Source organism: Chlamydotis macqueenii, chromosome 5 (genome assembly GCF_036417535.1).
Source record: "Chlamydotis macqueenii isolate bChlMac1 chromosome 5, bChlMac1.mat, whole genome shotgun sequence".
NCBI lineage: Eukaryota > Metazoa > Chordata > Aves > Otidiformes > Otididae > Chlamydotis > Chlamydotis macqueenii.
In genome coordinates, this window is record NC_141560.1 from 4,103,175 (window position 1) to 4,242,451 (window position 139,277).

The window sequence follows — 139,277 nt, forward strand, 5'->3', positions numbered from 1 at the left end:
CAATGCCCCTGGGGCTTCCCAGGAGAGCTATTTCCACACAGGATAGAGCATTTGGAAAAATAAAAAAAAAAACCAAAAAAAACCAAAAAAACAAAACAGAAACAAAACCACAAAGGGCTGGAGGGGGCTTTCATTCATTATTCCTCCTCCATTTCTGACTCTCCTTCTGGTGACCCTGGACGCCGAGAAGTGGCAGGGTGGCTCCAAGATGCCCACGGGTGCACAAGCACGGCCACACACAGCCCACGCCGTCCCCCTTCCTCTGTACCGCTCATCGGCAAAGCTTTGGCTACCACGCTCCGCAGGAGTCCGGGATCTGTACATTTTATATTTTTTTCCCCCCTGCATCTCAGCAACATCTGCATCCCAGAATCTGTTGATTCCTCTGGCATCGAGGACCAGTAAGAAGGTGGTGACACCAGATCTCAGGGGTTTTTTTGCTGCCCAGTCAACAAATGGAGACTCATCTGGAGACAACAGCGAAGTACGGTCCCAGAAGAGCGACCCAACATCTCAGCACAAGCTTGGAGCACCTGCTAGTGCAGAAACAAGGACACTGAGCTTGCGCCACTTCCTTGCGTGACGCCATCGCCTCCAAGTCACCAAGGATGCCACCACTCCAAAGGACAATACTGTGCTTTAATGTTTGAGAGACAACGGACTTCCACGCGGTACAAGAGTGGGCGGTACGCACTATACATATATACACACGGGGCGTAGTTAAAGCTTGTGTATTTGAACGATATTCATGTTCCAAAAAAAATGCACCAAGTCTTACAACAACAAAAAACGTGAACAAAATCCAAGGCCACAAGTAGAGAGAGGTATGTTTTAAGGACTACAGGTCACGGGGAAATAAAAAACAGCAGTGGTGTAATGCGAACTTTATCCTGAAGAGAGATAAGCGGTTAAAACGCAACTTTTCGTTACCTCAGGAGCAAGACAGAGACTTAATTTCCAAACTAAAGCAAGCAAAGAGGAACAAATGTACTGGTCTGTGCCCCTTTGGTCCTCACGCTCTCCTTCCAGTTGTGGAGCCAAAAAGAGAAAGAGTTTTACTCTGAACTTCAGGCAAGAAAGATTTAAGGCTTTTCAGCTGGATATTTGAAATATAAACTGAACTGAAAAGTGGCAATATCTGCTCTCAGTGCTCTAAGGAAAACAAATGCCACAGAGTTTGTGTCTTTTATAAACGTGCCACACATACCTTCTTCACGCCAGCAGACTTTTATAGCACCTAACTCTACAGAAACCAGGACAGAGGATAAAATAAAAGACTTTTACAATAATGCTGTGATGGTCATCAAGGTAAAATTAGTGTAATTAAACGCATGAGGTTCTTGAAAGTTCTTTAGGCTCAATGGAAATTTGACCAGACATGATTTTCATTTTGTTTCCAACGCGGGTTGGAGCAAGAGACAGGAATGTCAGGGAGATGGAGCTTGCCAGGCTGGGAAGCGTTTAGGTCGGGGTACGGAACATCTTGGATTCATATTCGGCAAAGCAGGCATGACGGTGGGAACCTGCGCTGTGGGCATCTGACACCCTGGCTGACATTTTATTTTTTCAGTTTCGCCTCTGCGCTTAGTTTGAGAAGGGTGGTTTGCATTTGCGCCTCATGTTTTCCCAATTAAGAGTTACAAAACAGCCATTAAAATTGTAACGAACTGTAAGAAGTCCAGCCAAGCCCGGCTGACTGAAACTTTTTGTACCAGTACTGCCACATACAGAGGTTGCCACATAGACAGAAAAATGCGGTTTAATTCATTCGGACGGCGCTGGAAGTTGGCTTTTCTCAATTGCTCTTATGAAACAAGCTGTTGTCATTTCAGGTTACTCTGCCCCGAAATGACCTGCCGCCAGGCAGGAGAGGTACAACGTGCTGCGCTCAGCATTTCAGTGCTCACCTTTGGTCCAACATTTACGAGATGCAAACCCTGAAAAACTTGAAGAGAAATCTTCATTTGCGGGTTATCAGACTAGATTTAGCTTCTCAGTCTAACCCGTGGAAATCCAAGAGGGAAAGCTCAAGATATAAATATCATTAAAAACCTCTGGATATCCCAGCACTTCACAGACAGATTCTGGGGTTTTTTTCCTCCCCTCTGTAAAGATTCCTTAAAAACAGTAACAAACTGACAGTTAAAGTGGTCAGACATTCTGAGGCACAGAGAAAAAGATGCATAAAACCCTTTATATTGAGATAAGACTGTGCCCCAATAATTTAGAAGTTAATTCCCTGCATGTTAAGAGGCTAGGAAAAATGTGTTTCAAATTTCTCAAACAAACAAACAAACAAAAAAAAAACACCAAAAAAGGGAGGGTTAATACCAGCAGGAATATAAAACTCCACCAGAGGTAACATCTCAGAGAGGTATAACATACACATCCAAATCTTGAAACAGCCACTGCAGGACTTGTAATAAAACACAGTCAGCGACAATTCCGGGCCATCCTTTCAGGCAGAGGTGCAGTATTTGCAGCATCAGCAGTCCTACAAGGATCCACAGCCTTTCCGTTGTTTCCTGCGCTGCTCCAGATTTATTCTAACAAACATAACTATTTCACAAATATCCATTTCGCTCCCAAGCCCCGCTTTTCTCCTAACAGCAGTCTATTCCTAGCTTGTACTTCTGCGACATCAGCATCACTGCAAATCCAGGAGGAGCCTACCTCATCGTTACCTTTTTCGTTTGCCATCAGAAGTCTCTTACTGCACAAAGACTATGACAACAATTCACAACGATTTAGTTTAAAAGTGAGATGTAGGAACGAGTAAGAACAGACAGTGACACTGGACAGAACAATCTCCAGAGTGCATTTAGAGAACGACACAGTTTCAGCTCCTGATGAGCGTCAGGAATTCTTCACGAGTCTTTGGATCTTCCCGGAAAACCCCCAGCATTGTGCTGGTTACTGTTTTACTGTTCATTTTCTGTACCCCACGCATTACCATACACATATGCCTAGAAGAAACGAGAGGGGAGTCAATAAATCAGGCACGCTCGAAAGAAAGAAGTAATTCCACAGAGAGAGAAGTTTCGTACACGGTCACGTTTTCTGCCTCGTAAACGAGCGCGGCGCACGGCTGCCGCATCCAAAGAGGCCACGCACAGCAGCTCTGCAGCTGGAATCACACACGGCCCACGTGCTACCACGGAACAGCTCGGAGTGACTTACGTGGCTTCGATAACCACTCCGACTCCAGCGGGCTGTAAGGCTTCAGTGATGGCAATGGCGATCTGTTTGGTAAGGCGTTCCTGGACTGAAAAACAACGGGGAGTTCAGAGGCAGAGTTAAATCTGACCGGCATCCCTGCACCGCCACTACCCGCACAGCAACGCTGCATCCTCAGCTCCAAGCTTGTCTCTTCCTCGCCACCACACACACACAAGTACAGCTCTTCCTAAATAAATTTGATCAGTTTTGATTTGTATCCTGGAACAGATCTTTTATTTGCTTGTTTATATTGGGAGCCATTTTCCACCACACCTTTGCAGGAACTGCATTACCATCACTTGCTGTAACAGCTCTTCCATTTCCTACTACGCAGTTTGATTCTCACGCTTCTCTATTTTCTGTCAGGTTTTATGTATTTGTTCACTGGCTTTACTGCTGCACTATTCAATCCCTACACACAATTTCTCTTTTTAAGGAAAGGAAATGGAGATTAAAAAAATGAGCAAATTAAGAGAGTCTATTGTCCTGCGAAGCTTTACTTCCTGCAGCTCTAGCACCTTCTGTTCACCAGTCCGACACGTAATGGCCACTAAGACTTCTGTCGCCAAGAAAAAGCCAAATTTAACTGCAGGCAAACGAGAGCAGGCTGAGCCCAACCCAAAGCCTCAGGCCCTGCAGCTTCTTCTGCTTCTCGGGGACAGCGGGCACGCAGTCCGTAACACAGCGGCTCTTGCTTCATCTCTTCAGACAAGAACTCTTGAAGGCATCTCAAGTTGTCTGTAGGAGAGTTCATCTCCAGCAGCATCCAACCAGTTTAGTTATCCCTGGCAGCTGTGTCTTGTGGCACATTTATCCTCCGAATCAGTTACTGCCTACATCTATTTTCATCGGCAGATTTTACTCCTCGCTGGAAACACAGGGGCTAAGATGACAGATGAGAATCACTTCTTCAAGAACACAGTGTTTTTCTTCACACTAAAATTTGCACAGCTAGAGTCCACCTACCATTACCAGTACCCTGAGCTGGCTAGCCAAGGACAGCACATAATAAACACAAAAATTCATCTATTTACCTTGTAATCTTCTACTGTATATTTCCACAATCCTAAAGGAGAAAGAAAAAAGACAATGTTACACTTTTTCCTGTCTAACTGTTGGCTGATCTTCACAATTAACTTGACACTATCAAACAAGACCAGTGTATGGATCCATGTCCTTCCTGGAAACCTACACGACATCACGCTGCTGCTCAGCGACCGGTTCCCCTCTGCCTGCCACTCCAGAGACTATTGCAGGGTGAAACCTGTCACTTCTCCTTAGAGCTTCTTCTGCCGGCTCTCACATTTGAATTACTTGGACCACCACCCACCTGCACTGCACAGCTGCAAGGGGATCCATGCCCAAGGAGTCCCTGAAAGCTAATCCTTGAACTGAGCTCAGACTACCTCCTTTGCCTTCAATCTGGACCAAATGCTGGTTTAAGGACAATTCAGATATTGAGAGTCCCAGAAGGCTACTAAAATTAAGCAAGAGATGTTTTGGATTCTTGCATTTAACCACAGATTTAACTAAGAACAATGAGACAGAATTGTTTTTATTTAAAACAGATACTCCCTGTATCACACTATCCTTCACGTTTCAGCGCAGGGATCACCTCAGTGCTCCTCTCGAACACGACGTCAAATTTAAGCCATTTGTGGGGCAATGCAAGTGATACCCCCATCATTTATAACCGCAGTAAAACCCACACAATTAATAAAAATCTTACAACTGCTCTGCACCTCAATGGATTATTCATGCCGTCCTCAAATGCCTCATTACACGTCAAGCGGCCACGTAAAGAAGAGCGCTATAGAAAGCTTCAATACCCGTCTGGTCAGAGGAGACAAAAACCAGACACTGCTTGGCAGCCCGAGGCATTAGTTACAAGAAACATTTCTGACAATGAGACTTGCCTGCTGTTTTGGAGAGAGAATGACATGCAGAAACTCCCCTCCAGAAATGAAATGGTTGTGTTACAGCTATTCTAAACAAAGCAACATAATATTTACATTAAATATATGGATAGGAAACAAGCTGATGCTCCAATAATTTTACACTAGTATTGCATATAAGAAATTCTATAAGCATGTTTATGTAAAACCAGTTATTTGCAATAGTATTTTCAAGCCTGAGCTTAAAATCCAAAGAAAGGTGTTTGTTTACTGAATACAGGTCATCCACAAGCAGGGAAACTCGCCACATTAGGCTAATCCTATTAGGAAAGATTAAGCCTACAGCACCCACAGCCTCACAAATCTTTGTTTGAACACTGGGTGCATTATATAGGGCACGGAAGGGAAGCACTATTTGGCCTACCAATCCCTTCACGCTAAGCACACAAAAGCAAGCGAGGACTGAGAACATTTTGTTATACAAGGATCTAATCTTTTCGTTCTTGCAGGACTTGGGAGTTTTACGCCAACCTGAAAAAGAAGCAAGATTTAATCTTTCAAGCACAGCGCAGGAAACTCATGCGTGTTTCTATACTGAGAATAAATAGTAGGAAAATTCTACACTTCTAGCACCATGTTGCAACTTGCATTAAAAAAAAAAAAATCACTCAAGACAGTTTTGAGTTCCTTTGTACATCTGCAATTCAGAGGTAACTAGAGAGCAGGGCAAGCACAAACCAACCGATGCGTATTTCAAAGGTGATCCTTAACCCTGCATTCAAGCCCTGCAGAAACGAAACCAAGTGCTAAAGACAGTCTCTTCAGGACGTACTTCAGAAATCCAACTCAAAAAACCCCTCACCGTTTAAAATGGTCGGGCCACACAAGCACCAGCCAACACGCAACGCGAGCTGTGAACTGCCGCACAGACATCCCCAAGCGAAGGCAGCTACAGAAGGCAGAAATCTTTCCCCCAGCAACTGCAGCGGTGTCAGCTCAGAACCTCATCCTACAATTTCAGCGCTGAGGAACGGCCGCAGGAAATAGGTACGAGAAAATTTAAATGTTGAACTGCCCGTTTCAGCCTTTCATCAGAGCAAAGCCCACTCCTACAAGCACTGCCAGAAGACAGGAAGGTGGCCTCCCTGTAAGATGAAGTTCACGCAGACGTGACCTCCGAGGGCCCTTCCACTTCCAAACCAAATTTGCTGATGTACGAGCAGAGCACAGAACAGAGCAGACTGACTTTAAAGCATTTTAGCGTCGTATCCTACACATTTCCTACCCGCTAAGAAAACCCAGCAGGCATGCAGATTTACAAGGCTAATTCTCATTAGTATTACGGGAACTACAGCAAGATTAACGGACTTATCAGGGAAAGCATAAGCAAAACCTACATGGTCTTTCTGAACCACAGCAAATTTTTCAGATTCATTTCTCAAAAGAGACCCTTCCACTCCAGTCCCTGAATCTGCTTATTGAAGGGATCTACCATCCCCGTCCTCACCAGAACTAGAAAGTGTCACTTTATAAGAAGATTCAGTGCAATAACTGATCCAAGGGCACTTGCTGAGGAAAAAGCTATTTTACATAACAAATGTATTTCTCAAGTGTATCGTAATTGCTTTGCTTCTTCGGCTGAACCTCATCTATAAAATCTACCCCACGGCGCTCTCAGCAGGTCTTGGGTGAAAGAAAGAAACGTCAAATTTGTCTGAAGAGCCAGCTAACGGATGAAAGCTTTAGATTCAATTTCTATCCAGAGAACGTGTTCATTTACAGCTCAGAAGTTTGGGATTTTTGTTCTGATCAGTCAATATACAGACAAGTAGTAAATAGCTAGAAACCCCCACTGGTTTTGGTGGCCTGCCATAGAACATCACCACATTCTCTATTGTTCTTGTTCCTGTGCTCCCTGCAGACACCAATGCTTTGGATGAACGTAGAAAAGCGTTACAGCTCTACTACGGTCAACTGATGTGAAGTAACACCGAGCTCTAAGACTTATCTGTCCTCTCCACAAAAACACGTAATGCTGAGGATTGGTCTAAATCCAAATCCAGGACACAAAGTGGGCTGAGGTTTAGGAGGAGGACCAGATTAGGAAGATTAGCACAGTTAGCACAGCTCGGAATCCTTTTTACAAACTAGCATCACTTTCATTACATGAACACTTACCTAGCAAGCTTGCTGAGACCAAGTACTTGTTTGTTAGGAAGATAGCCAATATGTACCTAGACAGAGGAGAACAAACCATTAACAGAATCAAAACCACACTTCCAAATGCACACGAAACTCATGCACAGAGAATGAGATGCGTATTTGCCCCAGAACTAACTCTGGAACAATCCTAAAGTCTTAGCATGTGGGAGGAACATGCCACCATGCAAGCCTGAAAAATTGTGGAGCTAACGGAGACTGGAAATGCCCGGTGAGTTCAGTGTCCTGGTGAAGAGTAGGTGAGTTTTTTGAGGGGGAGAAAAATCACAACTCTTCAAAGAAGAGTCAAGGCTTATGTTCCAAGTCTCAGGAATGCTACGGAGTACTACTACGTTTGGGTACAAAAAGCAGCACAGCACTGTTCATCTAAAATAAATACGCTTTTCTTTCAGGACCTCAAGTGGATTTAGGGAGCGGGCAGGAGAGAGACTGTACTTTCCTTCCAGTGAAAGTTCTGATGGCAAGAAGTACTTAGCCACCAAAATCAGGCTGCACTCACTGATTTTTATTTTTTTTCAGCGCTATAGATCAATGTATGATTAAGTCAGCTTCCATTCTGCTTGAATATGGATTTGCTGAACGTTCGTACTGAACACTTAGTTGCACTAAGCTGGAACATGTTCTTGAGAAGAAAAGTGCTCAGATACAAAGGTACGGGAAAGCCATTGAGCTTCTTGTTTTTAGAAAGCAATGTAGGCTACTGAATTCAAGTGGGCTTACAGTTATAACAGATTACAAGCCAGCATTTGTGTCACTGGACCAGAGACTTGAAAAATTAGCCAAGATACAGTAGGGGAGCGTCAGTGTAGGATTCTGCCTTCGAGCTTTGCCTAGAGGCCCCATCTCAGAATCCTGGATTGCTGTACCTGCAGTTAGAGGCACCACAGTGCACCTCATTACCTGGCTAACTTGCTCATTCCTATCACTTCTGTTGGGTAATCAACCCACTGACACCTGAAAAGACATGAAACATTTCAGATAAAGTAAGAGACACAACTTAGAAATAAGTGCTGAATCCTGTACCCCACTGAGTGTTTTTGTGAATTTCTTAATTTCACTTAAGATAGAACTGCAAATACAAGAGATCTACTGGTCAGTATTTGCAGCCTGTTTGATGTACCCAACAGGAGAATGGTTAGTCTGAGAATATTTAGAGGCATACCAAGTCATTTAGCAGACCATTATACGGGCAGGACCGATTCGGTGTTTGCGAGGACATTTCTCCAAATCAGACAGGCTAAACAGCCAGACATAAAAAGAACGCATACATTGCGACAGGAGTAACAAAGAGCATACACGCAGCACATGTCACCAAGAGTAACAGGCTAAATAGGAAGCTTGCACAGAAAAAGAAATTACCTTGCTTTCCAGTATAAAACACTAACAGTGAGAAAAGAAAGCAGATGACATTGAGTTGACTCAACTAAATAAACAGCTGGTTTCTGTTTGGGCATTTTATTTTGGGGAGATAGTTGACTTGATGGAATTTTACAGAAAACAAAAGCACTTGCTACTCTCGGGCCGGTGAGTACGTTATGGTAGAACAGATGGATCAGAATAAGCTCCATCCACCCTTCTGCGCTGATCCGGGAGTGATGGGGCCAAGATGTGCAGAAGGAATTTGAAAATTTGTATTTTCTTTTTAAAGTTGTTGGCATCACAATTTCAACACCCTCTGAAACACCAGCCCCTTCCACGGGAGCAGCCCCCTGCTAGTCAATTTTGACCACCCCCTCTCTGACCGGGCTCACTTATTTAAGACAGGGCTGCTCATCAGAAGTTTTGTTGCGTTCACGAGGGGTTCCCAAGATGAACGTGCACTAGATAGCTCTGAGCCAGAAGCTAAATCCGCGACAGAGCCAGCGTGCGGGGTGAGCTGGTTTAATATCAAGATGTCTGCCCTCAAGGCTTGCTGCTGCTTCAAGAAGAGCTTTGATATGAAATGTCAGAAACCATTAGATTACTTAGACTAGGAAAGGTTGAGCTTTATATTTTCGGAGCTTAAATCCAAATAAAAGTCACATTAAGGAGGTCTTCCTTATTTGTATTCTGAAGATTAACTTCTAGAATCACAGCCGTAAGCAGTAAATACTTGCAGCTTTAAAAGCTTTGTAGTTACAGCTACAAAGTCTTTTACATGTACTTTAGGTCTTTGATCAGGTATTCCCACGTTTGTTTTGTGAGGAAGAGTTACCTTTCCAACAAATGGAACGAGGTGATGCTCACACAATGAGAACATGTCTATGTCCTTCACAATTACCATCTCATCATGATCTTCATCAAAGATGGCGTCATTCAGAACATCTGAAATTAAACATTCGTGTTAAAAAAAAAAAAATTAAAAATGCACAAGCATGGAAGGTTCTTCCAGCCAGTATGTGAGAAAGCTTGTAGCAAGAGCATGGCCCTCCCAGAACTACAGATTTTAGGGTTAGGATATGGGAGGCAAGTAAGGAGTAACATCACAAGTACACTTTGGTTTGCATGTGATTACACAATTGCCACAGTGCTAGCTGCATCAGTCTGTAGCGTTTTATTTACATAATAGTTTGAGTCCATCTTTGCAGAATTGCTGGCATCTTAAGAGCAATTAAGACTACACCTGATAAAGCCAGCGCTGAGGAGGAGAGCACATCTCAAGTGGGCTTCCTTTAGTATTTCCACACACCACAAGCAAAGCTAAGCCTGAGGTCTGAGAAAAGCTAAGCTGTCACAGCAGTTTCTTCAAACACTTCAACACTAGCATCACTATCTTCAAGGAGGCTTTGCACTCAAATAAGGCACTTTCTCATTTCAACCTGAAGCAGCTGTTTAGGCATACGCAAAAGTGAAAGGGACAGATCTGTATCGACAGTTCGGAGAGAGATTTGCTGTCCCAAACTGAAAGCAGGCCATGCACATACACACTCTGGCCTAATCCTGCGCCTCAGAGCTAAAAGATAATTAAGGCGAAGAAAGCCATAAAGATAGAAGGAAGAAGAGACAGCTCAGCAAGAAAAGGAACATATAACGTGACACTTCGCTAGTCTCAGAGCTTGGCAGAGCAGATCCTCAGTTGACTTTCCAGATTTAGCAGTCCCCTGACAGGTCCCCAAGCAATCCTGCCACAGGTTACAGCAGATCACTACAGAATCCACCAAGACTGCAGGCAGATGGACAGTAGAACAGGCTCAAGTTAAGAGACTGAGCTTTTTGAAGGACAAGAAAAAAAAGCTGTATAAAAGAGAGAGAGAACGGCAAGAGAGCAGTAGTAATTCAGAAGGGCTGATGACCAGAACAAGGACCTCTGCCAACAAGTTAGCTTGAAGCCACACTGACTACTTGGGAGTTACTTCCAGGAGCTGGTGCCATCTACACCATGTCCAGAGAGGGAAGCAGGGTGCTCAGGGACTGCCCTGCTTCGTCCACGGTGGAGCTTAGCACCTGCAGCGGCGATTACACACACCTAACAGTTGTTTCTGCTCTCCTTGCCTTTATGCCTTCCCCTGACATGCACGTACAGCTAATGGCCACCATCTGTTGTCGATAACATATCATCATCACGGAGCATTTTAATTTCCTGCTTGCTATCAGCACTAACAGGTAACCCTGGAAACTGTGCGCAAGATGTTCTGCCTGCGACGCACGTTCCTTCCCGAGAACGGCTGGCAACCTGCAAGGCGGCGAGGCTGAACCCCAGAAGGCTTCTGATCAGGTCAGAGAGCAGGAGCAGGGGGCACGAAAGAGGCCAGGAAACAGCTCTGTAAAAATACATCATTTTCTTCTTCAAATTTCAGAGTCTAGTTGACTCCAAACACCGCTGGAGAGGATTTTGATTACATGGGGAGCACCGTGCAGTTGCGTAACGATGAATTCAGCCAGGAATAGCCAGAATCTGAAACAGAGCGGGCTCAGAGGAGAGGGGAGACAGAGCAGCCGTCTGGGTTCTTCGCTCCCCCCCCACAGCACTCTGCGGATGCGCCGTTTACAGCAGAAAGGCAAACAGCGGTTTCACAAAACCTGCTACCGTGCCCAGCATTATTAAAACAAAATCCAAAAGGCTCCACGAAGCATCTCCAGAGTGACCGCTGCTGTTATTAGAGCAGCAGCTTGGCTCACACCGGCCCTGCCAGGAGCGCTTCAGAGCCCGATGTTAGATAGGGATTTACGTCAGCACGCTCACAAAGCGGACTGTTCAGAACAGCCAAAAACTGATGCGGTGTAAGGTTGTGAAGCCTCATATATATATACACACACATATAGATAATTATTCATATAAAGTATATATGAATAGGTCATTACAGACTTCACCTAAGGAACCTAAGTCTATTACTGGAATGCCAAAGAGCCACGCTGTATTACTGAGACAGCTGTTAGCCCTGTTTTAAAGGTGGGGGGGAAAAAAGAAGGTTGACCTGTGAAGTACCACACAGGCAACCTCAGGAACAAAATCCGTCCCTCCCATGGCTGAAGCCATCGAACAGGAACACGAAGGTTCAAGGAAGGTTCCATCCGTCCTTCTTGCACAGGGCTTTGGGATGCTTCGCGCTTCTCGTTTATACAGCTCTTGCCAATTTTGCACCTTAGATTTATTTAATATAAGCTGCCAGATCACAGATGACACCTGCTCAGCTGCATAACCTCGGCAGTTGTGCCCACCGCATGGTGCGCTCATTTTAAGTCAGCACCAGTTATTCCCTGAGAAGAAGGGCCAGAGCCCATAAAGGAAGAAACCAGCTTAGTGTTGACCCCTCCAGTAACCCCTTCACAACTGCCAGCAGATACAGGGACAGGCGGTAAAACAAAACACGAGACCAACCACCACCTGCGCAAACGGCCGTGGTGTTAAGAGAGCGCCCCGGTCACCGCTATCCTACTCCAGTCCCTCCTGCTCACACCTCACAAGTTTGTTCTCCAGAAAATAAGCACAGCTTGAAGCCTGCCCATCCCTGCATCTCCCCCTTTGAAATCCAAGCCTCGTGTTGACAAAGGAAGAGTTCGGTAAGAGCGGCTGTGACGAGATGCTGTGCTATGTCCCACCGCAGCACTTGTTTCCAGTAATCACACAGCAGAGACTTGTTTGGCAGAGACTCAAAACGCTTTGTGCGGGGAGGCAATACCGTTTTATCTAACTTTGTCTGCTTTTTTTTTTTTTTTTTTTGTTATTCAATTTGCAATAGCATCAAACAGAGCCCCGACAAGCTCAGCCTGCGGCTTGCAACACATGTTCTGGAGAATTTCACAGAGCTGAAATGGCAGAAGGGGAAACAGGGCCTCAGATTAACCAGGCCAGAAGCAAAGCTGGGGGCAAGTTCATGCCTCTTTTCCCATTCTTTCATTCCACCTGCTAGGCCACGCTGCCTGCTTCACTAGCTTGATTTCAGTTTCCTCCTCTGGAGGCCCCAAAACATCTAAAAGTCATGTTATCCCTCCCCAGGCCTGTTCCAGTTCACACAGAGCAGCGTGGCTGTTACAGCAGCTGCATCTCTCAGCTCTAAAATACCCACCTGCCCTTCTAACTCAACTCTACCTTTCCCATCCCTTCCTCCTGTGGCACCAGGATCTCCAAAGCAAAAGCATAGAAGTCAAGAGGGCTTTCAGAAGGCTAGAAGTAAATATTGCTAGCTTGGTTTCCCAAGTCTGCTTTTATTACTCCCAGCTGTGCTCACGTGCTGCCACCAAGCCCCATCTATAAGCTGAAGGAGACTGCAAATAACACCGTTTTCCTTCTCCGCCACCCCAGAAAACAGCTAAGGGAATGTAATGCTCACATCCTTAAGCCTAGACACATCATGTTAACGAAAAGCTAAGACTCGAATTAAAACACACGGCTGGGAGGAGGGGAAGAAGAACAAACGTTTTATGTGCAGTCAGGGCACTCCAGATTATTCCAGCACATTTTTCCTTCAGCTCAGAGTTCAAGTCCTGGTGTAGAAACTTCAGTGGGCTCCTAACTTGCAGCAGAGCTGACTGTTCAGTTTTAACTCCTGAAACACATCAGAATTATTTTTTTCCCCTTTATCTTCAAAAAGAGATGATAAAAGCAAAAATCAGAATTGGATGAAGGCAGAATGAGAAAGACCTTTGAGGATTTTGCGTCAGAGCTAGGCAAAAAGACCTGTTGCTATAGAAACTATTTGCATGGCTTTAATGTGACACAGGAAAGCAAAAGCACCTCTGGCAACCAAAGAAGCTAGAGCCCACCCAGCAGCTGGCTCCGGCGGTGAAGGGAATGAAGGATGGCAGCACTGCGCAGAGCGGCACGGCATCAGCTTCACAGCACTTCAGATGTCCCATTTTTACTACGCTCGTGAGACAGAAGACTGAAGTGATGTAGGTTGTTCTCTCTGTGAGTTAAAGTACTCCTCTGTGGTGTTAAGTTGCCTCACTGCTCCACTTTGGAGAGGAGTCAGACTGAGGATTGTGCAGTGTCAACAGCATGGAGGTAAGCAGTAAATTGTAGAGTCAAAACTGATTTTTTTTTTTTTTAATTCATTTGATGACACTACAGGATAACTGTAGTTGCAGAAAATATTCCAGACAAGAAACAAGAAATTTATTGCAGCCTTTCAGAATTAAAAAAGTACCAGGAATTTATTATGCACACAGAGAAGAGAATCAGGCTACAAAAACACTCATTCACATGAAGAGAGTTTGCGCTGCTGCAGAAAGTTAACGACTTCAGGTTCCTAAGAAAGGGAGTTGTCTGAATATGCCAGTTCACAACAGAATTGCCATTTGCTTCAAGAAGTCTTGAAGAGCTCTAGAAAGAGAGACAGCCTAAGATGCCACACTACTATTAAATAGGCAACAGAGATCAAAAGGCGCAGAGAAAATTAAATGGACACTATGTGGCTTCCTTGCCGTAACGTACCTTACTAACAGGAACCAAGAGAGACCTCAGGCACAAAAGAACTTACAAGTTTGTGACTAACATTTCAGATTTCATCGCTGCCACACCAAAGGACTAGAAACAGACATTCAACTCCAGGCAGGAACACGTGTTTCAGAAGCAAAGCTTAATTCCTCTGTTACCAGAAGAGTGGTGAACCAGATGTACAACTTAAGGCACATGTCATAAAAGCAAAGGTGGAGGAAAAGCATTACTGCTATTCAACTAATTGTGGTCATCATTTGTACAGATTGGTTTGTTTTCCTATAAGACATTTTCCGCGTTGCAGCGAGAGATTCAAGTCTATTGACAAGAGATCAGTTATTGCAGACTCTCAGATGAATCTAAGATTAGGTCCTAGAAGTTGTCCTCTGCCAGGAGGTTTATTAATATGAGGGCAAGCAGAGTTATGGAGATGCTCATTAAAATGCATCAGGATTTCAATAACCGTTTCAATGTCTCATGTCATAGAAGGTGCTGAAAGTCCTCCCATCCACACACTTCTTTCTGAAACTGAAACAAAGGGAAATAAGAGAAGACAAAAACAACGCTTTGGAAGAGCAACACAAATCAGGAGCCTTTAATAGTTACGATCCAAGAGGTTAAGACATTTAATAAACTCCTGGCAAAACCCCAAACAAGCTTTGTGTTACTTGAGCATTAATGGGCAGGGGAGATCATCCTGGAAAGTCCTACAGTCCTAGCTCCCAGCAGAAGTTTCACTGCATGGAGTACCTGTTTCAGCATGGTAGGCTTCACTCGTGGAGGGGTAGAGGTTGAGGAAAGAAACCCCTGAAAACCTTACTCTGAATAGCCCTGTCTCTCCCACCCTCCCCTTTACAAGAAACAAGCCATGGGCACACCACAATAATGTTGATCATAGAATCATAGAATGGTTAGGGTTGGAAGGGACCTTCAAAGGTCATCTAGTCCAACCCCCCTGCAAGGAGCAGGGACATGCCCAACTAGATCAGGTTGCTCAGAGTCTCATCCAGCCTGGCCTTGAACGTTTCCAGGGATGGGGCTTCCACCGCCTCTCTGGGCAACCTGGGACACTGTTCTATAACTCACATCGTAAAAAATTTTTTCCTAATTTCCAATCTAAATCTATCCCCCTCTATTTTAAAACCATTACTTCTCGTCCTATGGCAACAGGCCCTACTAAACAGCCTTTCCCCATCTTTCTTGTAGGCCCCCTTGAGGTACTGGAAGACCGCTATCAGGTCTCCTCGGAGCCTCCTCTTCTCCAGGCTGAACAGCCCCAACTCTCTCAGCCTGTCCTCATAAGAGAGGTGCTCCAGCCCTTTTATCATCTTCGTGGCCCTCCTCTGGACCTTCTCCAACTGGTCCATGTCCTTCTTGTGTTGGGGACTCCAGAACTGGACGCAGTACTCCGGGTGGGGTCTCACCAGGGCAGAGTAGAGGGGGAGAATCCCCTCCCTCAACCTGCTGCCCACACTCCTCTTGATGCAGCCCAGGATGCCGTTGGTTTCTGGGCTGCAAGGGTGCATTGCCTGCTCATGTTGAGCTTCTCGTCCACCAGCACTCCCAAGTCCTTCTCCTCAGGACTGCTCTCCATCCATTCTCCCCCAGCCTGGATTTGTGCTGGGATTGCCCTGACCCAGGTGCAGGACCTTGCCCTTGGCCTGGTTGAACTTCATGAGGTTGGCACGGGCCCACCTCTCCAGCCTGTCCAGGTCCCTCTGGATGGCATCCCTGATGCCATCCCTTGATGTTTAAGTTATTAATAGGTTAGACTACTGCATCTGTCAGGAGCAAGAGAACTAGCAGTACCTTGTTTCCAGGAAAAGAATGAAGTAACTCAGCAGCTCTTAGCAAAGGGCAGCGCTGCTGATCAAACAGCCTTGTTTGTTTAAGGCACTGCCTGTCTATTTTTACACAGCGACGCTTAGCACCTCTCATCCACACCAAACTGGGTAGGCTTGGAAAAATTTGTGAGCTTACACCATTGTTGTCATCTGTCAAAATATCAAATCCACACAGACAAGAAGATGAAGAAAAGGGTATTAAGGTTGCATTTTTTTCACCCTTCACCACAGGAAAAGCACATAAACTAATGAGAGAGGAAAAGCAACACACAGTTCAGCAGATGTTAGTCTATTGTGTGAGACCTAACTAGTTGTTATCTGCTTTAAAAATAAAAGCTGCACAGCAGAGTCACTTCGCTTCCAGGCAAATAAAGCATACATGCAGCCTTTCAAACCACAGAGATTCAGAAAGCAAAGTTATCCTTTCCCAGTATTTCCGATTTTCATTTCCCTATTAAACATGCTGAAAGGACAGCTGAACCTGCCAACATGCTTGAAAGCTAAAAACCTACCAGAAAAGTCTTCCAGCTTTTATTCACGGAACAACTATCACCATTACCAGCAACTACGCTGTTTAACGAACACGCCACCCTGCTTAGAGCGCTTACGGACGATGAAGACAAGTTAACTTCCCACTGCAGGTGCAGGCGGCTCATTCAGTCCTACAGAATTACACATTCAGAACCAACTCCTTTGTGATTTGTGTTTTGAACCTACCACCATCGACACTCACCATATCTGTAACTTACTGCTCAGCTCTGCTTAGCAGGATTGATTCTGAAGCCCTCAGCTTGAGTTACAAGTTAGCACGGTCTGCAATCTTGTATTTCCATGTATTCACTCATTTACTGCACTGGCAATCGCTTGTGCTTTGCAGTATCTCACAGCCAGCACCTCCCAGTGTGACATTAAACCTTTACTAAAGGAGGGACAGATCTCTCAAGGTTTAGGTTTTTTGTGTGGCCAGCAATTGCCTGAACCAACTCTAAGAAAGTTAAAACAGCAACTGGCTATGAACAGTCCTGCTCTACTCCTCCCCCTCTACTTTGCCCTGGTGAGACCCCACCTGGAGTAGTGTGTCCAGTTCTGAAGCCCCCAGCACAAGAAGGACATGGACCAGTTGGAGAAGGTCCAGAGGAGGGCCACAAAGATGATCAGAGGGCTGGAGCACCTCTCTTATGAGGACAGGCTGAGAGAGTTGGGGCTTTTCATCCTGGAGAAAAGGAGGCTCCAGGGAGACCTGAGAGCGGTCTTCCAGTACCTCAAGGGGGCTGCAGGAAAGATGGGGAGAGACTGTTTAGTAGGGCCTGTTGCCATAGGACAAGGAGTAATGGTTTTAAAATAGTGGGGGGTAGATTTAGATTGGAAATTAGGAAAAAATTTTTTACCATGTGAGTTATAGAACACTGTCCCAGGTTGCCAAGAAAGGTGGTGGATGCCCCATCCCTGGAAACATTCCAGGCCAGGTTGGCCGGGGCTGTGAGCAACCTGATCTGGTTGGGGATGTCCCTGCTCCTTGCAGGGGGGTTGGACTAGATGACCTTTGAAGGTCCCTTCCAACCCAAACCATTCTATGATTCTAACAGTCCTGTTCACCTTTACTAACTAAGAGAACAGGTTACTATTTAGTTACACAATTTACTCCCAGAAGTACATAGCTGATGGATCTGACCCTGGCTCAGGAAAAGAAAATGTGTTCTTGGATGCTCATACAGAACCACTGCATGAAATTGAGAAGTAAGACTTCAGCATTTTTACCTGGTCCCCAGGTAGATTTTACCTGAAATCACTGGGGGCATTCCTGCTACTCCAATGAAAGTTTGATGAGTAGTACTACAGAGGGGAGATCAGTATGTTTGAATATGTTTTGTCAAAGAAAGAGCAAGGTCTTTAGCAAAGCCAGGAGTAACAGGAGAAAAGACATAATCTAGGAAGAACAGCAAGAGACAGGTGTAGACACTTAGCAAGTAAATTCTACTAATGGCTCTGAAATGCAATACTAACCAGCTGCAGAACACAGACAGCAAAGATGAACGAGAAAAATGAGGAACACTTTCTCTGCACTCTTGGAAACAAGCTAGGAAATACACACACAGGGGAAGCTGGAAAACAGCATCAGCTTCTCTGCTGCTCACAGAAATCTGATCGGAGAGAAGCGACAGTATTTAGGTGTGATCTTCTCCACAACACTACACATTTAAGCTATGGGAAGTACGAAAACACAAATACAATCGGTGTCATGGAAGCACAGTGACAACACCCAGGAAAGGAGATCAAGTGTCCAGCATGTTTAACCATGCTCCAAATGTATTAAGTTCTCAGACACACGGTAACCAAAAAGATCAAGGAAATAGTTTGTTCTTAAGGGTGAATTATCAATCAAGGCTAAAAAAGAAAAACAATATCCATTTGCTGAAACCACACGTCACCTCAGCAGCTTCCAAAAGCACTCCTTAAAACCAAAAAGGAACCAGGGTTCCTTTTTCCTTAAACCAAACTCCTCACTCACACCACCTGGTCGTCTTCTCCTCCAATGCCACCACAGAGGACAGATTGCTGCCACCGTACCAGAAAGCTTCCAGCAACCTGACTGCACTCAAAAGTGTTCAGTGCCAAGCAAGAGCACGGCGCCACTCAACCCACTGACCTTTGAGAGCAGCGGGCAGCATTCAGGACAGTCAGGTAGCTTCATTTTGTGATCTACCACGTAACACCCATGTTCTTGCTTACAGCAAGCGAGGCTTGCGTCAAACACATAAAACACCAAAGACCTCCGGCAGTGTACTTGCAACTTTACACTCTCCAGCCTCCACGGTATTTCATCATTTGGGAATACATCTATTTCATCATTTTTTTGTATTCCTGTATGGAAAATTAAAATGCCATCAGAAATGAATTGCTTTTCTCCTGCCTACCTAAGGCAGATACTCAAGCAAACTCAGAACGCTGATTTTAAAGCCTGTAGCTGCACTAACATTCACTACCTTGGTTTGTTTTTTGTCACTCTTTCTCTGACTGCACAGTCTGGCAGCGTTTCCACGTACTGGCAAGGGTTGTGAGCTCAGCTGGGGCCAGCTGAAGACAGGTGCCTGTTGCAACACACCTTGCTTCTAGCCCTGTGTTTGTACAGTCACTACCGCAGAGCTTTTACTGGAGAAGCCTTTTATAATAGCTGTAAGCCCCATCTTTTCATATCTGTCTGCCATCTTCTGCCTGTTGGGGAATAAACTTTGCTTTTACAAGCCAGTCAGATGTATTAGTATAGCCCAGCAAACAGCACACCAGCAGAGACGGGCAGCGGGAACTGCAGCCCCACAGCTAGCCTTGCTCCCAAGGACCGTGCAGTTGTTGGCTCCAGGTTTCAGGATGCGTTTAAAACTCTCCCAAGTGGAAGTTACTTCTGTATCAACACTCCCAGGCAACTCCTCATCCACTAGTCATTTTGCCAGGTGCTATGGACTTGTTCTTCAGCTACAGCTCTTTCCTTTGCTTGGCTAGTAAGAGTGGGAAGACTGGACGCTGGGCATTGTGCAAGAAGAGGTGAGTAGCTGGAAAGTAAAAGGATCCCCCCCCGACACAGGAAGGGACGTTAAGATCACAGCTTCAGTTTGTCTCCTAGAAAGGAAGACAAAAGCAGTCCCACAGCGCAGCACCCAGCAGTGACACTTTCTACTCTTGGATATAACACAGCTCTCTCTCAGGTATGGATATTCAGGGGAGGGGACTCTCCAGAACTGCTCTGTTTAATGAAACGTATGTGATTGGGAAGACTCTTCAGGTCCCAGAGAATTCACACTGGAGTAGAAAAGGCTATTTAAATAAACTTAAGGGAACGTGTGGCTCTGCACACAAAACTGGCAGCAAGATAAAACAGGGCTTAAGATGGGCAGCAACCTCATCTGGGTTCAGTACAGAAATTCATGCTCGGAAACTATCACTAAAAAAAAAATCCTTCTGCTAGAGACTGGCAAGATGACTGAGAGACCTCCTGTGTTTTACAGCCGTAAAGAGACACACGCAGTTCCCAGATTAGCAAAGTTACTCCCATAGACAAAGGATTATTCTCTGAGACCCTATGAAACCTCATTTCAAACGCACCGTGCAGCGGGACTAAGGGAAGAGAGGAACAAGAATGGTAGCCTATTTCCAGATGCGAAGCTCAAAACATCATTTAATCTGAAAGGCAAAACAAATGTCAAGGCAGAAATGCTGCTCCGGGGGAAAGCTAGGAAACAGCTTTAACACACGAGTATAAGCTGGCCACGAGTAAGTGAATGCTGGAAGTTATATGCAATCTGATTTCAGAAGAGCCAACAGATAAGAAGTGAAAAAGAAACTAAACATGAAAGCCAACCTTTATGTTGGGGTACAGTGCACTTACGAAAAGGACTCTGACGCATTAGCAGGAAGCTTCCCTGATGCCAGCCAGCAGCACAGTTCCGCCTTTTCATTCAGCTGCGACACCCTGATGCGGTTCTGGGGCATTCAACACACCAGTGCTGCACTCCAGAGAGCAGAACACGCTCAGCTCCTTTCTGATTCACGTTCACAGGTCCTTGCTGACAGCGTCTGCATCCCTTACGCACTAACAGGAACTCGCTTTTTACTCAAGAGGGAGCAGAAGGGGGAATCCCTCAGTGTCCCAAGCTCTTTCTTACTGTTTGTACTGGGTACAGTCCTTAGGGGAAAGGCTGAGAAGAGGAAAAGTGACATAAAAAACCAAAGTTTTCAAGCAGGATTTACGCTGCACTGGAACCAAGAGGTAACTTCGGAGTTGCCGGTGATGGGGAGAGCAAATCCCACCCAGTTCTTCTCCTCCTGCCCCCTGGAAGGACCCGCAGCCAGCAAGCGGATAAGACAATTATCTGGGGCAGCAATGGGAACCTGGGGTACCTCTACACCTGCATTCACTGCAGGGACCCCGAGACGGGGCTGGGATCTCCCTGACCTCCTCCTTTCTCCTCACCTCGCTTCCTCAAGTTTCATTCCCACCTTTCAAACACCTCACCTGCCAAAAGCATCAACAGGACCCTTTCAGAGAAGAATCAAGCCAGCTACATCTGCTAACAGACGCGAGGGTTCCTACCCGCTTCTGGATGGGGTCTGGCCGAGCTGGGGCTGGGGGAAAGGTAGAATCAACGCGTTTTTATGCCAGAGCTCGATAGTTCACACCAGAAGATGGAAAGGAAAAGCACTTGCCCTGCTCACCCAGACCAGAGGCACAGGAGTTTATGGGATAAGGCGAACTCTACCAGCACGGAGTTTTAAAAAAGTAAACTGGGGGAAGGACAGAGGGACCCCAGGGTAGGGGTGCTCCCAGCACATATTGCTGGTGACTGACATGGGGCATCAGGCACTGACGGGGCAGCGGCAAAGCCCGGTTTGAGAAATAAAAGCAGGAAAACCCGCAGCAGGGCTGGCATCAAAGCGGCCCCGGAGCCCTCCCCAGGCTGCCACCCGCCCCGGGGTCGGGGGAAAGGCTCCCTACCCGAGATGGTCTCCTGGTAGCCCTTGGTGAAGAACTGCATGGCGGTGGCCGCTCTCCAGGGCGTCTTCAGCAGCCCCTGCCGCTGGGGGTCCTCGCCCAGCGAGCGCAGGATGGTGGTGTAGGCGGCTGCCAGGCCGGGCAGGCTCAGCTCGTTGTCTTCCTCGCTGCGGGGCCGCTCGCCTCGCCAACCGTCGGCGCTACCGGAAGGGAGGACGCGGGGTTTCTCGGTGCCCGCCGAAGGAGCGGCGGAGGGGAGCGGCGGCCTTTCCTGCCTCGCGTAACCGTTACAGCTCCGCGCCGCCTCCATGGGCCCCGGCAGGGCCCGCCGCCCTCAGCGCTGCTCGGGCCGCCGCCGGCCCCGGCCGCCCGCTTTATACCGCCCGCGCCGCTGCCATTGGCCGCCGCCGCCGCCACGTCACCAGCGGTGTCATGAGCCGGCCGGTCTCAGCCGGTCGCCGCGGGAAATCGGGGCGGGGGTGTGGGGAATCCGGTACCGGGAGAGGCTGGGCTGGGAGAACGGGGAGCGGGGGTGAGCCCCCGAGCCGCTGTGGAGGATCCCCTTCCATCGCTCCAACGGGGAGCCCATGGCGAGCAGCAAGGAGGACGGATGGGAATGGGGTGCAGGTCTTCGCTCCCAACCTCCTTCTCCGTTTTCTCTCCATCCTCCCAAAGTTCGAGAGCTGGTCCTTTTCCCACCGGGGTGATGCTGGCATATCCCGCTCAGGAGCTGCCGGGATGCCACCATAACCCTTCCGGGGTGCTTTGGGATGCATCCACCGGGAAAATCCCGGGCATGGGTTTCTCCTCCTTCATGACCATCCCTGCCGCTTAATGACAGTCGGGTTTCAGTCCCGCCAAACCCACGAGCTCTGCAGACACCTTCCAGCTGCAGGGCTCACACGCCCCAACGTTTTCGTATTCCCACTTGTGGCTCTGGGAACGCGCCCTCGCTGATGGCCGAGACCAAAGATTTGGGGGTCTCCGCGAGCATCTCTGGGTGGGATGTCTCCCCTGCATCCTCCAGGCGCTTTTGGGGTGAACGCGGGAGACAAAGCACAGCTGGTCTTTGCCAGCGGCAGCCGCCAGCCCTTTCTGCCCCAGCCCCACGTCGTGTTCAAATTCTGCCGAACGAATAAATATCAGGGTGGGCGGTTTGGAAGGGATCTCCCCTCCGGCCGAAGCTGTTCCGGGATTTTATGAGATAGAAATTGAGTCTTAAAGTTCAGCTGAGGACAGGGTGCACGCTTCGTCGCCCCAGCTGCGAGCAAGGTAATATTTTCTGGATAGCCATCCAAAAAAATAGCTTAGATGCTAAGGGACACGGCCAAGCCCTCTCTTTTCACACCCGACCTGTCCATGAGGCAGCAGGGACAAATTCTCCCCACCTTATGCCTAGGAAATGGTAAATTGTCGCGTGATAAGGAGGGGAAGGAGCCGTCAGAGGGACGGGACATGGAGCGTGACTCACTGGCTGTCCTCCGTCTCCTCCCGGCATAAAAGCTACATTTAACCAAGACAAGAGGAAAAAAAATAATAATAAAAGGAAACAAAAAAAACCCCAGCAGCAATAACGCGCTCTACATTTGTAATTCGGTTTCCGATCACAGTTTTACCAGAAGAGCCAGGATGACTCAGGTGAAATCAAGCGGCCGGTGTTGGCTTGCAGCCAGCCAGGCTTTACCGCGGTTTTCTTGCCCCGGGCTCCCATCGGGAACAGAAACTGCTGTACCAGAGGATTTAAAGCCCTGAACCCCGTCCCCACCCCTCCCTAGACACCCACCGGGATGCAGCCAGGTACCTTGCATCATTTCGCAACCCTCTGAGGATGTCCAAACCCTCCGTATAAACTCGATGGGTTTCCTTACTTAAAAACATGAAAAAAAACGCCCACGGGACTCGGCAGAGCGACTGCCGCTTTCTTTTGGACCCAGACCAAGGTGGCACGGTTCAAAGGGTTGGGTAGCATTTCTTAGGAGTTACAAACCACAGAGTATCTTGGCACTCCCCAGTCTTTGCTACCTTTATTTTCTTGGAAAAGAACAAAAGTTCCCTTGGGAGTCGCCCCTGACTTCAGAGTGGTCTGTGGGAGTTGGTCGTAGTTTTTCTTCTATTTATTGGGGGAGAAGGGCACTTGCCAGCTTATTTGCTAGGGCGAGCACTGTGTGGATGCGCAGAAACCTACTTTTTCAGGCTGTATTTGAGCAGAAGTTGCGCACGAAGCAGTTCTGCTAACAGCGTTTGCAAAGGCGCAATTATTAGGTTCAGGTAATTTAGATACGCGTCAGGACGTGTTACGACACAGCCCGATTCCCAGCCACGGCCAAGTCCTCTCCCTCTGAAACAGAACCCCACAGGAGCTGGGTAAGCAGATTTTTTTTTTTTTACATGTCTTATGATAATATTGTATTGATTGTTCCTCATTAATTACACTCTCATGTAGCCTTCCCAAGTTCTCATGTATAAATTTTTCTTTGCTATTTCTGATTATATCCAAAAAAAAGCAAAACAGAGGCTATAAACAGAAGAGCAGCAGATGGTATCCTGCAATGTCGTTACAAGACACTCTGAATTTCCTAGAGGGAATCTGCCCTGTTTCTCTTTCCGGCGCTCGCTCAGAGCTTGGGGGTTATTTTTGCTGTTTGACAACTGAGAGATTCTTAAAAAGCAACAAAACAGGGAGTGCAAAAAGCCCAGAGGCTGTAGCTTGAATTATTTGCAAGTCTAGAATGAGGTTTAGATCGGGTGAAAGCCCAGCACGTCTGCTGGAGGGTACCTGGGGGGTCCCTGGGAGAGCCAAGGGATGCTGCTGGGCACCAAGGTGGGGGCACGCAGGTGTGTGGTCCATGGTAAAGCCCATCAGAGAGAGGTCTCTCGTCTTCGAAAGCAGGGAAAATACAGAACAGGGACAGGATGAAGCAGGTTTGTATTCAGGCTCCAGCTCCTCGACCCGTTTTCGTCGGTCGAGCTTCCTTGCTGTTTTGGTGGCATTGAGCGGGAGCCGGCGGGGAAGGGCTGGAGCATCGTTCCCTGCGCGCATGAGATGCTCCTCAGGGTTAGAAGAGCGGGCTGTTGAAAGAAACATCTCCACACCAAGCTGGCTAAGGATGAAGAGACCCTGGGCAGCCTTCACTGGGTCAGATGAAGCCATCTAAAAGGTATTTCAAAGGCAATTTCTGCGCTGACAGCTGCTAAAAGATAAATCACACACAAAAGACGTCTATTTTTCCTCCACTGACTATAAAGCGGGAGCGTTTGGGATTGAGCTCAGAGCTTCAAGTTAGAGATGATAAATTCCACCTTCTCAAACTATCTGCATCGACTCAGCGTATCATTAACAGCTCAAGCAGGAAAAACAGCAATGCAGATCGATCCTGCTATTACCATCAAGCCAGATCGTGACCCAAACGTGATCCTCAAATAACAGCTGTGCCCATGGCGGCGACGGATGGCAACCTCGCAGCGTACTGCCATCCTTCCCATGCCTGGGATTTATCAGCCCCTGGAATCACGGTGCGTCAGTTTAAAGAGTGAATCACGAGCAATTTAATTCTATTACCCGGAATAACAAGCAAAATTGATTACAGGCTCCTAAAATACTGACTTCTTACAGAGGGGTTTGTTGCTCTGTAAGGACAGAGGATCCCCACGGTCTGTGGGGTCTCCTGCAGAGGCGATCTGCTTTTTAAACTTTCCTGGTGAGGTCCCACATTTTAGAGCTGAAACTGGAAGTAAAAAAGGCAGTTTTGCCCTGCCCCAGCTTTCCTTTCGTGCCTTCACAGAGCAAGGACAGAGGATCTCACACCAATGGACTCTTCCAGCCTTCAGTCCCCAAAATTTGGAAAACTTCAGAGGGATGGCCCAGGCAGGCTGTAGGAAGTAAATTCATATTTATGCTTTTAAGAACGCGAAGACAGCCATATAACACAAGTCTCCAGGCTCTCACGGACCTGTACCCCATTTCCAACAGGAGCTATCTCAGATATCAGCGAGGGCGATCTCAAGGTCACTCCAGCCCATTCCCAAACCAAAGGCGGCTTTTGATTCACATACCGCGCAGACGGGAATAGCAGCCGTGTCCCCGCATCGCTCTCCTCGATTACTTCTCACCATTGCTACCCCAAGATTGATAATGTGATTTGTAGACCGGATCGTTCCCTGGCAACGCACGGCTTGAAAATATTCCTGCGAATTTCCTCTCCCATTCATGTCCAATTGAGCCCAGCATCAAGTGGCTGTTTTCGCAGCGTGGCCAGGCATTCGTGTTTTGCCTGCCTTTAAGCAAATGAATTACTGTTAAATTTATACGGCAGCATTCAGCCAAGCACACTTAGCACATCAGCCAGGAGGAGAGAGAAGCAGCCAGGTCTGCTGTTCTGCATCAAAGGGCTTTATTGCATGAGACACCTGACCTTCTCGGTTCTCACCGCTGTTGTCTTCTCCTTGGACTAGCCAGCCGGGACCACCAAGTCGAGTCGCTCCACGACCGTCACAGTTATGGAAAGAAGCTGAGGTGTGTTTCATGGTGAGAGGTTTGAGAGGAGACAGCTTGTCCAAACACAGGGTCTCCTTTGCTCAGCTCCACCACAAGCATCCAAGCTGGATGAGCTTTCTTCACTTTCTCACCCCAAAACCATTCCTCACAGGTATCAACTTTCTTTTACTGCCTACAAGGTAAGAAACTCTCCCAGCTGGAGTAACCAAGCTGCCCCGGCTGCGGGCACTGGCAGAGCTGGGGACAACCACAGAGGCCAGTGACAGAGCGCTACATCCAAGAAGGCAACTTACATGGAGTTTGTAAAGCAAATCTTTGAGTCTGATGGCATTGCTCACTCCTGCAGCAACAAAGGGAGAAGTTATAACCAACAGTTATTAATTTTCTAATCACGGAATGCAAATGCCAAACAAGCCATGGGAACTTTCCTTTAGGTGAAAAAAGCAAAAGCCAAGCCACTTTTTTTCCTTCCAGCAAGACGTGGCTCTGGGTTAGATATCGAGCAACAGAGGTAACCGAACAAAATGCCACACGCACAAATATTCAGCAATATTCTCTTTTCCAGACTCCATCATCTGCTATCAGTTTTCATATGCTACTTTAACATGACTTCCTTCTTCAGGAAAAGTGTGTGAGAAAGGGATTTTTTTTATAGTCAAATGACGCAATGAAATGGAAGAGGATGACAGACTCAGACGCAGAGAGTGAGGAAGAGAAGGCGCTTTTTGTTCCCAAGATTGGAAGAGGAATGCCAATAATCAGGTAGGGCAGTCGGGGTTGGGTTTAGACGCAGCAAAACTTTTCAGCACAGCAACACGAAGAGCACGGTCACAGCAGAGCCCTGCCAGTGGGTCAATGGATGGAGCCTTTCAAATCCGACCCAAAGATCAGCAGTGCAATCCTCCCTCTCTGGTTTTCTGAGTGCTGTAGGAACAATCAACATCAGGCAGGTTTTTTGACACAGTTTCCAGGTTGGCTTTTCTAAAATACCTGGTTCTCCATTGGAAAGCTGGCAAATTCAGGACAAGCAAGCATTTCTGAAGAATTCTGTGAAATTCTACAAAATTCTTTGGGAATAATTTTTAAAGAAAAACAGCTAGTCGAGATTTAAACTGTTTTCACTTGAAAATCCATTCCACGTTTTCTGTTCATTTTTGGCTTGGCATTTCTTTTCCACCTGAATTGAAAGTTATACTTAGCACTGTCCTGCCGGTGCTTTTGCTGGATGAGTGTGACTCGTTCCGGCTGGCTTAGCGCAGCTCCCTGGAAGGCTCCAGGTGATGGAGGGGTATTTGCAGCTCTGCCCAGAGCTGTGTAATAGAGCAAAACCCATCTTTCATCAAAGAAACGTAACAGCAGCTTAACTGGGAGATGATGGTACTCGCTTCCATGATTTCCATAGCCCCTGTTGGCTCTTTATTTTATTGCTGTGGACAGCAGCAACTGTTTCATAATTAAAAATCACTGCTGCAATCACCATCACAGCCACGCAGCCCCAGTGCAAAATTTCAAATCTGATGTTGGAAACAGTTTTGCCACCTCTAACAAACGGTGGGGGTAGCAGTGAGATCCAGATTGTGACCCCACCGCTGCGGACATTGGGTCTGGTGAAACCCGCAAGCATTATACAGCAAAAATTAAGCCAGGAGAAAAGCAAATGGGAACCAGGGACATGCAGGATGGTGCCTCATGTCCCCAGTGATTTCCGTGAAACCATTCACTAAATCCAGGAGCCTCCCTTAAAACAGACCTTTTGCAAATTTGTTCAGCTACATGACTGCAAAAATCCAGCGCTCAGAAAACTCTCATGGAAGTTTACTTTGGGCATTTCCTCCCTCCTACAGGAGCCAAAAGGACTTTGGACGCTTTGTGGGATCAGCTGTTTGCAGCAGTGGCTGCCTACCAGCCCCTGTTGTAGAACAGGAACCGTCCTGGATTTGTGCCTGCAGTCTGAAGCAAAGCACAGCCTGCACGGCTTCATATAGAAGCCCTGGGGAGTCACTCAAAAAGCTCGCTTACTTACTGCGGAGGGTGACTTGACTTCTCCTATTTGGCCTGCAGAAAGGGCACCTGGCAGGCAGCTCCACTTGAATACGGATTACATGGACTTAGATGAAAGAAAGGCCATCCGTCCACACCCAGCCCATCTCGCTGCACCACGGTCAAGATGCTCAAGTCATCATCAGAACAGCCCAGTCTAGCAGAAAGAAAACATTACACAGTTCACCAAGCTCATAGTGATTTTTCTATCAGGATGTTTTCCTTACCAGGGCAATTCTATTTTTCTCCAAACTTGGAAATATGCTTTACTGCCTAAAAACAAATTCTGGTCTCTGACACAATCGTTTCTTTCCAAAGAATGTAGAAAATCACTACAATATGCCAGTACTTTCCTGAATTTATTGCATTATGTCAATATTGAAAATTATTACTTACTTTAATGATTACTTGCTGTCTACTCTCAGCATAAACAAATAAAATCTGTAACAATACATAAGAACAATTGCTTTTAAAAGTCTAGCAAAACACCTCCTACATGAAGATTTACATATTTCAATGTTAAAAATGCGTTCTGAACAAGAGAGTCATTTGCCTTTTCAGTAATAACAAAGAGAAATGAAGAATGAAAAAAAGAAAACAATGAAAAGATGTGCAAACCCAGGGAAAAAAAAACCTAAATTATTTTACCTTATCTTTTAAAAAAGTTTCAAACTTAGAGTTTAATTAAAATACATTTATTAGACATACTGCCTTTTCTCCAGAGAAGGGTAAATACAACTGCCTTAAGACTTGTAGACAGAAGTTTGTTTACTTTAATTAGAAAAGCTGCAAAGGAGATCACCACCTTAAACAAAGAAACATCAACAATTTATTTTAAAAACAAACATTACGTAAAACAATACACACATTTTCAAGTTCTGAGCACGTTCTGCACCCTGCTGAGGCACAGATTGAGAGAGTACATTTGCAGAGTCTGGAATGGCTCATTTTTGGATGCCTGAACTTCCTAATTCAGCTCCTGTCCTGGTTTTCTCTCCCTGCCCGTACCAGGCTGCTCTCTGTCACTGTCAGGACCAGAGGTGTTGAAAATGCAGGTGAATATCAGCACCACATTAAACTATCCTTCCTCCCCACTCCTATTTCATTGAGTGTCTTTCCCTTACAAGCATTTGCAGCAGGCAGAAGGAATGGTGTAGAAGCCATTACCTTGCTTCTCTAAAATCACAGGAGAGCTTTTGTGCAGGGTTTATCCTCCCCAGAACGGCTGATCTGAATTTAGCATCAAATACGGCAAGTATTGAGGCACGTGGCTATGCAACACCGCGTGGAACCGTGCTTCCAGTGAACAGGTCCATCAGTATTCGTTTTGCTATCAGGCTTTACACCAGTAACTTGCAAAAGATCGGGAGAGCAGATTCAACATTTCCCTCAATAAATGTTAATAAAATACTTTCTAAAAGACTATTTGGAGCAAGGCACTCTTTTTGCTAGTACTCTTTGAGCACAGCAGCAAAATTCTCAAGACAGAGCTACCTAATGTTTTCAGAACGACGACGCTGAGAAGGTATCGCGTTACTTAGCTTTGCTTGAATGCAAAAGCTGACAATCTGACGTTTGTAGATTGATCTAAAGGCTTTGGTTTTTTGGATAAATTCGAGTCCTCCAATTTTTGCTCCTGATTCTTTTTTGCTTCATCTTCATCAGCTGCGGGACGCTTTCGCTTTTTATCTTCTGTTAAATCATTAACTGATCCTCCTTTTGCTTTCTCAGTCCACACCTTTGAAGAAAGTACATCATTAAACAGAAAACTACACATTAGGCCACAAAATGCACCACTTCATCTTATATACCTTCCTTCTCTGATGATAAGCAAGCACTGAAACAATTCCCATTAAGAACTAATAAGGATGAAGTTAGGAACAATTTCCTCATTTTCCATTTTTGTAATAGCATCCTCCTTCAAAACTATACTGCATTTGAGCCTGTATATGAAATTGAAGCTCTTAATTATCTTTCTGGACAATTAAGAAACCCAAAAGGCCTTTGAACAAATTTAAGCTCCAGTGAATTAAGCTTCTTAGCTCTGTCACTTTTAACTCCTTCCCTTCTCTTTTGTTGCTTCTTCATTGATTACATATCTCTCACTTCAAAAAAAGGTGCTTTCTGCTTTTAATTATTATTCAAGACACTTTATATTTTCATAAAGTATATGTTGTATATCACAGCTCAATCCAAAAGTCCATGAAGATGGAGAACAGTGGAATTGAAAAGAAAAAAAATTTATAACCCAGAATGTTTTCTTACCATTCTTTCTTCCGACGACAGCATTCTAAATCGGCTCATACCTTCTTTTATTATTTCTGCTTCATCCAGATCGGGATTATCTGTCAAAATGTTTGCTCTGTTCTCTTCTAGCCACATCTGGAACCCTGTCTTTGGTCTAAAACAAGTACAGAAAAATTGTCTGTTTAAGAAAGTTACAGAAAAAAACATATCCCCCAAAAAAACATATCTAAACAACACCTAACTGGACTTTTTTGTTCTTGAAAGAGAAGATATCCATGTAGTCAGCAGTTTGTTTTCTCCTGTTGCAGTAAGCTTAAAGAACATGCTGACAAAGCAAGACTAAGGCAAGCATTTTTATTAAATCTCCATATATATGGAGATTAACATTTCAGTTTTAGAATGACAAAGCATAATGTTTCTCTTCCTTTCTGACAGGGTCCCATCAACCTAAAAATACAGCACATATATTAGCAGGTTTCAGCTAATCCTTTTCACAGTTCCCCTTGCCATTTGTTTTAGAACATTATCTGTAAAGGTTAATGAAAAGAATGCTAGTCCAAATGAATAATAATTACCTTCATCTTCCTCAGTTAATTGAAGTCTGAATGAAACATGATTATAATAATGCAAGTTTCATGAGGACTGGGATTGTTAGAAAATACACCTGCTCCAGAGGAACAAGATAGATTGGAGTCTTAGCTAGGAAGAAATGTACTCTTTAGGTGATATAAGTTTTTTGTTTGTTTTCTTTTTTAAAAATCACAATAAAATAAAGCTTTTACACTTTGACATAAACCCCTCAGCTTTCAGACCTACTCTGAGATTTTCTAGAGATGTTTAAGTATTTCCTATACTTGGAACCGGCACAGCAGCATGGTTTCATTTATCATTCAAAGGTCATTACAAGATGCATAAGTAGTAACAAGGCAAAAACCATTGCTTTGACCCCCAAAATTACATTTTGCATTGTTCATTTATTATGCTGTCACACACATATTTGTCTCAGGCCGATGCACAACTTCTCCTTTGAATAACACTGCCATGGACACTGGGAAAGACCTACTGAACAGAATGTCTTTCTCTGTTCTTCGCTGTGATGATAGTGTGGCAATTTGGGAATCCAACCGATGTGCTTTGGGCAAGTTTGTTTGATAATATCCATAGTGTAAGTAGCAGTTTACTCAGATGTGTCAACTTGTGAACTACCGCTTTAATCTTGATGTTATGCTACTTTAGACAGCTCAACATCTTCAGAAACAAAACAGGTTTTGGACTTGCTATTCTATCAAAATTAGAATATGGCATTGAGATGAAAGTGTCCACCCACCTTCTGTTTTCAGTGTTCTCCTGTGCAGTGACTTTGACTTCATGGGACTCATTTCCTGCTTTTTCTTCTCTTTCTTCCACTGTTTTTTGACTAGAGTTAGGTGTACGAGGCTGGAAGAAGGAGGCTGCTAAAGCCTACAGAAATAGAGTTTAAAAAAAAAAAAAAGTAGGAACACCTCACAATACAATACATATCATATAGGCTAACAAAACCCAAGCCTGTCCTAAAGACATAATCACTTGCATTAATATAGCATCTTAGCCATCCAATTTCAGCACAGTAGATGCTTATTTAATACTATTTAAAATAAAAGGACAAGATTCAGTGCAGAATGCAATTTCTACAACTGATTTCTTTTTTTCTGTTTTATATGCTTTTATATTTTCCACAGTATGCTTAAATTAACTTTGCTATCTAAGATGCTTTACTCAATCAATGGGGTTTCATACTTGATAAAAGCTGGTAAAATTCAATTTACTCTTCTTTGCTCACTGAAACAACATAAAAAGACAAGAAAGGTTACCTGCTTGGACTTGGGTTTGGGAATCAGAGGCTTTATAACTGGAGGGTTCTGCTTGTTTACAGCTCGATTGCTAGACAAAGATGTTTTCTTTGAGTATTTGCTCAAAGTATCCAGAACATTTGCTGAGGGAACCACTGGGTCCTTTTTGTTAGATGACACCTAACAAAACAAATAAATAGACATTGTATTGATTTTCTGTCACATTCCCCTCCTCTGTCCCTCCAAGATATCTGTCACAGTTACACTGTAAACTTTAGATATAATAATCTGTTGTGATTTTCAGAACACCGCAATCAAGCCAGCTGCAAAATTCTTACCTTAAAGGGATTCACTCGTCCTTGGCTGCTTGATGCAATTACAACTATTTAATAGGAAAGAAAAAATAATGTAAAAATGTGTGTGTACCACCAGGCTTGAAAGCAGTCAGATAAAGATACTTTAAGAACCCCATGAAGGTTGTACTATAGATCCTCAGCTATTATTAGTCATCAGAAATGCCACACAGGACCAACACACCCAGTACTTCCTCCACTCCCAAATCCGTTTCCACTATTATTCTTGCTAGAGGATTAGCAGGAGGGAAGAAGCAAGAAGCAGCAAGAGGTCACATTCTGTCCCTGCCTGCTCAGACTCACAGCAGGGGCAGGGTTACTAACTTTGCCTTGCAAGTGCAACCAACAAATGTGCCTGTGATTGGTAAAACACATCAATTGATCGTTGTGCTCATTTTTCCCCTGTCCCAAAAAACGCGTTCATGACATAGCCAGGCAGACAATTGATTCAGCATTTGGCACAGCCAAGACTATCAGCACAGCGTTATGGAACATCATTAGGTAATGAAGACATCAACAGGAAAGGGAACCTCTTAAAAAAGTGAGAACAATCAGTGCAAGTTATCACTTGACAACACTGTTACGCACTAAATTCTAGTAGTAATGGGAGAACAGAGGATAAAAACAGGAGCAGAAATTGTGAAGTATGACTAAGTTCTCATCCTGGAATAAATGGAGATTTACTCACCAGACTTCGGAGTAGTCACCTCTGCTGAAGTGACACCTTTGGAGAAAGGATTTGGCCCTTCAGAACAAAGGAAGGGGTACATATTTAAGTGTAATAAAATGTAATAGCACAACACGTTAAAAAAAAACAAAACCCCAAACAGACACGCAAGTCATAGTAAAGCAATCTATATTTTAAAGCATGATTCTCACTTTCAAATTGTACATATGCTTTTACAAAACCATCTGTTATCTTTACCTAGATTTAACATGAAGAGTTGTACACTTATTCCCTCAACCTTAAAACTTACTCTTTAAAATGTGCCCAGCAAACCTCTTGCCTGCCAAGTAAAGTTCTGCAAGATTTGAGCTGAAACTCAAAGGAACTGTTTCACAAGGTGACCCGGTCCACTAGAAATAGTATCAGACAAAAACTCTGGGAATGTTCTCGAATTCCTTAAGTCTATCAAAGATAAATGTAGATAACTTGCAGCCTATTCAGAGAATTTTTTTTTTCTTACTTTGTTTATGCACTTCTGGTGTTTCTTCTGCTTCCTCATAGGCATCAGCTTCCTCAGCATCTTCCATCTCTTGGTCCTGCTGAACATTTCTGACTGGCAGCCGACTCCACTCGGTGGCAGAGTTGCTGTAACTAAATGGAAGGAGAACTCTTCAGAAAGGAAGCGGTCACCGCTTTCAGAAGGAAAACTGGAACAATGAACTTACTTAGCTAATTTAGGAAATAAGAACAATAACATTTGGCATTTATTTGCATTATACCTCTGATTAAACTGTGCTGATTACTAAAAATAAAATAAAGATTCATTAACCGCTTCAGTGCACCTTGGAACATGAAGTGCAGTCACCTGAAGTGGTACTCACGCAGTTTTAAGAAAGACCACACACGGCTACGAAACTGCCTGCAATTCACGCTCGGCTAAAAGCGCTTCAAACAGCTCCACACACACAAGGGCAGGCGCCCAAACAGAAACTGCAACCTTTTGCCACCTTCAGAGCACACAACAACATTGCTGTTGTTGCAGAACACTCTGCCACAAACATAAACGCAAACAAAACATCCCCCACAATCTCAATTTAAACACGTATATCTCCAATACCATACAGAACACCAGATTACTTTTCTACATACATGAATACACACACAGGTAGTAACATGGATGCACATTTTCAGTCTGAAGCGTAGGCAGCAAGTTTTAATGTTTATTCTGATTATTCTCTAAATTCCTAATAGTAGTAATGTACAGTTCTTGCCTTTTCCTCCTGATCTTGCTGATTACTGAAACCTGTGTATACATAAACTAAAGGTTCATTTCTTTCAGCCAGAATGTCAGTATTAGATTAACCTGGCACTAAGAACAATATCATGTTTGTAATGAATTTTAACCCCCAGAGTGGCTGAAGTCACAGACATGGGAGGACAGCTTCAATTCACGATCCAGAAGAACAAGGCAGAGCATTTAGAAAGGAGTGTTAAACGTGCAGTTCCACACAGAAGAATAAGGGAAAGGCTACGGATAAGTTCAGGGGCTTATCACTTCCTCTTGCTTAAATAAGTTCCAAATTTCATACATAAAATTGCTAAAGGAAGACATTGCTTCTGACAAAAGGTCATGACATTTTTTCTACACTATCACAATGGTGGTTAGCAACTACTTACAGCTGTACTGTCCAGAGGTACAGAACACAGCTCTTCTGTACAGTCTATATTTGAAAAAAAAACAAACAAAAAAAAAAAAACCCCAAAACAAACCAAACAGAAAAAAAAAAAAAACAAAAAACCCCCACACAACAACAAAAAACCCCACAAACAACAACAAAAAAACCACCAAACAAACAAAAACCAAAACTCCACACATTTCTTTTGCCTCATCATGCCTTACAAAGCAGATGCAGGTAGGAGAGGAAAGGTAGACAGCACAGACATAGGGGAAAAAAAATGCTAAGTAATCCTGTAGTATTTCCATAGCTTTGAAGAGCTGGGATTAATTAGCAGGGAATAAAACTAAATAGGATACACTGAGATGGGATACTGAAAGAGGGGAGGGCTGGAGCAAGATAGAAGGATTTTAAGATAAGTGTGGAATGAAGTGAGATACAGAGACTGAGACAAAGAGAAAAACAGGTTGGAGTCAAGTAACCAAACCAGCACAAGCTAGGGGAAGGAGGGGAAAGAAAGAAAAAGAAAAAATTCTAATCAGAGCAACTTGGTATTGAGTCTGCTTTGCCTCTGAAGCTGTTGTACACAGACATACAGCAAGCAAGGAGTGGAGCAATAACAATAGCAATAACAACGTACCATTTTCTATGTACAATTTATGAGTAGAGCAGCACAAAATTCCTAACAAATACATTGCAAACCATGGTCCAAAATAGCAAAAGTGCATCAACAGTACCAAAGCGTTAACAGATCAGTAAAAAATGTTCCCAGGGTTTTTTATCACAGAAATTTGCATTACCCAGCACTCAAATGCTTTCGGAAATCCTCTTCCTCCTCTTCATCTTCCGGTGCTGTTGCCAATTCACTTGCTTTTTCTACAGCCATTTCACTAAGCCGTTGAGCTAAATTTAGTCTTCGAGAGCGAGAAGCGTACTTGATAGCTAAACTCGCAACGTTTTGTGTCATGAGGTCAGCAAGTTCCACACAACGAAATTCACGCTCCAGTTTACAAGAAAGCTGAAAGAAAAGAAGCCTTGAGAGTTACACACTTCACAGTTACACAGCTCTCTCAAGACTCTAGGACCTCTATTGTGGTTTTGGTGGAATGAATAAGGACAAAACACCAACAATCATGAGCTGCATGGCAAAGAAAAACTCTTTTTTTTCTTCTTCTTTCTCTCACCCTTCATACTGATAAGCAATAACAGTATTAACTGCAGCTCACCTCGAAATGTAGTCTGTGAACGAGCTGGATTGCCAGTCACTAGCCAGACTTCTAAGAAGGATCACATCAAAATTTACATCAAATGCCATCTACTCAAAATAAAGTCTCAGGGATTCTTTCTATTTTTTATTTATTTGTACTTACGGCAAACAGCTTCATTAGAAGCTCTTGCTGTTCTTTCACGGAGCGGTTTTTAGCACTTTCATCAAGCTCATAGCCATTTTTCGATAAGTAATCCACATGGTTGTGAAATACAACAGAACGCCAGTACTGTTCCTGAAAAAGGAAGGAAGATGTGTGCTGGAGGTCTGAGGAGAAAAACCAGCCCACATCTTAATGCCTAACAATCTACAGCATATTTCATCAACTTATACTTAAATGTTCCTTTCGTCTTATAATGGGGGTGAGGGGTAGACTATTCTCTTTAAAAGTCAGTGCGTACTGGGGAAAAAAAATAGACCACACTAAGAACCATCTGTATCCAAACTGACCCAAGCAGTCACCATATATGTTAAATTCCATTTATATTACAGGCTTTCAGCAGGAGGAGATCTACATGTTCACCAGTACGCTCCCAGGACAGACAATTCTAGAACAAGCTGATTATTTTATCTTATAACTTCTGCCTCACAGCAAATTGGAAGTATTCCAGAATAACTCAGTAACTGTAGGAGTAATCATAATCTGTGAGACTGGTAAACAGCAAATAGAACTCTTTTTGTTCATACTACGGCTATTAGACCAAGCTAGCTCTCTTACAAAATAATTATAAACTTATTCAAAACCAGTATGCTTTCATCAGATGTACTGGAATAATCTACTGCTTTACCTACGCAGAAGTACATATTTCCCTCAAGCTAAATTAACAGCTCCTAGCATTTCCCTTCTGTTATTTTAGGGGTGTGTGTGGAATACATACCCCATCAAATAAAGAACAAAGAGGCTTGACTAAATGAAGGAGAAGTAATTAAAAATGAAAAAGGGTTTATTATTTAATTTATTTATTTATTATTAGATTTCAACCAGCATTAAACTGTCTCTAAGGTTGAGGTTAGAATTTTACGTTCATTTCTATTTTGTGCACTACAGCTGAACCCCACAAGACTGAAATATTTAAACCTATAAAAAACTGAAGAATAAATACAGGTATTCTTCCGCAAGTTATCTCCAGGTACATATTGCATCAACCAGCCTCTACCTTAACAAAGTAAGTCAAGCCTGAAGGCGTGTTTTCAGAGCGATTATATGAATTAGAGCACTTTGTCTACCTTTCAAATAAAGACCTTCCAGAAATTTTGTTATGCCTAAAATATTAAAAATTAGGCATTTTCAAGAGAGTCTTGATTGGGATCCCAAAATGTGGTTCCTTGAATATTAATCACTACTCACAGAAAAATAAAAAGAGAGAGACTTCATTGGTCAGAAATAGATTATGTGTAAATACAACCCGGCATCAGCTCTAACGGCTTTGTTTCCTATTCTTCTAGAACCAGTTGTGAACCAAACCAAATTGGAAGAGCTACACAAAACATTGAGCCCAAATAACCTCCTCAGCCACACGTCTCACTCAGAGTGTGTACCACCCTCTTTCGCAGTAGAGATGATTAACAGGAATCTTGTATAACCCCTACTATGGGGACATCTGAGGCATGAGCTGTGGACTCAACACCACCCCTTACCTCCATCTGGCCCTTTTCTGTTGTAACTTGACAGTAAGGAAGTTTAAAAGATAATATCGCTACAGCAGGCCGTGGGAGCGTAGGAGGGAATCGTGCTCCTTTACAAGGAATACACCTGTGCAAGGGAAACAAAAAACACAGACAATCCTCATCACCTACAGTCACCAGTTGTTCTACATCTAAATCATGCCTCCTAAGAAGCAAGATACTTTAAGAGGATTTCTTCTTTAAAAAGTAGCAACTAAATTACTGACTTAAACATAGCAATATGTAAGGTTCCATTATAAAGGGTTATTTTTACATTGCGACCAAAAAAAAAAAAAGATTTTAAAACCAGAAAAGCACATACTGTTCACACCAGAAACTCCAAACGTGGCACATAACAGACACAGATCTCTATCTCACACCATACACAATTTAACAGCTATTACAAAACATAGATGTAATTTATTAAAATCAGAAAGTACTGAACAACTGAAGGCCACTGGAGCACAAGCAGGCACCTCTACCATTTATTTTGATGAGGGGGTTTGGACTTCATGAGGAGGGCTCTGTGTTCAGACACGCATGGGGCGGGGCTGGGGGGAAGAGAAAGGGGGCGAGACATATAAGCATATACTAAAAGCATAGGCTTATTATAGAAACATAGAATCACAGAATGGTTTGGGTGGGAGGGGACAGTTAAAGCCCATCCAGCCCAACCCCCCTGCAAGGAGCAGGGACATCTCCAACCGGATCAGGTTGCTCAGAGCCCCGGCCAACCTGGCCTGGAATGTTTCCAGGGATGGGGCATCCACCACCTCTCTGGGCAACCTGTTCCAGTGCTCTACAACCCTCAGTGTAAAAATTTTTTTCCTAATATCTAATCTAAATCTACCTCCCTTTATTTCAAAACCATTACCCCTTGTCCTATCACAACAGGCCCTGCTGAAGAGTTTCTCCCCATCTTTCCTGTAGCCCCCTTTAGCTACTGGAAGGCTGCTATCAGGTCTCCCCGGAGCCTCCTCTTCTCCAGGCTGAACAGCCCCAGCTCTCTCAGCCTGGCCTCACAGCAGAGCTGCTCCAGCCCTCTGAGCATCTTTGTGGCCTCCTCTGGACCCTCTCCAACAGCTCCACGTCCTTCTGATGTTGGGGGCTGCAGAACTGGACACAGTACTCCAGGTGGGGTCTCACCAGAGCGGAGCAGAGGGGCAGAATCCCCTCCCTCGACCTGCTGCCCACGCTGCTGGGGATGCAGCCCAGGATGCCGTTTGTTTCTGGGCCACAAAGGCACATTGCCAGCTCATGTTGAGCTTCTTGCCCACCAGCACGCCCAAGTGCCTCTCCTCAGGGCTGCTCTCCATCCATTCTCCGCCCAGCCTGGATTTGTGCCTGCGATTGCCAGGACCCTTATTGTTTCATTGTATTTAAACTAGTACTTTCTGCTAGCAACCACTTAAGCAAAACATGGATTGGGAAAGAGGTGTATTTCCAGCAGCACCAATGCTGCATTGACAAAAATGTCTGGTTTTATAACCTTAGTGTTTCAGATACTAGGGAAAAAAAAAAAAAAAAAGAGCAGGAAGCATTAGTGTTCTGGCTATCTGTGTTAATTAAGGCATATGGTGTTTCTACAACAACCCTCCCCCCTTATCTTTAATACGCTACTGGCTTTGAATAAAATGTTCTTTGCAAGTCAGAGAGCAGCACTCTCTTTGTTGGAGTAGAAGGAAAAAAAATTCATGATGACAGACTCACAGTTGACCATCCCATCAATGTGATGTGTCCTGCACATTTTTGGTGCATTTTCTGGAGGCCAACACTACTTAAAGATTTGGAGGAAGAAACAGACAGTGAATTGATGCTTACTAGTGATAGCAAATCATTCTCTTGTTACAAAAACCAGAGGATTACAAAGAATGTCACATAAATTTTAATTGAATTTAGTTTCCCACTAACCTCTACAATTGTGCACGACTAGCAAAGTAAAAAAGCCTAAATTTCAGAAAAAACACGTGAGGTGATGATTCTGCTCTGGTAGGAAAAGGACGTAGATTACTGAATAAAGGAGGACTACAAACAAAACTTAGTAAATAAAAGTCTAGTATGCTTGTTGCAATATAGAGAAATAGAGTTATTTAGACATTACCACTAGCATTTTTATAAAGTAATGGCTAATTCTCGTCTAAATGTTTGAGCAATTTTACATACAAAATTGTTCTTCGTGGCCACAGTTTAAATATTCATCTAATAACATACAGTTCTAATTTGTCTATAATTAATGATGTAGATTAGTTACAGGATTGGATTCTTCTCAAAGGGACAAAAGGGGGAAACACAGTTAAGCAAAAAAACAAAAACAAGAAACCAAACCCCCAAAAACCCTCAATAGCAGAAGCAGATTCCTAACAGCAACCTTTTTAGTAGCTTTCTCTAGCAACAAGCAGTCTTACGAATGTGTCTGTCACACACCGGAGATGTGTGATTTCATAATAAAGTGCACATGCCAAGGCAAACAGCTACAATTAGTCAGTTACAAATGATAAAACCCTAATGAGTTTATTCAAAACCAATTTAGTAACGAAGCATCTATGCAGAATTACATTTATTAACCAGACCTTTACTCTGCATATTTTCTACCCCCGTTTTAGTAAAAGTTGTTTTCAGTTTCTCTTAGTAAGAAGTGCTCAGTAAATTAAAACCAAGACAAAGAAAGCATTTCCTTGTGAAATATCTGACCTGAGCTGCTGGGGATTTTCATGGATGCCAACTACCCAGTAATGATCAGATTTTCCTTTGCAATGCTCTCTCGTGTTACACACTGGAATCCAAGTATTCCCAAGTCCTCGGTTCAACATCCGCACAATTCCCTCAGAATCCACGTAACACGGGGTACCTGTTTGATACAAATGAAAACAATTATTCTGACAGGCAACTAATTACAACGCTAATAAGTTTGAACTGCTGGATACTGCTGGGAAAAGCCATTTTTTGTATCTCATATACGAGATCCTCTCACCCAAACAGTACAACCTAGCTGGGAAAAATCAGTTTCCTTAGAAAGATGCACCACCTTCTGACAGTCAACAGTACTGCCAGTTCATTGACTCAGGATCAAATTTAAAACATTTCATGAAGCAATTAAATTCGTACTATTTGGGTAGATTCCCAAAGCAAATTTGCTATTTTACAATTACTTTTCCTGGCTATCATAAAAACTCCTCTCAAGCTTCCAACTTTTTGCAGGGAGCTTTTGCTGATAGTTGAACATGCTTATTACGGTGTACTAAAGCAGTTTATTTCTTTTTGCTGAGGAGGGCAGCCAATCAAGAAAACAAGTTCTGATAACATTCAAGTGTACTCTATTCGTAGTGGCAATATATTAAAGACTTCTGATAAATATATTGAAAGAACAGAAAAACAGAATTTTGTTTAGCATTTAGGAGATTGGAAAAAAAAGTCTAAGTCCCAAGATCACCATTACTAAAAGGGCATCAATTAGCCAAACTCTCCTCTAAAATTCCCCCAATAGTGTCAAGATTTTTCAGCGTCACTCATGCAGGCATTTCATACCTTCTGCGGAGAATCCAACCCACACCAAATAGGATTTCTTTGTAAGAGAAAGAGGGTCTCCGTGCAAAATTTGCTTTTTCTTTTTTCCTAGCTCCATCAGCTGTACTCCAAGGCACTGGTTCCCATCAAACCCAGTAGCTAGGAAGAAATTGTTCAATGACTATGTTAAGAAAACAAAACAATTGTTTTCTCTCTTTGTTAAATTTAAGTTTTGAATCAAAACCTAGTGCTAATGCAGGGTTATCCATGAATACCAGTCAGACAAGCAACTATTTATCATTTTGGACATACAAAGCATGCATAATAACTATGTCCTTAATTTCTCATAGTAATGTCACTGTTCTAAAATTCTCCCCTTCCCTAAAGGTTAATCTAGACATCCCAGTATAAAATGTTGGCTTTGCTGCCAGGTGTCAAAGATCTGTGGGTTGTGACAGTAAAAGCATCACCAAGAAGAAAAGAAGGAGGACAATAAGTAAAATACTTCTGGTGATTACATAAAAATTAACCAGTGTTTGGTGCCAGTAACAGATGAGGATTAAAAACATAACCCCAGTTCAAAAAAGACAGAAAGGAGAAAACTACCTCTGTGATAAATAATCATCAACTGCTCTCCATGTCCTGCCATGGACACCACTGGACCTGGGAGACTGAAGATCTCCTTCTGAACTCCTCCAACTGTAAACACACGCACTAGCAAGGCACTAGTGGCACAGGCAGCCCAGCCTTGACCTAGACAGACGGCCTCAATGTCCTCATCCTTCGGCATATCGACTGTCCACTCCTTGTTCGCATCCCACGAGCTAAAGTGAATGCAGTGGAGCTTGCTAAAGCAGAGACAAAGAACAACAGTCAAATATCTCAACGTAAAGAAAAAGACAGTATCTGACAATTACGTTTTTATCAGAGACCTAGAATCTATGATGGTCGTAGAAAGGAACTACAAGTGGTCATTTTGCATCTCTTATTATTCAAGAGCTGAAAAGCCAGCTCCACGTCCAGCACTGCAGATTTAGAGCCTCTAAAGCCTGAAGCAGAGACAGCTTAGAGGTCTGAGGAGAGATTTTTTAGATGGAAAAAGGTCAGTGTCCTCCTTAATTCATAAGAACTGAAGGGGCTGGGTACCCCTGAATATCAGCCCTTGTTGCAACTCTGTCATATTATGTAATAATAGCACATAATGCTGTCTTTCGAAGAGAGGAAAAAAAAAAAAAAATTAGGACCTTCAGTTCCGCCATCTTAATAACTGAAAACTGCCCGTGACCAATCCACAAACAACACGGCTTTTGATAGATTACCCACTTCCACTGAGAAAAAAAATTGTAATTTTCAGAGTCAGACAACCAATACCTACAGGTAATACTTTTAAAGGTAACGCATATTTTTCAACTTATCACAACGCTGTATGTGTTAAAATAAGAAAGTTCTTTCTTCAAGATATTTCCACAGAAACCAGCAATAAAATATTGTTGCTGTTGTTCTTAAATGCAAGAGCAGAGTCTAGCTGGCCCAGCTGCTTACATCTTTCTATGGTTTTCATAAACTTGTGTTCTTCACACTTGTAATTCTTTGGATATCTCCAAACGTGTCTCCTTAGCAACAGTGTGAAAAGAAATAGCAGAGCCCTTATGATTTATCTTTGATCTGAGCAGACTGAAAAACTATTGCTCCTGTTTATAATTTCCTTTGAGCTAGCAATGCATGAAGTTTCCAGTATATATATATTTGAAAAAGGGATTTAAAATAAATCCTCAGGAAACAAAAATACATCTTCCAATATTCTTGAAGTCTTCAAGTGGGTGGGTGTGAAAATCCTTCTCGAAAGTAGTTCCATAAATAAAAAGCATGATCAAAAGCCAAAATCTCAGAAAGTGATAGAAGCTGAAATTAAAAGCCAAAATATTTGAAACCAGCTAAGTGTAACTCCATGCTCTGGGTTCTGCAGAGCAAGGCCATGACTTACCTTGCAAGTTCCTCTGTACTCTCGCAGGCTAGTAAAACAGCTTCAGTTGAGAGGTCAGCCATGGTGTGATTCAGAGAGTTTGGCAGGTGTGTTGCATGATGTACGGAGGTATCATGGAATTCTATATCTATGGCATTATCTTGCTCATCATTGTAACAGCGAATGATACCAACAGAATTCCATACCTGTTAAAAGAAACCCCCCAAGAAAATCAAGCCTGCTGACTGCCCTAAACCAGCCTGCTGTAACTTTCTCATCTAAAACAACAGTAGGTGGAGGCTGGAAGAAGACTGAAGACTTGTGCAGTCAGGACTTGTAGTTTGCAGAACAGTTGAATTAGGCAGAAACTAGCTCCATCCTCATTGCTTAGGCATCTTTTTCCTTACAAAATTAAGTGTGGAGAAATTGCATTTAGAAAGAATTAGTGGACTATTAACATACAAGTCTTAACAGCACAAGAATATCCACATGTTCTGGCTAAAAAATAATTAAAAAAAAAAAGATTTGCTAGAATTCAATAGTACAGGTACAAGCTTTATAGCTTGCTTTTGTCCTAAAGCCAAGTGTTTATTTCGACACCAAAAGCAATCGGAATATAAAGCATAACATTATGTAATCTTTGCATTAACACAAAGCTACTTTCCACGATTTAGCATCATTATTTAAAAGAAAAGAAAAGAAAAATTGGAAAAGATTAGATTAAGACACAGCAAGAACTGGACAATATTACCAAAGCAACATAACAACACAGCAGCAAGATTTACCATGAAACGATGCATGAGGTGTACAGGAGTGGAGCCAGACTGGAAAGGCTTTTGCTTGGGGGTTGGCATTGGCCCATCATAGAAAGGCCGTTGTATAGACGATGGTGGTAAAGCTGGAAAGCCACCAGTATTATCATCATCATCTTCCTTTTCAAGAAGATTGGAATTAGCTTTTATCATCCCAATGTCTAGAAGTTTAAAAAAAAATTTACATCTTACACATATTATTATGATAGAATATAGGTAAAAATTTTTTTAAAGTCAAGATTTCTCAGGAAAAAAAAAAAAAAAAAGGCAGAATATATCCGAGTAGAGGATGCTAAGAGATCGTCCCAACAACAGCACTAAAGAGCTCTGGAAAATTCTGTACCTAGTGAGTTATCATCATCATCATCCATTATTGCCCTTCTCAGATGGCCTGAAGTTGGCATAAGGTCATCATCATCACCATCATCTTCATTAGCTCCAGCCTTTGGGGAAGACTGTGGCTCAATCATATCTCCACTTAAATAGTCATCGTCTTCTCCGTCAAAGAGATCATTGTAGTCTTTTGTCGCTGTACTGGCAACCTAAAACCAGGTTAACAATTATCACAAAACTTCTTTTGGACATGGAATTCAAAGCATGAATTAACACATAAGAGGAACTTTCAACACATAATATAGAATGTTCAATATAATTTGGCAACCTAAATAATCATGTTAATTTAAGAAACAAGTGGTATCAATCACCTTGTCATTTGGTTTCTTTCCATCACCGATATTTTCCAACAGCCCCAGATTCCCTTCAGTATCTGTATAAGCAATTTGCCTATATTTGGGGTGCCATGCCAGTCCGCAAATTGAGTAATTTTTCTCATGCTTCATCCTAAAAAGAATTTTTAAAAATTGATTTTCAGTGAGTTTCTCAGGGCAGAAATCTCCCCATGAGTTATTGTAAAAAGTTATAATATTCACTAGAATTACAAAGTGATGTTACAGTGATGCTGCACAAAATGAAATAATTAATAGGTTACCTTTACCGTAAACAGCTACTATAAAAAAAAAAAAAACAGCAGGTCTTCCTTGTCCGTGGAGAAAATCATTTAGGCTTTAAAAATCAAACAGAATCATATTCTTAAAACAACAGCTTCCTGATATATGTCGAAAAGACAAAGTAATTCCCCAGCATTCATACACTCCACAACCATCCAGTTATAAAAAGAACATTCAGTTGTTCCTCTTGTACCAAACTGATGAATTAATCCTCTATTTTTTCAACCCTTTATTCTCACCAAAAATTCTCCCATTAATTATTTCCATAATCTGTCTTTAATTCTTAACATAGGCGTTATGGTAACAATCGTATTTCTTACCCAAAATATTCAGACAGATAAATCATCCCTTCTCTTCTTCTCTACCTCACTTAATCATACCTTCCCCCTCACCTTTTTTTTTTTTTTTTTTTTTTAAAAGAGATGCTTTAACCAACCAAGATAAAGTGCAATTTGTCAGTTTGTCCTTTTTTTTTGCCTACAGGTGAGGATGACTGATTGATGTATCTGTATTTCCCTCTCTCTTTAGAAAATACATCTTAGTGCCAATGATCTTGGGATTTGGGATGTAAAGAAAATCTGTTTCCATCAAAATTATCCTTTAGTCAATTATTAGGTTAAAAAGTAATACAAGATATTTGCACACAGAAAACTAGACTGTGGAATTTGAACAAAATCCACATTCATGTCCCTGTTCTAAGAAGGAAATGTTTCCAGATCCTTCTAGCTATGCAAAAAGGAAAACAGCACATCACATGAATCACAACATAATTCACAAGGGATATGGTGGGGAAAAGGCAAAACAATGCCACATTTCTACCTGCCACCAAGAGTTATATTATTGTGGAAGCACAGAAATGACGTGGCAGCCCCTGAATTCCCTTCAGCACATGAGCTCCAGCACTAGCGCACCTCACTCGGGTTGCACAAGAGAAGAGCCATCCTCTCGCTCCCTTTGCTCAAGTCTAGACCGAGCAGTGGCCCTGCCTCCCAGCGTCACCCAGATCCGACACGTCTCTCTTGACCTGTGCGCCCTGGCTCCCTCTCTGTGGATGTGGAACGTTAGTAACTTACAGACTTACCCTGTAAATCTTACTAAGGCTTTTCAAGAGGCAGAGTTCTATATTTGCAACAAGAAGTTTTACAGAAAAGATAACAAAATTCTATTTCAAGAAAAAACATGTACTTAGAGATTTACGGAACAACGCTGAATACCTCTCCACGCACTCCTGGGTTTCCGCATTCCACACCACTATACTCCCATCCACACTTCCAGCTGCCAGATACCGCCCACAAGGAGACCAGGCCACAACATTCAAGGGCTAAGGAAAAAATAAATAAATAAAAAATTACCGATGCACACACAGCATTCGTATTCTAGAGCCAAGAACAGACAGATATTCTGGAATGAAAAAATAATAATGATCTCTAGCAAATCACATCCAGCCTCCTGTACTGGTAGTTCAGTCCAAGAGCCATTCTTGAAAGACAGCACACTTTTTTTTTTTTAAGAATATCCATCTTCTGTCATTAAACATGAGGTCGAACAAAACCCGATTCTAGACATGTAGACAGAAGCATAGTATATTTTGCAAACTCAGCACTAAACATAGCTGTCGTTATTTTAAATTTAACACAGTTCCATAAACTAAAATCCAAGACTGTGTGTTCTGTATCTCAGTACCACTAGGGAAGTGGTCCTCTTCAACCCAAAGGTTTCCAAGAATATACTGTGGTCAAAAGAAAGAAGATGGCACAGTTAGTGCTACTACATAGCTAAATTTCAGCCTAGTAAAATAAAAAGTGAACAACTGATATCTGTATTCTGTACAGAAATAACACCCTTGACATTTTCCCTAAAAAGCTATGTATTTGGAGCAATTTGTGAAAACAGATGTTCTCCAGCTGCAGCTGGTGACTCACCAGTAGACCTCAGAGTTCCAGTGAGTTACTATAAATGAAAGAGAGCCAGATAACGACACGTTTCACACCCAGCTAGTATCTCTTGCCTTGTTTTCCAATATAAACTAACGGGATCAGAAATGAAATAGAAAATGTGAGCAATCATTACAGGGGGGGAAGAGATACTGGCCAGAAGATAATTTTTAGCAGAATAATATTTAAATAATGGAAGACATATCAAGCACCCGATTTATGTACCTACCTGTGTGATGCATGTGTCTGATAAATCGGATTGACTGTCCCAGGTTTCTCTTCTGTAGAGTTTAACAACTTTATCTACAGGAACAGCCAGCAACTGTTCAAAGGAAACAGGAATCAGACAATTTAGAACAGGTTACCGTTCAAACAGAACATTCTAACAGCGTAGCTCCTTCATTGAGAAGTATTAGAGTTGTGACTACTTCAGTATTTAACGGTTCCCTAGCAATGCAAACTGAGAAAGTAAAGAAAAGAAAGCTGAACTAACTTGAATTAAAAGGTTCTTTCATGCTTTCCACATGCTACATAGCAAAGCATGCCTGTTTTTATTTTAATCTTAATTTCTTTCTGGCACAAAACTGAAGATAATGACAGCTGCACCATACGGTCAGAAGTTCTCAATTATGAAAGACAGACATACAAATAGTTTTCAATGCTCTGAGCACAAGGCTTACGGTCTCCTTTTCCCTCCCTCCCCAAACCTCTTTTGATCAGGTTACAATTTCTCAATAAATCTTCTTTGAATAGCTGATTCCTGAAACAGTTCATTTATCTTTGATAAAACTACGTAAACGTTACTGCCAGTTTATTTTTTTTAGGATTTGGGTTTTTTAAAGACTTCTAACAGCTTGCTTTTTAAGAGAAGCTTGTATTTTTCTACAACCACTTCCATGTCAAATATGTGCGTGTTTGTGAAGAATTAGCCTACAAATTAAAGTATTTGGGTTTACGCAATACAGATTTTGACACAATTTGTACTACAGGTGACATTCTCTCTTGCACAGAAAAGTCATACATAATGCTATCATTGCAGCCAGGTATTTTGAAGAGTGGACGTGGGTAGACAGACACAAAAGCTAAGGTGGGGAAACAAGATTATTCAGGTAAGAACTGTGAGAAAACACTGGAAAATAGTCTTTAGATCCAGTATATTGGAATGTCAACAAAGGATGAATAGTTTCTCTCACACTTCTATCAGAGGCAAGAACAGAAGCCATAAAACAATTTTTCCAAGTGGCCAACTTTCAGTCAATTCCCTATCCTTTACTTCCAAAGTATGGCAGGACATGCCTCACTTCGTACAGGCTCACGTTTATCTGCTCCTTCCTCCTCTCCCCTTTGCACTACCAGATACTGCAGGTGTTCTAGATTCCATGCCACCAAGATCTGTATAGCTGTACTAACTCCCCAAGCCATTTTGATTTGTGATCCACGCACAGGGCTACTGCAGCAGTACACACGCAGCGCGCTAGAACTGTAGTACGTATCAGCACCGCCTTTACTCACAACGGAACCTTTCTTCCTCAGGCAAAAAGGAACAACTTACTAAGGAAATATTTAAAGAGCAAGCTTACTGATGGGGTAAAATTTACAGAAAGTAGAGAAAGACTGAACTCCTTTGATGCTCTGTTGTGAGCAATTTGGTATTTCCCTCATGTACACTGTTCCTTCCTATTCAGCACAACATGACTGTTTAATGTTGTTTTGGGACGACAGCTGGATTACTGCCAAACCTGGAGCTTAAACAAGTAACCATTTCCACGTTTTTATTTTGCCTAAAAGTGAACTTCACCCTAAATATTTTCCTTAGTCCCAGGAGCTGCAATTTGGGTTTACCCAGATTGAATTCTAGTGTTGGAGTCTCAAAGAGGAAAGAAGGATTAAGAAGTGGCTAAAACAATGCCACTTACCTTCCCACTGCCAGGTTGCCAGCCAAGCCTGCATATTGATTTAGCATTTATCACGTCATTACATTTCTGCAGCAGTGGCCAGCTTGTTGTGCATGTCTGAAAAACAAAATATTAAAGAATGAGTTTTGTAGCTTGGCGAAAACCTCCTGTATAGTACAAACTCTTAAAGGAAAAGTGTGGAAAAAGTGAAAAGGAAAAAAAGATAAGCTACTTTTGGAACTGAAATAATCTCTTTCATCCAAATACAATGGTACATTCTGCTTTAAAAAAAAAAACCAAACAAACAAACAACAAAAAAAAAAAACCAAAACCCGAAACAAACAAACAACTGAAAAAAATATCTTGCCAATATAGACCTGAAAAAATTTTCATGACAATACAAGTACTTGCAACAGAAATTAGATCACAGAACAGGTGCTTTTAATCAGGTACAGAACAAATGAGCTCACATATTTTCAGGTTACAGAGAAATCTAACCAAATGCATTTGTCAAACCCAGATCAACCGCAGCAAGGCGACATACATCAGCCTGAATCTTGCCACAGCAGTATGAAGAATGAATGGCTATATTCTCAAATTACAGCACAGATGGATAAATCATACTGCCACAATCGCATCCCTGGACACTGTTGGTCTAATTGCCCCAAAAGGCACCCACTGTCAGTCTGGAACATGAGATTTCACAATAAAAGTAGGCTTTTGTTTTTAAAAATAGCAATCCACCAGTGCAGGGGTACATTTTCAACTGCACTTACAGGAATAACTCCACACGGATTCTTATTCCGGTCAATAGCATTTAGTAAAAATAATCCCACATACATATGTAGGATTGCCTTATTAAACTGTTCACCTGAAACCCCCTTTTCAAGTTCCTTAGAGTTCCAACAGCAGAGACTAAATCTGACTCTCTCACTAAATCTGATTTATTACAGGCCCTAAACTATTTCAGCCAAATATTGCCAAGCTGAGCCCAAAGACGGTATTTCTAATAAATTAATGTTCTTCAGAATGTGATTTAAGTCCTTCTTCAGAGAAATTGTTGTGAAGTTTAACAAGAAAACAAATAAAAGTGGAATATCAAGCCCCTTGTCAATAGCCTTAAATTAATTCAAATCTAAAAGGCTGAAATGCACTGAGCTGAACATCGAGCCCTTAGAAAACCAGAGCGTGTGTGCCAGCCGCGGAGAGCGGGAGACACTGAAGCAACACTGTGTTCAAAGTCCCCCATCAAAGAAAGATCTCATCATCATGGGCATCATCTCAGGGATCCTGGCGCATGTGAAATCCGTATCTCCCTTCTACTTGCACAAGAACTTCAGATGTAAGTATTTTTGTAAATACTAGCAGCAGCTACTGATGACATATCGTAAGACAAGAAGCATTTATTCCAGTGGGGTTATTTCAGTCTAGCTCTTCTCACTGTCTGCGAAATCCCGGATTTCTTACGAAACACTTCACTTTGACAGGCAGGCCTCTCACCTGATCTGCGATTTTCCATACTCTGACAGAACCATCACAGCTCGCCGATGCCTGTGCAAGAGATTTTTTTGTAAACAAATTAATGATTAAAGACATAGAGAAATTAATGTTACAAATTTGAAAAAATCCCTAGAAGCAGTGCTACAGACATATAATATATAGGCAGTTTTAAAAAGAAAGCCTCCTTGTTTAAACAATTTTAGGACTTAAAACTTTCTAATACTGTCTTCTTGATAGTTGCACTTGACTCCAAGCTACTGTTATCACAAACTCTCACACTTCAAGTGAGCTGCTTATTCGCAGAAGAGGCTCAAAATTAATATTAAATTCCTTCAGTGAGCCATCCTTTCTCCTCTAAAATCAGATCAGCATTAGATTCCAGAAGAACATAGACAGTAATTGAGTAGTAAAAGCAAAGACTGAGTTCTCCTGGGAGGCAGTAAATTGTAGCACATTCCATCATCGCTAAGGTCAGCTGAAATGAAGTAGTTTCATGTGCCTCGCCGTCTTTTTTTTTTTTTTGTAAAAAGTATCTATTTATTTTCTTTCCCAGGGAAAAGGAGATTCAAAGTAGAAAGTAAACAAGAAAATGCTTTTACCAAGTAAACATCCCTGGGGTCAAAAGACAGGCTTAAAACAGGAGCATCGTGTCCTCGGAATGTTTTCTGCTTGCTGCTATCAGCCACCTCCACCACTTTGACCATAAAGTCACTGTAGATCACAACGGCACAGACATAAAAGTATTAACGATGACAGAGTATTTGTTTACGGTAATAAAAACTGAGCACTAACTAGCTTTTGGGGAAGGTATGGTTCTCAATCCTGTATGACCTAAGGGAAAATTAGAATATTGAGGCTTACTGCAATAGGAGCAAGGCCAGATTACCAGAAAGTAATTTTTGTTCATATCAGAGTTGTTCAGGCTGTATCACACCATATACCTGTTTAATATAATATTCTATATGACCTCATGAGTGCCTGTGCTCAGATACCAGAGAGCTGACCTAACAAGAACGATCTGTTAAATGACACTGATAGTCATTACTGTAATTATTTGGTCGTGCGGTTTTAAGAAAACAGACAGAGCAAGTATTTTATTTTATGATGTTTTAAGAGGATACTTAAGACTATTCAGTGTATCGGATACATTAATTATTTTTTTTACAACTTTATTCCCTCCTCCAAAGTTACAGACTTTACCGCAGTTTAACTCAAAATATCAATGCTAACTTCTAAGCCAAAGAGCTCCTGTGACAATCTTTCAGTACCACTCCCTCTCATACTTCATTGCAACACCCTCAGAAATTTAATTTTAGGACCCAATTCTATAGGGTTAACCATAAGTTTAACTATATTCAGAAGACACAGCCTCATTTTTTTCAAATACCTAACGGTAACCAAACAGTCATAAAAAGGAAGGCTACAAGCTATATTGCGAGACAACTAAAATTATGTTAGCACTCTTAAACAATGCAAGACAACTTTAAAGAAAAAAAAAAAGGCAATAGGGTATTTTTAGTTGTGTGGCCTCTTAAATAAACTATTTCTCAAATAGTTCCTGTGAACTTTGGCAGCCAGCTGGATTTTAAACTTATAGACAACTGAATGTTACAGACTTCAGATAAAAAAAAAATGGAGAAATTTGTAACAACTAAAGGCAGTTGTTCTTTGCTGTATTCCTTCATGGCTGTCACCTTCTCCTCCAGTGTGTTACAGAAGACCTCGTCAAGGGGTGGCCTCCCAGTCTTAAGAGCTCTTTTTCCTAACGTGAGGGCCCTGGCCAGACTGCAGAAGTACTGGGGTTTTGGAAAAGTTTTAGAAACAGAAAAGAGTTTGCTGTCTGCCTAATCTCTCTAATCAAAGCCAGATTCTGGGGCAGAGCTGTTCCCTCAGAAACAAGCACTGGCAAAGGGCCCAAACTCATGATCCCTGTCAGATTTAGAGATTAGAGCGGTTACTGCCCCCAAGCTGTCCAGCCTCCCAGTTTTGGTGGAGCTGCTGTGCCTGCTCCGCAGCTTCCAGAGTTCAGAGTCCAGCACACTCCTCCAAATTGCTTTCTAGTTCAATTCACAGAGCAGATGCAACACCTTGCCATCTCTACTGCGGAGGACAACTTCCAGTAAAGAGGCAAGCAGACAGCCTGGCTTAGCTACAGCTGCCCAAAGAGTTCACCAAATCCAATTAAGAATCACCTGAGCCTTAAATAAATGAGAAAAAAAAAAAAGCCTGCTTGCTATTTTGCCATCTCTGGTAAAGGACTAGCATATATTATGTAAAAGCAAAGATGCTGCCCAAAGAAATTAACTAAACTACATATTTAATTCCCCTCAGGCAAGTCTTGCAACTGTCATCTTATCATTTGGCAGAATGGTGATGATAGTTACGCCAGAGAATGATTCTAAGCTCTCGCACAAAACAGAACCCATCTAACTTTTGCATGTGCATATACATCTGCGGCACCATGATCCTGAGCAGTCAGGACATTATCTTTAGCACACAGTAACAAAATCCTTGATGCTTCAATGAGATTCATATGAGCAAACACGCTTGCGTATTATAAGACTGAAAGCTGAAAATACTCAAGCCTCCTGAAGAAAAGGAATTATTTCACAACACTAAAATTCCACTTAAAATTACTTGGTGGATCAAATATCTCTCAGAGCATTGTTTCCTAAAGTCCTTTCCATTCTTTTCTTCCCCTCCACCCCTGGAAGGCATTTTGCAACACTTTAAAACCCTCAGAGGTATGTGGATTAATGACCTCACTGGTAAAATCAGCACGCAAGGAAGTTGTCAGATTTTGAACGATAGCAATGCTTTTATCACGCACAGATTACCTAGATCCAGCAGCAATTTTGGTACCGTCGCTGTTAAAGATGACGTGGTTTGCATTCATGGTGAAACGAGTAAGGATGCCATCTGGAGCTCCTTCAGGAAATGTATGTATCTGAACAGTATTGTTTGATACTGCTGTGATCAGTCTTCCATTCTAAAAACAAAATCCATCGTAAAATTTGTAAGTTAAAACGTGTTATGCCCACGGAGACAAAAAAAATGCTCTGATGGTCCCAATATTTCGGCAGATTAACTTCAGCAGTTCCAAAAGAGGTCTGACAGCAAGAGTACTTGGGGAAATACTCTTTAACTTTTATTTCTTCCACAAAAAATACAGTCAAGCACAGTAACTTCAATACTTTATCACTTTAAGAAAACTATTGAAAATTATTCTCTTACTTCTAGTCCTGTAGACACACATTGCTAGATTTAATCCTGAAACAGATAAAATCCATTATGCTAACGATACGGCAATTTACTGTACCAAGACCTTCCCAACTTGTATCATTACTACAAAGTCACTAATGAATTTCAAAGAGAACTGCCTGATCTTCTTCTCGTGGATGGAAAATTCACTCCTTTTACAAAGGCAAGACATCTCAGGACAGGAAGAATCTTGCATCCTATTTAGATGAATATGCTGCAGCATCAGGAGAGGGCACCCTCGGACCGAACTTCCCAGTTAAATGCCAGCAGGGAAAGATGAGAAGTCCATGAACTATAGCTTAGTTCTTTCAGAAAACAGAAGGCAGATGTTTATTAAAAAATGAATCTGGATTCAAAACAAAATAAATAGTTATCCTATACTTGGATAATATCTCTCCTTCAAGTGGCAGTACTATTCCTTGGTTGTACACAGCAGTAAGTTTTTGAAATAGATAAACAAAGAAACGCCTTATTTCCTTGAGGGTTTCTTTGTTTGGGGTTGGGGGAGCAGGGGGTGTTGCTTTTTTTAAAGTTGCCTAAAGTCATAGCAAAAATCCCGAAGATAAACAAAGCAGCTGCCAGTACTACATAACCTAACTAAATCAGAGATGAGATTTCTTACCTAGATTACATTGACATCTCAGATCAGTTCCTCATAATGTTTTAATTAATGAATTTTTGAAATAAGATTTCCTGATGTTAAGTTTCACAAAGCATTCTTAATCTCACTATTTAAAAATAAAAAATCCCCTCAAAACTAACAGCACTTTACAATAAACTTACAAACACAGAATCTTCCCTACTGGTGTCAAAAATTAAAACCAGGATTTTCCCTCTATTTATTAACAGTTTTAGCAATTTCTGGCTCTGCCACTGATTTGCTAAGAGAACTCATTCAAGTCACCTCACTTGGTTTGTGAAAAGATAAGTAATGCAATGAAAATCAACAGCAAAATACCCTAAAAATCAATGATGAAAATAGATTGCATGGGTATAGAGGAACAGATACATACAATATGTTAAAAGGGATATAAGAAAGAGGTTTCGCTTAAGGCAGTATTTCTGAATATGGTTTCAAACGGCTATTTTAAAAATATAATATACGTGCGTTAATTATCATTTACCTCCAAAATCACAAACAGTTGAAAGACAATTTAAAAATTTTCCTTTATCACTGCAAAGTTAACTACATGATACGTGAAGAACTGATGTAGAATTCTGGAATCCCTCTCTTATTCTACAACTCCCACAAAGACAACACTTCTATCACTACTACAATACAAGAATAATTGCACATAAAGGAAATATTGTGAGAACTCTCAAGCTAAATACATGAATGTGCATAGAAAAAAGAATTATTTTCTATTATACAAAAGGATATAGGTAACTTATTTGCCCTGTTATTTACAAATAACGACTACTGCAAGATATACTAAAAGAAACTGTAGCCAGCAGGTTGAGGGAGGTGGTTCTCCTCTACTCTGCCCTGGTGAGACCCCACCCACAGCACTGCATCCAGTTCTGGAGCCCCCAACATTACAAGGACGTGGAACAGTTGGAGAGGGTCCAGAGGAGGCCATGAAGATGATGAGAGGGCTGAAGCACCTCTGCTGTGAGGCCAGGCTGAGAGAGCTGGGGCTGTTCAGCCTGGAGAAGAGGAGGCTCTGGGGAGACCTGAGAGCGGCCTCCCAGTGCCTAAAGGGGGCTGCAGGGAAGATGAGATACACTTTTTAGTAGGGCCTGTTGCAACAGCACAAGGAGTAACGGTTTTAAACTAAAAGAGAGTAGGTTTAGACTAGACATAAAAAAGAAATTTTTTTACACTGAAGGTGGTAGAACTCTGGCCCAGGTTGCCCAGAGAGGTGGTGGAGGCCCCATCCCTGGAAACATTCCAGGCCAGGTTGGCCGGGGCTCTGAGCAACCTGATCCGGTTGGAGATGTCCCTGCTCCTGGCAGGGGGGTTGGACTGGGCTGGACCTTTGAAGGTCCCTTCCAACCCAAACCATCCTGTTATTCTATGAACTGTCATAACATGTAAATAAACAGAGCAGGTTATGCTTCAAGTGCCAGTCAGACTACACAACTACCTCTAGTCAGCTTTCTCACAAATTCTTACAACACTTATGCAAGCAAGAATTCTGTTCTCTTCTGACTTTGGGGACCGTGAGTCAGAGGCATCTTCAGGCTAAACGACAATTTTGAGACTGAAATATCAACCAATTCTAACTAGGTATTACCAAAGCATTACCACGCACTGACTTCATGAAAGTAATTTTTTACCAATATGGATTATAATTCTTTAGACCTTAAAACAGACCCGCATAAAACAACCTCTTGGCTCTTTTTCCTAATACTCGATGATCACAGCTTGTGCTGAGAAACTTTGCAACTCAGAGTGTGAGAAAACAGCTTAAAACTGCATAATTAGCTTAATCTGCTGGGTTCGTTTCTCAGAAAGGAGATCAACGTCAGAAATGAGTATAACTGAATGTGAAGGAAGAGGAGGGAAAAAAAATATATTACCAAAATTTAGTATAAGGAATAATTCCTCTACAGTCCCGTATGGGGTAAAATTAGTTGTCAGAAGCATTCTTGGTTTATATAAAATACTTAATTTAGTGAAAATATTTGGGAAGTCTACAGGCATATATAATCAATTAAATTTCTGTGTATTTCAGAAGACTGTATTTTCAATACTGCTTTAGTATTTTCACTTGGACGCAAGGGTAGAATGCGTTTCTATGCTCAGATTCAAATACCTGCCACTCATTAAACAGCATTCAATTTCTTTTTTCCATACATTAACCTGAAAACAAAGATCTACATATTTAACAGACATCAGACTGAAATGCACTACACACAATATTACTCTTGTCTTTTTCTGTGTATTATCCCACTTAAGGTGAGCTTGAAAATCCAGCTTCCGTACAGCCGTGTATCAACACCAGCGCGACACAACTCAGAGGAGTTCTGTTAACTATGATACCTTCAGAGCGCACGAATAGGCCTTTTCTCCCACATTAATGGACTTCGGATCATCATCATCCAAGTCTTCCCAAATCCTAACATCTCCATCACTGCCACAAGTTACAATGCAGCTGTGGAAAGACAGGGGATTTGTTAACAGGGTTTTCAGGACCAGAAAAGGCAGCCACCGTGACTTTCAATCCCAAAATAAAAATGTTACTGAAGTGTTAGGGTTTTGTTTTTTTTTTTTTAATGAAACACAATACATATGTGATACATGTGACGAGCTATGTGAGACAGCGAATACCTACATTTATTATGTCCAAGTAACCTATTAAAAACGGGCAGAGAGGCAGAAATCACATCTGGTAGCATAACACTGTACCATGACCCTCTGATAACTACCTAGGCCTGGCACTCATCTGAGCTGACTCTCAGATATTATCGGTCAATCCATTTTTTCCAGGACCTAGAGCTAATTTTTCAAAGGACTTTAATTAGCACTGATTTCTCCAAGAACTGGGCATTTAATTGCTTCTTAAGACTTTGTTAACTTACCTTACAGCTGATTTCAAAGTTAAGGGCAAAACTGAGAGTATTAATGCATACTTAACTGAAGTTTAACAAGCTTAACATGTTCCAGGCCTACAGAACCCTTAAAAAATAGCTAATACTGAATTCAAGTTTGCCAGAGTTAACTTTCACAGTTTTAATGTGGTAAAAAATAACCTGAAGTCACAGAGCAAATATGCAGAAGTTTGCATGGGATTTTTAATTAAAGGCATCATGAATCTATAATCAAGCCTTGCATTCTTTTTTCCTGAAGTTGTCTGCAGTCGCCCCAAAATTCTAATTAAATAGCAAAATGTTACAAAGCTTGTGGTGAAGCTGTGACGTCGCTCTTAGTTCTGTAAGACCTGTAGTTTGACAGTAACACAACGCTGTGTTGATATTGAATATATTGATGCTGGGGAGTCCAGCAGCAGCGGTATTTGGCAGAGACATCCGTATCCTTTTTTCAAACACTTGCATTATAACTGCAAACAATTTTGCAAACCACTTTTTGTGGTTTCGAGGGATTGTTGTTAGACTAACTCTTAAGAGTATCAAGGCTAACGAACTAATGAAAGGAATAAGAAATACGGACTTAAACCATACTCAATATAGAAAACTTACTCCTTGAATTCATTTGGAGAGGGCTTGTTTTCTGGTTTACCATTTATTTTTAAACAACAAAAAGTAACAACAAATTTTTAGTCTACGTTTATACCTTCAAGAATTAATGCAAGAATAACAAGAAAAAGACAGCAAGCCCAATATTGGATTTCTTCCTATATTTTTAATTTCTTAGTGCATATGTGAACATATTCTCTCCCACACTGCATTGATTTCTGCTAGATTTTATGAAGTTACTCTTATAAAAAGTGCATATAGAGTTTATATATATATATGCACATATATATAGGCTTACAATTAAGTTATATGTCAATCACTTCAAAATTCAGAGCACCAAAACACGTCTCACAGCCAGTTCTCAACACAGGCAAAGCCTGAAGGATCTCTCAGACCAAGCCAGGCCACGACTCCATCCCAGTACCTCACCCAGCAGCAGCTGGAACCTGATAAAGCACTGGAGAGGAACAAGACCAGCCCAGGTTACACCTCACCCTGATCCCTAAGAATTGGACAGTTACCTCCCAGTGTCATCGAAGCAGACATCCGTGTGGCCTTCGGTGTGGCCGTACCGCATCGGTTTATGCGCAGAAGGCATCTTCGCTCTCACCTGTTTATTTAAGGAGGACGAAAAGAGGACAAATAAAATCAACTTTAAAAGAAAACGCTTCGGAAAGAGGGTCAGGCGGCAGGGCAAGGACAGAGCTGCTGGGACACCCACCCACCCGCGGGGGCTGGGGACGGGGGCTCGGCCTGAGCGGATTACAGCCGGGTAGATGCTGGACACCGCGCCTGCCCCTTCTCGCGTGGGAAGGGCCCGACCGTGGAAAAGAATTGAGAAAGAAAAATGAAGGAGGAGGAGCGCCGAGGGCCTGCTCCTCAGGCCCCTCCGCGCCCGGGCCGGGCCAGGCCAGGCCGCCCGCCGGGCCCTGGAACGGACCCCTCCCCCCGGCCAGGGGCCGCGGCTCCCCCCGCACCGAGCGAAGAGCCCAAGGGCCCCGCCGCGGCGAGGGGGAAGGCCGGGGGCCGCACCGCCTTCCCGCCCGCTCACCGCACCGGCCCCGCCGCCCGCTTCGAGCCTTCCCGCGCTCGCCGCCCGCCGCCCAGCACCGCCCCGAGGGCCGGGCCTGCACCGTCAGAGCCCGGGGCGGGGCTGGGCGCAGGCGGGGCTGGGGCTGGGACCGGGACTGGCACCGGGACCGGCCCCGGCCGGTCGGGAGAGAGGGGATGGCGGCGGGTGCGGCTGGGGCCGCCTCTCAGCGATTCCTCTCCGGCGGGTGAGGGGAAGCGGAGTCCCCGCCGCCTGTGGGAGCCCGTACACCGCTGGGCGCGGAGGTGGCCTTCCTCCTCCTCCTCTTCCTCCTCCTCCTCGGTGCCAGGCCGCCCTGCCCGGCTGAGCGAGCGACTCGGGCGGCGAGCGGCTTCCCCGGGCAGGCGCAGGGCGATCGGCCGCTCCCTCCGGACGTAAGTTGGGGGTCGGCGGGTGTCAGGTTGGGAGGCTGCCCCCGTGTCCCCGGGGTGGGCTCGGTCCCGGGTGGGTGTTCGCTTTTCCTGTGTGTGCGTCCATGCCCGATGTACATATCTTAATGTATAGAGCGCGTATATATTTACTTACGTGTATTTATTCACTGGCAGTCCCTGGAGAGGTGAAAGGAATGCCTAAATGAGGGGCAGTGCCCTTCACCCCTCCCGGTTTATCCAAAATCCCCATTCCCAGCCAAGCGTTGCAGGGAGGCTGGGGAGCGCTCCCGCCCCAGCAAAGGCTGCAGGATCAAATCCATCCGGAGATCGTTACGGTAATTATGGAATTACTGGGTAATGACAGCCATGGCGATGCGTGCCCTGGATGCAGCTGACAGCCGCTGTGGTCAGGCAGGTAGCGAGTGCGCCGCAGAAATCGTTACGCTTCCATGTGCTGAAAAAAAAAAATGGGAAGAAAGCGGCTTCGTTTAGTTCTTGAAGGACGAAAAATGTTAGAGCTGGACATACCTGAAATAAGGAGGAAAAAACAGAGTTCTCTGGTTTTCCCTTTATGTAGCCTTTAATGATCTGGCCCACTTTATTCCTGCTTCTAAGAAAAATTGCTTCCAGGCAGAACCCTTTTATCTCCAGTTTTGCTCTGCAGCGGAGTTAGGGGTGATTGGGGTGAGCAGAGTGATTTATTCATATCGGGAGTGTGGTCGGGCTCTCTGTGACAGTCACACTGTTGGTACTTTCATGAATGAGTAAGTGACAGGATTACAAAGCAGGCACGCTTCTTTTCTTTCTTTTTTTTTTTTCCCCCTGATAAAAATATGCCCAGATTTCATTATTAAAGCTGTGGAGAGACATGTTTTCCATGGGTGTATCCTGACATATTTCAGTAAATCGTGATTTCTGGTGAGGATAACGTGTTCTAGAAAAATGATTCGAGCTGAACCGCTTATCAGATGAGTGGGAAGACCAAGCTATTCTTACAGCAGCCTTCCTGCAAGCTGCTGCCTGGTTGGAGACGAATGCCTGTCAACTGTATTTATTTTTCTTTATTATTTTAATTTGCAGAAACTCTCATACAAACTGCACCTAAAATATTTCACAACATAAAAGCCATTTTAAGTTCAGTTCTGTATAACAACTAAATTTGTTGTCTGGAGGTGCTGCCTTGCTGGGATAACTCTTTGAATGGCACGGAAAAACTGGAAAGAGGGTTTTTCGGGGCGTGGGGGGTGGGATCTCATGGTCACTTGGCCAAGAGACTGCAGGCCCTGTGGCTTTGTCCCAGAGCGGCACAGCATCAAATGCAAAGTTATTCCTTCAATCCGGTCGGGAACTCAACCTGCCGCTGACTTGATTAATAGGTGTGAGCGGCTGCGAGCAGAGCGGCAGGGCGGGAGCTGGGAATCGCGCTGCTCGCCTCTTCGGTTTCTGGGTGGAGCACGAAGTGTTGGTCATGGACCATAAAGCTTTTACTGATTTAGTGTTCGAGAGGCTGCTGCGGTCTGCCAAGCGCTGCGTGCGTCTCTCCACCAGCACGTGAACAGAGTTTCATTAAAGCGGTAAATACGAGCGGCCCTCACCTTTGGCACCTGCTTCCAGATCACTTCTACCTCCTGGGTGTGAATAAAACAGCCAAAATGTTGGGATCAGGGCGGCATGGCTGCCCATCCTCCTATAATTCTGGGGATACACAGACCCAGGACGAATCAAGAGTATTTCCAAGGAAAAAGTAGCGTAGGTTATCATTGGCACCTTCAGACCATCACTTTCTTTTGTGCGTGCATGTGATTATTGCTTTAATTTGCTGGAAAGGCCTCTGGAGTCTAGCTTAGGTGTTTTTGGACGGTATCATAAATCAAAATAGACGTAGTGAAAACTGAAGAAAAATAATTTAAGGCAGAGGAATTGAGACTTAATGTTATCCTTAATAGGCTGGGCTTTTTTCCAAAATAAGTCAGTAACAGCTCAACTTCAGTGGAAGGTCAGGTTTTAAAATGTGGTCTTCTGGCCAAAATCTAATTAGGCAAAATTAATGAAAACAGCATGTGACCAGTGAGAATTTTTTTATATACCTTCTATGTAACTTGAAAGATAAAAGGAAAAGTACTCCAATTTATTACCGCTTGCTCTGCTTCCTCAGGATTTTATTAGCTCTAGAAGAATATCAACTTCTATAACAATTCCAAAATTGATTTATTGTTCCTTTGTGAAAGTCTCCTTTTCTTGTTTAATTAGAGGCATAGTACAGCGACGCTTTGGCTTTTGTGTACTTGGACAGAAAACTTTCAAAGTACTTGCTTCACTGGAAGGGTTTTGCGGCATGGAAGGACAGCAGAGGTGGTAGGCTCTCTGTCCTCGCAGGTTTTCAGGACGTGGCCAGACCCTGCCGTGGCTCCCCTGAGCCCGCGCTGGCAGCCGTCCCGTTGGAGACCCCCCCACCATCTGCTTTTTCGTTATAGCAAAAGGGAAGCAGCTTGATCAAGAGGACTTGGAGGTACTGGGCTAGAGGCAAGGATCCAGCTGCTCAGGACATAAATACCTAGCTAAAGCAATTCAGTATTTACTGAATAAAGGAAAAAAAAAAAAGGTCTGTCTATGCTTATGGTTTGGATTCTCCTGTTGGAGTTACTGAGTATTTGCCGTTGATTTAATTACACGTATGGCGAGGCTGTAACTGTCTTATCACAGTTGTTGATTGCAGCCCACCTCTGGCTAGGAGGGATTAATGTTATTGCCTCCAAATACCTACTAGATATTGCTTTTAGTTTGGGCTTGAAGTTTTAGCGTTGAGGCATCGGTGTTTGAAAGGAAAAGCATCTTGTGAAGCCATCTGCACCCCCCCTCCGCAGCCTGGCGAGAGATGTGCCTCTGGAGGAGGGAGCTGTGCACATCACAAAAACAACAACAAAACCCACCCAGCGCTCTGCTTGTCCTCAGGGACTGGAAGCTGTGACAGTGCTGGATAACCTTGAATGACAAGCTGGATCCCGTGGCCCGAAGTGAACTCTGCTTATCCCTGCGTGTTGCTTTATCTTTGCCGGTTGCTGAGGTGGAAGGGTTTTGTCAAATCTGCCTGCTTCTCAGATGCCTGAGGTATCCCCGTGTAGAAGGCGGCTTTTGTAGGCAGGAGATGGGTTGTATCTATCAAAACGATCTCAGAACTGATGCGCGTACGCCACGCAGTGCCGGGCTCCTCCATTTAACCTTGCCCTGTAGGGAAAAGTACACTCTGTGTTCCCTCTCTTTCATCCTTGCCCTCCTCTCCTGCTCTTTCAGTTGCGCTCCGGCCGTTAATGGATGTACGGCGCACGGCATTTCCCTCGGACGTTTGCAGTGAAAGGAACAGCTGGTTTCGGTGGACAGCATTAAGTGGTAACGCAGCACTGAATGCATCGCTGCCCTTCATGCCTTTTGCTTTCCAACACCCACTTTTTGGCCTCCATTTTATCAGTGAGGCTGTGAATCATGGATTCGGAAGGGTGTGAAGGTGTGACCCCTTACTGTAACGCCAAACGGTGGGATTTGGGCACCTAAACAACGCTGTGGCCGTGTTTCAGAAGGCAGCTTGCCTGGGAGCACGTGGGTGTTTGTAACACGTTTGGAAACGGAGGTTTTGTCTACTGAGTCACAAGCTGACCGCAGAACACTTACTCTTCCTTCGGAAGGTCGAGTTCAAACCCGGCTTCAGTAGGATGACATCCCTTTCTCTTCATTTATTCCGTGCTCTTTTCACAGCTCTAGTGTTCTATCTGGTTAGCAATTACTGCTCTGACGTGGCAGAACCGGCGCCTGCTTTCCAGCAGCCTTCAGACCCCAGGGAAACGGCTCCCAGTGCTGCTGGCTAATGGTGCGTGTCTTACAGCATCACGTGCTGTTGCTCCAGTTTCAGTGCTCAGGGTACCACTAGCGATTCGCGATAGGAAAAAAAAAAAAGGGTACAAAGTAGAAGGTGGCTTTACAGTTAAATACAAGAACAACAATCTAGAAATGACATAAAACACTGAAAATTATTTGGGTTGCAAGGCTGAAGTTAGAAGACAGTGGGCCTTTTCAGCACTTCTGGGGTTTGTACGTTTTGCAGTTTTTAATTAAAAGCCCATATTCTGCATATTCTTCTTCCTTATATGGGCTGGATGTGCGGAATGAGATAATTGAAGGTTTCAAAAGCAATTACAAACTGTCGTATCCTCATTTTTAAGTACCTCAATGGTGTCTCTCTGTCCAATTAAAAATCCCATATATAGAGAGTTAATGTATTTTACCACAGGATGGATCTAGAATAACTTTTTGTCTTCAGTTACTTCAGATTATCACGAAGGTAAATGAGATTGCTTTTATCCCTCTTTTTTTAATTGTGGAGAATTGTAGAGTGCTCCGCTCTAGTTGCTTCTGGATGAAAAATATCAATGTTACAAAAGCAATCAATGAATCTTGGTCTAAATAAAGGGGTTTCAGGTCTCACGTACAAATATTCCCTTTCTCCTATCTGCAGTGCATCCTGCAATATTTTCACTGAAAAGTGGTTTGCAAAATCCTGAGAGAAGCAGAAGAAATCTTTATTTTAATCTTTGATTTGTAATTGCTGGAATATGAGCCCCGTTCTGTGACTCCACTTGGTACCAGGGAGATACTATTCATCTAGATTGCTCTAATGCCAGTTTTTTTTTTCAATGTATTTGACATATTTAACCTATTTTACCCTCACTTTACAGTTCTCCATCTCCTCTCTTTCCCTCCCTTTTCCTTTCCCCCGCAGCTCTCAGCTTTGTGGGTTGTAAAGAAGGAATGCAATGTCAAAAATTCCGGGGTGAAAGTTCTATCTGGGATGCATTTGGCCCACAGATTGCACGTAAGCCTTTTGGCACGGCGCTCTTATTCTTTTACTGAAAGCAGAGGCTAGAGCTCAGCCTGCGCAGCCCCGGGGGACGGCAGAGAGGTTGTGTCATGCTGGCTAATCCTGATGATGAGAATGGATTGAATGGAGAGAGGAAGTGGATGCCCTTTTCTTTTCCTGCTTAGTATTTACCATGTCAATTAGTTTAAAAAAAAAAAATCACAACAGAAAACCCACAGCCAAAAAACCCAGTGGAATAGAGGAGCTGAACATCGTTTTGGTGCCAAAGCATCGTGGTAGTGATGGGAAGTATTCCTGCGTTCTGCCTCGCCTCGGGAGAGTAGAGCATACGTAACATATTGCTCTCTATGTACCTTGAAAAACATTCTGCTCCACTTTCAACTGAGTAATGAAAAGAGGATTTTTCTTTTCCTTTTCAAAGCGCAACATTCAAAAGGAAATCTCTTATCTCTTTGAGAATTCAATACACTTTTGGAAACAAAAGAGAATAAAATCAGCAATCGCAGGTCTCAGAGCAGCGCTGATTTTAATAATGTAAACTTTCTTTTCTAATGAGTAATAAGCAGTTCCATCTTTCACGGCCTTTTAAAATTGCTTTTAGTAAGGGACTGGATTTGTTTTAATCCTTTTCAGTATGTAAAGCCCCAGATATTTCAATCCCTTAGGGGCTCGGTATTTTCTAGCTGCGTTTAAAAAGGCAGAGGAAAACAGCTTTCAGAAATTGACGGAATCTGTGACTGATATAATTTACATATATATATTTTTTTTAATCCAGAAAGTGACCCAAAAGTGTCAGTTTAGAATAAGATCTCTGGCATCCCACCCTGTGGATTAGTAGCAAACAGGCATATCATCTAGGTACAGTAGCTCTTTGTACTCTGACCTAGTTGTTTCTGTTCTGGCTTGTTCCTTCTTGAAAGGTGATTTGGAAGAGATGCAGAATTTGCTCAATAAACAGCTCAAGCAATATCACCTGCCACGTGAAGTCCTTCCATTTAAATTGGACCCTGGCACAATAGGATTGCCAGCACCTAAAACTCTCAGCATGTCAGAATGGATATTCTAAGAACACGTAAGGTGGTTTATTCTGGAGGATGCTTTTCCAGAGGAAGGGTTCAGAGAGCTTTGTCTGGGACGAGGCCACTATTTGTGGGGTGTTCTAGGGAATTCAGCTTGCTCATATTATTTTTACGTGGTTAGAAATTAGTTGTCACCGTTGTCCTGTATAAACCTGCATTGGTCTTGTGTGCATGCATCACTGTTAACTTAGCTGTGTTTTCTTTTTCCTCAGATATTTCCAGAAAGTGCCTTGAGGAAGCTTCCTCATGTAGAAAAACCCGACAAGAAGCACAGTGCGCTTTCTGGCAACTTGTGAAGCAAAGCTGTCAAAATGGCAGAAAATAAGGACAGTAGTACTAAAAACGCAGATGTGAGACCCAAAAGCAGCCGAAGCAGAAGCGCAGACAGAAAGGATGGTTACGTCTGGAGCGGAAAGAAGCTCTCCTGGTCTAAAAAGAGCGAGCACTGTTCTGACGCCGAAACAGCAAGTGCTGCAGGAAGATCAGGGACTAATTTAAGGAGCCAAGAAAGGAAGTATAGCTGCTCCTCTATCGAGCTGGATCTGGACCGGTCGTGCGGCCACAGGTTTTTAGGCCGCTCTCTGAAACAGAAGCTGCAAGATGCTGTGGGTCAGTGCTTTCCCATAAAGAACTGTAGCAGTCGGCAAGCCTCAGGACTGCCATCCAAAAGAAAAATTCATATCAGTGAGTTAATGCTAGATAAGTGTCCTTTCCCGCCACGCTCGGAGCTAGCTTTTCGGTGGCACTTGATCAAAAGACACACAGCCCCTATAAGTCCAAAAGCAGAAGACTGGATAATTGCTGATTTATCCCAGCATGAGGAAAAGGAGGATCAGCTGCGAGACGATGAGATTGCCAACGGGGGAACGGATTCTCCCTCCCAGTCCTGCGACTTTACCGACAGCGGTTCCTCTAGGGGTGATTCGAGGTCTGAGTTGGTGACAGGTAAGGTGGTGAGGAGCAGTAAAGATGAGAGCGACATGGACTCCGATGACGAGGTTGTAACACTGTGCACAAGTTCTAGAAAAAGAAACAAGCCCAAATGGGAAACGGATGATGAGCTGCTACGGATGGAAACGCCTCCAAAATACCATACGCAGATTGATTATGTCCACTGCCTCGTCCCGGACCTCCTCCAGATCAATAACAATCCCTGCTACTGGGGAGTCATGGACAAATATGCGGCTGAGGCGCTGCTAGAAGGAAAGCCAGAGGGAACGTTTTTGTTGCGAGATTCTGCCCAAGAAGACTATTTGTTTTCTGTGAGCTTCAGGCGCTACAGTCGTTCCCTCCACGCGCGGATAGAGCAGTGGAATCACAACTTCAGCTTTGACGCCCATGATCCTTGCGTCTTCCATTCTCCTGACATCACGGGACTCCTGGAGCACTACAAAGACCCAAGTTCCTGTATGTTCTTTGAGCCACTTTTATCCACTCCGCTAAACAGGACTTTTCCTTTTTCTCTTCAACATATATGTAGAACTGTTATTTGCAACTGTACGACTTACGATGGGATCGACGCTCTTCCCATTCCTCCATCGGTGAAGCTGTATCTGAAGGAATATCATTATAAGTCAAAAGTTAGAGTACTCAGGATTGATGTACCAGAGCAGCAAAGCTAGAAAATATTTTTATGAAAGAATGAAATCATCTCTAAACAGACAAATAGTATGTTCAGTCTTTCCTCCTTCTAGTTTGTTTTTTTTTAATAGCAATTCTTTTTTTTCTTTTTTTCTGCAGATTATTTACCACCTAAACTATCCTCTGTCTAAGGCTTTTTTATCCAAATGTACTTTGAGTCTTCCCAGCTCTGTTTTTTAGAAACGATACTCATTGTGGGCTTTTGGTACTGTTCCCAAACTAGAGTTTTATGGAATTTCAGGTAGGCTTTCTGGTATTTCTATAGATGGATAGTCTTTAGATCTAAAAAAAAAAAAAACCCTAAAAATCAGTTTTGAACTTGATCTGTCTTTTATATTGTAATTTACAAATGTTGCTGACGTGTTTGAAATAACGCACTGTTAACTAAAGATTGACTCATCTGTATTTTCTGCATTTTCTTTAAAATGAGTGCTCTAGCCTCTGTGTGTGTGTGTGTGTGTATGTCTGTCCACATCTAACGCAGTAAATTCATCAGTCTGTTCCGAACATTACTATTCCTAGCAAAATGAAGTTTGAAAGAGGATATGATCTTTCTATAAATACATCAGGGGACTGAACGCCAGGGAGGGGAAAAACAATTCAAGTTAAGGATAACACCCCGTGCAGGAGCAAACATGTATAAACTTGTCATGAAGAGATTTTGGCTGGAAGAGAGGAAGGCTCGTAATCGTCAGAGGCTCTGGAACAGCTTTTCATTTTCTATAATAGCAGTAAAAAGCAAACTAACTCATAAACTGGGATTTGATCAGTGTCTGGAAGGGGTAATGATATAGTTACTTATGATAGATAGGGCTTGGACTCGGTAACTCCATTTCTACGTCAGTATTTCATTATATGAAATACCCAGTTTTCACTGTAGGAGCTGCTGCTTCTGAAATGATAAAGCATGGGAGAGTGAGAAGGAAGATATTTCCTTAAAAATCTGCATATTAAACTACCTGCTCTTGCATGGTTGATCCTGAGGTGACAATTAATAACTTCCTTACTTTGTTAGTAGGAGAGTTATTTTTTGAATAAGTATAGTTAAAAAAAAAAAAGTCTGCAGATTTTTCTTGCAGTGTGAAGCATTTGGTCGAATGGCCTCCTGCCAAATTCCATGTACGGGAAAACCATGCATGGATAATGCTCCTAAAAGCATTACTTACATTACATGGATAGGCAGATCTGCGGCGGAATTACTGGTGAAATCCCAGTGAGGCTCAGCGGATCTGGGTTCAGGCAAGAAACTCTCTTGCTTTCCAGGCTGGCCTGGGGGCACAGCTCCTGGAGGCGCAGGAGCGACCGGCGGTTCTGTCTTCGCTTGCGTGTGTTTTATCTCCAAAACTGGGCCCAGAGCTACTCTGCCGAAAGTATGCGAGATGGTGTAACTGTAACTACAACCACCACACTGTTTCCTCCCCTTTGATCACAGGGAGCTTTTTGTATCTTCTTGAAGTGCTTTTGAAACTGAGACCCCAAGCCTGCAGAATTACAAATGTGTTTAATTGCAGGCTTATCAAAAATCAGCGATTACCTGCGTGCGTGAGGTTATGTTCATGTGCTGGCTAGGAGCCGTAGAGCACAGTGCCGTAGAGTCTCGCCCCGAGATTGTAGACTAAGACTAAGCAATACTTCTATTTGAATCTTTTAATTTCACCTTGTACAGAATCCTGCAGATTTGTCGACATCAAATCCGTCCTGCCAAGCTGGGTACTCCAGAGTTACCAAGGAAGCTTTGCCGTTCAACTCCACTGGGGACCTGCTACCCTGCCCTTGCCTCCCCAGGGCGAAGGAGACCTTTTCCGCTGAACTGCTGTCACTGTGATGATGTAGACAGATTTCCAGGGACATCTGCTGAGAGACCAGCCCGTTTGTTTCCACTGTGTTTTAAATAGGTTTTGAACCAAAGTCTCCAGGGAGAAAATGCTAACACATCGATCTATGGCATCGCATATGGATGAATACGCTACAGGACAAACTCTCAGCTGCTATAAATCAGCGTGGCTTTATTGATACGCTTATAACAGCTTACACCAGCTGAGATTCTCCCTCCTCCATATGCAAATGATAGTTGTATGACTGATGCCAGGAAAAATTACCCTTTTTCTCTGTAATCCTTTCCTTGTGCTGCTTTCATTCAACTGACATTGCCTTTTGCATAAACTGTCTTTTACCAAGGACGGCTTCATACCAGTAAATCTGTTTTTCCCTCTATCTATCACTGCCATTTTCCAAATGCAAAGTGAGCGAGCAGCAGGGATCACCTTTGCTCTGCTGTGCCTGTCGTGGTGGGCTGGTGGGCTGTGATTCGCGTGGCTGCGGTACGAAGTAACGGTATTGGGTGCAAAATCTTCGTAGAGTGGCATCAGAGATACTTGCAGTCTGCTTGATTAGAATTCTCTTTTGGAAACACTTCATTAGGGCAAAAAGCTCTTACTTTTAGACAGAGGTTAGCATTATTATTTTTATTGCAAGACCACAAGAAACAGATCTGGACCAAAAGTCGTACTTGCTTTGGAAGTTAGCGAAGGCCACCATCTCTCTCAAAATCAGCAAAGATTCTGTCCTTTCAAAATGAAAGGTCACAAAAGAACCTTTTTTGGGGTATAGTTCCCCAACTCACTGTGTTTTCAGTGTCATTCTGTATGCAGCCTACCTTGTTTTGACATCTGTTGATGCATCGCTTACCCCAAAAATGTCTTGAGCACTCCAATTTTAGGAGACCTACATAATACAGCAGTTGGGGGAAGAAGGTGCGGCACATAAAAATAATGCCTTTGAACTGTGGGCCAGTTAATTGTGTTTATTTAGAGAAGTCGTAGCTAGAAAATATTGATGACTGGGTTTTTGTGGAAGTTCACCCCATTTTTTTCCTGTTTTATCTGTCCGGATTGTACCTGCGTAACGTTTGAACCTAATGACAGTGAGTTGTGTATACGTGTGCAGTTTGTGAGAGAAAGATCCATTTCATGAAGTATTCATTTTTTTACAAAACACGAGAACTCAAAAGGTCTATTTTCCTTAAATCCATCTACCCTTTTTCCTCTTTTTTTCTCTCTGTTGGTTTTTTTTTTCCTAATAAGCCTTGTAGAAATTAACTGGTTTTACAATAGGCCAAGACTTGTCACCCTAAAGTTTTCCTCCCGCTGCTCTCATTACCAGTCTTACCAGGCTGCTCACTCCAGTAATACTTTATAACACCTTGCGTCTGAAGTATGATCCAGAGATAACCAAGTCTCGAAGTTCAGTGTTGAAGTCCTCTAAAAAATCAGCCTCAGAAACAGGGTAAGAACTTCTGTTTTCTAAGCCCAAGCTCTTGCAAGTCGGAGATCCCAAGTTCTTCAGGATGAAGGTTAATTGTGGAACAAGGAAGGATACGGAGATGTGTGGGAAAACACGTGCTCAACACTACGCAGCAGGTCAGTGGCCGAGCAAGGACGTAATCCAGAGGTGATTCTGCCCACACCCCCTCTGTTTTGGGGCACCTAGCCAGCTTCGCGTCAGGAATTGTGTCTGCGTGACGTGGTTTGTAGTGTTTTGAAGGCGATTCCGTAGGAGGACAGTAGAAACACAGCATACTGAATCGGTGTGAACAGCTTCTGGTAAGAAAAAAGATCTGATTTTGATAAATTTTTTTTATATAAGGGGGGGAAAAAAAGGTCAGGCTCTTGATTCACGCTGGGCAAACTACATATACAAGCTATTTTTACAGGATGGTTTAAAAAAAAATTAAACACTCTTTCCATTAATTATGTTCTCTGGAGTTTGCTTTTGCCTGAAGTGACTTTTTGCAGCTCTACAGTAATGTCAGTGGTTGGCCCAGTGCCGTCAATACAGAGCAACTTCAGCTCCATCAGGATCATTGATGGATTTGGGGCAGTTTGTGTGTCCAATAATTGGGAGTACACGTTTCTTCTCGATTTTCCTATTCTCAGCACTTGTCTTGATGTAATCCAGGGCACATTTGGAACAGGATATGTGTATCTATAGTAGCATATCCAACTTTAAAAATAATAAACGAGTTGTCATAATGTAAATGCTTTCCTTTTAAAGATGCTGGTGTGTTCCCAATATAAAGAAGAAATCCTTGTATGATGCAGTCATACATGGCCTTACTGTAAAATTGACGTGCTCTTAAATAATTAAAAAGGGGGATACTTTAATTTTGAAAAAGGATGCTGGAGGAAGGAGGTTAAAGGAAGCTTTTAGTCAGCTCTAAGGTTAGATTTATTGATCTAGCGATCAATCCCTTTCTCTTTCCTGAATTTAAAGCTAATGGGAGACTGTGGTCAGAGATGAGTGGCTTTTAGTTAAGGTTTTTGACTCTTATAAATAATACAACAAATGTCCTGGTAAGTAATAAGAAATAAGATACTCGCTCATTCTTTTTAAATAGAACAAATGTGGCAAACAAGACTCAGCTGTAATTTTTGAAGTCATTTATTAGACAAATTGCTCTCCTCTACTTCTTTTACAAGAGAGACATAAACCATTATATTATTTATTCATGAATCATAGCCATTAAGATGATAAATCAAATTATCAGCTTCCTGTCTCTCTTCAGTTTTAATCATTTTTTATAGTTCATGCAATATAAAGACAGCTTCCTTCCTATGAAACGAGAGACCTTCAGAGACCTTTTTATTGTAAACGTACATTTCCTTCCCATTTTTAAGTATATCCTAGTGATTTTCTCTGTCAATTTTATCTGCAATAAAAATCCAATAAGGAACTTGTATATTGATTCAGTATCGCGAAGTTAGCTATGAAGTAAGTGATTTTGGTTAACCTCTGAGATAACGTAGTGCTGGAAAACGCAGTTAAAGGATTTTTTTCTGCCGCCCTTAAATGCCCGTGGTAGTATCATATATTTAATAGAGAGAAATATTTAATAGAGAGAAATCTTGATACAAGCTAACAGCAGGACCTTTCTCAAAAGGTTTAATGTGCAGTGATACTGCTTTTTTTATATACGTTTAAGCTTGCTTTCTCTGCTATATTCACACAGCCAGCATGTCTTTGCCTGTTCCTGTAAGGTGGGAGAGCTAAGGTTACTCTGTCCGAGCCAAAATGGTTTCACACGTCCTTTCCTCGCTTGCTCTCCATCCGCATCTCTCTGGTTCAGCACCTAAACCAGTCGTGGGACCAGCCGCACGTGACATGGCATGGGTGGAGAAGTTGTCCATTCAGAAAGAAAGGCACATTGATTTCCATTCCAAACAGCAGCAGCTAACTGGTTTTAAACTTGATCATCCTTGTTAAATACTGCTCTCAGGAAGCACCCCATGAGGTCAGAGTTACCGAGGGTGGAAGAGGAGCCTCTGTCTGCATCATTAGAAATACTCGTCGGTGCTACAGTGTAAAAATCAATACTTGTTTACTCAGCTCTATGAATAATAGAGTTTTGGACGTAAATATGTAATTGATGCATCTAAAATCTATAGCATGAGGCTGACGTTAGGTGCAATAACTTCCCTCTTCCATTTTAAGAATCCCCTGGGTGTCTGAGTGATGCGTTATCTGGCCAAAACGCGGCCTCAGCCCAGCCTCCCCGCAGGCAGGTCGTTAGGAACCCCTTCCTGTGGAGATCCTTGCAGGGTTAGAAACGGCTGTCCTCGCCTGGGTACTCCAGTTATTTTATTGCTGGGGTGAATCCCTTGAAGGACGTGTGTTTGGGACCACTCAGAGGGATGTCTGGATGGGGAGCATCGCTGCCGTGGTTGCCACAACGTAGCCACAACATCATTAAAAGCCATAGAGGCTCATTAGCCCGTTAAGGATGTCTGGCCACTGTAGAGAGCCAAAGCCAGCATCCCTCTGCTAAAGCTGACCCTTGTGAATACCGGTCCCTCTTCCTCCCACCAGTGCAGAGATGTGCGAGGACAACGGTCTTGCGGGATACGAGGACGACACCACGCAGGCAGCGCATCTCCAAATTTCCACCGTGGTGGTGACGCCTTTTTGCAAAGAGCACGCCCTGTAAAATCCAAAAATGTTTCTCTCCCTGTCTTCGTTGTTACGCTTGTGGCTCTTGCATACAAAAATGATGCAGCAGGAAAAGCACCAGGCTCATGTTAGATACTGTAATCCAAGAGCACAAAGCCATGGCTGGGAAGTGCCAACTTAAGCTTCGAATCCAGCTTCCAGGTCCTGCTGGCTATCCGGGAGCACTTCCACCTTATTTTCCTTATTTTTCTTTTCAATTCTTTAAATCCTAGTTATTTCTTAAGTCTCACGTTTGAGACTTGTTTGATGACAAACTCATCTCTGAGTTTGTCTCAGTTGAACAAGTTCATTGACAGACTTATTATTTTTTTTCAATGCACATCAGTTGGAATGGACTACAGTCCATCGCTTGTGCTAACGTGGGTTTTTTTTGTTTAAGGAAAAGGCTGGGTTTGTCCTTTGTAGCATTGTATTTCTAGGTCAGGTCTTTATGTGTAGTCACATGAAGTTTCAATTTGGACAAAACACCCAGTAAGGGTCTTGATGTTTGATGCTGTTATGACTAGAAAGTTGTCTAATCAAATTTTGTTTCCAATTAAAAAAAAAAAAATTGGATTAGCTCTCAGACTGAGACCTTCGCTGTTATTTTTAGTCTACAGCTAATGAACCCCTGAAAATAGAGTGTATAATGAAAATACGGCGATTGGTTCTGCTGGGATGGTTGGGAAAATATATTAGCAGATCAGAAAGGGTAATAAATCTTCTGACACAACCGTCCTCATTAAACGCGATAATTTGAAATTGCCTCTAGTGTATTAAACAGTTCATTATTTTGTAGGGGAGCAACGCGAAAGACAAAAGAGTTGTGTTCTTTTAATTGATATCCAAAGCCTGAAAAAAAAAAAAAAAAGATCAAGCAAATTTAGTTCAAGAAAAATCAATCTGAGCACTGTGTTGCTGGACAACTTGTTCGGAGCCTTCCAAAACTTTATGTCCAACTTAGAGGAAGGAGGAAAAGTCTCTAGAAAATACTGAGGAGGACAGGGCAGGGGGAAGGGAACAGCTTTACTAAATCTAACATCGTGGTTTTCCCCACCAGCACAGTTGCAAAATTGGATAATTTCAGGTTTGTGGATATTTTTTTTCTGTTGGTTTTAGCACATGAGAAATGAACAGCCCCCCAAACTTTATTTATTTATTTTATCAGCGCCTTAGCGTTATTCCACAGGCATCTAATGCTTCAAACAACCAAAGGGTGCTGTCAGCCCGAGGGAAGGTGTCTGCAGGAGCACGAAGGATAACCTGAGCGGGGAAGTGCAGCAAGAAAGGGGAATTTGGGGTGACAGCTGAGCCGAGGAAGGAAGCCAGTGCCGGGGTGCAACAGAGACTTTTCTCTGTGTGGCTATGACCTCTCATGAGCAGGGGTGCGAAATCTCCACCCTGGTGTTTTTGGCAAGGAATATCTCTATGTCTTCTTCAGCCTTCCCAGAAATTCCACATTTTTCAGGACACCTTTGACCTGGCAAGCTGGAGGCTAAGGGCAAGCCGAAGGCTTTTCTTGTCTGTCTCTACAGCAAAAGCGCTGGCGTTAGACTGGAGGATGCCTGGGATCTGGCTGCCGCCAAGGTAACGCAGGGCTGGCGAGGGGGACATCCTGTCGTTTTTCTGCTCCTGTCATTTTTACACTCTCTGAGCCAAATCCCATCTCGGTGTGATGCTGCCGGCTCTGATCTCCTTGTACACAAGGGATCTTGGTCCCGTGCCCAAACAGAGGGTAAATGTGAAGGAGAAATGGAAGATTTTATTGGGGAACATAGGCATTTGTTAAGATAAGCCAAAAAAAAACATTCCCTGTTGGAGCAAATGCCTCTTCCCGAGTCCTCCTCTCCTCCAAGCAAGTCAAAAAAAATATCAGCCATCGCCCCTTGCCATCCAGCCTTTCTCATGCATGAGCAACGCTTGGTTTCTGCAGGATATTCCCTCCTGACAGGATCTTCTGCTACCACAGGTACGATCTGTTGGTACCAATTACCGGAGTGGGCGGCAGATTCCTGGCTAGACAAAGACTGAAAGGATCCTTTCTCTCACATGAGCTGGAGGATGCACTGAATACTTTGATATTGTGCTGCATTTAATAGCAAAAGCGCAAGTAAAAAATCCCTCGCTTTATCCAATGCGCTCCTTTATTGTGATTCCAGGCATATGGAGGGGGAAGGGAAGGGAGAGGATGGAGAAAACCTAAAGGGAAGGAAGGGGGAGGCAGGGAAACCGGGGAATCGGCATTCCCTCTTCCTAAGGGCTTCCCAAGGGCTTCCCAAGCCAAGTGTTGTCTCCCTGCTCTTTAATCTGCTGTCCTTCTTCCCCCGGATTGTGCTCTTAACTGCTTGGATACCCACACAGCAGGATCAAACAGCGCTCCCAAAAGCACGTTTTGGAAGCCGGTTTGTCAAATGTTTGGCCACGTTAGGGTAGAAATGATTCCAGAGAAATCCATTCGATGCTTTATGAGCTAAAAATGGCACATTTGTTACCACACAAATAACACACGGCATTAGCAAACGAAATGTGATGTTGCAGCAGCTGAAATCGCAAGTGTAGCTCATCCGCCTTAACCTGAAACGCGCAGCGGTGGGAAGCGGAGCGAAAAGATGTGCACCTCCCTCCGCCTCCCGTTGGCTTCAGTACCGTCCTGAGCGTCAAAAATTCTTTCCTTCACTGCCTCTGCCAGCTTCAGCTTCATCATATTTGTACTCTAATACAAGACTTTTACACCCACTTACCTATTTTTATATAAAAGCAGAAGGTGTGAATGGCCATGCCAGTCTAGCCCAGTAGCCCGTCCCCAACAGCGGCCACGAGCGAAGGCTCAAGGAGAAGCAGCGCAGGTAGTGGCCGGCCCAATTCAGCAACGGGTGCTTCACTTCTCTCGAAATCAAAATAAGCATTACCAGTAGGGAAAATGTGATGAAGTGATTTTGGATGAGGCTCTAAATGGCCGTATGCTGGGTGTTTTTATAGTCTAAATCCGATCGCGTGTCTGCGTTTCTAGCAGCAGGGACATTCATCCCGAACAGCTGACTGCAAACCAGTGAATGAGAGCTGATCTCCACTACAGTATACTTAATTCATTTGCCAGTTACGGTTCATTTTTAATTGCGAAAATACATTTTAGCAGACATGTGAGATATACTTTGTCTAAAGGAAACATAATTTCTAGAAGTATCAGACCTAACCCCAGTTCTGGCTGTTAAATCTTTGCTGAGAGCGAAAAATCCATTGATTTTTTACTGCACTTCAGCATAATCCTGCAATCCTTGCTACCTCCTTCTTCTCTAGAAACAATTTGTGCGATTAGGAGCTGTTCATAAGTTTCAATAACATTGGGCTTGTTGTTTTTACCTCCTGTTCCTTCATTAAACCTGCGGTTCAAACCGTGGAGCTGGGGGCACGTCTCCTGTTTGGGGAGTTGGTTCTTTCTGCTATTTTGGCAGCACATCTTGTTGTTTTCCCAAGAATGTGTTTAGCAAAAGTAGCGCCGAGGAAGGAGTGTGACATGGTCCGGTACGAGACTGGTTTTCTCAGGTCACCAACCGGCCTGGACCCTGTGACGCTGGGCTGAAATATTCCCGAGGAAGTGTTATTCCTCTTCGTTATTTGTGTTGCAACAGCAGCTCCATGCTGCTAACTTCAAAACAAAACAAGGAGATGCTCCATGTCCTGAAGAATTTCAAATCCAAGCATAAAATATGAGAAAATATATGGATATAGGGGAGGGGAGAGGGTTCTGCAGCACTGGGACTGCCGGAGTCCAGGGCAGCAGCCATGGGATGGGGAATTTCCTGGAGGAGGAGGAGGAGGGGGAGGAGAAGGAGCTTCTGCCAAGTTTTTAAATGCCCATTCTGCTAAACTGCCTCCAGCACAGCCCTGGGAAGCACGAAAAACCCAGGCAATTATGTCCTTAGATCCCTGTGATATTGTTAGAGCAGAGCCCAGCACAGTTTCACAATGTGCTTTATCACAACAGTCGGCGCCTTTTCTTTCTACATGGCTGCATAGAGGAGTATTTCTGCTAATTAATCTGGATGCATTCACTCCTGGGGGGAGCAGGGGAGGCTTACAGTGGGGATTTGAAATCTGTTTCTTCAGACAATATTAGGAACATGTACAGGGAGGAGTAGCGCTTGCCCCCAGGCAGGGAGAACTGAAATAACATAAAATGCTCGCTCATGGCCTGGAGGTATGAAACTCTGGTCTGGTGGGGAGGAGAAGACTCGAGATGGAGTCTGGATGAAGGACTTCCATGAGAAAAAAAGTCCAGTGCTGGATTAACTTTTTTTTGGCCCTTCTTCAATGGGAACTCCCCAGAGAAAATCTGCACAAACTTGTCACCCAAACTCAGCCGGGCTGAGACTTTCTCATCTCAAACTTCATACGAAAAGCCCCGAAATCAATGAGGAAGCTTGGAAAGGAACTTTGGATCGGGCTCATTCCAAACCTTCCGTTATCTCACTTCTAATTTATCACTGAAACGTCTGTAATTCTCCCCAGGGAGAATTTCTAGTATTTAAACAGCTACTGCCCTGCATAATTTCTTCCTGTTTTCGTAAGAGAGAAGAGGAACTGAGAACATTGTGCTAAATGCCTCAAGAGGCCAAAAAAAATCGAGGTTTTCATGGAATTTTCTGAATTTATTATCATTGCTAGGGATGTGGCTGGAAACAACCCCAAAGTTTAAAAGTTCAAGTGTTTGCTTTCTTTTCTTTTTTTTTAACGACTCTTGCTTGAAATGATCCCAACTTCAGTTAATTCCAGCCACATTTGCACTTGAAAGAAGCTCTGCCAGGCTGATATTAAAAATATTTAAGTCTCATTTATTTATAGGAATCCTTCAAACTTGGGTGACTGTTGACTTGACAAATCCACTTGACCTAAAATATGACTAAGAAGCGTATTTGCGGTATGTTTATTAGTTAAGGAGAAGTCTTTCCCAGGCTAATCTGTTTTCTGGCAGCAGGCTGATGGAAAAACAAGACCCAAAGAAGGAAGCAGATTCTTAGCAGTGGTCATGAAAACGGCTTTATTCTTCGGGCATTTTTTTGCACGGCATTAGCAACTAAAATGCACCGCTTCAGCTATTTGCTGAATCAGGGCTTGAAAGCTGAAGAGGAGGAGGAGGAGGGATGACACGGGTGTTATTCCCACAGATTTTCTCAGAGCGTTAAATGACCATCAGCTGATGTGACGAGATTTTACTGTGTTAAAGCTGCGGTGGATGAAATTTGTGCTCTTTTGATGGGGTAGCCCAAAACTACAAGGCAACTGCAGCCACCAGGGAGGGTAAAGGTAACAAAACCTGAGTGCTGGAATGGAGTAAACTCCCTCAGCCGCACCAGGTACCTGGCAAATGCCTGTTCAGCATAGAAACGTTGGGAGAAAATATTCCCACTCTGAAAGATTCCTAAAAATACTGAAATTAACAAGTGAGCATCGACTCGGTCTCCATCTGGAGGATTTGGGGTCAGATGGCCAGCTTCTCTTCAGCTGCTACGAACCTCCCAGATGTGTGAGTAAAACAAGAGTCCCCTGGAGCCAGGCTCTCCACCAAACCTCATACAAGGCAGCTCAGCCCACGCTGCCACACACCCCGGGATCAGTTATGGATGTAACGCTTTCCACGCGGTGTTTTATGCTCATGTTACTCATTCATCACGCGCACCTTTGTCGTATCGGTGACTTACAGATCCTTCACGAGCTCAAATGATCCTTGCGTGCATCGTTCCCTGAATTACTACAAGCCATTTGACTGTAAATGTGTTCTTTGACACCGATCAGCGGATCGTTGACCTTAGCAGTACGGCTGCACCATCAATACACATCTGGGGTAGAGACATGAGCAACTTGGTATCGAACAATTAATTGCACATCTAGAAATCCATACTCAGTGGCTGCGCAAAACTGGAACTCTCAAAGGCCCTCGGAGGGTTCACAGAGAGAAGTGCCGGAGCACAGAAGCGTCTCTTGATGAACAAACAGATCCCAACTGCTGTGCACAGAAAGATAAAACGAAGCACAAAGATATGTCCACAAATGGTGTCACAGGGAAGTGATGAAAACCAGAGTGACTGAAATTTAGGAATCGGCATGTTCTTCCTGCTGGGAGCTGCTCACACGATCGCAGAGATAACCGGCAGGCACCCCGTGGCCTTGCCCTCGGCGGGTCTCCAGCGGCAGGTGATGCAGACGTAACCCCAGCCTGCCGATTGCTAGGGGCTCAGAGGCTTTCTTCCCATTTCTTGTCTTTCTCCTTTTCCTAAGGATCCGGCGTTGCTCACAGTCACACGGGACGCGAGGCCAGCTGGAGCTCTGGTCTGTCCCACTATGACTGTTCTCCCCCAGGGATGTGCGTGTGTGCCCGTGTGTTTCTATCCGTTAAAGGATCTGGGCCACAGGAAAATCAACTCTGCCCTCATTGCCAGGCCAAATCCTCCTCACCTCCTTCTCCCTCTCCAGAAAAAGAGCTTCATTTACAATTGCAAAATGAAATAAAATGCGAAATAAAATCAGGCATCCTTTTATTTGCCTTTTGCTCTTCAAGCTTTTGAAAAAAAAGAAATTTTCCAGCTTGTTTCCACAGCAGTAAGCAGTTGAAAACATGATCCTTCAGAGAACGAAGGACCGTAATTTCGTATTATCATCTGCCTGTCAGAGCCGTGGCTGTAAGCCAACCAGCAAATGTCACAAAACTCCTTGAGAGGCTGTAAGGACTGCAACACCGCACCGGGAGCCACAGTTTGGGATTGGGCATGCGGAGAAAGGGAGAAGGAGAGGACAGAAAGGGGACTGAAAAAGGTTTGGGTACCTCGGGAGAACCGTGGTTCTCTCTTTGGGGATGAGGAGAAGGCAGGCAGCTCTCTGAGAGGGCAGATGATGACGTGCGTTTCATTGATGTCACATAGAGAGGAATTTTCTACTTCTTATTCATTAAAGAACACAAAAAAAAAAGTGAAGAGAGCTCTGACTTCTGCTGCCAGACGTAATCACTAGCTCCAAAATCTGAAAACAAACTCACGCAGTAGCTTGACACATGATCAAGGCTCTACATATCCACCACTGTGGAAAGAAAATGTACCCAAAAATTCACTCCTTGTCACAGAGAAGCCGTGTGTTAGCACCGAAGTGACTGTCAAAGTGTCTTTAATGACAGTTCACCTGCTCGTAATTTCACAACAAGCAGACAGCCATGCTTCCTTTCCAGTTCAATCCAGTTTATTTCATCTCCTCAATAGGGTGCCTTTGCCATCCCAACGCACTTTGAACCAGTTTCACGATTTTATCTTCATGGCAACAAGCCTCTGCCTTGAGAAAGAGCACTTATTAACTAGAGACGGCGTCATTTTCAAAGTGATTTATTTTATGAGGGTTTTGAAATAAATGATCAGTCAGTGATTGGCCATAGGGGAAAAGCATATAAAAGCTTACCACATGCATTGAACATACCATCTGGTATCCTTTAAAATCTAGCTTCGGGGTGGCTCAGCTAATTCTTCAGAGCGCACGATGTTCACAGTGCACAGTGAAGCATAAATATAAAAGCCAAGTGACATCGCCCAGCAAGAATCAACGCTGAAGCTTAATATTTTCTGTCTCACTGTTCTAGCCCATCACCAAAGACTGGCATTTTCTTAACTAAAACTGATGTTACATTTTGTAATTTTAATCTCATTAAAAAAAAAAAAAAACCTAATCCTTTTATTTTCTGGTTGGATACAAAAGGGATGCCTCCACTGTGTCTCGGATTTCCTCCTTCTGACTAGCTGATGTAAAAGCAGGAGGTACAAAAAAGATACTGTTACTGTTCCTCTGAATTTATTGTTTGTGGCATGCACAGCCCTCTGGGCGCGATAAAGTTTCCTGGCTCTGATGCTTGTCACATTTCGAGATCTGCGTTATTGTCCCTGAAAAGTACTAAATCAGACAACTTAAGTATTGCCTGTTGGTCTTTTAGCCCAAAATAAAGGCTAAGGCAGGCAATTATGCCCAATTTTGCCACTGGAAGACAAGAGAAAAAAAAAACACTGGCGTGGTTGGGGAGGGCAGAGCATACGGCATATGAAGAGAAGCTGTGGAAATGGTTATTTTTGGGCTAGGAGGGAGGAGGAGGGATCTCACTGCAGCCTCCAGCCAGCCAGAGCGGGGTTACAGAGCAGGCAGATGCTTCGCAGAGGTACGTGGCGAAAGGACAAGCAACCACAGTCACAAGTCACAGCAAGGGAAAGTCTGACGAGATGCAAGGAATAATGGCAGTATTCACAGAGACAGTATTTAGGGACTGGACTGAACGCCCAGAGAGGTTGTGCAATCTTCGTCTTCGGAGACACTCAAAACTCAGCCAGACAAGGTTCGAAGCTAGCCCTGTTTTGAGCAGGAGGTTAGAGCAGAGCTTCTTTCCAACCCAAATATTTATATGATACTGAAGAAAAAACACCGTGGCCTGCACTTGTAACATAGAGGCAACAGCACGGGCCGTGCAGCGCGGACCTGTAACGACGAGGTCCCTTCGCATTATCACACCAAACAGCCGTGCTGAATAATTTAAATAATAACCTTCACAAGTCCTGCAATGGAGGCATGGAAAATAATGCCTCTGACTAATTAGGAGCCAAATTTCTTTCACATAGCTTCCACTGTCCTCCTTAAGAGCCGCGTTCAAGCTCTAAATTTGCCATTTCATCCCAACTTTTTTTTTCCATTACATAATTTAGAGTGCAAAGTAATGTCTTCCAATAGGATGTGGCCAGGGCTCGGCGTTAGGCCCCCCGAGGGCTATTCCTGGCGCTAAGATGGATCAATGGCACACAAATTACGTCAAGTCGCATCTGCAGCTCTTTTTACAACCTTCAGCACACGCATACACACAGATGAAGAGCTACGTTTGCCTAAAGCAGGGGAAAGCTGTGTATACAGATAAATATTTGTACAAAAACTCATCATCCTTTCTGCTTCTGCAGAAAGGGGGGGTACATTTATCATACGTTAGGCGATCCTAACGTCAAGGTTGGTGAGGTTGACTGATTAGGTTGTTGATTAAAGGTGCTATCGCAGCCCCAGTTTGCTGCTTAAGATGAGACACCATCACCGTCGCCAGCCGCATGTGCGCTCATTAATTAAGGTTTCTAACGACCAGATTGCTCAGGAGGAAACGTCAGGCTCTGGGGACTCATGCTGTCACCGCTGGCAGTCCAGGACACGGTGGCAACCGCCCACGGCGAGGCCCTTCGGAGCGTGGAAAAGCGAAGGTGAGCCGAGCAGCTGGCAGGAAGATTGATTTCACTCTTATTTGCTCGTTTCTCCCGAGAAGGCCACGCCAGAAGTGCCGTTTCTGCAGGAACTCCCAGCGATCGCCGGACTCGGAGAGGCAATTGTGAAAGAACTGTGAAGTCAGCCTAGATTTTCCACGGCGTTTAATTAAATTCAGAGCGAGCAGATTAACCCAGTCACCGCGCCATCATGGGACTGGGTCTGTAGCGAATACCCGTTTAGTTTTGTAGTAATGATTTATAAATCAGTAAAAATATTGCGGTTTCATGCCTGTTGCAGCTACCATAGCGCCTGGGGCCTGCTCCTGCTGCTGATTTTTCCCCCGTCGCTTCAGAAACGGCCGAATAACGACCTTGAAAAGTGCAAACGGACAGGGACTCGCACAGGGAAGGGCGCCAGCGCACCGGACGCCGGCACGCGCTCGGCATCGCCCGCGTTTCTGCTGAGTTTAACGGAATTATCCGTGTGTGCAAATACTTGGGAGGATTAGTGCCATAGCTCGGAGGGGCAGGGCGGGAGATGGGCTCTGAGTATGGAGTTCTCCGTGCCACGAGGGTTTGAGGATATGAAGGTATACAGGAGAAGGTGGTTAATGTGAGAAAACCTTGATTTTTCAGGCGTGCCGTCCACCCTTCGGGTCTGGAATGTGAAAATTGGGACGTTTTGGGTAACTCTGTAAGCGAAACGTAACTCTGTAAGCGAAATGCGGCGGGATTTTGTGCCAGCTGAGGGGAAAACTCAACCCAGACGGCAAGGGGCCACAGGTCGCCCTCTGGCCCCGGACAGCACCCTTCGGTGGGCGGGGGAACGAACGCGGCCCAGCGCTGCCGACCCTCGGCGCCCCCGGGGAGGGCGGGGGGCCGGGGACGGTGCCGGGTCCGGCGGGAAGGCGCCACGTGACCGCGAGGGCGGGGAAAGGCGGGGGGGGGGGGGGTGGAGCGCGAGGAGGCGCCACGCGACGCGCGGCGGCGGTAGGGGTGGGGCCAGGCGCGCGCGCCCTTCCGGGCGGTGGGGAAAGGTGTAGGCGGGGCGTGTGACGTAGTTCCGCTTCCGCCTGGGCGTCGGGGTGGCGGTGGTGCTGCGGGGCCGCTCCTCCCGCCCCGCTCCCGCTCCCGCTCCCGCTCCCGGGCCTGCGCCGCGCTCCTCCCGCCCAGGTACCCGCCGCTCGCCCGGCCCCTCAGCCAGCGGGAGGGAGGGAGGGAGGGTCTGACCGGTGCGGGGGGGGGGTTCCACCTCACACCGCCCCCGGGCAGCGCCGGGCCCGCAGCTGCCGCTTCCCCCCTCGGACCCCCGGGAGGGGCGGGCGGGGAGGTGCCGCCGCCTCTCCCGGCCCCGGCGAGCTGCGGAGGGGGTGATACCAGGGGTCCGTGGCCTCGGGTGGGCGGCGGCAGCCACCCTCCCCGGCCTGGCCTGTCGCTTGGGGGTGCCGGTGGCGGCCTAACGGCTGCTGCCGCTCGCGGCTGCCGGGGGGGGGGGGACCGGCTTTGCCGCTGTCCGCAAAGCGCGGGAGGATCGTTTGTAGCGGAGCCCGGTCTGCTCTGTGTAGCAGGGGTAGCTGCTGCGTCCTGAGTGGGTAAAATATCTTGTGTGTGCTGCACAGTCGGATTGGTACGTGAATCTCTAAATGAATGTGGATCGCATAGTGCTTAACTCGAAGGTTCTTCACTAAAGGAAGCGTCAGGCAAGTCAACTTGTTGCAGTTTATGAGCAGTTGGTTCACCTTGTCAAACGCGAATGTGTTTAAGGTAGCTGACTTACTGGGAAAGCTTACACTGTGCGGTAGCAAAGGACACAGAGAGAACTGCTTACCTGGCAGGTTTCATCCCTGAGAGAGAACTTGTTTCTGGGTGAATTCCGTGGAAAACAGTGTTAATCTGATGCTGTTCGACTGTGCTGTCAGTCAATGTAAGAGCACAGGTAGCTTTTATTTTTTTTTAAACAAAACGGACACACCCTGCAACTACCCTCCCCAAGACCTGTGGAGGCCAGCGGCTGATGCAAAAATGTGTGGGAAATGTCAAAGCCGGAAAGCACTCCAGATACTTTTGAAACTTTAGTTCGTTCAAGTACGTTTTAACAGTGCAGATCGAGATGTGAATGATGCCAGCTGTAGCCATGCGCTGAGGTTGGATCCCAGAAAGCAGTTATCCTGGAAAAGAGCTTTTGTTCAGGAGCAGGAAGGTGTGTGGTTGTGTTTGTCACTGTTGAGGCTAGAACTGGAATATGACGCGCAGTTCTGATGTTTTTATTGGGGGGAGGAGCAGAAAAAACCCCTGCGGTGAAGGTGTTAGTCACTCACGCACAGGGTCAGTATGTTTATTTTATCCAAAACAAATAAAAATAATTAAGCTGATGATTTCTGAGTTTATAGGTTTGGTGGGAGGAGAACACAGGTACTCTTCAAATAGCTTTTACAGCTAGTTCTGAAAGACTTCTGAAGAATTGATAATTGGAAGCTGACGCTATGAATGAGAAATGAAGCATGCTTTTAAAAATGAGGATAACATGACGAGAATGCGCTCCATAGCTCGCAAGAAAGTTTAGAGTCAGCTGTGGAATAAATGTTTTAATTACTCTGAGCTGCTGGACTAATTTTCTTCTTGCAAAATTCACAGGGTAGGGTGGTGTGGACGGGGGGTGACCGTTGGCGACGGAGACTCGCTGTTCTCCGCTGGGCGTGTGTCACAGCTGGCGACGTACGTCCGCTGCGTTTGGAACCAGCTGCCTGTGGTGTGGGGACTGCGTGAAGCGGTTAGGGCTGGTCGTGGTGGGGAGGCAGCCGTGCAGCTGAACGGCCTGTCATGGGTGGAAGAGTGGAACAGCTTACGGTTCCTTATGGCTTTGCGTTTGTCAGGTCTTGGAAACTGATAAGACTTCTATTTAGAAAAAAAAAATATTCTTTTCTAGTAATTGATAATTTATAGCAAATGCGATGTTTTGGTTGTCGGTCTTAATTAAATCTGTCCTGAAAATCTGAAAACTAAAAGTCTGACTTTGATCCTTTCTGTCAGGCAAAACAGACATGGGAAGGGGCAAACAGATTCCCCAAACCTCAAGTAGCTGCTAATGATGTAACTGTTGTTTTTTTTCCCTTCAGTCTGTTTACCAGTTGTCTTCATTCTCCCAGTGAATAAACGTGCGGGTCAGATGATTGCACGGTACCTCGTGTGGCTGCCGAGAAGGCATTCAAGATTGGGAAGGGCCTGCTCTAAAATGTTGATACTTAATGCCTGAAGGTAGAAGCTGCAGAAATTTGCATATTTTAGAAAACATTTAGAAGCTGTCAGAGATTTGGTCTCTCTTCCATTTTGTCTGTATAGCTGTATAGTTGTACTTATGTGGGCAGAAATCTTGTTGTAGACGAGGTTGTGCTGGTAGGCATTAGTCATGTTACAGTGACAAAAGAACCTCGTTGCCGATGGAGCCATGCCACCCAGTGGAGATGCAGCCGAGCCTGTTGCGTCTAGAAAGCGTTTTTCTGTGCTTGAAAGATGATCTTGGAGACAGGAACTAAATCTGGCACATCAAGTGTTTGAAAAATGTCATACAACTTAGGGAAAAAAAAAAAGAAAAGCAGTTGATGCTTAGTTTTGGATAGCTTTGGTAAAAGAAAGGAAAAGTGTTTAGCACAGCTCTTTCTAACAAGGGCCCCTAAGGACTCGAGATGGATAAAGCCAGGAAAGGCAAGAACATGGGGAAAAATGCTGCTACATCCATCAGTTTCCGTTGGACTGGATGTGATCAGAGAGATTTTAGAGCTTAAAAGCCACTGTGGAGCTGTTTTATTGTGGAAGCTGATGGATTTAGTGTGCCTCACGTAGCACCGTGCTTTCAAACCCAGGTCTTTCATAGACCTCTTTGAAAGTCAAGACTTGGTCTTGAAGCACTGTTGGTAGAATCAGCCTAGCAGTGCTGTGTCAGAGCGCTTCTCAACCTCCGTCCAGCCTGTGGTGTGGAGCCTGGCAGGCTTGCTTGTCTCACCTACCTGCTGTTAGTTTTTGGGAGCAGCTCATGGGTGTCCAGGAGGGCCTGGTCCGTGGTCTGAAGATTTTCCTGTATGTGGTTTCTGGGTAGGTGCAGTGGAAGTCCTCCATGCCCTCTCGTCACTCTCCTGGGTAAAGGATGAGAGAGATTCTGCTCCTAGATGTTTTTGTTTGGTTTTTTTTTTTCCCCTCTCTCTGTAGACATTGGTCATTTCTGTCTTTCCTTTCCTTTAGTTTTGTACTTCTGGCCACGCGTGTTCTCGGAGGTGGCTGAGGAATGGTGCCCTGACCAGCCAGCCGATGTGGAGCTGGCAGGCTCTGTGCTTCTGGAGAGAGCAGGGGATGTTTCCAGGGGCGGCGGCCTTCAGAAAACAAAGGAAATCTTATCTTACCGCTCAGTGGATGCCAGCAGGACTTCAATTTGAATGCTGCCGGTTCTGCAGTTTTTCTGCTCCCTGCCAAATTACTTAAGCTCCTGAAACCTCTGTCTTCCACTCGCTCTTTCTTCCCCCCAACTCCAGGAAAGAAAGATTTGAAGTGGAGTTGAGATGTGGCACAATGGACATCTGTTACATGAATCTGCTTTTCTCTGCTCGTTTCAGTGCTTGTGCGGTGCTCTTCTAGGAAAGCTTCAAGAGAAAATCAGAGTCCATTTGTTTACTGGCTCTAAAAATCTAGTCGAGGCACCATTCAGTACATTTTTCTAAAATCTTGAGCCCCCACGTGGCCTTTGGGGACTTTAAAATGGAGTTACTTGGAGGTCTTCTGTCTGACCGTGTCTCTGAGTCTAATCTGTGAGCGTGTGGATGCCTTGGGCGATGCTCCTACAAATATAGTTGGTATTTCCGTAAGGTTTGGATTGAAACTCTTTATACTAGTGTCGAACTACTTGAATGGAATATGGATTCTGGATTTAAATACAAATTAGTTCATACGTTGTCTGAATGTGTCCGATGACGATTTCAGTTTCTTTTTTTTTTTTTTTTATTAAATGAGGGTGGCAGTACCCAGATTCAGTGCATGTTTAAAAGATGTCCCTGAAGCAGGCCATCCTGTCTGCAAGAGGATCCTTGACATGCTTGGCATTGACTCAGTTATGCCAAATGTTGCCAACAAATGTTGCTCTAGTCTGCTTGCCAAAATAAAAAAGCCACTAAATCTCATTATAAGCTATGCTTAACTACGCTGCTTTTTTTTCCACAAAAAGCAGCAGAATTGTTTCCTTAATTTTCATGGCGCAGAAATATTTTGAAATTAACTGTTGACATATGTTGGGGATATTTGTTGGTATTTTGCAAGCAGGCCTGTTTCAACTCTGTTCCTCCGCTGCTTCGACTTAGATTGGCTACTCTGTCACTTTTGTGACAGATCATAGGATTTTCTTCCGAGTTCTCCTTCAGGTCTGTTTCCTCCCTTCCTTCTCTCCCTTGCAGCATATGTTCTAACTTCTTCTGTGGTTTTTTTTTTTTCAGTTTCTTGTAGATCTGTTTTTCACTTGGTCTTACCCCATCTCCCCATCTGCCTAAAGAAAAGATGATTCTCTCGGCCTGTTTTGGTGTTGCTTTTTGCTAACCTGTTTGTTTTTATTTTTGCTTATGAATACATGCACGCTTATGTAAAAAATTTCTTTTGTACTTGTCTCTATTAATGATTGATTTCCTGTATTTTGTGGGTTATGTTAAGTAGCTTCTGTGTCTGTATAGGTAACTTGAACTGCAATGCCACCTAAAAAGCACATACCAGCTTCTGATGGTTCATTTCAAAAACTAGTGAACTATTTTAACACAAGAGGTATCTATTGAGGAAAAAAAATGAGCTTTTTTTTTTCTGGTAAATGTCTCTCGAACGGCTGAGCTGCTAATAATGGGAGCAGAAACCACTTTCCTGATGTAGTTCAGTTAGTTCTTCAACTTTAAACAAATAGTCATTGACCTGAAGAGCGTACCTCAGCTGATACAAAGGTTCAGGTATTTGTACTTCCTTGAAGGAACTGCTGCTGTTGGAGCTTTAACAAACCTTCAGATGCATGCAGTTAGGCACTGATTGCCACCAGAGTGCTAACTTTGTGGATATGAATTTAAAAGGTTTATTTAAGTTATTAGGTTGTCGTAGTTCAGCCCCGATCAGGACCAGACTACGCAATCTCTCTCTCACTCCCCCCACCTTCCGAGAGAACAGGGAGAGAAAATATAAGGAAAAACGGCTCGAGGTTTGAGATAAGGACAGGGAGAAATCCTTAAAGTTACCGTCACGGGCAAAACAGACTCGACTTGGGGAAAACTATTCATTTATTACTACAAACAGCAGGATAGTGAGACAGGGAACAAGATAACCTGCCCCCACCCCTCCCTCTTCCCGGGCTTAACATTATCTCTACCACCTTCCCCTCCCGAGCGGCACAGGGGGGAAGAGGGAATGGGGGTTGCGGTCAGTTCATCACATGTTGTTTTACGCCGCTGCTTCATGGTTGGGAGAAGAACTCCTTGCATTCCTCCCCTGCTCCGTTGTGGGGTCCCTCCCACGGGCCACAGTCCTTCGTGGAACTGCTCCAGCGTGGGTCATCTCTTCCACGGGTGCAGTCCCTCCAGAACAGCTGTCCCAGCGGGCCCTCCACGGGCCACAGCCGCCTTCAGGCATCCACCTCCCCCGGTACGGGGTCCTTCACGGGCTCCAAGTGGATCTCTGCTCCTCCGTGAACCTCCATGGGCTGCAGGGGGACAACCTGCTCCACCATGGTCATCACCACAGGCTGCAGGGGAATCTTGGCCAGGAGCCGCATTACTCCTCCCCCTCCTTCTGAACTGACCTTGGCATCTGCAGCCGTTCCTCACAACAGGCTGGTAGATGTCTCTCAGGATCTTTTTTTACATCTTATTCACTTCTCATCTCCTTTCCACTTCTTGCAGCCAGGCCGGACCGAGTTGGGCCCAGTCGGCCGCCTGGCGAGAGGCCAGAGGGTGAGGCCTGCAAGGCCCATGAGGCCTGCGCCTCCCCCTCTGCGCCTCTGCCCCCGCTCAGCTTCTTCACATCTTCTCTTCTCTCTCTTTTTTTCTGTTTTCCCATTCTTAAATACGTTATCGCAGAGGCGTTATCATGAGACATTCTGTTACCAATCGGCTCGGCCTTGGCCAGCAGCAGGTCCGCCCTAGGCCCGGCCGAGTCCGCTGAACAAAGGGGAGCGACTTCTAGCAGTTTCCTACAGAAGCTGCCACCTTAGGCCCCCCTCGCTAACAAAACCACGACATAGGTGTTTCTTAAAAGGTTTCTATAAATTATGAGGTGGAACTTGAGAAGTTCACTGTGTTTCCACAGGGGTTGCTCGGCGTGGTCGTAAATAACTTGGGAAATGAGATGAGCAGTGTCTTGTTGATACGAAGCCATTCAGGAAAGTAAAGATTAGGTAATAAAATGGCAGATAAAATTCAATGTCGATAAATCTGTATTTCAGAGTAGATAAATGTGGAGCGGTGCATATAATTTCATATATAAAATGATGGGCTGACCCCTAATACCGAGGAATGAAATATTGCCGTAGAAGTGTCAGTTCAGTAGTGATCCAGAAGCAGATGAAACACGAAGAAGTATTAAGTAGGAAATAGAAGACAAACCAGAACATAATTATGAAACTGTATAAATCAATGGTTATTCCACATGTTCAATTCCTTGCGGTTCTTTCTTGTTATTCATCTCAAAAGATACAAAAGAATTGGAAAAGCCTCAAAGAGAGGCGGTGAGGATAATCAAAGGTATGGAGTAGCTGCTGCGCAAGGGTCAGTGAATAAGCTGGAGCTCAGCTTGGAGGAGGAACAGCTAAGAGAAAATGGTAAAAATCTGTAGAATAATGATCGGCATGGCCAGGATAAGAATAGATTTACTGCTTTCCTCAGCTGCAGGAGTGAAGGAGCAACAACTGTAACTAGCAAGATCCAGGTTTAGAAAAAAAAAAAGATGCCTTTTTGTGTAACGAATAGCAGCCCTGTGGAGTCCTTGCCACTGGATGTTGTAGGTACGAGCAGGGAAGCTAGATGTGTTTGTGGGAAAATAAATTCTTTGAGGTAATTGCCTACAAATTAGGAAGTCTCTGAGCTTGGAATCACTGAAATATTGGGGTGAGTGCCATCCCTGTTCTTGTTCTTCCCTGCTGTCATTGCTGAATGTAAAATGGGATGCTGAGCTAAATGGCCCCTTGTTCATAAGATGGCCCCTCTGTCGTAAGATTAGAAAATTGTGTAGATAGTAATAAATTTACAATACCGCTTTGGAGAAGACTCTGGTTTATACATGCAGTATTTACACTGTGTATTTTTAGTGTAATGGAGCTTATACACCTATTTATTGGAGGCTGTCTGGGCAAACGTCCATCCCTGAGACCAGTCTCTGTTTTGGAAGTCTGGTCTTCACCCTCAACATGGGAAAACAAGGATTGTTTTTCATGGGGATCAACCTGGCAGTAGTATATTTTGCATTTTTTTTTTCTTTCATTCCCCTCTATCTCCTATGCTCTCCCTTAGAACTTTCTGGCTGCACTGGGGCACGTGCACCTATTTCACCTGCCCTTGGTCATCCTTTCAAGAGTTCTTCACCTCAAGTCCTGATAAAGGTTGACAAAGCCAGTCAGCCTTCATTGTGGTGAAGCTCTGGAAAGCTCCAAGTGCAGTAGTTGCCTTCATGACAAGATAGGACATAATTCACTGGTCCCTATTTTGAATGCTTCTTGTAAGCGTCGAGCGGTGAGAAGTCAGGTACGTGTTAGACCTTTGCCGTGTCTGTGTTCAGTTAAGGCTCGTTAGCTGGAGTCAGCGAACGTACATGAGAGCACCCACAACCCTTCGTATGTTCTGACGTCATTGGAGGATAAAGTGTCAGCAAACTAATAAAACAGTTATTTTATTTCTGACAATGAGATCTGCATGGGGATTTAGTAATGTTTTGGTTTAGGTGCATTAACTTCGCCTGCAAGCAGCCTGCCATAACTTCCCTGACTCCCAGTTTAGAAAAGACCTTGAATACTTTACAGGCATCACTGTCTGGGTAGGCTGCCTACTCGGTATTAATATTTGAAATATTTTTTTCTTAGCGTAATGTGACCCATTTACATTATGCGTTGGTCCTGTCTGAGATGAGACAGGTAGAGGCTGAAGATTTCCTTTTAATGAGAACTTTCTCAAGAGGAAAGTACATCTGTATGGGCCAGGGTCGTTAAAACAAAGCCCCTGCTAAGAGATGCTGCCGGTTCAACACTTGCTGTGGTTTGAATGAGACAAATGTAGAGTTTGTCTCGTGAACTCTTGCTTGAAATACTTTTATTATTTTCAACAAATTTCACTTTATCTTACCTTACTTTTCAGCAAAATGTCTGGAACTGATGATTTTTCGGTAAGTAACAGTTTTTCTTTCCTGAAGATCAGCCAGTTGTGTTACTTCATTCTAAAAGCTGACGTAACTTTTTCAAGAAGAAGGGGAGCTTACAGCTGAGAGGCGATTTCCTCTGTATTGCAGTTGTGGTGTTTTCCTTTTGGGTCGATGTAGCAATCTGTGGACTAAGCTTATGAAGCTGCTAGGTGCCTTGTGGGTTCTCTGCTGCGATATTAACAGAGGAGTTGTGCTTTAATAGTGTCAGAATAGCTATAATGGAAATCTGTGAAAATCTTTTTGAATTTGCGCTGAAATTGCTTATTGCTATGTGTGGTAGGTCGCCTTTTATCTTTGGTTTTCTAGCTGCAGCATGTCAGAATGCTTCTTCTACCTTAATGATAGAAGCTGCACAAAAATGAATGTAATCATCTCTGTGCAGCAACAAAGACCTCTTCTCCCATTTTGGCAACCGAAACATGTACACGTAGCGGGTGAATGTCTGCACCTAGTGAGTCCAGTAGGCATTTTACGTTCTCACTGATGCTTTATCTTTTAGTTGGCAGATGCTTTACCAGATCAGTCGCCTGCTAAAACCTCCAAAGTGAGCAGTACAAAACCTGGTCAGCAGCCTGGTCAGCCGCCGCAGGGTTGGCCGGCTTCGAATCCTTGGAACAACCCAAGCGCTCCCCCTACGGCGCCAGCCGGACTGCCACCAAATACGTCCGCTTCCAGCGTGCCATTCGGACCTCCACCAACAGGAATGTATCCTTCAATGCCCCCTGGACCGCCTGCTCCATTTCCTCCTCCTCCTACTGGACCCTCTTGCCCTCCTCCTGGTGGTCCATATCCACCCCCAACTGTGCCAGGTCCTGTCCCGCCAGGGCAATATCCTCCACCAAATATGCCCTTTCCAGAGCTTCCAAGACCTTACGGTGGTCCGACAGAGCCAGCTGCACCTCCTGCTCCTGTTGGGCCATGGGGATCCATGCCCTCTGGAGCATGGGGACCAACAATGGGAGGGCAGTATCCTGCACCTAGCATGCCATATCCACCCCCAGGGCCATATTCCGCTCCTACCCAGACTCCAGGGGCTGCGCCAACAGTACCATGGGGTACGGTCCCACCTGGAACATGGGGACCTTCACCGCCAGGTCCATTTCCTCCACCCACAGGATCATATCCAGCTCCAGGACTATATCCTACGCCCCCTAATCCTTTTCAAGTGCCATCTGGTCCTGCTGGTGCTCCATCAATGCCTGGTGGTCCCCATGTGAGTATTTAATTTTGGTCTTGAATTACTCTAAAATGTTATACTTTTAAGCACGGAAATCCAGTAGCGTAAGACCTGCTAGCGCAGGGAAGGAATTTTGGCATACCTGTCTTATTTCTGTAGTCAGGGGAATAATAGCCAACTTCTTTTTAAATGCTGAACTAAATGTACTAGAACAGTGAAATTACACGAAGTTGGAGTGTGTCGGTCTTCCGCTACTTGGGAAGCTTTTTCTAAAAGGCAAAGAAGGGGGGAAACCTTGAAATAATTTTCGAAATAGAAAATTTTGTAATCTCCGTAATCTAGAGAGATTGCTCCTAGGGCACGTAGGGAAGAAATAACAAATTATAATGATGAATTTGTTTTAAATTAAGAATTTTGTAACTGAATTAACTGCTTTGTGAAAAGCCTGTATTGACCATGCATTGTTGTCTCTTGCAGCCTTACCGTTGAATACATTCTGGGCAACAAAATACTGTAGCTTTCCACCTTCATCTACTACTTACAGAGATTTTTACAGTTTTTGTTTCAGTAATGTTTGGGGCTATGAAGAATACTTGCCTCTTGTATGTGCATTTGAGGTATGAAGGAGCAGTTTGCGTAAATTTACCATTTGCTCATGTGCTGGCGTCATTGTTTGGTTTAATAAAATGAATTACGAAGAGCAGAAATAAAACTAACATCTGTGGTTCTTACGTTGGCAAGTGTTCCTTGGAAAAATGGGGGTTGCCAAGTAACGGTTATAAAGAATCAGGCCCAAAGACTTTAAAAAAAAAAAAAAAGTTCTTAAATTTCTGTGAATGCTTTAAGTCTTGTTGCCAGACTTGTGCTGGTCACTGGATGGATGGATAGTCATATTTTGTCTATTTTCAGGTTATTCTAAAATGTCAATAAAAAAGTGTTTCAAGATTTTTGTCAAGAAACCTAATTTTTGAACGTGCTACGGTAATTCAAACTAAAGAGACAGAGCATGTGAACTTGAAGGTTTTCTCAGCATTTTGTATATACTCAAAACAATTGCTCGATCTGGGACTGCGGAAGAGAAGAAACACCTTCGAAACACTCGGTCTGACCTGTCAGCACACTGTTCGCGTTCGCAGACAGGCATTTGTGTGCAAATTAAATAACCTGGATGTGCAGTTAACTTTGATTCAACAAATGTGAGTTTTATGCATGCAAATGAGGACATCGTTTTGCCAGTTCTCATTCTGTGGTGGTTGGAAGTTTGGCTTGGTCTACGTAAAGGGAAACTCATTCCCACTTAGGTAAGGTACTTCCCTGTTTCTAACCTGGGTTCCAGTCATCTAAAATTTGACTTTGCTGCTGGGTCGTGTAAACTCAGCAGAGTTTTTCAGACTCTCTGGAAACTGAACTTGAGCTTAAAAGATCAAAAATCCCCCAGCCTGACAATTCCCTTCCCGACAGTTTTTGGCACGGCGTTGAGTTCTGTCAGCTACAGAGATCCTTTGTGTCGTCCTTACTGCCACGGTTGAGAACGAGGAGGTCTCGTTGGGGCTCCGCTGAGTGTTGGAACGGGGAGAAGTCCTCTGTTCTCAGCTAGGTGTCTGCATACCTCACTGAGTAAGTGTAAGCTGGGAGTAACTGAATGTCTAGAAGCCTGTGCACTGCTGTGTAGCTGTCCCTCCTCTGAGGGGGGCACTGCAGTAAGTTTTCATATTCTTGCCGTATCTGTGCAAAGAGCATGCGAGGGGTTTGCTGCAATGTTAGTTTAGCGCTACCAAGACGCACTGCCACGTGTCAGTGAGGAGTTCTGGCACTCTTTGTGGTACTTCATAGCCTACACTTTGACCATGGACAGTTTGTTTCATCCCCCGCGGGGGACGTCCTAACTTAGGCTCTGTAGGTAGAATTAGGAACAAATTTTGCTTAACACGGTAGCTCATTAGGCAGTCTCTGTATCATGGAACTGTGAAAGCAAGTTAATTCTCTTCCAGTACCTTATTGTGGCTTCCTGCATGCATGTGGTGGACTTCTTTAAAAAAAAAAAAAACAAAAAAAAACCAAAAAAAACCAAACAAAAACAAATGGGGTGACCTGGTGGTGATGCTTGTTATCAGTCTTGGCCTTTATGGGAAAGTCCTGCAATATTTTTTTGCAGAAGAAAGCAGTCAGCTTAGCTGTGGCTGTTTTAATCTGATGTCGTGAACGCTAATAGCAGAGGTACGTGTAATTTTTTTTGTTTGAGGAAGACAATACTGGAGCTGAACAAAAACACTTAACATTTCAGCTTAAAGCCTAGCATCTGTAACCCTAGAAATAGGAACCAAAAGTGCAGATCTTCACTGCCCATAAACAAGCCCCAGTTGCCCCCCTGAACAGCGGACTTGGCTTAGATCTTGGCAAGACTGAGTAAAAATAAGCGTAGGAGAACATCTACCACATTTGCTCAAGTGCTTTTGTGATACCTGCAGCCTTACATTATAAATCAACGTGATGAAAAAAACCATTTATTCCAAATGAACGGATCATGCAGCAGCAGCACTCCAGTTTGGAATTGCACTGGCCCCACGTCTTTGCAGGGAACGGGAAGAGGTCGGAAAGGGTAAAGCAAACGCAGCGAGTAAAGATTTTTGGAAAGGAGATTTGTAAAAGTAACTAGACTTCTAGGTTCTTCCTGAAATAGGCAGGATTTATTACTGGAACATTTAGGCTAAAATTCAGTATATATGGGATGTTTTTCAATGTATATTCGTATTTCTTGAGGTCATGAAAGCTGTTTCATAACCCCTTTGTTTTTGTGAGCAGAGTTCTTTGCCTAGCAGTGAAAAGGGTATACCTGTTAATCTATTGTGTAAAAACTCAAGTTGTCACTATATACCGTGTAGTAACTTTATCACATGTTTATGTCAAGTGTGAGCAACTTCTGGCCTGAAGCTTTTGCAATGGAATTTGTACATTTCTCTGCATCATCGGAGTTAAAATTGCTGAGGAGTTCATTTTGACTTGTGCTTTGAGATTGCCATCCTGCCTTTGTTTACAATATGAAATATAAGCAATCACATCTTTAAAGTATAGATTATCACCTGCTGCTGTATTTTCTTTAGATGAAACAAATATTGCTGTATGATAGTGAGAAGCTATAAATACAGGATTTGATATTTTTTTGAAAACGCTGTCACTTTTGTATAAGATTAGACATTAAACGTATTTTCAAGACTGTCGCGTTTACTGTTTTTCAATCACTGCTTTTGACGTGCTTGTGTAGACTTTTGCCTTGAATGACTAGTAAAAAGAGGACGTCCTTGATTTGCAAAGACTGAATATAAAATGAGAACTGCTTGACTTCTGTGAGTGTTTTTCCTCTTCCTTTTGTGCTTTTTGCAGCCTGTGCATAAGGCAGATTGAGTGTGGATGCGACCATTGCCGTATTTTAGCATGTCAGCCTCGGGTATTGCCTCTTCACAAACCTCCTTGTTAATTAAGAGAAAAAAGATCCGATCTTGCTTGTTCTAGAGGAGGAATGGGACTTTTTTTTTTTTTTTATCTGTGGGGAGTGTGTGGGTTTTGTGTGTGTTTGGTTTTTTCCTGGCTCTGAACAATTTCTATGCTAGATTGACCCGTGGATGTGGTAAGTGACCCACAAACCAGCGTGTTGATACGCGTACCAGGAGTTTGATGGGACAGGGCGTATAATTGCGTTGGAGAAACTCCAGGGCTTGGCAGTGGTGTGAACTATGAAGTTTGGGCATCGCTCATTGCTACGCTGAAATTCTTTGTGTGTAGCGGCTTGCAGAACGGTTCACACTGAGCTGTCCATGCTGCTGCCTTTGTCTACACCTTCGCCCTTTCAGGAGGTAAAAATGGCAGCAGCGAGCAGTAAAGAGTGGAAACAAATATTTATCCCCTCTAAGGCTTAGCAAACAAACTTTTCTTAGACCATGCACCAGAAGTAATCCTTACATCTGTTAATAGAATGTGCGGCCAATGCTTTGTCTTCACAGTGTTCGGCTCTGGGATTGTCTGCTCCTCTGGATCCCTGAAGTGAGTTGTCTCTTGGAACCGTTTGGCATGGGCAGAGAGGAGGACGTGGGTATGCTGATCCCGTTGTGTTAATTGCTTACTGCCCTGCAGACTCAAAAAACTTTAATCACATTTTTGGGGGGCATCTGACAAGTGATACTTATCTACGTAATTCTTAGGGGGGTCGTTAGTTTTGAAAAACAAATCCCGGGTCTTGCAAAGTGCTGATTATGTGCGTGGTTAGAGCCACGGCGTGGGAACTGTGAAGGCAGAAGCCTGAACTCTCTGCAGGCAAGTTCTGTGCGCAGCAACGGCTCTGGCGTGGATTCACTGACCAGCCTGTTTAAAACCACCCCCGCGCCGTCCGAAGGGCGGGATGTTGAGAGGAAGGTTGTCGTAGCCTCTGTCTAGCAAAAGCCCTTGGGCGTCTAAGGAATTTTTAATTCCGATTTTTCTTGATAGTGGCTTTCCTATTTCTGAAATTAAGCACAAGCTTCCAGTTGTTAGAAGGCAACTCCGTACACTTTGAACAGCCGTTACTCGCCAGGCACGTAGTAGAGGAGTGTGTCAAGTGTCATCTGACAAATCAAGAAATGCAAGTTTCAACTTTAATATAAGCTTCTAATCGACGGGTACGCGCTGTGAGATTGTCACTGCGTTACACCACGAGACAGATCTGGCGTGGACTTGGGTCCGGCCGCGCTCTGTGGGTGGGAATCGGTATTTGTGACGCTGGGAGCGGCGAGCTCTGCGTGCGCAGTGCCGGCTCCGCCTGGCCGTCGCCGATACTTGGGCGTGCGTGCTGCCGGTGCGCGGGCAGAGGTCGCGGTGCTGAGGGTCGTGGTCGGAAGAGGGATAGCGGGTAGATAGACACGGCCTTTGCATGCCTCGTCTTGGATCTGGTTTTCCCAAATAAGTTTTCAAGGTCGTTGTAGTGGGAGAATCGGCTATAACTGTTCCTCACAATTCAGTGGAATTTAAGTTAACTTGATCTAAACGTGTGCGTGCCTGCAGACACCTGTTATGCTGATAACAGCAAAGTAAAATTCTCTTTTTTTGGTCACTGTTGCCCGCAGAATCTCTTGGCGATGTGGGAAATCCAAGGTTAAAAGCTGCTGGTGCGCTGTTGAAAGCAGGTGCTTTCGTTCTGGACATCTGCTGATCAAGTTGACCCGTTTGATGACAGTGAGGACGGCAGAACGGGGACTTTGTATCCCCCGTGCAGCAGATCATAAGCTGTCGTAAAGTGCAGTTAGAAGTTACACCTAGATGAGTAAGAAGGGACAGTCAGCGTAATAGCACGAGCACTTCAGCTCCGTAGTGTCGCTTTCCGAAGGGAACCCTCCCTCTGAAATGAGAGATGGAGGGAGAAAACACCGATAGCTGTCTTCCTCTCCTCTTTCCAACTTTCTCATGGCGCTCAGCAGCGAAGGGCCGTGCTGCCAAGTCAGTTGGCACGCCTTTGGGTTTAGTTTCAGGTCCTAAGTTCTGTTGTCTGCAGGAGATCCTACCTGGTCTTGCAGGCTCCTGCTGTTGTGGTTGGGATTAGGTCAAGGGCTTCCCGTACCACGTCACCCTCAAACTCTTGCACCAAGCTGTGAGGGCCGTCAACCTCTGAATTTGTTTCACTTGGCTTAGTGGTGGCTTAAGTATATGTCTCCTTATCTCCTCCCCCTCTGCCACCACCCCGGTTGTTTCTAAAGCAGTTACTTCCCTGGTACAGTCCCACCTACATCCCGCAGAGTGCTCCGCTGAACGGGGCAGAGCCAAAAGCTGCTGCCGCCGTGGGGCGCGAGGTAAATGGGCCCTTGGTGAGGAGACACTTGCGTTGGGCTGTTTGCTGGTCGGAGGAAGCTCATCCAGAAGAGGATCTGCAGCACGTGTCCTCTGCAAGCATTTAATGCCATCTTCTGCAGACGAATTCATTTCTCTGAGCTGGAGAGGGATCCTGGGGAGGACGAGCTGTTTAAATTAAAAGTTGGGTCTTGGGGGAGGTTGGGTGGAAGCTGGGTCCCCTGCTGAGCCTTATCCCATTACGAGCCGTTGCCAAGTGCCAGTTTAGGCTGGAGCTGGCATCCTCAGTGTGAAATGGGGGGGAATTATTTATCATTTGGATTTAAAGAGGAAAACTTCCTGCTGCTGGTGGAGATGGTATTCGAAAGCAAACGCCAGCTCATATTGCTGCAAAATGATGATGGTATGAGTTTAAGCAAGAGAGAAATTATGAGGACCATCAAGCATTGGAACGGGTTGCTCAAAGAGGCTGTGCAGTCTCCATCCTTGGAGATTTTCAAAGCCATCCTGGATAAAGCCCTGGGCTGGCCTCGGAGCTGGCCCTGCTCCAAGCAGGGATTAGGAACCTCCTGGTGTCCCTTCCCAGCAGCATCACCCCGTGACTCTGAAATTCACATTGCTCCATGTCTGATGAAAAGCAAACATGGAATTTCTCTCTTTAAACAAATTCATAAGGTGACAAATGACTTTTGGGGCTTACTCTGGCTCATCAGTGCAGCGTTGCTCTGGGGTACATCTGTGGCTTCTGGTGGGAACCCAGTACGTGCTAGCGAGGGCTGATCTGTCAGGATATTCCATTTTTATTATCTTGGAACCTTTTTAATACAGGCTTTTCGACGTCTTAGCAGCTTCCACTTCAGGCTTTCACGTTTGCATGTCAACCTTGATGGTGTCCCTGTTTTCCTGCTCGGAACCTGGAACGTGAGGGTGACGGCATCAGCAGGTCTGAGCCTCCACTGCCGTGTTCCTCGTCTTGATGCTCTCCCGTTGGTCCATACTGGCTGTCGGAGTAAGTAGTTGCTAAAAAGAGAGCGTCTGTGGGGGTGACACCGAGCAAAAACCACTCCGAATGGGTCAAAGAAAAATCAGATGCTGGGAAAAGGAGCCCATGACTGGTTTGTAAAAAAAAAAAAATCGCTCTGGTTTTTTGCTCTCCCAGTGTCCAGCTGCCATCAGCAGAGGGCACTGGTGCTGCTCGCTCCTCGGCAAATCCTCCCTGCAGGGAAGGCTCTGCTGTGGATTGGTTTTAACATCGAACTTGAGCAAAAATAGGGAAACGCAGCAACGTTTTGGTGACTTGCAGTGCTGTTTGGGAGATGTCGTTATAACTTGCATCTTTGCACAGGCTCGTGTTACACTGGTTTGGTTTGACTTCTACAGGAAGAAGAAAAACACGATGTGCACGAGATCTGTATCTGTGCCCTGCCTAGTGTGAGGGTTCATAGGAGAACGAATTTCTGTGCTCCGCAAAAATCTACTGTCAAAAGCAGTGCAGCAAAGAAGGGAAGCCTGCTCACCTGCCCGGGACTCCTACAAAGCTCTTCCCTTCCCCGTCCTGCGAGGCCAGGCTGGGAGAGCTGGGGCTGTTCAGCCTGGAGAAGAGGAGGCTCCGGGGAGACCTGAGAGCGGCCTCCCAGTGCCCAAAGGGGGCTGCAGGGAAGGTGGGGAGAGACTCTTCAGCAGGGCCTGGTGTGACAGGACAAGGGGTCATGGCTTTTAAATAGAGGGAGGAGGATTCAGATTGGACATAAGGAAAAAAATTTTTACACTGAGGGTGGAGGAGCACTGGCCCAGGTTTCCCAGAGAGGCGGTGGATCCCCCATCCCTGGGAACATTCCAGGCCAGGTTGGCCGGGGCTCTGAGCAACCTGATCTGGTTGGAGATGTCCCTGCTCCTTGTAGGAGGATGGCTTTTAAAGGTCTCCCCAGAGCCTCCTCTTCTCCAGGCTGAACAGCCCCAGCTCTCTCAGCCTGGCCTCACAGGAGAGCTGCTCCAGCCCTCTCAGCATCTGCGTGGCCTCCAACAGGCCCACATCCTGATGTTGGGGGCTCCAGAACTGGACGCAGCGCTGCAGGTGGGGTCTCACCAGAGCAGAGCAGAGGGGCAGAATCCCCTCCCTCGCCCTGCTGCCCACGCTGCTGGGGGTGCAGCCCAGGATGCCGTTGGTTTCTGGGCTGCGAGCGCACATTGCCGGCTCGTGTTGAGCTTCTTGCCCACCAGCACCCCCAAGTCCCTCTCCTCAGGGTTGGTCTCCATCCATTCTCCACCCAGCCTGGATTTGTGCCTGGGATTGCCCCGACCCAGGTGCAGGACCTTGCACTTGGCCTGGTTGAACTCACGAGGTTTGCACGGGCCCACCTCTCCAGCTGGTCAAGGTCCCTCTGATGGCATCCCTCCCCCCCAGCATTTCCTGAGCTATGGTAAAAGCCACCCATTGCTGTTAGACCCAATGATCTTAAAATGATTCTGATTGCTGTTGTAATAAAGTTATTTTTAAAGTGAACTCTTCAGAGTGGTTGGAGTTGCAGCTGCCTTTCTCCTGGATCAGTTCTGATGGATCTCTCCTGTCTTTCTTTGGCCTTCATCTTTCCTTTCCAACGCCCTGTGTTCAGTGCGGTATCACCCAGGGCTTTTACTCTCCTTATGGAGCATCTTTCCCATGGCAAAGCTGTGTCCGGGCCAGCTGGAGGCAAGCAGCCCCTGGGCCAGGCCGGCTGGGTGAGCCCTCCACCTGCCTCCTGCATCGCTTGGTGCTGCACCCAAAGAGACAACATGGTCCCACCTTGGCTTTGGTGGGGGTAGGCTTGGACTGATCCAACCCCTTACTGCAGCACGCTATTCCTTTCGGCTTTTTAGGCTGGATTAGTTTTCTGTAAGTTGACTCATGTTTGGGTAAGCACAGAGCGTGGCCAAGAAAAGCAGCAGGACCTCATCTTTGTGATGGCAACAAGCTGTGGAGGTCTTTCACCCCCTCTGCGCAGGCATTTGGGATCACTGTAGGATTTCCCATCCAGTTGTTTAATGATGTTAGGATGAAGGATCTTCCTCAAGGGCCCGCGGGCAGCTTGCTGCACAGAGCTGGGTGCGACGGAGGAGGAGGAGGAGGAGGAGGAGCTGGAGGTAGTTACTATTGGGTTGAAAGCCAAGGGAGGTTTTGAGGACTTTTGTAAATCTCTGTTGACAGAAATTGCTACAAGACTCGTTTAACACTCAGAAAGCAACTCAATGCTCAGATTGGCACGTGAAGCGCAAAGTGCTTCTCATTTATTCATCTTTAACAATATAAAATTATCCAACCGTAGCCTGGTTTTGCTCACCTAGCGTCAGCGCTAGGAGCCGTGCGAAGGTTTCTGGGGGGGACTTCCCCTTCTCCTGGCAACGTCAGAGCAGGCAGCAACGGGAGGAGCTGCACGTTCGCGTCGGTGTTCTGTTTTCTAGAAGGAAGCCGCAAAGGCAGAGTTTTTGTGCTGTAGAGAGAAGAGAAGGAAGGCGCTGCAGGAATAAGAGAGCAAGTCCAGGCTTGCTCGTACATGTGAGCAGCAGGGATGGTGCTACACCAACATTATATCTGCTACTTTTGCTTTCTTTGCCATCAAAACTTGAGTTAGCGAAGTTCTCAACCTTCCTCTGTGTTGAGTTTTTCACTAGCGCTAGAGCAAGGCGGTGTTTGTAGGGCTTGAGCAACGCAGCCAAGGAAGCTCTCGAATGAGCCGTCTCCCCGAGAAGGGGTGTGTGAGGAGGAGCGGGGCTGATGAGGCTTCCGGAAATCCTGAGAGGACATCTCATAATCCTGGCACGCCGTGGAGGAAAGTCCCGTTGCCTGCTTTCGCTGCGATGCCCTTCCTCATCAGTGCGGAGAGGTGGAGGGTGGGATGTGACTTGGGCGCTGGCATGCAGGGCTGGAACCGAAGTGACACCTTGGGGAGGGGCAGCGCAGGGCTCCGTGAAGGCGTTGGTGACACCTGGAACCTCGTTCCTGAGGCTGAGAAAGGAGGGGACGTTATGGGGGTTCCCGGTCCCCAGCCTGGGAGGTTGCAGAGGGAGGAAGGCGGGACGATGGCTGAATTTAGCCCTGTGGGCTACAGCCCAAACGGTGCACGTGATGCCGACCCCACGCACAAGTCAGGCCGCAGAAATCATGAGACTGACGAAACCACGCGGGTGCGTGTTGTTCTGCTCCGTATCGGGGAGTGGATCCTCGCGCCACCGAGCTTCTTGCCCTCTACATTCAGTTCCTTCCCGTTGATTTACTGTCAAGAAGACGAGAGAGAAGCAGCTTTCTGTTTATTAATTTCCAATACGCAGCTTAAAATTATTCCTTTGAAGTTATTTAACTTTACACAGGTAGAGCTCCCATCAGGGTGGGGTCTTCTGCCTGTCAGAAAAGTTTTTTTTACGCTGAGGGTGGTGGGACACTGTCCCAGGTTGCCCAGAGAGGCGGCGGATGCCCCATCCCTGGAAACATTCCAGGCCAGGTTGGCCGGGGCTCTGAGCAACCTGATCTGGTTGGAGATGTCCCTGCTCCTGGCTGGGGGTTGGACTGGGTGGGCTTTGAAGATCCCTTCCAACCCAAACCATTCCGTGATTCTGTGTAGCTGAGGAATATAAATATTGCTGCGAGCCAGTGGTGGGCACGCCCCGCGGTAAGCCGTGCTCAGTGGAGGGCAGCGCTTCGGAAATACGGCCGAGCAGCCTGGCAGAGGCTGTTGCTCGAGGGAAATGTCTGATGATGCACGTCGCTGTTCGGTGGAACGGTGCCCGAGCGCCCTGGGGACCTCGAGCTGGTGAGGGGGTGACTCCCAGCCCCGAACCGTCCCTGAGCTCGTTGTGGGGTGGAGCTAACGAGCTCATCTCTGCCTTGCGTGCTGTCAGATAAACGCTGGGCGTTTTAAAATGGGGACAGTAAATCATGTTTAGGGGATGTGTTTGGCTGCAGCGGAGGGCACGCCAGCGGTACATCCCTAAGGAGCGGCGTGACCTGACGGCCGAGCCGCCTGCCTGGGTCCCTCTCCCATCCCTTGGGTTTGCGACTCAGGGCTTTAAATCGCACGCCGGCCCAAGCGAGGCTGCGTTTTACGTTGAGTCGCTAAAGCAAACTGGATACATGTGAGGGCTTAAAGAAAAAAAACACAAATATATTATTATTTTTGAGAAATTACTATTTTTTCATCCATTTTTGCGAAGCAGCCAGCCCTGAGCTGCAGGCCCGTGCGTCACAATGCGTTGCAACGCCGCAAACGAGAGACGCGATGGCTGTTGTGTTCGCGCCCTGCCTTGCTCGCGTAGCGCTCCGGCTACAAACCCCGCTGCTCTCTGTTCTCCATCGCGGGAGGCAGAGCTTGGGAAGGAGAGCCGCCCCACCGTCGCGTCCGACCACGCAAGCCGCAACGCAGTGACTCAGATGAAGTGGAGCGAGGCGAAACGCGGGTGTTTCGCGGCACAGGGCGCTCTGCACCCACCCCGTGATGTTGAGGGAGCGCTCACTCATCGTCCTCGCCGCTGCTTGGTTTGTTTAAGTGAGGAAATGAGTTCAGATTTTGATTCGTGTTTTCACTTTTGGTCAAGCAGTTTTGTTTTTTTTTTAACGCCGTCTATCTGTTGCGTAACTGGAAGCACAAAGCTTACGGCATGGATCTCCTTCCACTTGTGTTACAGACTCGGAAGCTCCAGGTACTCAGGCATCGTATCGGGAATCCATCACGGGCTTAGATCCTCTCCAGGTCTTTCTACCCTAAAACATCCCCCAAGGGGTCACAGTGTCTGCTGTGGTGAGGTTTGGGCCCTGTGAAGGGCAAGTGAAGCAGCACTCCCTGCTTAAATATTTCCCCCAGCGGAGCATCCCGTGGGGGCCGCTTGTCATCAGCCAGCATCTCTCATCAGCCTACGGCATTTTTGCATGCTTAATTTTGGCCTGAATCATAGAATCATCACAGACTGGTTTGGGTTGGAAGGGACCTTAAAGCCCACCCAGTCCAACCCCCTGCAAGGAGCAGGGACATCTCCAACCAGATCAGGTTGCTCAGAGCCCCGGCCAACCTGGCCTGGAATGTTTCCAGGGATGGGGCATCCACCACCTCTCTGGGCAACCTGGGCCAGTGCTCCGCCACCCTCACAGCAGAGAATTTCTGACATGACAATCCCGCTGACAAGTCTAATACGAAGCTGAAGGATGCTAAAATCCAGGCTGGTGCCCCAGCAGACGCCCAGTCTTTTAGATAAGCAGAGATGAACTAGAAGAAATTATGCTAAAATTCATTGAAACCTAACTCAACAGATTGTTGACTTTTTTGCAGTATCATCAGCTAAGCCGTTTAGCTCAGCCACAGCCTTAAAGAAGCTTCTATGTCTTTAATGACACCAGTTAGAATTAACGACCTTTGGTCAGCCCTGAACTGGTCAGGCAGTTGGACTAGATGGTCATTGTGAGTCCTTGACAACTGAAATATTTATTGTCCCATATTCTCTTCCTCCTCTCCTCTTCCTCTCCTCTCCTCTCCTCTCCTCTCCTCTCCTCTCCTCTCCTCTCCTCTCCTCTCCTCTTCCTCTCCTCTCCTCTCCTCTCCTCTCCTCTCCTCTTCCTCTCCTCTCCTCTCCTCTCCTCTCCTCTCCTCTCCTCTCCTCTCCTCTCCTCTCCTCTCCTCTCCCTCTCCTCTCCTCTCCTCTCCAGAGGATCAGAAATTCAGCATCAAACACGCCCTTCCCTTTTCTGTTGCTTTAAGCCGTGGAGCCCGTTGAGCAAATAGGAGATGATTCACGCTTAACCCGCAGTAAAACTGCGCTTGTTGAAATTATAGCTGATGTCAACAGCTTTCTGGCGCTGGTCCTTGCTGCATCGGGTGAAAACCAAAGCTTTCTTAGATTTTTTTTTTCTTGGCAATCTCCGGAGAGAAGCAGAAAACATTTAAAATTTATAAGGAAATGTGTGTTTTACTGAGCTTCTGAGGAAAATTACAAATGCGTGGAAAGAGACGCCTGCTTGAGACACAAAAATGAGAAGCTCTGATTTTTTCCCCGTGTAGTTTTGCCTGTTGGTGGTGTCACCACTCTCAGAAAGGGAAATAAAATTTTGTTCTTGTGACACCGGTGACTTTCTCAGCGTCTCCCCGCCCCGTCCCCGCCCTGAGCAGGCGGGATCCCCGCTGCCGTGTCCGAGCCACCCACTCACCCTGGGATCCCGGCTCCGCAGCCGCTACCGGGAGCCGCTGCATCGCAGGTGAGTGGATGCACCCGCCCACGGGGGTCCTGAGGGGGAGTGAGGGAGCGGCTGCGGGGTTAACGCAGGTATTGGCTTGCAAAGAAAGGGTTAAGGCTGTGCTTGTGCCCCTGAGGTCCCACAGGCTCTGCGATTAATAACAGCAACTGGAATGTACATAAAGCAGTCACTGGCTTTGGGGGGTGCTTGGGATAGCTGTGGGAGGGTGAATATTACGGAATTATGGGGCTGTTCGCAACTCCTTGGGTGCCAGGGTAGCCCTGCCCGAGCCCCAGAAACCCCGTGGAGGAGTGGGACTGAGCGTCCATGCGTGGGAGCCTGGAGACACCCCCAGAAAATCCCTCCCGAAACAGTGCTGAGGGGAAGAAAATGTCTTTTTTTTTCCCAGTTAGAAGTTTTTCTACTTTGTGTGAATATCAGAAAGAGCTGGGGTGCTTCAGGGGGGTCCCCCCCGGGACGTTCCCCGCAGCTGAACTCCCGTCGGGTCGGTGAGAGCTCGGAGAGCTGCCGGGGTAGAGATCGGCCCGGTCTGGGTTTGGTGGCCAGGAGGCCGTTGGAAATGCCGGATGCTGCCGAAGGGCAGAGCTGCCGTGGGGCGGCGGGTGGGAGAAATCCCCTTCCCTCCCCCGCGACAGCCCAGCTGCGGGGCAAGGAACCCGCTGGAGCGTTTCCAGAGGGAGACACGTCCAGGGTCTACAACACTTGGTCGCCATTTGGTGGTGGAGGAGTTGTGTTTTGCAAGAATTCAGCTACAAATATCAAATGGGCCATCCCATGCCTCTTGCCGCGCCATCCCACCGGGGCCGAAGCGATAAAATCCCTGCAAGGGAGCAAAATCGCTTCTCCCGGAGGTGTTGTAGGGTGAAGAGATGGCGGGGGGGACAGGCGGGACCCCTCGCCGAAGCAGCGCAAACCATCAGCGGTCACGTACCTGCGGCCCGACCGAACCCCGCCCGGCTGGGCCCGACCCTGGGGAGTCTGCGGGAGCTACCCCTGCAAAAAAAATGGTGAACTCAAGGGCTTAAAAAAACCCCAAACAAACTAGAAGGCAAATAGGAGCTTTGCCAGATACGGGCGGTTCAAGCAGTCGGAACTTCTGGATGCTGGTTGAGACGTTGGCTTGAAAACCACGCGAGCTGAGGAGGAGGAGTGTGTGGCAGGAAAAGGGGCTGATTGTTGGCTGTTTTTTTGTTGTTTGTTGGTTGTGAAAACTTGGGCGTACGTTTCTGTCACAGAGAATTTTCCTTCTCTGTTTTCAATTTGGAATTTTCCATTTCTTTCCCCGTTTCTGCCCCTCCCTTTTTTTTTTTTTTCTCCCCCCTCTCTGAATGCTCCCTTTGACGGCAGGAACCCGGCTCAGGGCCGCGGCTGTTCCTGCGCGCGGGCAGGTACGTGTCCGGCCGAGTGCCTCGGCGTGGACTCGTACAACTTGTAAAGCAGCTTTTATCCGCTGGCCCGGAGCGGCCGGCGGCACGCGCGTCCCTTCCGCAGCTCCCTGCTACTGCGGCCCCACCAGGGATTTTGTTTTGTGGGGTTTTTTTTTAATTTAAATCTTCTCCGGGATGATGCTTTGGGGATGGGGAAGTGAGTAACGCCGGCCGACCGCGCTTTTCCGTGAGCAGAGAGCAAAAACCCAGGGAAAAACCCCTCAAGAGGCTGGAGGGAGGCTCTTGGGGCAGAGCCACACTAGGTCCCCGCGGTCCGGTGTCCCCTCTCTGCTTGACGCCGGCGGTGTCATAAAGGCAACGACAGTGTTGCATCAACACCAACCCCGCAGCGCCCGATCTCATCCGGAGGGCGTTTGGGCCGGATTCGCTGCCGGAGCCGTTCGGGCTTCTCGCGGCGGTGACCCTCGGCTTCTCCCGCAGGTATTGGGCGCGGGTTTGGCCTCTGCCTGGCAGGTACGTGATGGGGACCGACCGATTTCCAGCCCGCTGCCGCTGTAAACTGTAACGCTTCTCAAAAATCTGTATTTTTTTGGATGGCGCATGTTAAAACAAAAAAGCCTTTTGTCTGTTTTGTTTTAGGAAAAAATGTCGGGCGGTTTCTCTGTAAGTATGGCTTGCTTTAAAAAACAAAGCGGGGGCTGTGGTGGTTCAATTGCCTTGAAGCGGGGACCTTCGGCGGGGGTGGGAGCGTGGCTTCGCTAACCTGCTTAACTCCCCAAATCCATCCAGTTACACCAGCATTTATTGGTTTTTCTGGAAGCCTCAGCCCAGGCACTCAACCCCTTCCCCGCAGCAGCTGAGCTCTTGCCCTCGGCGCAGGCTGTAGGCTACGAAAAATGGATGGTGGACTCGACCCAACCCTGTGTCACCCACCTAACCCTCCTCCTCTCCCCTCTGCCCCCAGTTATCCGACGCTTTGCCCACCAACAACAACCCCAACCCCTCCGCCCCCCCACCCCAAGGCTGGCCCTCCTGGGGCAACCAGCCGCCAGGTCCCGGGGGGTTCCCGCCATATCCCGGCCCTCCGGGGACCTATGCCGGAGCGCCCGGAGCATACCCTGGAGCGCCAGGGCCGTACCCTGGAGCACCGGGGCCGTATCCTGGAGGACCAGCAGGACAAGGACCGTACCTGGGAGCACCTGGAGCATTCCCTGGAGGACCAGGAGGACCAGGGCCGTATCCTGCCCCAGGACAACCGCCCAGTGGCCCTGGATTTGGGCCCCCTGCTCCACACGGGGGACCAACTCCTCCCATGGTAACGCTTCCATCATATTTTAAGGGTTTCTGTCTTCACTGCCCAATTTTGCTATGGGAGGGACCTGGGGCTGGCTGTCCTAGGGGTGGGTGGCATGGCTGGTCAGGGCGTCTCAGGGCTGGCCTCGTGTGTTGACACCAAGACCCATCCCGTGCCCGAGCATAGAATCATGGAATGGTTTGGGCTGGAAGGGACCTTAAAGACCATCCAGTTCCAACCCCCTTACCCTGGGCAGGGACACCTTCCACCAGACCAGGTCGCTCAAAGCCCCGTCCAACCTGGCCTTGAGCGCTTCCAGGGATGGGGCAGCCACAGCTTCTCTGGGCCACCTGTGCCAGTGCCTCACCCCCCTCACAGCATTTGGCTTTGGACGCGGTTTTCTGCTAACACCAAATCCCCGTTGTCTCCCAGAAAGTCCCCTTCGAGCTGCCTCTGCAGGCAGGAGTCGTCCCTCGGCTGCTCATAACCGTCACGGGGACCGTCAGCCCCAACCCAAACAGGTACTGGGGGTGTCCAGCACTGAGGGCGGGGGGTTTCCATGGGGCGCTGCTGGGTGGAGCAAGAGGGGCTGGGATTTTTTTTCCACTCCTGAATAACCCCTGCCTGGTGTAAAATCAAATATTACACAAAATAAATGTGTAAATGCCCTGGCATTGCCCAACAGGGTCTGTGGTTTGGTTTGTTTTCTTTTTTTCTGCCTCCTTGCTGCTACTTTTGGCAAGCCCTGTAACAGAATCCAGGAGTTTTGTGGGGAAAAAAAATCAGCAAATCTGTTCTTCTCATTGCAGGTTTTCACTGGATTTAAAGAAAGGGAATGACATTGCCTTTCATTTCAATCCTCGCTTCAAGGAAGACCACAGGAAAGTCATCGTCTGTAACTCAATGTTCCAGAATAACTGGGGAAAGGAGGAGAGGACGGCTCCTAGATTTCCATTTGAAGCTGGAAAACCCTTCAAGGTAGCAAAAAACACCCCAACTCAGTCTTAGCGTGCCGACAGCACCCACACCGTGCGCTGGGAGACTTTGGTCAGGGCTGTGTAACAAGACTCACTCTAAGGACCTTGGTTAAGAAGTAAATAAATTTTTTTACAAGGAGGGTGGTGGAACAGTGGCCCAGGTTGCCCAGAGAGGTGGTGGATGCCCCATCCCTGGAAACATTCCAGGCCAGGTTGGCCGGGGCTCTGAGCAACCTGATCTGGTTGGAGATGTCCCTGCTCCTTGCAGGGGGGTTGGACTGGGTGGGCTTTGAAGGTCCCTTCCAACCCAAACCATTCCAAGATTCTATGATTCCCTGCACTTCTTACCCCCTCCTGCAGGTCCAGGTGCCCAGGATATAACTTCTCCCCACTCCTGTTATTCCCATTTCTTATTAAATCCTCCCCGTTTACACTGTTCTGCAGCAGTTGGGCAGGTTTCTATAAAGCATTTTCCGTTAGCAGCCCAAATCTCTTCACGAGCATTTTCTCCTGCAAAGTAGGTTCACGTTTGGTGAGAACACAGCTCTCGCTGTGCGAACCGTAGGCCACTGCTCCTTGAAAATACCGTCAGGGTGAGGAGGAGATGGCAACGGTGGGCTAAATGATGAAGGAGGAGTACAGCAGAGCTTTCAGGAAGGCAAAGGTCACCGGTGTTTTTGCAGCAGAGAGTCGCTGCACCAGCTCATCCACATGCCACCGCGCAGGACTCAGCTGGCAACAGCCTTTAGCCTGTGCCACCCTGCTTGAGTCTTAGTTCTTCCTAGAACAAACCTGACTGTTATCTTTTGGCTGATTTGAGGTTTTCATTTCAGCTCCAGATCCTTTGCGAGGCGGATCACTTCAAGGTAGCGGTCAACGATGCTCACTTGCTGCAGTACAGCTACCGTGAGAGGAAGCTGAACGAGATCACCAAACTCTGCATCGCTGGGGACATCACCCTCACCAGCTGTCAGGCTTCAATCTCAGCTCACAATTAAGTCCCAGGCGGCCGCTCGCTCACTCCTGCTCCCCACAGCGGGATGGGGAGGTGACTTGGGGAAAAGAAGAAAGGCAAAACTCAGGAGTTGAAACAAAAACAGGTCAGCAAAGGAAGAGAAAACAAGGAAAAAAAAAAAAAACTAGCATATGGTATTGAATATCCCTGTGGCCAGTTTGGATCAGCTATCCTGGCTGTGCTCCCTCCCACTGAAAATTAACTCTATCCCAGCCAGAACCAGGTCACCTGCACCATGCCAACCATGACATAACTGCCATGGTGTACTTTAATGCAAACTTATATTAAACTTAGAACTTCAATGCAAACTTTTCATACAGCTGTAACAGAAGTGCCTGCTTAAATGAATACTTTGAGGTAATAAAACATGCTTTCACAAGTAAAATGTGTTTTTAATAAGATCTCAAAAGACACAAAATCCTCCAGAAAATGGAGTGCAAATGTGGACGCGTCCCAATTCTTGCTGTAGAGTCTGAGAATCTTCGTGTCGAAGGATGACACCCCGGAGCGGTTGGATTTGTATGGAGGAGCACTTGGGAAAGCAGCCTGCGGTGCACAGTCGCTGGTCTTCTGAGCCAGGGCAGCAATCTTCAACCTCATCTTCTCCAAGTAGCAGGTAGCAGTCAGTAGCGTGGTATTTTTAGCCTCGGTTGCTCTGCTAGTAAAGCAGTTATTGCTTTTTCACTAAAGGAATCAAAATAGCGCAGCAAAGGACTTAAGTTCCTCCCCCAGGGCAGGAGAGTTGCGGGATCAGGCTGTGAAGGGGTTCTGCATAATTCACAGAAGCGTCATCTCACTAGGAAACACCGGAAAATGGGGAAAACTCATAAGCCTGTGATCCTGACCAGAGTTAGGTATTTCAGGAGCGAGTTCAGAGCTGGAGGAAGCAAAACCTCTCCCTTAGTCCACACCTAGAATAGTTACCCCTCTCCTTCATTTTAAATGCCCACTTGGTGGCCCAAATCAGCGTGTCCTGAACACACTTCCTTCCCAGGAGAGATCTAGCTTATACAAGCGTAACGTACTCCATGGAATGGATCACGAGCCTTGTGCTTCTCTCCCCTTATCAGTTCTGTGTCAGCCAAGACCAGTTTCAAGGGTGGGGAGGTTTACTGGCAAGTTCACCTTGTGAGTCAGGCTGGTTAAAAATAAAAAAAAAGTATGTTCCCTTTGCTGTGAGTCATTCTCCCGGGCTTGTCTGCAAAACAAGAAGAGCGCAATAGGCACGACTGAAGTTTTCAAGGATCTTTTCGACATGTCTCATACTGTTTTATAACAGGCATTTCATTTATACTTGGAGACGCCAAGTTAAAACAAACACCATTGACATTTCCAGCCTAGACCAGCACATTGCTAACATCAGCTTAAGTGTATACATCTGGTGTCAGTAACCCCTCGTTAACCATTATTAACTGCACAGCATTGGAGACTGAACAGAGTAGGCAAGCCATGAAGAGCTGTCTGTTTGAAATGATCGCTCTAACTGGAGTTTAGTACTGGAGAAAGCTGATGCCAGCACACTAACACCGAGTCACATTGGCTTCCTCTGTTTATTTCAGTGTAACCAGTACACAGCTTCCAGGTTAAATCTTCACTCTGAGCTCCCTCAGCAACGCTTTCTGCCGAGGGCTTCAAATTACCTTTGCCTGGTTTAAAATAAAGGCTAGTGGAAGAATGTGCGTATTACACTAAGGTCACCATTACAAGAAGAAGCCCAGACAGGTATTTGTTAAAAATGTAACGACTGGAGGGACTCTAATACCACTGCTCAAATACAGAGTACTCGTAACTGGCACGCTCCTTATGCATAAATATATTACAGTCCAGAGAGGAGAATGCATGAGGAACGAGATGCAAGAGGCTGAGGATGACATGCCAAGTGCTCAGAGAAAGAGGTTAAGAACTTTTTCACATGAAAAAGTGAAGACAGAACGGGGTTTGGCTTGAAGGTACTTGAGATATTCAGTGGATAACTGTGTCCTTAACAGAAATAACAATCAATGCCTATTTTAATACATTGCCAGGAAAATGAATTATCTGACTTTGAAATCCTTGTTCTGAGATAGTTTCTACAACTACAAAGCAAGCGGTTGTTAAACACCAGGAGGACTCCCACAGGAAAGAATTACATGCATCAAACCCTGTCACGTCTGCTGATGAGGCAGAGTTGTTAATGCAGAGAATCCTGGAGCCCAGGGGTGCACCTGTACCCTCACAACAGCGAGTCAGTGCAAAACAGTGCTTTGGAGGAGGCAACGGGCTGAGTCTTACCCCCAGAAGGTGCCCTCGCATCAGAAATAGGGCACAGGTACAGCTACTCTGGTAGGCATCTCTTAGAAAAATAAATGAGGAAGCAAGGAAGGTCAGGACAAAAAAAAGCTTAAAGATGAATAGTTTTATGACTTGAAGTAGGCAGGAAATAGATGAAATTATACAAAAATTAAAATATTTCAGGTTGTAGTCAGAATATGCAATCATTGGATACAGCGGGTACAACCAGCAAACGTCCCACTACTAATGTACAGCAGCACTTACAGTGCATGATGACTGCACCATAAAACCTTCCAAAATATTTTAATAAGTTCCACTACAAAATACTACAGGCATTCATTCACCCAGAACACAGTTCAAGGGTAGCAGACTGTATTCCAGATATCCTTTGCGGCTTTTTTTTTAATATAATTTACAAATTTTGAATTTCAAGTCACTCTTCATTTTTTCCCCGAGGGAGAAAGGGGAGAAAATACAATGAGGTCACTGAACACTTCAGCTGCTGCAAGCTTCTGGGCTTTGCTCTTGACGGGAGTGAAGGGGAGCTCAGCATCCAGCATCGGCTGCGGGAGAAATCAGAGCAGGAGGTTAGGTGTTCGAGGGACAGCTATCTGCTCTGCAGAACAACACTACAACCACACATGAAATGACCTAACAGCAAATTCCCCTTTCTCTAATGACATATGTATAAAAAACAGATAATAATATAACAATAATAATTACTGTCATGCAACCATTTACATTTGATAGGTGCCTGCCTACTTGAGAGGCCGCTTAAACATCGTGGCGCAAAAAGCAGCAGAAAATGCTTTTGAGAAGAGAAGAGAATAAGAGAAGCATGAGATCCTCCCCCCCTCACCCAGTGCTGTGGACACCTGGCAGCTTTAGAATAAGCAAAGCACAGATCTGTCAGGCAGATCCGTAACCTGCAGGGATTCCGTAGATGAAAGCATGCTAAAACGTGCTTGCGTATATACAATACTGTCTCAAAGCGACAGCCACAGTTCAAAATCACGTACCACTAAGTACCATCACTTTCCCAAGAGAAATTTTGCAAGCTTATTTCCAAACATAAAAGAAGAAGTGAATATGTGGTCCATTTTGAAGACACTTATTACTTAAATCAGTAATCCCTACTTTAAAGAGGATTTTTCACAACACCTAAGAAACGCCAGATCCAAATTCTTTTACCAATTTGAAGTTTTTGCACGCCTGCTTTTCCCTGTTGAATCTTCCTTCCAGCTCTAAAAATTAAAGCTCTAAGAAAAGGGATGGGACAGACCTGAAAAACTCCAAGAAGAAAGTGGAGGAAAAAGGCCAGGCCATTTGTTATGTTCCTAAATACTTACAAGGAACTGCAGAAATAATATAATTTAAAGGATCAATCTGGTAAGAATTAGACATTCTTCTGCCACAAATGTCTCAATTCATCCTACACTCATCATGTGCAACAGAGAATAGCAGCGTGAGCCCAAGGAGGGAGACAGGAATCGTGGCTTGTATTCAGAGCAAGTTATATGGATCAGCTTGGCAGCATCTTACAGAGTTTAATTTACTTTGTGCCCTAACTGATTCTGTAGGAAAGGCTAAGAGTACTGTAACATGTACACCCTTAGTCAAATAAATCTGAAGGTCAGCTTACCATATCAAGAGGATTTCTGCCAACGGATGTCAAATCACTACATGAAACATCTGAAAAAATAAGAATAAGAGTTTGTCTGGTGCTGCCAAAGCCAGAAAAACAGGATTGCTTTCTGCATTTACTGAAAAGAACCCCTAAACTGTATTTACTCCTACTTCAAGCCTTTCACATTACCCTTCTCCTTCACATATCACAGGGAAATCACACAGAAACAATCTGCAGGGCAGTTTGCTCATGTGCAACGCAGGTGTAAGCCATCCTAGCTAAAGCAGGTTTTGCTAACAGCATGCATAGCTTAACCAAGCTACAATGCCAGTCATTTCCAAGATTAATGTTCAGACTGTCATAAAACTTTAGAACAAAGAAAAGGTTCCAGCAATTCCACATAAGAGATGCACCTGTTGGATGCATTTTTGTTTGTCCAGATGGAGCCAAGTTGGTCTCTGCGCAGGTCTCCTTCTCCGGACTGCACATGACAATATCTTGTCCTTGTTCTTCTGCAGCAGATAGTTCCATCTCTTCGACGCCATCCATTACTTTTAATTCTCCACTAGAATTTTCCAGCGCCTGAAAAAAGGGAATTTTGACTGTTCTGAGCCCTCTGAGAGGCCAAGAGGTGTGCAGTAGCTGTATTTGCTTCTCAGAGAGACAGAAGGAAAGCATCAGTGAAACCAGGCAGGCATGAGGCAGTACCTATGACACTAGGAAGCTTTCTTATTTTCTCTTTTGTCTGCAATAAAAGGAATTTTGTCAGCTTTTCATGCAGAAAGCACAAAAGTGAAAAGGTAGTCAGGATATTCAAGGGACGTGACTTTACAGAAACCAGCATGTCCCTGTTGTGTCAAACCAGGTCCAGGTTTTACGGACAATTCAGGAGAGACAAGGTTTTAATAACTCCAGACACTGTACAAAGGAGAGCAGGACAAGGCTTGCAGCTTAACACTCTGACCCATTTCACATGAACTATTTCCCTAATACCCTTGTAAGCTTGCTAATCTCTTTGAAAGTATAAAGAAACTTCTTCCACATGAAAGAGAATTTTGAACTTAGAGTGCCAAAAACATTCTAAGGATGTTCTCTGATGAGACTTTACCACAAGGAAAATCTATCAGCAATACTGAAGGTTAAAGATTACCACATTTTCTCCCAAAGAGTGGCATCATCAACAAGCAATTTCTCATTTGACAGGGAAAGGATGAAGTAAAAGGCGTAAGAACAAATTTGTAACCAGATACTTAAAAAAAAAAAAAAAAAAAAAAAGAAATATTGGGGGAGGGAGGAAGAGCCTGCTGTAGTCACACACAGACCTAAGCAGTAACAAATAGAATTAAGATACTTCATTTTTTTTTTTGCTAATAATAATAAAATATTGAACACACATACATGAACCATGCATGACTTACCTTAGCTCCCCCTGTTGTGCCAGCAACAGGACAGTGTTCTGCAATGCTGAAAGAGAAACCAAAATGTTTTCATTCTTCTCAATCATCTCCAATCACTTTTTTACTTACTGAACTGATCCTACGATTTGTTCTGCAATTACGCTTGCTTGTTTGGCACTGGTCAGCTGTATCAAATTTTCTGGGGACAAAAATAAACTTCTAACCCAGCAGTGAAATTGCATGTGGGCAAAGTTCTTAATATTTGCTTGAGGGAAGGAAAAGACACAAGAACTTTGCAACTTCTATCACTGCCAGATTGGAAGGTAACCTTTAAATGGGTATTAATTCTTTCAGTTAAAACTACCAACAGCATTTGTACAAACTTAATTAAAAGCTGCCTTAACATGTCTACCTTTGTTCAAGAAAACCACCAGGGAGTTTTTCCAGCGGGGGAGTTTCTCCAGTGGAAAATCGGGGCATTTTCAAATTTTCTGCTGGGTGGAAGCCTTTGAGCACTGGTGGTGTTTGTTTTGCAGCTGTATCCTCAGGGTTGCAGAGAACAGAAGGAATGCTCCGAAGCAAAGCTCTGCTGGATGATCTCGGAGTTGCCAGTTTTTCAGAAGCCCGCTGGGAAGATCTGCTAGGTGTCTTTGAATGCAAGCCTGAAAAAGTGTATTTAACGTTTCATTACTACAGCAGTTCCCAGAAGATGGAATTAACGGTTTGTGTGGATTCTCACTAGGAATACTATTGTTTTCTGCTTGCTGAGTTGTCTTACGCAAATATTAGACTGAAATCTTACATACAGTGCAAGGAGAAATCGGAAAAAGGTGGCAAGAGTAGGTCAGTAAGTTACAAAACCAACTTAACTCCAGGTAAGCAGTTCAGTAATGACTATCCGTTCACAAAGAACCTGAAATAATGAGACTTGCCGTTCTTATTAAAAAGTCCATCTGGTGAAAGCTGCCATTAATTTCCACCTTTTACATTAGAAAATTTTAAAAGAAATAAAAACCCACAGATTTAGAATTGATTCTTATAACAGATTCACTGTTAGAGCTTGCTTCAACCCAGTGTTGCTCAAAAGCTTTTTCAGGTCATCTCCTCTACTAACAAGAGGCATACGAAAAAAAAAAGCTAGTCTTGTGATGAGCAAAAACCTACACAAAAAATACACTGTGAAATTCAAAGTCAACTTATGAACTAGAAATGGGAGAGAAGCAGAATGGCTCCCAAAGAGCCAAGGATTACTGAAAATACTGGCTTGACATGGATTGCAGTAAGATATACTGAAAATTTTTTTACACTGAGGGTGGTGGAGCACTGTCCCAGGTTGCCCAGCGAGGTGGTCGGTGCCCCATCCCTGGAAACATTCCAGGTCAGGTTGGATGGGGCTCTGAGCAACCTGATCTGGTTGGAGATGTCCCTGCTCCTGGCAGGGGGGTTGGACTGGATGGCCTTTAAAGGTCCCTTCCAACCCAAACCATTCCATGATTCTATGAAAATAAAGTTAGATTTTGAGCATCTGCTCAAAAAAAAAAAAAAACAACCACCTATTAAACAGCTTTTATAACAGACTGAAATATTTTACAATCTTGTTGAACATGAATACAGATTACATGTATACTTCAGCTGCAGCTTTGAAGACAGCACTGTGAGATATTTACTTCAAAAAAAAAAAAATCACAATTCCTGTCTTATAAATAGAGGACAATAGCCTGACATTGACTTTGATGAACAGGTTCATCAGCTAAGTCTGTGAACATTCAAGATTAAAACTTCACTGTTAAACACATGCTAAAAAAAAAAACCCACTTTTACCTCTCTAAGCAGAGATTTCATGTTGCTATCATCACTCAAACTGGTACATTCTTGTCGAACAGTTTACTTTGGATCTCTGATGTAATTAACCACTAGTTGAAATACTAATTGTGTCCAGTACTGGAGTTGTATCCAGTATAAACAGCACAACTCCTCTCCCCAGTAAGACTGGTGAAACTCTCTTCAGTACTTCCAGATCACAGAAATAATGATTAAGCTTCACCCACCTGGAAAGGTTTTCACAGGGCTTTCAATTCTGAAAAATCCCGCTTCAAAAACCACTGTTTCTACTTCTGGTAGCTTCTCCTGGTGTGCATAATCAGCAGCTCCATCGTGATTCATTTTATCCCTCATAGTTGCTTTTATAGCAGCAAGCCGGCTTCGGGCAGCAGTTCTTCCAGCTGCTCCCAGATTTGGTTTAGATACCCCATTTGGAATAGTCTTTTTCTGAAATTGTAAGCAAGTCTGAGTCACATCTGGAAGCTTCGGACAGAACACGAACATCTACGCAGTTGCTGACCACGCAGAGACAGCAACAAGCAACAGACATGCAGGAGACAAGGTCTCTGATCACCTCCAGAATGTTCTGGACTGCCATTCAGGTATCAAGGTCAGTTTGTGATGACAACATTAAGGATTTTTCATATGGAGTTTGCAGTTCAGAACTACTCAGAACAATTTTTTCCTAACGCCAGTCAACATTTTTTAAAACAGTGGGATGCAGGGACTCCTAGTGGCAGGGAGACAAAGCAGTCACAGGACAGACACCAGGCAGCCAGGGAAGCCTCTCCCAGCATTCAATTTTTCAAAGGAAGTTTCGTGTCTTGTCCCATCTGGAGGGTTTTGAGCAGTCTCAAGGAACTGGATGGAGTTTAGGCAACGTGAATGTGACTTGATGTTCAGTCATTAAAAGCAATAATTTATTCCAACCAAAGAGTAGATAAAACAGCCTACATTAAAGCTTATTTTGCAACAAGCAATAGCTTATTTTGAATAGCGTCAGAAACATTTGTGCTTAGAGAATCAGCAGTATAACGCTACCCGTGGTGCTGTATTAATGGGACACTTCTGTAATTTAGCACTCATGGCTCACAACTGCCTGTCACAGCCAAATTCCTGCGTAGTTTCCTTTTCCATTAAGTCAGTGCCAACACCAGCATCCCACAGATAGTGTTCTACATCTGAAGGATAAATTTCTATTCTAAATTTAACAGACTTGCCTTACTAGCAAAGAGTCCAATGACTCAAAAAGAATCATCGTTAATACTTAGCTCTAATCTTTCTGGCTGAAAGACAACTGAGATTACAAACAAAAACTAATACAAGTGCACTTGGGAAATACAAAGGAGAATGATGCACCTTGAAAGGAATTTCACTGAATTTTTAAACACTAATATCTAAAGAAGTCAGATAAGTAGGGCTTTAGAAAGAACTTCTGTTTAAGAAGAGTATTCATCACTGCAATAGCAGCTTACTAATTATGTTAGATATCAAAACACTCTGTTGCATCCTGATGCCTTAGGAGACATGCTTTCGGGCTTATTCATACCTTGACAACTGCTTTTCTTGGGACATCAAGCGGTTGCCACTCATTGTCTTGAAGCTTCTTCAGATTATCAAACTTTTTATTCACATCTTCTATCTATTGGAAATCCCAGAAAAGTCCAGGTTTAATTTTCAAGATTTATCAGATTCACAACAGAACAGCATTTCATAAAATCAGGTAACAACTCTAAGCATAGTTATGCATTTAAGTGCTTCAATCAATACGAAGTATTAAACATTCTCACACAGTTGACTCATTAAGGTGACGCTAACACACACAAGCTTCAGATTGCACGGACAAGACCGGTCACATTTCTGTAGTTTAAAGGTTGTAGGGGAGGTATAGAATCGTTCAGGAAGACTTAACATCTAAACCGAAGGAGCTGGTTTACAACCTGTTCTTGTGCTGAACGTAAGCGCTTTGACAACGGTTGCATTTCAGGAATGCAAAAAGAACACATTGCACAATAGTCTTGATGCCAAACAAGCACAGAGTCTTCCATTATGAGGGAAACACGTCATGTAAGCTTGTTTGCTCTTTTAAACTGCTGGCCTGAACAGCTTCCTGATGCAGTTCATGCTTGTTCGTGACAAACTAGCTCTGCAGCATTACCTCCTCCTTGACTGATACTCAGTGCAACAGCCTTGTTCTCCTTAGGCTTTGTCCTGGAGACACTTGCCTCATTTGCTAGTAAGGCCAAAGTTTATTTATGTACAGAGACCAGTCACTGAAGTGACAAATCCTTTACATCCTCCCTGAAATGCAGTGGACACACAAAAAAAAAACCTAATGCAAAAAAGGGACAGAGTTAGCAATTCTGCAGTTCCAAGTTTATCAAAGGGAAAAGGTGAGGATGCTCAGGAGAAACTCAAGCAGCTCTCAGATACAGTGTAAGCATAGGTAAACCCGGTTTTTCAAGTTACTGGTTCTAGCAAAGTTCCCCTCAAACATCTCCGATGCATAAGCAGATCAAACCCTTGCTTTCTGGAGGGAATTAAAGACCTACAACTACGAAACAATAAATCCATCTTTGCACATTTGATTTAAGTAGTTACAAGTTCCTGTGTTGAAAGCTGATTTACAAATACTGTCAAGAGCCATTTTGATAATTTAGAATATTCTATTTCATTCTGGAACCAATGGAAGCATCAGAGAAAGATGAAGGTTTTCTAACACTTAGGCTCACCCCTACTAAGGTTTATTGTAGTTTCTGCATTATTCTCATCCTGAAGTAAGGAACCCTACTTTTCAGGTGAGCTCCAGGAATTTTCCAAAAGCTGCCAGCTTTTGGTCCAAGTGACGTTGTGACTGTATCCTCACTCCAAACCAGAATAAGACTTGGCTACATGCCTTCATTCCAGCGAAAAACAAGACAGACAGGCCACAAGAAGACACAACAGAGTAACTGGTCCATTAATTATGGATTGTAGTATACCAGCTGGCATTATTCACCATCAGAAAGTGTTAAACAAGGACCTGCATTTTTAATACACACACACAAAAAAAAAAAAAATCAATCTGAATATACAAACAAAAAAAATTGTTTCAGTCCATCGTTTGTAAATAACACCATCAAACTTTATTCTAGAAGGTTAGCGTGCAAGCACATACCTGAAAATTAACCATGTCCCAAAAGCCATCTAAGTCTGTGCATGTTGTTTCTTTTTCACCCCGTTTAAATTCACAATTATCCACCAGTCCTTCAAACTGTTTAAACCTTTCTGCTATGAGCAGTCTTGTCTGACCAGTTGTGGTGCGAATAAGATCTTTAGCTGATAGGAACAAGAAAATAATAAAGTACATCTTGGAATAATCCATCATTTCACAATTAATTTAAATACTTCTTTGAAGAGTCTGGAATTTGTTTATTGTTTGAACTAACTTCATCTCCTGCAGACCTGCAATACTATTTGGATTGAGCCCACGTATCCATTGAACTGCTCTGAATTTGCTTCTTTCAAAAAAAGCGTTACTATCTCTGTAAGTCTTGTCTTGTAAGACAAGCATTAATGTGTCATCTTCACTTTCTCAGATAAGGACACTTACTCTATGTTCAAACCTAGTCATGATTTACCAATAAGCCCAACTTGCTCCCCTTGCTAGAAAAAAAAATGCTTTAATGTGATATTTTTAAAAATCAGCTTGGTTAAAGTTCATACATTTAAAACACACTTCAAACTGACAACAGAAAAACTATTTTGATAGGTGTTCTGTTCACTTCAGTGTCAACCACTATCATGTGAAGTATTACACTTAAGTTTCAGTATTAGGAGATAAAGCATGTCTTTTTGTCTTGAGGCAGATAAAACTCTAAACTTTACCTCCTACGACGTATTATTAAGTGCTGAAGACAGTGCTATGTTGCAAATATATTTAGATACATGTGCTTCCCCCTGACCCCTTCAGTTACTGTAACACCTACTGCAGTTTAGTCTTACCATCCTCCGGAATGTCCAGCTCCAATTTTCCATCCCACTGGAGGCACTGAGACATAAGCTTCTCTGTCTCAGAGCGAAGAGTATTTCTAAAAATAAAGGGAGAGTGAAAAAATAAGTTTTTGGAGACTATTTTAACCGCTGTCACTGTCTGTAACTGTTAATGATTACTATCCTTTTGCTTTCAGAGAAGCTACAGTCTTTGATCAGGAACCATTAGACTGCTTTAGTTTGCTGACTAGCTGAGACGCAATTTCTTTTCTATGCTTTCAAGCTTGTGTTCCTTAGGAAAAGCCGTTCGTCTCCAGTATTTCATATTCTTTACTCACACTAACATACAAAAAGGAAGACAGGAATGCGTGCCTACTCAGGTCACTGCTGGCAGACACCAGCCATCATAAGCTAATCCTCTTCACAAGACGTCTTGTTAGGACCTCTGAACGGACAATAGGGAAATTAAACAAATGAACACAAACCTGAAATAGGGCACGTCGTGCTCTTGCTCTCTTAAATCATCTAACTTTGTTTCAGGCGCTGTTATATCTGTAGAGACAGGAATTGTTTCATTTGATGTCTGAATGGAAGTCTTCTTATCTGGTTCACTTGCTGAAAGATATGAAAGACATTTGTTTGGAATCCGGTGAAAATTAAAATAGAAGAATAAACTAAACATGAACTTCATACCTTTTTCTCCATTCAAACTTGTAGTGACCTCCTGTTCTTGAACGCCTTTACCAGCAGGTGAAATCTGAGTTTTTAAATTAGGCTCTTGTGCCTTAGTTTCACTGGATTTTTCAACGATATCACTGGAAACAACAACAAAAAGACATTTAGAGTTAAGACACATTGAGAAATGGACATCAAATATGGCCAGAGAGCCTACTAAATGGGGCACTTTTGTGTATCTTACGTGCAACACTAGAGAACGCAAGCAATTCCTGCTAAAATTAATAAATCTGTGTATAGATACATATGGCACAAGTCCCTGATACGTGGAGCTGCTTTACTTAAAAGCACAGATAGGACTATAGATTATATAGCTTTCCTTGCTGTTGTATTAAGTCCACACTTGATTAAGCAGCAATAGCAACCATGACGATCAGCTGTTTCAACAACACAACAGTTTGTTACACAGGGAAACTCTCTATAGAAAGCTGAGGTTTTCTGTAGCATCACAGAGAGGTTCACGTGCATTTTAGGCCATTCAAAAAAAAGAATCTTACATTGGAGAGCTTGAAAAATCCCAGAAGGCATCAGGTGTCAAAAATGCATTTGCTCTGGAAGGAGTCATGGGTGTAACTTTGTAGGTCGCTAATCCATTTAACGGCTGAAACACAAAGTTTTGAGGTGCAAAAGAACGCGTTCTGGGTCTCCCTGGAGTTGAATTGGTCTTTTTTTCCACTGAGGACTGTTCTTGAAGTTCTGCTGATGCTGAATGTTTAGAATCAGCTGCAGTATCTTTCATCACTGGATCCAATTGAGCATTTTTATCCACTTCATGTTTAGAAGGAATTACCTATAAATAGACAAAGTGAACACTACATTGTCAAATCAATAAAATGTTTACTATAGACATGGGTTGAATTAGAACATGATTGTCTCAAAGCTATCAGGAAGGGAACAGTTTCAGGTAAGTCACTTTCTACAATAGCATACGTGTACAGAAGTAATGATTTACCAATAAGCCCAACTTGCTCCCATTGCTGGGAAAAAATACTTAAATGTGATAAGCTCCTCAAGAGCAGAATTACTGGCTCCAAATCCAACTACACCTGTTGGATAATCACAGCTTATACACATACTTGAATTCAAAAACCAAAGAACAAGCTAAAATAAGCTGATAGCTGAGGAACGCAGCCCAAGACAAGTGCAGTTAGGACCACAGAATGTCGTTAAAAGGGGAGAAAAAGTAAATTAATAAGCTGAATCTACATTCCTATGAGATGAGTGGTCAGATAGTCATACAGACCACATTTCTGAGATACCCATATTGAGATACTGTTAGCTTAAAACAGCCCAGAGAGCTTTTTGTTTTTTTTTTTTTTCAAGAAAATACGCATCTTCAATGCACCGTAAGTCTTGTTACACTTCAGATACTCCTGCTTGGAATGCAAGCCCTGAATTCAACTACTAAGACACTCACAATTAGGTGACTGAGGTTACAGCAAGAGTTTACTAACTGGCAGCACGAAGCAACTCCCACCTGTGAAGAGGTCCTTACCTGAGCCAAGATCTGAGTGCCTCTTACCTCCTGCCAGTGTTTGTGCATGATTGCACCAGTTTCAAGACAACACTAGAGCACAGCTGCAGTTAGGGAAACAGGAGGGGAGGTGGGAGGCGTGAGGGAGGCATGAGGTAAGAGGGAACGGTGGAGTGCAAAGAAGGAGAAAAATAATTCATGGTTCTTGCACAGGACCGTGCGCACACGAATGCATAAAAAATTGTTTGGGAACTTGGGTTGGAGGGTTACGGTGAATTCACATACTGCTGTCTCCATGCGGAGGGAGAAAAGCTTTGTTACAGCAGCGACTCCTGAGAGCCACAATGACTGCCTTGAATTATGATAAACCTATTTACGTTGCAGAAAATAAGATTTCCAGCTTTATTTTTTTGTGGTTCAAAATCTAAAAACGCACTTATTTCTTAGCTTCTAGAGTCTTGTATCATTATCTGAGCAGGAAAAGGACACATTCAGAGTATGTTACAAAAAGTAATGACCTGCACAAAATTCACAAATGCTAGATAAAATCAGCAAATTAAGCAGGTGGGTTTTTTTTTTCACCAATTACATGAGATACGTCACGTAAGAACTTCTTATTTAATTAAAATCATTGTCCAGATCTTGATTAGTAATCAAGTCATCCATATAAGCAAAATAAATTTGATCTTAATTTTAAAAATATGCCAATATAAATACATACAACTTCAAAAAATCTAGCTTATTAGTGAACTTCTTATTACTTGTATGCTTGAACACAACTATATTTGAGCTACAATTACACGACAATTTGTTATAGGCTCTTAAATCAGTTTTATTGCTTTTCAATTTCAAATATTAAATGACCTACCTCTGTGATGTCAGTTTTGACTGCTTGCTTCTGCTTTCCCACATTTGCTGTCTTTCTCTGTGACTGATTACCTAGAATGAGAGAAACTCCCAAATGTCAAAAAGGCATCCGATTAAGACAATCTTTCACCATCAGATTGCCATAAAAGTCCAGTGGTTAAAGACAGGGAGAGATTGTTTTGTTTCTTGAGTGGGAGGTGGCTAGAGGGCAGACACCTCATTGCAGAAGTTCATTCAAAACAAAACCTGGCCTAGGATTTAACAGCCTACTAAGAGATGTATCACCAAGAAAGGAAGACAGATTCATTAAGTCATTAGTCTTTAGATGTTGTCGTATACTAAAAATAAAAGTCACCTTATTTCCTTCAAGACAGAAATGATAGCACCAAGTCAATTTGAGTTCAGATTTTTAACTTCTATATGGCACAGAATTTCTGCTGGTGAACTGAAACTATCAAAGCTGTGCTTTCAGCCTAGCAGTTAACTTCTCTCCCATATAATACAAGGGACACTGCAAAACATTCTGCAGAATTTCCTGAGAATAACAATATATACTAAAATTTTTCCCTTCAGTAACCATTAAGGTCCCCTATTCTAGTAAACAAACATGGACAAAGAGAAATTCCTGACTGGAAGAACACAGGCTCTCATCTCTTCCGAAGGTTTCTGTTCCTGATCACAGACTTCATAATCTGATGTCCTTAAACAGTGATACACCAAACTGGCAAATCTTCACTGGCTGTTTTCTGTTCTTTCAGTTTGTAATAATTATATGGATATTGATGCTCCACATGACTGATTTTATGGGAAACTGTCCAATGTTGGCTTCAACACCTTGATTTAAATATTGCAATAGAGCTCCAGATGAGAGTCTAAGTGATCCAGTATTCAGTCCTTTTCTTACACGACAATTTGTCATGACTTACATACAGTCTATCTGTTATAAGGAGACAGCCACACAGCAGAATGCACCGTGCACAGACAGCTCAGAACAAGCCGATGCATATCTCTACAGCACAGAGTGCCTGAGATACAAGCAAGATCCTAAAGACAACAGAGCTGTTTGACAATGAGCGTAACAACAGCATAGAAACATCCACCTGTCATTTCCAGGGCTCCAGTGCTCACCCAGTAGTAGGTGGTATCTCTTTACAGCGCACTATTCCAAATACTTACGTATCAGGCTTGAGCTACACCAGCAGGACTACAGTCCCTGCCTCACTTACCAGCAGGAGCTGTTGTTTTCAGCATCTGCCTAGCTGCAGAGGCAGCTGCTCTGGTGATTCTCGCGTTTGAGGTTGTCTGGACTGCAGTCTGCAGCACTGTAACAAACGTTAATTCCAGAGATTTCAAAGCCTAAATAACGAGCTGCATTCAAGTAATGTAATTGAAAGTTTACATTTTGTGGAAATCAGAAAAGTGCGCTAACAATTATTAGTTGGATTACTTTGACAGATTCAATGTTTTGTTTTTGTTTTGGTATGGTTCTTTTGTTGTCAGTTCAGTGAAAGCAGTGCTAAACACGGACAGCACAGCTCAGCCTTGGCATCAAGGCAATGCTCAGAAGGATCTTGATTGAAGATGGGTTTGTTGTACAGTAGTACTTACAACATTTGATATAACTGTAACATTTGATTTATCCAACCATTCACTTCCCTAACATTTTCATACCAGTGTTTAAATACATACAATGCATATTCTTGATTCAGCAAAAAGCATTATCAAGTCTAAAGGATGATAATTTTAAACAAAAGTTTTGTTATGTCAAACACTGACAGTAGATCTTTCCAGATTTGTTGAAGGCATGACTGAAATTTATTCAAATAAAAGTCTGCTGCTTGTTCATTTAATGAAGTTAGTGATGCAAGAGTCATTTCACTCTGAATTACTGAATATCTTGCATTAACATCAGTATTCCACATGACACAGCCTTATCTACCTAAGGCATGGACATCACTGCACCATGAGGAAGAATTTCTCCTCAAAGGTATTCTACTCTCAAACAAAGGCACTATGGGTTGAGGTGGGGTTTTTTTGGTTTTCTTAATAAACGTAAGTAAAAGTCGCATAGAAAGTTCAATAACTAGAAAGGTACAGAAGGGGCTGTTGTAAAATATGAAAAGAGAAGATTGTACTTGTCATTTATTAAAGAAAATCACACATTTACTCAGTTGCATTAGTGTGCATCATAAGTTCAGGGTCCTATCTCCGAAATTAAATATACATATGCTGATGTGCTTTACCAGAGGGCTTTCCTTTTCCAAACCTTTTTCAATGCTGGGTTACACAAACAGTTTCATTTAGAGACCACAGTCAACAGCAGCATATCTGCTGATAGACAGAAGAAAGACTTCACTGAAAATATTTACAGCTGATTCAGCCAGCAATTTTCCAGGTTACTCAGAACGTCAAGGAAAATTCTTATTTTACTTGTATCAGTTATTCTCCATCTTTTCAGGTGAAGCCACTTGCTCTTCTGTAACAGCAGCAGTTTCTACACCTGATATTCTTAGAGACAAACAGGAAGCTCTGCACAGCTTCAAATACTGAAGCGGCAATCGTGCAATTCTGCTTACCGACCTTTTTCTTTTCCCTCTCCTAGGGTGAATAATCAGTAACCAGGACGGCATTAAGTATCCTGCATTCCATTTTCCCAGCCTACAGAGGTAACAAGCACACGCAATACCTAGAGCTACACATGGGATAGTTTGCCAGGTGCTGCACTTGTCGTAGTTGGTAGGAACAGCCGTCGTAAAAACTCTCTCATTCTTATACCCAAAAACATACTAGGGATCTTTCTCAAAGGTGTTCCTTACCCTCCCTCCTACAATGCCACAACTACTGAATAAAAAAAAAAAAAAAACCACACCAAAAAAACCAAACAGCATTGTCCTTTCAAATGTAGGGATCATTCTACTTTCATACCTTTCTCTTTTTCAGACGCTTTGTCCGTACTCATCTGTTTACGTCCGGCTTGTGTAGGGCGCGCACTATGCCCGTTGGCACAGACCTACAAGAGAAGATTGGTTTTTGTGAAGCATCAGATTTCCAGAAATGAAGCAGCCTAATTTCTGCCATCTTTCTAGCCTAGGTTCCAGTAAAACAAATGGTCAATTTGGCACAAAGGGCTTTAGAAAGAGAAATTAAGAATAACTGAAATAGCTCATTGTTGACATGCGTTGACATGCATTGTCCACAATTAAGAATTTGACAAAAATAATGAAGAAAAATATTTAAGAAACAGTTTCAGTTTGCTATGAAACTAGATGCCAATCGCTGCTGCATCTTAGCACACATTAGGTGCTTTAAAAAACAGTTCCAATCAATATTAACTCAGTTGTCCCTTTGTAAAGTTATGACTGGAAATTCTTCAAATGCATTAAAGTTTGGTAAGGCAAGATTGCTAGATTCAAATTATTTTTTACAGATCACTGCTGGTGAAATGCCTTGAAAAACCCCTACTTTTTAAATACAAGAAACAGCAGAAGGGAATGACAAGATTCACAGTAAAAATACACTAACGTTGAGGTGACTTTGTGAGATGAAACATATTACAGTTTTTTAAAATCATGATTTCAACTTTATGAAATTAAGATGACAAATTAGAAAAATAAATAGTATTCCAACAGTTGTGTACCAGATCTGTCACTGTACCCAACAAGTCAAACTAGCACCACAGTTGGGCTAACTCAATCCCTTATCTTTAAAAACAGGTAGATAAACAAGGTGGCATGCAATTTAACATGCAAAAATATTTTTAAGTGCAACTTTAAAAACAGGTGTTCTTTCCTACTGTAACAAGTTTTTAAGAATTAAGTAAATTTCCTGGGTTGCCTCAACTTTTTGATATTAGAATGTGATCTAGGAGAAGGAACTCACTTTTTGTTATTTGCATTCGTGACAGACTTTCAGCATTCAAGAGAGACTCACTGGTTTGCCAGCCAAAACCAAAGTATCTCACTTCAGCCTCACTGCTACCTCTACTCAGTCCTTACTGACTACAATATTTCAGCTTGAAAAACTGATCTGGAAGATCAGCGTGCTTTTCTCTGTTTGCACTGACCTCAAACTCTGCAGTTCAGTTCAGCACAATGCGGTCTATCAGCTTGCTAAAAGGTTTTCTGACCTAATTTGTCTTTCTCACCAGGAAAAGCTCCTCAGAGACAGCACTCAACACGTAAGCATATAACTCTGAGTTATGGTCTGAAGAATAGTTGCATCCTTTTCTCTAAATGTATTTGCTGAAGCTTATACAAAAAAAACAAACCGTAGAGTGTTTAGATGCAGTTGGTATCATAGTTTTTTCTTCTTGGTTCTTGGCCTTCGATCGAGTAATCCTCCCGGAGAAAGCAGGAGCTGCCTGGAAACATCCCCAAGGGAAGAAGAGTTAACATACTCCTTTTTGTCACTGTTACAGGAGGCAAGAAGCCTAGGTGCGAAAAGCAACATGGCAACACACTGAGAGTCAAAATGGGTCAAGTGTGTAATTTGAATAGCTTTCTAAGTCAGGTGGACTAAATAGTAAATGGAACAATTACCCATTCTAAAATAATTTAGCTGTTTCATCTGTGGATGAACCATTCCAGTTTTTGAACTGAGAACACAGTCATAAATACAAAAATCAACATATCACCTGTACTATTTCCTGCTTTGTTTCAAAAAACTGAGCCAAAACACGCCCTGATTGTTCCTTATTATAGAAAACAAATGTGTAAAGTATTTACAAAACAAACTGGTTATTTTTGCATAACATACACGTATTTGTGTATACAAACAGAAATTTTAATATAATATACTACATGGACTTAATTTAGGCATGTAATATTACTATTATTACCTTCTCTCTTGGCTTCACTGTCACAGGATCTTCGGGTACATGTGAAAGAAATCCCGGCGCAGCTGGCCTATACAACCCAACTTTAAACACACCCTTTTTCGCTTTCTCTCTTTGCTCTCTCAGTTTTCGAAGTTCTTTTTCTTCTTTATAGCGCTGGAGCATCTCCTTGCGTTCATTAATCCTCTTGGCGGCTGCATTTGTAGATTGTTCTGTGGGAAAGGTAGAAGACAGACATGTTACAAAATCTTGAAGATACTGTTCAGCCAACAATAAGTCAGAAAATTTCAACAGAAAAGGAACATACTAAGCCAAAGAGCAGAAGTCCGAGTCTGTGCCTGCAAGTTTCAGTTAAAATCTTACAATGCAAATGCATGTGACCTATTAGTAGCTTGCTAAAAGCTTAAATTATCTTAATTGTTTTAACCCTTCCCACTAAAAGAGTATTCAATGGTAAATTTCAACTTGCAAATACACCTCCCCACATCTGCACCTGAGGGATGCCGTAAATTAATATCCATTTTACAGGGTACAGGCTGTTCCTGCAGGGTTACAGTATTCAAAGAATATATCAAAGAAATCTCTTAATATTTTTAAAGATTAACTTAATTCCTTAGACCATAAGCATCCAGGACAGCCAGGGAGGTAGAATTCAGTATGTGCAGACTCTGTTTTCTGGGAGGAAAGACAAGTCATCAAAAACTAGCAATTTAAAAAATAAAATTATACTATGCATTTACCCATTTATAATGAGTATTTAATTATAGTATACAATTACCCATTTCTAAGCATACTTTAAGCACATGACAGACACCAGTTATGTTAGACAAGATTTTAGACCAGGGTTTTCCACTTCTTGAATGACGAAGCAATCATTAAGAGACTTCCCATTGAAGATTAATAGCAAAACATATTCTTCCTTTATGCAGACAAATCAGTCCAAAGCCTCATTCATACCACCAGAGCAGTGAGGAGGATAAAGCTCTATTAAGACCTTATTTTCTTGATTTTTCTTAACAGTTAAAGAACTGTTTTTAAATCTTAAACCTCTTCTTCAAATCAAAATGTTGACCACAGTTAGGCTCCTGTGATAATGTTACTATATCTACTTAAAGACATTTGTAACAATTTTTTTTTAAAAAAGCTTTATAACAAGTCTTTACTTACTCTGTTTTACGCTGCTGTTCTCCTGAGAGCACGTTTCGCTCGTCTCATTCAGCTGAGACATCCCCCTCTCTTTGGAGAGCTGAACATTGACATCTACCAATCCAAACTGCCTGCCCTTTTCAAACAGCTTGTGCCTGTTCTCCTTTTGAAGCATTGATTTTCTGCGTGCAACTTTTGTTCTGAGGGCTTCTGTACTCAGATCCTTTTTGTATCGACTGGCAAACTGGGAGGTAGAAGCCATCTTGATGACCCTGGACAAAAATCATGATGATTAGGAAAAAAGCTGTCATATTTTTGGCTCTTTTCATTAGAGTTTGCATGTTTCAACAAAGAAAGCCCTTGGTTCTTCGTTTCTTTATGTGTACCAGAGAAAACACAAATGACCGTTTCAGTAATGACTCTTCATTATTTCTCTTTATTTTATGCATTCAAGGGACAAGTTTGTTTGTTAAGCAATCAACAGAAAGAATTAGTAGGGGACACTGTGTCACTGCCAGGGATTGTCCTGCTGCTCTGTCTGCAACACAGATGTTTTCCACATTACGGAGACAAGCAGTAAGTGACCAGGCTGTAGGACAATACTTGGAAGCAACATCACCATGGAGCATTCAGATTATACCCTATCTGATAGCAAGGCATTTTTGTCAAGCATCAGAACACTTGGCACCATTTCCCAACCGAGTTTCCAGGATACAACCGCAATACAATAGCGTTTATTTCCAGCAGGATTTCTCCCTACTTTTTTAACCGGAGGAAGACTTGATGCAAACATCGGTCGGTCTGTACACGCTGTGCTAACAGCCACATAAAAAGCTCCATCCCCTGCACCTCGCCTGTCTTGTCAGGGGTTTTCATCCTTTCTTCCTAGAGAGAGGTCAGGACCAGTTCTTGCAATTTGCCTTACTCTGCTGCCTCAACCAAGGTCTTTTAGAAATCTCATCTTCCACTACTTACAGAAAACAGCTTTACAGTAAGGAGGGTGGTAGAGCTAAACTAAATAGCCAACAGTCACTCATTTACCAGTAAACTGGTCATTTACTGAGGTTCTTAATTTCAAGGTAGCAAGCTTTGGTCAAGCTAAAGGGATCGTCAGTGAACCACACGGAAAAGATCAGCCCTGGCTATGGGCGTACAAGATTTCTTAACGTTGATCCCACCCCTTCTCCATTTGCCACCAGTATCTCAAGCCAAAAACAACACCAGCAGCCTAACTGGAAACCCAAATGTCAGAAAAGTACCAAAATAAACAGAAGGAGTGCAGAAATAAATAACAACATAGTCTTAAACTGTATATACTTATGGAAAAAGCAAGCAAGGAGAGAATCTGAGCTACCATGAATCTGTTCAGATACCATCGCTGCTGGCAGCAGCAGCTCCTCCTGCCCCGGTTCACGGCAGCGTTCGTGCAGGGAGTAACTTGCAGAGCACCAGCAGTACCTGCACAACCATCTGGAAGTGCTTGGAATAGATACTGGAGACAACGTATGAGTCAGAAACCTAAATGGGTACATTTTGCTTTTTTTTTTTCCAATACATTCAGTGCTGCAGGAGAGCAAAGCGGTCCACGGAAGTGTAAATGAGCAAACGGGAATAAAAAGCAAAATTTAGCTTGAAGCACTCAAATCAGAGACTGGATCTCTTGCACATAATCCTGGAAAAGCTGGTGTATTTCAGTGCCACCGGATTTGTGAACATCTAAACTTTCATCCTGCATCTTCCGTTCCAACTTTCAGAAATCGATTAAAGACGCCAGTTGGTTAATATTGATTGCAAATGACCAGACTAACTGTACTGTAGTTCAGAGGTCTATTGCCTTGCTTTACATGGAAGTGATTAAGGAATGTTGAGTCATGAGCACCTCCAATAATCATCTTTGAAATGATCTTGTCAGTAATTCCCACGGTGTTACAGAAAGCCACGAAGAAAACAGTGGGAATGTATCTCTACTATAAACCTCCTAGATGAAAATCATTCCTAAAACCAGCTAGCATCAACTTGCTATACCCATCCTTTGTGGACTTGCAGAACAAATCCCCCAAATTTACCTTAAGCACGTTGTGCCAGGGGAGGTTTGGTTAAATATTAGGAAAAATTTCTTCACCAAAAGGGCTGTCAAACACTGGAACAGGTTGCCCAGGGAAGTGGTTGAGTCATCATCCCTGGAGCTGTTTAAAATATGTGTAAAAGTGGTGCTTAGGGAAATGGTTGGTGATGGAGCTGGCAGTGTTAGGTTTACGACTGGACTTGATCTTCAGGGTCTTTTCCAACCTAATGATTCTATGATTCCAAGTACAACAGTCCTTTCGGAGTGCATGCACAATTTTTCAGTCGGTGCCTTGATGGAAGGTAACATATCCTGTATCCACAGAATACACATTGTTATCTATCAGGCAAGCTTACAGAAAGCTGCATTTGCCTTAAAGGCTGATAAATATTTAACACATGTGAAGGATTTTTACACTCTACCTTCTACTTTGAACAATACATTCCTAGTTACTGTAGTATAAGCCCACTTAGGGCCTTCTCCCATGAATAAGCTGCAAGAGCAAGTGATCTACCTTTCGATAAGTAATCCTGCAGAAGAATTCATCTGAAACTTGAAGAAGGCAAATGTAATATAAGCAGAGATACAGAGAGAGCTTCCCACAAAAGTATTATCAACTCACATCCCAGGTCAGCAAAAGCAAAAAGTTTTTACGCTGAGGGTGGTGGAGCACTGGCCCAGGTTGCCCAGAGAGGCGGTGGATGCCCCATCCCTGGAAACATTCCAGGCCAGGGTGGCCGGGGCTCTGAGCAACCTGATCTGGTTGGAGATGTCCCTGCTCCTTGCAAGGGGGTCAGACTGGGTGGGCTTGAAAGGTCCCTTCCCACCCAAACCATCGTTTGATTTTATGATCCCTCTGGGGTCATTAAAAATGTATGGCATGCTCAGTGTCCTAAACACCTCTTTAGGCCAAATCTACCCATCTGCATTTCTTTCCAGGTTACGGTTTCTGAGTAGTACCTTGCCCGAACAGGAGCCCAGAAGGTTAACTGGAATTTAAATCGGCATAAATTCAAGTAAAGACTAGTAGCAGGAAAGGGACAAAGGGCTTAAACAAAAGGAAAGACTTGGGATTTGCTAGCGTTTACTACCAAAAGTAAAGATGAAAGTTTATAGGATTGATTTTCATGAAAAAAAAAAGAACAGTGGAGGAAAAGAAACACTTTTGACCAGCAACACCACAGGAACCGAAGGAGACACACGGACATGAAAACACGGAGGCCGACAGGTCACATTTTGAGCCCGAACAGCGCCAAAGCAGAGCAGGAGCAGCACGCAGGGCTGTTTCTAAAGCAGGAGCCCGGGCGGCTCAGGGACCGAGTAAGGCCCAGGCTCTGTGGTCTCGAGAGGCTCCACCTTCCAGCCCCCGGCTCCCCACCGCGGCCCCGCGGGTTTTTCCCCTCAGCCCCTTCCCCCCGCTCTCAAGGGCGCTGCCAGACCCCGAGGACGAAGCCCCCTTTCCGTCAGGCCCCGCCATACCTGTGCCGACCCCCAACACCGCCACCTCCTCAAACCGCACAGCGCCACCCGCCTCGGCTCGCTTTCAAATCTCACCTCGCAACGCTCATTGGCCAGTCCCGGCCCGCCCGCAAGCCCTCATTGGTCCGCTCACGGCCGACCGTTGATGGGCAGAGCCGAAATCCCGGAGCGGGCTGTTTATTGGTGGTCCGTGATGGCCACGCTTGATACTCGTTGGCTGCGCTGAGCAGTTCCTCTCTCGGACTTGCCGCTCATTGGCCGGCGCGGTGTGGGCGGCGAGGCGCGCTGGGCGCGGAGGGCTGTGAAGGGGCCGCCCGCCTCCCGCCGCCCTAAGATGGCGGCGGGGTGAGGAGCGCAGGCCGTGGTCCGGTGTCCCCATGTCCCACCGGGACCCGGGAGCAGGGCGAATGGGCCTATGGGCCTCCCACCGCCCGGGCAGGCGTATCCGTACCTCAGTGACCGCGCTGCGCCGCCCGCGGAGCCGAAGCTGGGTTCCCAGAGGCTTTAAAGGGCCTGGGGTTGTGCTGAGGTTTGCTGCCCCTTTATTCCCTCCTCTGTTTGCATCGTACCGACCCTGCGGTGTGCTGGCGTGGATTGCGTTTAACGCGATTCTCATCTGCAAGGCAGTTTGTTTATAAAAAATGTGCAAAATTACACTGCAAAAAAAAATGGTAATGAAGAGAGCAGCCGCCTGGTGGCACTGCAAAAATGGAGACGGTATTGGAGACCAGAGTGTTGTGCCAACGGAGAACAACCATACCTGGACAACAGCCTGAAAATGCAGGACCTCCATTCGGTGTGACAGAAAAAAATATCAATAGATTTTTATATAAACACGATTACAGTGAAGGAAGACGGAAGCAAGTGGATTAAAGACCATCTGGTCAGAGCGCAGAGCTGTTCCCCACAGTAGCGATCAGTCCTGCGTCACTGGAGAGTGGCAGTTGGAGAAATGTCATCCCCCGCTTCCCTGTATAGACTGCCAGGGGTTACAGCAAAGATTTGCAGTCTTCAAACATCCAGAGTAATCCTAAAATCATTAATTTACTGTAGGATAATAAAAGATTAGTATGGAGGTTATTGGCTGTTGCCAGGATGCCCAATGGTATGAAAAAGATCCAATTAAACAGCAGAGCTAGAGGAGTTCATATTTGTAGACTCTGCCCAGAGTCCAATCCAGTGCAGTCCTCAGTGTTTGCTGGTTTTTGTTACTCCCCTTTTTCTCCCAAATCAGTGGAATTTGAGGGCATTCAGCAGTTCTATCTTACGATACCAAGATATAATCCAGTGATGTGAGTCATGCTGAACCACAAGTTTTAGGGAAAACAATTAGTTTAGAAGTGTCTTCCTTCCAACCAAAGATATTTTTTTTCTTAGCGTGTACCTACATCTGAAGGATTCCTTCATGCTGAATTTGTTTGCTTCTCGGAGCATCTAGACTGGCCCATTTGCTAATTGCCACTCGTGGACATTGATACTGAATTTAGGAAGCGTGGCTGCACTACAGCCAGGGCTTTAATCCCGCAGCTCAAGTAACACCATCAGCGATAACGCAGGGGTTCGCACTTCGAGGCGGACTGGTAAGCTGAGTAGCTAACTCGGGTCATTGGCAGGCTCAGGCTCTGCCGCGCAGCTTCGCTGGTTGTTACCTGAGCTAAAAGCCGGAATGGGTTTCCTTAACACGCTGCAGTGACGCCTTCCACTAACGGTATCTAGGTCACCGCAAGGGTCTGGATGTGTTTGAATAACGCTATGATTTTAAAGGTGTGGCAATGTCACTTTAAGATATAAAACACAGCAATCATTTTTTTTTTCAGCCAAATTCCTTATTGCTGCTGATTTTATTGTGTTAAGAGGAATAAACATAATACCGTCTAATAGAGATAAACGAGAAATATGAATATATAAACTCATTATCCTGTACAGGTATTATACATGCCTGAAAGATTAACAGTGTCATTCTCATCCAGTCCTGACGATTTTATGATAATATGCCTACATTTTAGCCACTGAAGCTTTGAGAACCAATTTGAATTTATCTGTTTCTTGACAACACGACGGTCATTATCGGATGCATTTTGTACCAAGGAGATCGTTACGTGGAAATCTGCTAACTCGTTCTTTCTATTCTTCACTGGCTCACATGGGATATTGCTCTTTATGAGGGTAATTCTTCCCACCCTTGCGTAAGTGCACCTGACTGAAGAGCAATACGGAGCATGTAGGGAAACGCGTCTCCAAATTTAGCCCTGAAATAATTACAATTTCTGAATATTTTTTATGGTGAAAGTTCAGGCAGATAGAGTTACAAAGCTGTAGCCCACAGCGCCTCATACTTGCCACTTCCATGGACTCAACGAAAAGCCTCTGTAGGCAAATTGCTGTGTGTGGAGCCGAGCCTGGTGCTGCAGAGGGCACAGAGAAGTCCTCCTGCCAAATTTAATTTATAACCTCTTAATCAAGTATTTTGCAGCAAAACCATTACGGCACAGCGGCTGTTCCCACTTGCGTTTATGCTTTTCATCTGAAGTGACCGCCAGTTTAAAAACCAGAACAAATTCTAGGAGCAGAAAATAGAAGTTAAATCCCTGTCTTACAACAACTAGGAAACACGGTTGAGCCTTCTGCTTTTATTTATTTTCTGCTGCTCTTGTCTTTGGGTTTCATTTTGCACATTAGCACGTTTTTAACAGGAGTGTGGGATAGCCACCCACCAAACCTGTAGCCTGGGAGGAGGGTAATGGTCCGAGCAGGTAGGAGAGAGAGACATTTGGACTCTCACCAGGATGAGCTTGGAGAGCGCTTTCCCTTTCCTGGGGATTTGCTCTACCACCTAGATTAGCACATACAACAAACGACATCAAACGCAACCCCTACAGCCCACGGTGTTAGAAAGAAATTGGTAACCTTGCTCTGTTCCTTCAAAGGGTGCTTAGAGACTTCTCAGCCCCCGATGTGTGGGAACACCTACGTGCTGGCTATGAAGAGCAAGTCTAACACATCCCTTGTTTGATGTTTCCTGCAACCAGGTCGCTGCTCCGTAGGTGGGAGCTTCCAGTCGCCCTTGGGAGGCACCTAACACCCTGCGGGCTATAAATAGAAAGACGAGGTACCTGACTCTGGGTGTTACATGGCACTCTGGCAGCCTGATACCGAATAGCTAGATGTTGTAGCACATTTAGAAGCTCCCAGCTTTCACTGGAGCTAGTCTAGAATGCAAATTAGCAATCTTATAATGCAAAGTACAGTTGGAAACAAAGCCTGAGTTGTTTTTATCTCAGCATATCTTTACATCCTCTGTTATTTACACTGAATGTTCCCTGCTGTTACAGATGTCAGTTAAAAACCCGCTCTAGCACTACAGGTGAAAGCATCCTGCAGCTGGTTTCATCCTCCATGGTGCAAAGCCACATTCTTAGGGAAGTCTCATTTATTTCCAGACTCAAACCTTGTTGGTTTTCTTCCATGGGGAAGAGGGGAGTGAGAATTACCCCAGGAACAAATGCTGGATCCGACCATAAGCCAGTGCTGAGTTGAGACCAAACTTTTTCTTGTTTCCAGGGACTTTGGAGTCAGTTATTTTGGGCGAATTGTACTTTCATCCTCTTTAGCAAAAGCAGATGAAGAAACCACTTAGGGCGGTGGTATTAAACGATGTTTCAGCAGCGTTAAGTAGGTTTCTAATTGAGTTAGGCCAGGACCATTACATTTTCGTTTGAAAAGAGCATCCTTTTCCCTACCTTAGACAAGACTTCTAGTAATCTTTTATTTTGAGGGGGTGAGTGGGTTAAAACCTGCATGTATTTTTTTTTCTCAGCATGCATCTCCTTTGTGTCTCCATTGCCCAGAAGCAGAACATCTCCTATGGAAGTTGGATGCGACCATTGGAGTCAAGTGTTCCATGGCTAAAGCAAATACAAAGGCGATACGGAACAGCCTGGTTTAGAAGGTACCACAACAGAAAGCTTTGAGGAATATGATAATTAATTAAGATGGAAACAATAAAAGAGCTATGGTTAATCCTATCTACTCTGACAGAGTTAAACTTCTCCAGGTCTCTGATAAGATAGGACTGCTTTTCTTTATGTTTTTTTTTAATGTTCAAGGCTACTGAAAGTGCCAGATGGCCGTGTAAGCTAAACAGTGTGCAAGATCTTTCTTATATTATCTCTAAATGCCTTGGGGGTGAGGGAGGGAGAAAGGTTACTTCATCATTAGAAGTCACTTAGCAGCAAATGGCAGTTAGCTGTCTTTATCAACTTACAGCAAAAGATTGGGTCCGTACCGTTGTGGGGCCGCCTTCTAATGTGACGAGGCACATATTTCTCTCCCCTTTAAGTCATCTGGTGATATCTTGTGTGTCCCTGTGTGTCACTAAACTGTGGCACCATGCTTGTAAATATATATATATATTTTTTTTTTTCCTCCACGTGCACAAACAAGTCACCATGGTCCTATACCAAAACAGAGAATTTTCCCCTGGAACACGTGAAGCTACTGTGTCAGCAGCAGCTTAATCTCATTGTTGTTCTGGGGCTTTGTTACGGTCCAGAGGAGAAAGTACTGGAGGGATGGGGAACTGTAGGTTCTGTTATCCGTCCTGTCACTGCTCTGATATTTGACCTTCAGGAACTCATTTTACCTCTATCTTCCTTCCCGTCCTCGCTTTGTACATAGTCAACAGGGGCTCCAGAGACTTTGGGAGATTCATCTTGGCCATCTGAGACGCCATGTTAACGTGATCCTCTGCCTTGGCTGATTAGCTCTGCCCCTCACCAGGGCTAACTACTGTAGCACAGTGCTGTGCTGACACGCTTACATGGCTTTTTAGCTTGAGAAGGGTTTTGTCGTGGTTTTGTGAGATCTCCTCACAGTATTGCATTACACAGAGTAAGTAGTGTCTCCACTGCTGCCCTCCTGCACGTTACAGAAACGAGGCCTTTTCGGTTTGCTAGCCCTGCGCTCACCCTGAATCATCACTGGTCCCCCACGGAGACCTGCATCCCTCCCCCTAAGCAGAAACAAACTCCTGAAGTCTTATTTTGAGGAGGGGGGAGGCTCCTTCTTGCAGGAACCCCTTAGGCTCAAGCTCCCATCTGGTGCCACCGCTTAATTCCCCTTTTCCCAACGCCTTCCCTCTGCATTTCGCTCCTGTTCTCAGTACCTTTGGTTTCGAGGATTTCTCTGGTGCCTGTCTCTTTCTCCCTGCAGGCCGAGGGCTTCGTGAGGA

At 44.3% G+C, this 139,277-nt stretch overlaps 6 protein-coding genes across 11 annotated transcripts; 3 read left to right on the forward strand and 3 right to left on the reverse strand.

The window, feature by feature from the left end:
* Positions 1 to 618: 618 nt before the first annotated feature.
* On the reverse strand, positions 619 to 21,842 carry GCH1 (GTP cyclohydrolase 1). Of its 2 annotated transcripts, none has more exons than XM_086749856.1 (6): positions 21,523 to 21,842; positions 9,595 to 9,638; positions 7,293 to 7,348; positions 4,254 to 4,285; positions 3,181 to 3,265; positions 619 to 2,966 (listed from the first exon to the last, which is right to left on the reverse strand). In XM_086749856.1, exons 1-6 carry the CDS (start codon positions 21,827 to 21,829, stop codon positions 2,840 to 2,842), a joined length of 651 nt encoding a protein of 216 aa, XP_086605982.1. In that variant the 5' UTR covers positions 21,830 to 21,842; the 3' UTR covers positions 619 to 2,839. The 2 variants fall into 2 exon arrangements, with proteins under 2 accessions (XP_086605982.1, XP_086605981.1); XM_086749855.1 differs by having other exon boundaries at positions 9,529 to 9,638.
* Positions 21,843 to 28,740: 6,898 nt separating this feature from the next.
* WDHD1 (WD repeat and HMG-box DNA binding protein 1) lies at positions 28,741 to 58,854 on the reverse strand. The gene is made up of 26 exons (XM_086748689.1): positions 58,826 to 58,854; positions 58,296 to 58,384; positions 56,621 to 56,732; positions 53,211 to 53,362; positions 50,973 to 51,084; positions 50,374 to 50,424; positions 48,895 to 48,990; positions 47,208 to 47,300; positions 46,259 to 46,365; positions 44,742 to 44,877; positions 44,381 to 44,579; positions 44,011 to 44,198; positions 43,247 to 43,431; positions 41,869 to 42,110; positions 41,284 to 41,421; positions 40,450 to 40,606; positions 37,732 to 37,846; positions 36,197 to 36,328; positions 35,627 to 35,844; positions 33,671 to 33,801; positions 33,172 to 33,228; positions 32,469 to 32,512; positions 32,152 to 32,310; positions 31,629 to 31,762; positions 30,320 to 30,455; positions 28,741 to 29,792 (listed from the first exon to the last, which is right to left on the reverse strand). The coding sequence occupies exons 2-26, from the start codon at positions 58,370 to 58,372 to the stop codon at positions 29,592 to 29,594; spliced, it is 3,372 nt and encodes a 1,123-aa protein (XP_086604815.1). The 5' UTR covers positions 58,373 to 58,384; positions 58,826 to 58,854; the 3' UTR covers positions 28,741 to 29,591.
* A 128-nt stretch (positions 58,855 to 58,982) lies between these two features.
* On the forward strand, positions 58,983 to 67,265 carry SOCS4 (suppressor of cytokine signaling 4). Of its 3 annotated transcripts, none has more exons than XM_086748800.1 (2): positions 58,983 to 59,242; positions 65,397 to 67,265. In XM_086748800.1, exon 2 carries the CDS (start codon positions 65,496 to 65,498, stop codon positions 66,804 to 66,806), a length of 1,311 nt encoding a protein of 436 aa, XP_086604926.1. In that variant the 5' UTR covers positions 58,983 to 59,242; positions 65,397 to 65,495; the 3' UTR covers positions 66,807 to 67,265. The 3 variants fall into 3 exon arrangements, with proteins under 3 accessions (XP_086604926.1, XP_086604928.1, XP_086604927.1); XM_086748802.1 differs by lacking the exon at positions 58,983 to 59,242 and adding an exon at positions 62,527 to 62,622; XM_086748801.1 differs by lacking the exon at positions 58,983 to 59,242 and adding an exon at positions 65,046 to 65,177.
* Positions 67,266 to 83,149: 15,884 nt separating this feature from the next.
* Positions 83,150 to 95,875, forward strand: MAPK1IP1L (mitogen-activated protein kinase 1 interacting protein 1 like). Of its 2 annotated transcripts, none has more exons than XM_086748635.1 (4): positions 83,150 to 83,243; positions 91,421 to 91,448; positions 91,984 to 92,697; positions 93,139 to 95,875. In XM_086748635.1, exons 2-4 carry the CDS (start codon positions 91,425 to 91,427, stop codon positions 93,148 to 93,150), a joined length of 750 nt encoding a protein of 249 aa, XP_086604761.1. In that variant the 5' UTR covers positions 83,150 to 83,243; positions 91,421 to 91,424; the 3' UTR covers positions 93,151 to 95,875. The 2 variants fall into 2 exon arrangements, with proteins under 2 accessions (XP_086604761.1, XP_086604762.1); XM_086748636.1 differs by lacking the exon at positions 83,150 to 83,243 and adding an exon at positions 90,593 to 90,814.
* A 9,675-nt stretch (positions 95,876 to 105,550) lies between these two features.
* Positions 105,551 to 110,744, forward strand: LGALS3 (galectin 3). Of its 2 annotated transcripts, none has more exons than XM_086749242.1 (6): positions 105,551 to 105,685; positions 107,713 to 107,736; positions 108,038 to 108,388; positions 108,800 to 108,888; positions 109,177 to 109,345; positions 110,178 to 110,744. In XM_086749242.1, exons 2-6 carry the CDS (start codon positions 107,719 to 107,721, stop codon positions 110,340 to 110,342), a joined length of 792 nt encoding a protein of 263 aa, XP_086605368.1. In that variant the 5' UTR covers positions 105,551 to 105,685; positions 107,713 to 107,718; the 3' UTR covers positions 110,343 to 110,744. The 2 variants fall into 2 exon arrangements, with proteins under 2 accessions (XP_086605368.1, XP_086605367.1); XM_086749241.1 differs by lacking the exon at positions 105,551 to 105,685 and adding an exon at positions 107,568 to 107,586.
* A 1,146-nt stretch (positions 110,745 to 111,890) lies between these two features.
* On the reverse strand, positions 111,891 to 134,070 carry DLGAP5 (DLG associated protein 5). The gene is made up of 19 exons (XM_086749240.1): positions 134,048 to 134,070; positions 130,525 to 130,775; positions 129,361 to 129,569; positions 128,791 to 128,883; positions 127,449 to 127,533; positions 125,750 to 125,845; positions 124,525 to 124,595; positions 122,680 to 122,972; positions 122,141 to 122,262; positions 121,933 to 122,062; positions 121,460 to 121,545; positions 120,633 to 120,793; positions 119,025 to 119,117; positions 117,703 to 117,922; positions 116,067 to 116,316; positions 115,676 to 115,721; positions 114,671 to 114,839; positions 114,273 to 114,322; positions 111,891 to 113,193 (listed from the first exon to the last, which is right to left on the reverse strand). Exons 2-19 carry the CDS (start codon positions 130,763 to 130,765, stop codon positions 113,071 to 113,073), a joined length of 2,538 nt encoding a protein of 845 aa, XP_086605366.1. The 5' UTR covers positions 130,766 to 130,775; positions 134,048 to 134,070; the 3' UTR covers positions 111,891 to 113,070.
* Positions 134,071 to 139,277: the final 5,207 nt, after the last annotated feature.

Bases quoted from the DNA above. Each gene is read 5' to 3' on its own strand.
- GCH1 (XM_086749855.1), bottom strand. From the start codon at position 21,829: ATGGAGGCGGCGCGGAGCTGTAACGGTTACGCGAGGCAGGAAAGGCCG. The intron at 7,349-9,528 runs GTAACTCTTCCT...TCCTCTGTCTAG, and splicing joins TCGTTCCATTTGTTGGAAAG to GTACATATTGGCTATCTTCC. The intron at 4,286-7,292 runs GTAAGTGTTCAT...TTTCTCCTTTAG, and splicing joins GGTCTCAGCAAGCTTGCTAG to GATTGTGGAAATATACAGTA.
- WDHD1 (XM_086748689.1), bottom strand. From the start codon at position 58,372: ATGCCTTCTGCGCATAAACCGATGCGGTACGGCCACACCGAAGGCCAC. The intron at 50,425-50,972 runs GTAAAAGCATTT...TCTCTTGCACAG, and splicing joins ACCCCAGGGATGTTTACTTG to GCATCGGCGAGCTGTGATGG. The intron at 43,432-44,010 runs GTAAATCTTGCT...TTCTTTTAACAG, and splicing joins ACCTCATGCATCGTTTCATG to GTATGGAATTCTGTTGGTAT.
- SOCS4 (XM_086748800.1), top strand. From the start codon at position 65,496: ATGGCAGAAAATAAGGACAGTAGTACTAAAAACGCAGATGTGAGACCC.
- MAPK1IP1L (XM_086748635.1), top strand. From the start codon at position 91,425: ATGTCTGGAACTGATGATTTTTCG. The intron at 91,449-91,983 runs GTAAGTAACAGT...TTTATCTTTTAG, and splicing joins CTGGAACTGATGATTTTTCG to TTGGCAGATGCTTTACCAGA.
- LGALS3 (XM_086749242.1), top strand. The intron at 108,889-109,176 runs GTACTGGGGGTG...TTCTCATTGCAG, and splicing joins GTCAGCCCCAACCCAAACAG to GTTTTCACTGGATTTAAAGA. The intron at 109,346-110,177 runs GTAGCAAAAAAC...TTTTCATTTCAG, and splicing joins AAGCTGGAAAACCCTTCAAG to CTCCAGATCCTTTGCGAGGC.
- DLGAP5 (XM_086749240.1), bottom strand. From the start codon at position 130,765: ATGGCTTCTACCTCCCAGTTTGCCAGTCGATACAAAAAGGATCTGAGT. The intron at 122,263-122,679 runs GTAAGATTCTTT...TGTTGTTTCCAG, and splicing joins GATTTTTCAAGCTCTCCAAT to TGATATCGTTGAAAAATCCA. The intron at 121,546-121,932 runs GTTTGTGTTCAT...CTTTATTTTTAG, and splicing joins CACGACGTGCCCTATTTCAG to AAATACTCTTCGCTCTGAGA.